Consider the following 129,038-nt stretch of genomic DNA (forward strand, 5'->3'; position numbering starts at 1 on the left):
GGTGGGGAGTGGAGCCGCCTTCTCTGGAGCTGATTAAAGGATGGGAGACTGCACAGCCCAGGACCACATTGCTGGATTGCTGTCGTATCACATCAATGTGCTGAATAAGAGATACAGAGAGGAAGAGATGGAAATCCAGGAAGAACCAGGAAAAGAGAGATGGAAAGGTTATTACACAGACACACATTTCTGCATACATGTGCAATTGTGACAGGAACTGCGTGACTAATGGCAGCCTTCCCCCACGCCCAATCTCCCATCCCACCGCCTAAGGAGAAGGGATGTTTGTTGAAGGTAATGGTTAGAGCTGTCGAAGGAGGAGGTATTAGACAGCTGAACAAGACGAGCCCAGGGTGGATGGGAAGGGAAGTGAACCAAAAGATGGGGGCAGGGACCAGAGGCCCAGCAGGGGCAAAGTCTTGTTTTGTTTCAAGACAGGGGAGAGAGATTTGGGAGCAGCTGTCATACTGAATGAGACTTTGGGGACAGAGGAGGAACAGTCAAGTTTTTAGGACTTTTGCTGTGTGTTATGTGGTCTAATCTCCCCCATTCACCACCAGCCCTTCAAGAAAACCTCCAGTAAAGACCTTGGGACTTCCTGGCGGTCCAGTTGTTGAGTCCGCGCTTCCAATGCTGGGGGCGTGGTTTTGATCCCTGGTCAGGGAACTAAGATCCCGCATGCTGGGCAGTGCAGCCAAAATAAAGAAGTCCTAACTGACTGTTCATAGCCTTCAAGGTCACACTTCATTTTTGTTGGGTGATACTGAGGAGACCCTAAAGGTGAGTGTATGAAGGCTCAGTGGTATTCAGGTTATACATACGGATGCGCAGACACACATCCCAACACCACAGGAGCCTTGCTTGTAAATGTCTTGGTTTGTCATCTAGAGATCTGCCATGTGTGTCAAGTCCCCTTTAAAATTCCTTCCAGGCAGGGATTTAAGATAAGAGCAAGACCTTGGTAGGGAGGGATAAATTAGGAGTTTGGGATTAGCAGATACAAACTACTATATATAAAATAGATAAACAACAAGGTCTTACTGTATAGCACGGGGAACTATAGTCAATATCCTGTAATAAACCATCATGGAAACGAATATGAAAAAGAATATGTACATATATGTATAACTGAATCACTTTGCTGTACACCTGAAACCAACACAACATTGTATTGGGTTGGCCAAAAAGATCATTTGGTTTTTTCTGTAAGATGGCTCTAGTAGTGCTTAGTTGTCTTTAACTTCATTCAAAACAACTTTGTTAGATTGTATTGTGACAGCTGTCACATCAGCGTGCATTTAAAAAAAAATCAAAATTGGTGAATTTTTAGAATTATTTATTTATGGCTGCGTTGGGTCTTCATTGTTGCGCGCGGGCTTTCTCTAGTCGTGGCGAGTGGGGGCTTCTCTTGTTGTGGAGCACGGGCTCTAGGCACCCGGGCTTCAGTAGTTGTGGCACTTGGGCTCAGTAGTTGTGGCTTGCAGGCTCTACAGCGCAGGTTCAGTAGTTGTGGCTCACGGGCTTAGTTGCTCCGCGGCATGTGGGATCTTCCTAGATCAGGGCTCGAACCTGTGTCCCCTACACTGGCAGGCGGATTCTTAATCACTGCGCCATCAGGGAAGTCCAAAATTGGTGAATTTTTGTGTAGCCATTTTAATATTGAAGATGGAAGAAAAACAGCAACATTTTCTGAATATTATGCTTTATTATTTCAAGAAAGGTAAAAACGCAACTGAAATGCAAAAAAAGATTTGTGCAGTGTATGGAGAAGGTGCTGTGACTGATCGAACGTGTCAAAAGTGGTTTGCGGGGGCTTCCCCGGTGGCGCAGTGGTTGAGAGTCCGCCTGCCGATGCAGGGGACACGGGTTCGTGCCCCGGTCCGGGAAGATCCCACATGCCGCGGAGCGGCTGGGCCCGTGAGCCATGGCCGCTGAGCCTGCGCGTCCGGAGCCTGTGCTCCGCAATGGGAGAGGCCACAACAGTGAGAGGCCCGCGTACAGCCAAAAAAAAAAAAAAAAACGAGAGAGACCCTGGAAGTGGAGAAGCTGAGCCCAGAAGGGAAGAGCTCCCTGCTCAGCTCCCTCAGCAAACTCTTAGGGAAGAAAAAGGAGCTAGAAGACCTGGAGCTCACGGTGAGGACCCCAGGGAAGGGTAGGAGATGCAGAAGAAGGAAGGCTTTTGGTGGAGCTGTGTGTGGCTATCTGACGGATCTGGCAGAAGGTGGGCAGTAGCTAGAGGAATCGGCAGTGGATGCCTTCCCCAAGGCTGGTCAAGTGTTCCCCAGGCTGCCAGGGTCGCCACTGCTCCCCGTGTCCCTCTGGAGAAGGGCAAACAGTGCAGATTCCCCCGAAGCACATGCTCCCTCCTCATGGACAGAGGGTAGGCTCCCCCTCCGTTGGAAGGGGGCTGGACCTTTCCTTTCCAGAGTCCAGGGCTCAGACACCAAGGAACCCAGGAGTCCAACACTTTTCAGGGCTTGATACCTTGAAAAAGAAACAAGGAAATGGAGATAGTTAGCACATCTCAAGGGAATGCTATGTGCCAGGCACTATGCCCTTTAACTGTGTTATCTTGAATAGTAACCCAACTTTCCCCACAGCTTGAAGGAGCTCTAGACAAGGGACATGAAGTAACCCTGCAGGCACTCCCAAAAGATGTCCTACTCTCAAAGGAGGCTATGGGTGCTCTCCTCTATTTCCTTGGACCTCTAACAGGTAAGTGGGGAGTGAGGTCTTCATTTATATACCTATTCAGTGGTAGGAATGAGTCACTAAATGAATTTCCAGATGAATAAATTAATGAATGAATGAGTAAAGAAGTAAATGTCAGGCAAATTATACTACAGTTAAGTAGTTTATATCTACATTTTAAAAAGTTGGTTTCATTCCTAAGGATTCACTTGGTCATCATAGCCTAGTCTTGCTAACAGAGGTTGGGAAATAACCCTAGTTTTATCAGCCATATATTTAAAACTTCTACATATATCTAAGCTCATCACGTTTATATCGATATCTGTTAGTTTTAATTCAAGGATAACATCTTCTGATCTTGCCCCTGAATTCTCTTCTTCCCTCTGCAAGAAACATTCCCCCAACTTGAAAAACTCTCTGGACCTTCACGTGTAAGCTGAGGTGTTTGTTCCTTCACCAAGCCTGCCCTCAAACACCAAGACCAAAGTAGACCCTCAGCTATGGCTCCTGTAACAGCCTGATTATAATTGCATGTTACTTTGTCTTCTCCACTAGACTGCAAGTTCCTTGAGTGAAGAGAGGATGATTTTTACCTAACACATCCAGCAAAGGTGCCTGGCCTAGAGCAGGCATTCAACCATGGATGAATGTATGAATCAACGGATGCCAACATTCTGGAAATACACCCACTGGGAGCCTGTAGTCCCCTTTGCACCCACACATCTCTTTCTCTGCTTTTCTTCTCCAGAGCTAAGTGAAGCCCAACAGAAGCTGCTGGTACAATCCATGGAGAAAAAGATCTTACCTTTGCAGCTAAAGCTGGTGAGAAAAAATGGCAGATGTCGGGAGAGTTTGCGAGGGAGTCAGCTAGAACCAGTGGAAAGATACAATTTCGCCTAATGACAGAACCATCCTCCAGGGCCTCTGTCTTATCCCAGGAGCTCACGCCCACTTCTCATTTCTCTCCATGTTTCTTCCTGTTTGCTATTTCACAACTAGAGGGAAAAGAGTGCCCTTCTGGGCAACTATCTGGGTTTTTCAACCTGATCCTAGTAGAAGAGACAGAAAACTCTGACTTGGTTTATTCCTAACCAAGGGATGTGAGAAAATCTTAATGTCTCTGAGTCTGCCTCAATTCACTCCTCTGTCAAATGGGGCTAAAAACAAATTGCTGCTCATCATTCAGGGTTATTAAAAGGCCCAGACAGAGTTGTCATGTAATGTAACAAAAGGGGTTATAGTAAAAGAACGGTAGCCCTCTTCATGGTTTTTTTGAGTTAGGAAAAAGGAAGAGAGGTTTCTAGTTCTTCCTTTTCATACTACTTTGGTTCCTTCCGGGTGGAGAGCACAATGGAACTGAATTTCCTCCAGGATAAAGAGGGTGTTTTCCCCCTGCAGCCTTAGCTGCTTTCCTCTCTTGGGGAAGAGGAACTGACCCTCACAGAGGCCCTAGTGGGGCTGAGTGGCCTGGAAGTGCAGAGATCGGGCCCCCAGTACACATGGGACGCAGACACCCTTCCCCGCCTCTGTGCCCGTTACGCTGGCCTCTCCCTCCTGCAGCTACTGACCAAGGCGTCCTAAGTTGCCTTTTCCATTGGCTTCCTGCTCTCCTAAGGCCTTCCCTACTTTATTGTGCCCTGTCCTGACATGCAAGGGCGTTTGGGAGCCAGCAGGCTGAGGATGATGGAAACCTTAGCTGATTACCCAAGATAATCAATTTCCACTTGTCCAACTCTGTATGTCCCCCTGCCCCATGGCTCCACAACCCATCTGCTGATGCTTAAGTCCTCTAAAAGTGGAAACACTCAAACTTTTAAAACTATGACCCATTTCAGCAAAACCAAAATTAAACAGTTTCCTAGCCCAACCCCTACCCCTTTAGAACCCCCTATCTAATCAAATATCTGAAGTCCTCTTTTTCTTTATACATTTTAGGTGTTCGTCCATTTGTTTCACTGTTCCACTGTGCTAAATATTTAGCAATGATTATAATCTATGGAGTGTGGCTATGGACGTTTTTCCCCCATATGATCCAAATCATAAGACTGAAAATGTTCTCTCACCTCAGGAAATGGTTTATCCAGTTGTAGATCTTCCAGTGCATCATCTGGGTAAAACCCCTACCGCTTATGATTCCAAAAATCAAGCTTTACTGGAATTGATGAAAAAAATATTATTTCACCTTGGGTGAAATGTCTTTTGGTGTTTTTCTTTGAAGAACCTATCCTAAGGAAATTCTTAATTTGTGCCAGGAAAAAATAAATAAACATTATCATACTACATAGAGATTACATGTACATGAATACTATCATGTGGTCCTCAAACCACCTGGAAAATGCTTAGAGAAGAACTGTGAGGGTGTGGAATATGGAGTCTAGATTCTAAAGGCAAAAGATGGGACTTCCCTGGTGGTCCAGTGGGTAAGACTCCACGCTCCCAATGCTGGGGGCCCGGGTTCGATCTAAGATCCCGCAGGCTGTGCGGCGCGGCCAAAAAAAAAATAATAAAATTTCTTTTAAAATGCAGATAATAAAAAAAAATGCAGATAAGTAAAACTAAATAAATAAACAGTACCCAAGAATTAGACTGATGCCAAACTTTAAAAAGAAAGTGTGATATTATCTTCTCATTTCACCTTTCCTTCTTCTGCCCCCAATTAGCGTGGTTGTCATGTGGGTAGGTTGGCATGTGGAAGGGCTAATACAGACATTCAGTGTCATAAAACTGCTGGGTTCATACCAGCCTCCTCTGCCTAAAGCTGGGTTTTAACATCTTCCACCATTCTCTCTTAAAATAGTTTTATGGGTGGAATAACTTCTGCAAGGTTTTTGGCCCCAGGAGTCAGACTCTCCCCACTCTTAGCCACCCCCTACCCAGGCTGCTTCCCTCACTCACCAAGAATTCATGACCCACTGACAAAAGTTTTGCGTTAAGCCATCCTCCCCCATTCTGGGGCATCTTCCAAGGCCTCGCTATATTGCTCAAGGACATACTGGGTAGTTATCTGCTGACTTGATTATTTTTCCCTTGTGATGTAAACTTAACAATGAAGTGAGCTAACACCTTAACTATCCAGAAGGGTAACCTCATGAAGATGAACAACAAAACCTGTCGGTTTTCTTCCTTTACCATTCTCACGCCCACCTTCAGTTACAGATATGGTGTTACAAAGAAGAGATTTTCATGAGTTTATTCCAGTGATGATTCAAAAGTCCTGTTATCCTTCTCCCAGTCCTAGGGGGCAGGGGGACAGTTAGGGAGGAACTGGCCAAGGCATTTTTCCCCTAAAACTGGAGCACACACTTTTCCATTGAGTAAGTGGCTGTTTAGTGCAAGGAGCTATTCGCTGCAATAGTGCAAAAGGAGGAATACAGAGAATACCCTCTCTCTGTATAAATATAAAGGAGAATATAGTCGAAACATATTCTCTGCCCTCTAGGACCTTACAACAGGGCTAGGTTGTCTTGCAGGGTCTGACCTGGTCTAAAACTTAAAACTTCCATTTATGGAAGAGATAAAAGTTCCAAGATAGGAAGGGAGTTTTTGTTTTGTGTCTTAAGAAATTGGAAACTGTATCCTCCTCCTGTAGAATCGCTGGAGGATTCCTTTGAAAGATAAGTGGCCAGGGTTTCAGGTCCAATTTCTTTCCCTTGGAGGATTCTTAGGTGCTCCTTAGGTGTACTATTATTCTGTTCCCCCATTTCACTACAGTGTCTGGATGCATAAAGGCGCCCCAACGTACCCCCTGAAGCCTCTCTCTTTCCTCTGGCCTCACAATACACAGCAGCCCAGAGCAAGGCTTCCAGGAGGCTACATTCTGGCGCTGTTTTTTACCACCCCTCCCCCTGAATGTGCTAGCCCTGGGCCTCACAGAGTGGACCCCTAAATTTTATTAAACTTAAGTAATCACACACAAATGCACTCTGCCCCCATCCGCATTCCCAGGCTGCAGAGATTTTATGCCTTATTTTCAGCACGGGCTAAACTCGGACAAAGAAGTCTGAATCCCATAAGGTTCTTCCTTGTCTCCAGTTTGGTTTTATTTTAAGTCCAACAACCTAGCTCCACATCCCTTCGGGCGGCGGTTGAAGACCAGCCTCCTGGATATCAAAACGGACCTCTTGCCAGGCGCAAATTGAGCGAGTTTAGGCATGAAACCCGCCCAGCAACTCGTGGCGTCATCACGCCCTACGTTCCGATAGGCCCTACCCACTCCACGCGGGTTGGGTTACTCGCGGTGGAGTCCGCGGTAACCCAGTTGGAGCCTGAGGTGACCTCTTGTGGACATATACGGAAATGCACTCGAGAGGCGCAAGAAAAAAAATCAACACACTGGAGCACTCCAAAGCAAGCCCCGCAAATTCATAAAGGCTCCTCCCCGCTCTTTCTGCGAAGATCCGCCTCCATCCTGCATCTCGGCGGTTGACTTTTTTCCCCTTTGATGACTCGGCCATCGGCCAGCCCGGCCTGGCGTTTCCCAGAAGGCCCAGCGCCGGGAAGGGGTTTGCAGGTGCTCCGTCATCGTGCGGCCCGACGCGAGTCCGCGCTCGTGTGCAGGCCCGGCTCTGTTCCTGGTCTCCGGTGCGAGGGTTCACGCGAGGCCCCGGCCTCGGTCCCCGGACTAGGCCGCGACCCCGGGCGCCATGAAGCAGGAGGGCTCGGCGCGGCGCCGCGGCGCGGATAAGGCGAAGCCGCCGCCCGGCGGAGGGGAACAAGAACCACCGCCGCCCCCGGCGCCCCAGGATGTGGAGATGAAAGAGGAGGCGGCGGCGGGTGGCGGATCAACTGGCGAGACCGATGGCAAGGCGGCGGCTGCGGCGGCTGAGCACTCCCAGCGAGAGCTGGACACCGTCACCTTGGAGGGTAAGAGAGCCCGGGCCGGGGACGTGCCATTATCACGGGTGACAGCGCAGCGGTGATCCACCCTCTCCTTGGGATGCCAGCGCAGCCTCTACCACCTTGACTTGAGGGTTCCTTGCGATCACCCAAAATGCCTGCCCCCACTACCCTGACACTCCCGACCCCAGCCCGGATAACTGAACGTTTTCTCTAGGCTCAGGACTCGTCCCTTCGCACACACCACCCCCCACTGGGGATTGCATCTAGAAGTAGGTCTCACTGGGCCCATAGACTCTTCTGAGTTTTCTCCTCTGACCTTATTACTCCATTTACATCCCACCGGACTGATTCTAGCGACCCCAGTGCACGATTGATCTCTCTAAAAACCAGTGTCTGTATTTATGTTTGAAGGGGGTCAGAATGACGCCAAATACTGGCCCCTGCATTTTAAGAATGGTTTCTGTTGTCTTAACTACCTTTAGCAAACTCCCCTAACTCCCCCTTTCTACCTAGTATCTTGCTTCCTTGTTGCTGTAATTGAGGTGCCCAAACGATCCCATTGCTCTTTTTCTTTTCCTGCAAGCACTTACTCCTACTCTGTTTCTAAAGAGTTTAAACACATTACACACTCCAACTTTTTAGGTGTCGGATGTGTGAGTTCCTAATGTTCACCTTCCACGTAAACTATATACCAATCCCATTTCTTTTCTCCTAGGTGCCTGTTCCCTGTTTCCTATCATCCTCTTGTTCCTCCAAGTTCATATTTCACTTTTCCTACTTAGAGCATCCTGTCCGCACTTGGAGTGGGTAGAGTGAGAGCTTCCCACTGTGACCCTGGTGCTCTTTTCTGGTTCTGGATCAAGTAGGACCGGACTATTTATCGGGTTTTCTCTCTACTTAACTGCACGAGAAACTAGCTCGAAAACATTGAAATAAGCAAAGTTAGGCTCCTGGGTGGTGCTTTGAGGATGTGGTAGCGCTGACTGCATCAGCTTCTACTCTGAAGTTGGATAGCAGGCTCAGTGTCTAATAAAGATCATTTTACATGAAATAACGATAGTCAACCAGTGGCAAAGGTGCCATTCAGCATTACCTACTGGGTATATACATATGTTTCTTATAAACATTTTAATATAAGAGGTCTAAAGTAGGGGGGGAAAAAAACCCAACCGTGGTTGACGTTATTTCCTATGAATTTTTGAGCTGCTCTCCCATAATTGAGATCAAGTTTATATATACAGTTTGGAACAAGGCATAACTAAATACAGATGATTTTGTGTGCCTTCATGCAACATATCCATAAACAAAGCATTCAATGTATTCCAGAAACATTGAATAACTGATATAATGGCTAAGAATATACGCTCTGGGATTAGTTTCCTCATCTCTATAAGTGCAAGTAATAGTACCTACTTAATTGGATTGTTGTGAAGATTAAAATGTTTACAACTGTGCCTAATACGTGATGAAAACATAGTAAAATCCTCCATAAATATTAGCTGTTATTATTATTATATCGTTAATGTGACCCCGGCACCCTATGCTAAAAATACAAAGGTAACTGAGAAACGACCAATTGATTGCATTCCCTTATTTCTGGATATTTAAGTTGTGTCTATTTTTCTCTGTTACAAATAGCTTTGCAGCCGTCATCTCTGTGCCCAAGTGTCTGATCTACCTCTATAATTATTTCTTCATTAGAGATCCCTGAATTGAACGGGTATTTACGTTTGTTTTTAAGGTTTTTGGTAGTTACTGTCCAGAAAAACTGTACTGATATACATTATACGAGCAGAAATGTCTTGCTCACCCTTGTACTCTATATGTTATCATTTTTTAAACACAACTAGAATGGTAATTGAAAAATGTTTTCCCTTGTGATTATTTGAATACTAGTGAAATATAGTTTTCACGTCTGTTATTTGTCATTCCTCTTTTTGTATTGTCCATTCATGTTCATTTTTATTTATTGTAATCCTTTATACGAGCTCCTTGTTGAAAAACAATATGAATCTCTGGTCACATGTGTTGCAGATATTTTTCTTTTGCTTACAGTTCTCAGAAGAATTTTAGAAGTCTTTTCCTATTTGACGATACGCTAAATCTCCACGTGTTTTTGTTTTTCATTGTTTTTTTCTTTTTTCTGTCACCCTCTACTCCTTCCCCCACCCCAGCTTTATTTTTCTTTGTCTCTTGATTATGTCTTAAAATCAATGTATGGCATCCGTAACTATTGCTCTTAGGGCAAAAGCGGTGATTGGCCACATCCTGCCATTTGTAAGAGGCTCCCTAGGACTGCTTGGCTGGAGTGGCGGGGGGTGGGGGGAGTACGAGTTGGAATTAACATTTTTCTCCCCTTGTCCTCCACAGACATCAAGGAGCACGTGAAACAGCTGGAGAAGGCAGTCTCAGGCAAGGAGCCCCGGTTCGTGCTGCGGGCCCTGCGGATGCTACCTTCCACATCACGCCGCCTCAACCACTACGTTCTGTACAAGGCTGTGCATGGCTTTTTCACCTCCAACAGTGCCACTCGAGACTTCTTGCTACCCTTCCTGGAAGAGGTAAGTGAGTCAGGCCAGGGTGAAGGGTGCAGGCTTGGCTTGACACACACATTCCACCCTGTGTAACTGTTTCCTATCCTGGAGACCTGTCTTGTTACCTGCCATAGCAGAGTCATGAAGCAAGACAGCCCCTCTTAATACTCATTTGCCCTCTAACAAGGCGACCATCCTTCTGCCCTGTAGAGTCATTCTTCTGAGTCAGGAAGAAGAGCCAGGAATCAGGACCCTTCCAGCCACACTCATTTCCCACCACCCCCAACAGGGGGCCTATTCCACTGCCTTTTTGCCTCCGAAGCTTCACCATGAAGGATGTGTAGAACAGTGGTTAAGGGACTTCCCTGGCGGTCCAGTGGTTAAGATTCCTTGCTTCCACCCCTGATTGGGGAACTAAGATCCCACAGATCCCACATGCCACATGGTGCGGCCAAAAAAAAAAAAAAAGCAACAAAAAAAGGAACAAAAGAACAGTGGTTAAGAGCACAGGTTTTGGAGGGGGTGCTGAATTTGAATCCAAACTCTACCATTTGGTATCTGTGGGACTTGGGCAAATGACCTAACCTCCTTGTGCCTCATTTTCTTCATTTGGTAAATGTGATGAACAGATTTGGGGGGGGGGGCGAGGAGGAGGGGGAAAGCTCTTAGAACAGAGTGTGGCACAGAGTGCATGTTGATGAAGTTAGTTTGCTGGTGGTAGTGGTCTCCATGCCAGGAGAAACCTCTCCTTTTCCTTTCTGGCTGTAAAACTCCCCTTATCATCCATGATACAGTTCGGGTCCTGCCCCTTCTCAAACCTCACTGGCCCTTCAGCCACCTTCATCTCCCTAAAATCCTGTATGCTTACAGTCTGTTTCATAGATGTAAAAACTCAGAAAATCCTTGAGGTGGACAGTGAAGACTTTACTGTCTGGGAAAAAGGAAAAGCGCCCCCTCTCCCAGCCCCACCTGGAATGTTTTTAACCTTTACATCTCTAAAGTAACCCACCATGATCGTCTTTTGATCTATTACACATTATTCCAGTTTTGGTGACTAGATCTGAAGGTAAGTACTATGTATATGTCAATTTCTCCCCAAATTCCTTTGTTCCCACCAAAAAAAAATTTTTTTTTGTTTCATTCTTCTTTTTTTTTTAGTTTTGGCCACACCGCACGATTTGCAGGACTCAGTTCCCCAACCAGGGACTGAACCCAGGCCACGGCAGTGAAAGCCCAGAATCCCAACCACTAGACCACCAGGGAACTCCCTGACTCATTATTCTTGATCTCATCTCTAGAATTATATCCCTTTATTAACCCTGCCTGATAGAATTCGCAGTGGTTCCAAGTATGGTGGTTTAATCTCTACTTAGATTGTAGGCTCTCCGAGGGGTCCTTACATCATCCTTTCTGTCCACATTATATTCTGTAAGGATGTTATACTCCTGTAACCCTTTTCTGTATTTATTGTATTGCCAGCCTCCTTGACTCCCTTCAGAAAGAGACTGTGTCATCTTTATTTCTGAACCCCCAGCACCTAGAAAAATCTTGGCGTGTAGTAGACACTTATTAAATATTTGTTGAAATACATAGTGAGTGCTTAATAAATTCTTGGTTGATTGATCTGACTGAGCTCTTCCACGGTAACTCATGTCCTCTCTAGCCCATGGACACAGAAGCCGATTTGCAGTTCCGTCCCCGAACAGGAAAAGCTGCGTCTGCTCCCCTCCTGCCTGAAGTGGAAGCCTACCTCCAGCTCCTCGTGGTCATCTTCCTGATGAACAGCAAGAGCTACAAAGAGGTAGCCGGGGCCCGTGCAAGTGACGGACGCGCCCCAGGCGGGGTGCGGGCTTAGTGGGGGAGGGTGCCTCTAGTGAAGAAATAGACAATCGCTGGGTTATTAACTGTCCCCCAGGCTCTTCCCCCGTGTGGGAATGCACCCAGCCCCACATCCGGGGAAGACCCCTCAACTCCTGCTCAGACTCTGGGAAAGGGCTGGCAGTGGCCACTCTGTACCCGTCTGTGGTGCGATCCCAGTATAGTGGATGCTTTCGAGAAGAGTAGGTCTGGAGACAGAAATACCTGGGTTCAAATCCCGTTTGTACCTTAGGCACATTAATTTCTCCCAGCTGTGTGTAAAATGAGACAAACTGCCCACCTTACAAGATTATTGTTAGTATTAAATAAAATAATATATTTTAAAAATACTTAGCACAATGATCTGCACGTAGTAAGCTTTCACAACATTTTAATAAATGGTAGCTATTATTATGAAACTGAAAGACTCCATTTTGGATAGCACTCTTCTACCACGCCTTCCAGCCGGGGCCAGCTCCTTTGTCAGGCTTAGCTGCTGTCCCAAGAGCATGCCCCAAAAATGACAGGTCTCCTCAGTCCTCTGTTTTGTGTTTTCCTTGCTCTGCCACTGGTTGGCTTTCGTTTGGTTGGTTTTTAGGAATAATTCACTCCGTTGAAAGTGTACAACTCAGTAGTCTTTGGTATATTCACAAGGTTGTGCAACCGCCCTCACTATCTAATTCCACACCAGTTTAATCACTGCCCCCACCGAAAAACGCCATACCTATCTGTAGTCACTCCTTGTTCTGCCCTCACCCCAGCCCAGTAATCTATTAATATTTTGTGTCCCATGGATTTTCCTATTCTGGGCGTTTTATCTAAATGGAATTATATAATATGTGCCTTTTGTGTCTGGCTTTTTTTTGTAGCATGATGTTTTCTAAGTTCATCCATGTTGTGGCATATATCTGTACTCTGTTCATTTTTATGGCTGAGTAAAATTCCATCCTATACATATACCACATTTTGTTTATCCATTCATTGGGTGATAGGCACTTGAGTTGTTTCCACGTTTTGGTTATTGTGAATGATGCTGATATGAATGTTCGTGTGCAAGTTTTTATGTGAACGTGTGTTTCCAGTTCTCTTGGACGTATGCCTAGGAGGGGAATTGCTGGCTCCGTGTTTAACGTTTTGAAACACTGACGCTTGATTCTCTTTTGGCTGCCTCCCCAGGCACAGAAGATCTCTGATGACCTGATGCAGAAGATCAGCACTCAGAACCGCCGGGCCCTGGACCTTGTGGCTGCAAAGTGTTACTATTACCATGCTCGGGTCTATGAGTTCCTGGACAAGCTGGATGTGGTGCGCAGGTACTGTGGCCAGCGGTCTGGCTCGCGGCCCGTGGGGTCAGAGACACGGTCAGGCACTACCACAGAGCTGTGGACTTGCAGGGGGCTGTGGGCTGGTAGATGTAACGTGCCCAGTAGGAAGTGGGGGTAATGGGTGTGCGAGGGTTTGAGGGCGAGGGTTTGAGGGCGAGGCTGAGACTAGATGAGGAAATGGAGACGACCACTGGCCTGTTAAGTCCTGTCTCCCAGGCTCTTCCCTTCACCACACGTCAGGGGAGGACTCATTAGTGGGTCAGAGGTGCAAGCAGGTTCAGGCCGGAAAGCCTTTCGCTCCTCTACTTGAAACCTGCAGCGGCTCCCCGTTTCCCTCAGGGAAAAACCAAAGCCCTCGTGATGTCAGCTTATAAGGCCCCACGGGGTCTGGCCCCCGTTACTGCCTCCTTGACTTTATTTCCACTGCTCCCCCGACGCTGGCCGCCTCGCTCTATCGCGGGCACGCCAGCGCACTGTTCCCTCGGCCGAGAACGCTCTCCTCCCTGCCTCTTTCAAGCCTCTGCTTAACTGTTACCTTCTCAGCGAGTCCTACGCTGACTGGGCTGTTTAAAGTTGCAACCCCATCCTCCTCTCCTTCTGCGGTTCCCGTCGTACTTACCCTGCTTTCGACGTCACCCCACCACCTTTTGTTGAGCTGCATGGTACGCTTATTCATCGTGATGGCTGTCTGTCTCCCCCCACTAGAATGCAGGTTCCCTGAGCAGAGTTCTGTCCTTCTGTGCACCTGGACTAGTGCTTCATTTGTTGAGTATTCAGTGAATAACCAGAAAAGCAGTTTGAGTCACTTTTTTAGGAATTGAGAGAGAATGGAGAGGTCAGAGGCAGCTTGAAGAGTTGTTACGTGAAGGCTTTGACCTCCCGGTTCTTTCCTTCTTGAAGCTTCTTGCACGCTCGGCTCCGGACCGCCACCCTGCGGCATGACGCGGACGGGCAGGCCACACTGCTGAACCTCCTGCTGCGGAACTACCTACACTACAGCTTGTACGACCAGGCCGAGAAGCTGGTGTCCAAGTCTGTGTTCCCCGAGCAGGCCAACAACAATGAGTGGGCAAGGTACCTCTACTATACAGGTGAGCAGGGCCCGGCCCCCAGCCGGAAGGTGTCTCGGGCTCACTCGGTGCAAATTTGCTAAGAAAGTGGTGCCCTTGGTGCATAAGAGCGCCCATTTGGCACTCTGGTTTGCGGGGGGCCAGAGTTTGGATCACACCATCCTCTTGATCAGTTCTCTTCTTCACACCCAGGGCGCATCAAAGCCATCCAGCTGGAGTACTCAGAGGCCCGGAGGACGATGACCAATGCCCTTCGCAAGGCCCCTCAGCACACAGCTGTCGGCTTCAAACAGACGGTGAGCGGCAGTTCTCACCCCTTTGACCCCCTTACTTGTCTCATACCATGTTAGTGCCGCTTCCCTATCTGAGGAGCCCAGGAGGTCCTTAATCTTCTTACCCTGAAGGTGGCATCGCATGTCTGTTTGCACGTGACGCTGTTCAGGGCGCGTTAGGCAGACGCTACCTGTACCTCGGGCAGTTTCTGTTTCCAGTATTCTCCCCGGTACGTAGGTTTAGAATATTCCTCATTCCCCAGAACCCCCTGTAGTCATTGCGGGTGAGGGCCTGGATTGTGTTGATAAACCCCAGGCTCTTACCTGGTCCCTCACATGCCCCTTCGGGAGCAGTGTTGTCTGTGACCAGGGAACCCAGAGCTCTCCCTAAGGCTGTCTGACTCAGGTGGAGGTAAACCTTGGCCGTGGCAAAGCTGTCAGTCACCAGGTAGTTTTTTGAGTACTGACCTTCACGTTGGGCACTATGAGGGATAGAAAAGAAGAATAAGAAATGGTACTTGCCCTCGAAGAGATAGATAAAGAACATTGACTCAGAAAGGCTTGACGGCCTGTGTAAAGGCACAGAGACTGGTAGCCAGAATTAGGACCAGCTTTCCCAGCTACAAACCTCTGCTCTCACATTAACACATCCACCTCCTAGTGCCCTTGAAAGAGAGCAGGGTGAGCACGTGCAGTGATTAGCTCAGTGTGGTGGGAGGTTTGTTTTGTTTCAGTTCAGAAGTTCAGAGAACGGCAGATTCAGTTGTGGTCAAAGTAATCTTAAATAGTTAAATTTGATCTGGGTTTTGAAAGATGGGTAGAATTTTCATAGAAAGGAATGGCTTTCCAGACACATGGGGTACATTGCACAGTGAGAGATTGCTTTTACAACGTAGGACACACACTAAGGCTTCTTCAAAAATTCACTAAAAATACAGGTAATTAACATATAGGCTGTGTTGTGCACCAGGGAGAGGTCTCGTGGGGTAAAGCAGTGTTTTCAGACCAGGTTTTACTGTGGATGGGTAAGGTTTCACAGTTTTCTGTGGTGGAGCCAGGTCGCCAGAAGAAGGAGCAGAGGGCGCTGGAGTACGGTCTTTGATCTGTAGACTGTTGGCCAGGGAGCCAGGAAGGAGGTGGGAGGGTTGCCTGAGAGGGGAAGGGGCAGAGTTGGGGAACTTGCCACCCAGAGAGACTTAAGCAAATAGGCGATGGGCCAAGGCCTTGAACAAGGTAGGAGGAGTGGGATAGAGAGCCCACATGGAGAAGCCAGCTTTAAGTAAAAACAGGGAGAGTGAGAATGGGTAAAGAGAGACATCGAATTTAACTTGGAGTCCACAACAGAGCATGTTGAAAGTATCCATCTGTAGAAAATCCACATTCTCGCCTTGGGTGATCTCATTTGCCTTCATGGCTCAGCTGTGACCTCCATGACGCTTCACCAAAGTCCGTTATGAACTGTCTTAATCTGCTCGGGTTGCTATTACAAGACTGGGTGGCTTAAACAATAGAAATTTATTTCATCACAGTTTTGGAGGCAAGAAGTCCAAGGTCCGGGTGTCAGCATGGCTGGTTCTTTCGAGGGCTTCTCTTTTGCTTGTAGTTGGCCATCTTCTGACGTCTTCAAATGGTCTCTCCTCTGTGCACGTCTGTATCCTAATCCTTCTTATAAGAACCCCAGTCGTATTGAATTAGGGCCCACTCATATGACCTCATTTTACCTTAATTACTTCTTTAACGGCTCTATCTCCAAATCCAGTCACATTCTGAGGTACTAGGGGGTTAGGGCTTCAGCATATGAATTTGGGGGTTCACAGTTCAGCCCATAATACAAATTCTAACCCCTTTCATGAAGCCAGACCTGCAAATCCGACTTCCCACCACGCATCTCTGTGTAGAGACTGCCTGATTCCTCACCCTCAGTTTGTCCAGACAGGCCCTTCTGGGCACCCCTCACCAGTCCTTCCTCCTGCCCTCCTGATCCAGATAGGAGCCGCCGGGCCATCTTGGACTCCTCCCCACACCCCCTTCACCATCGCTGAGTCATCTGTTGATTTGTCTCCATGGCTTTTGTATTCATCTCCTCTCTGATGTTACCAGTGCCCTTGTTCAAGCCGCTGACCCTGCTGGTCGCCATCCTCCCCTCCACCAGCCCAGCTTCCGCACAGCTGCCTGACTCAGCGGAGCTCCAGGCCCGTCTGCATGGCCCGGGAAGCTTGCATTTCTCCCCATTGCCTGCCCAGTAGAGTATTGTAAGTCTTGTGAAGTAGGCAAGCCAGGTATTATTGTTGTTGTTAGGCGCATTTTAGGGAGGTAGAAATCAAAGACTCAGTTGCTCAGCGTTTCCTAGTTAGCAAGTACAGCCTAGCTAGTTCTGTCTCCAAACTCAGAACTCAGCCTGGCATTCAAAACCGCACGTCCCCGGACGGGCCCCCGCTCATCTCTCCAGGTGGCCCCACACACACCCCCTCCAGTATGCCGGCCTCTTCACCAGCCTGTTCCCTTGTCTGAAACGTCCTCCCTCCTTTTCTGCTTCATCAGAATCCTTAAGGCATGTGTTAGCTTCTGCCGTCGGCATGGCTTTCCCCTCACTCGTGGGGTACGCCAAGGGCCAAGGGACAGGGCAGCCTCGTGGGTGTGGGTGGAGGAGCGAAGGAAGGGTCCTTGCCCAGGGGTGGACACCATCAGCCACCACCCATTTTAACCCCTTACCTCCCTCGTGACACTTGCTGTCACGTGGTTTAGCTGTCTGTGCTCCTGTCCCTCCTGCTTGGTGGGAGGCTCCGTAACTGCTGGGCATCGTCCCCTCCACCGTAGTCGTCCTTGCACGGTGCTGAATCCACGGGAGGCGCCCTTGAGAAATACCCACAGTGGTATTTGGAGGAGGAGGGGCCCGATTTTCCAGCCAGCCGGCTCACTCACTGAGGTGCTGCAGGCCCTTCCCTGAGCTGCTGCCTCTACCCAGATAACTAACTTTACACATAGTTCACCTCCCTAGCAGCATCTTTGGCTGACTCACATTCCATTGCCTAGGCCTCTCGGCCCTGCTTCCTCACCATTTCTGAGCCATAGAACCTACCCATCTGCCTGTACTTTAGAACTTTGCCATTTCAGGGCGCTGTGCACCGATTGGCCAGATGAAATGCAGCTGAGGACCTGGTGTGGCCAAAGGGTCAGAAGCTCACAAGGCCTGTCTCCCAAGGCAGAGCTTCAATTCCACGCCCAGCACAGCTTGAGGATTTTTTTCCTCTCTCTGTGGGCCTGGTCCCAGTGCCACATTCCCTCTTTCCCTGTGTGTCTGACTGAATTGAAGCCCCATTTCATTCTCTTCTACCACCCGGTGGGGCTCCCTGCCCACTGTGTTCCTCTGTCGCACTCTGCCAGGTGCACAAGCTTCTGATTGTGGTGGAGCTGTTGCTGGGGGAGATCCCGGACCGGCTGCAGTTCCGTCAACCGTCCCTCAAGCGCTCGCTCATGCCTTACTTCCTTCTGACCCAGGGTAAGGGCTGGTCCCCTCCCAGAGCTTGCCGGACCCCTGGCACCGTGGCCCCTTTTTTGTGTGCACCCTGTGCAGCATCTGACCCACTCCTCTCCCCACTGCAGCTGTCAGGACGGGAAACCTGGCCAAGTTCAACCAGGTCCTGGATCAGTTTGGGGAGAAGTTTCAAGCAGATGGGACCTACACCCTCATCATCCGACTGCGACACAACGTCATCAAGACAGGTGTGGAGCAGCGTCTGAGGGGCCCCTGGCAGAGCAGGACCCGGACTAGGCTTCTCCAGGGGCAGGGACAACCCTGTGGGCGCCTGGGCGGGTGACGGGTCTGTGCCCGCACCATCTTCCCCACCGCTCCTTCCTCTCCCAGGTGTGCGCATGATCAGCCTCTCCTATTCCCGAATCTCCCTGGCGGACATCGCCCAGAAGCTGCAGCTCGATAGCCCAGAGGATGCAGAGTTCATTGTTGCCAAGGTGGGCCTGGCTTGGGGACCGCGGTTGTCACCTTCCTGCCTTATTTCAGAGATGGGGGTGGGAGGAGGTTGACCAAGGAGGGAAATGGGTAAAGCAGTGGCATAGTCTTTTCAGGGAGTGCCCGTCTTGCAGTGAAGCCAGGAAGTTGCCACAGAAAGAGAGAGGGTGTGTGTATGCAAGTGAGTGTGTGAGAGATCAAGGAGGACAAAGAGATGGGACAAGATGTTCTAGGACTTAGAAGATGGACTTTCTGGTGACTCTTCCTACCTTTGGGGCCTGCAGGCCATCCGGGATGGCGTCATTGAGGCCAGCATCAACCACGAGAAGGGCTACGTCCAGTCCAAGGAGATGATTGACATCTATTCCACCCGTGAGCCCCAGCTAGCCTTCCACCAGCGCATCTCCTTCTGCCTGGATATTCACAACATGTCTGTCAAGGTGCGGAGCCCTGGGCTGCAGAGGCGATGCTTGGCAGCAACGTGCCCCCCTCCACACCCACGGGTTCCTCAGGGAAGACTGGCTTGGTTTGGGGCACAGTTCCCAGACGATCTCTGTAAAACCACTGGGTGTCCGGAAGGGGCAGAGGACTGCTTGTGGGACCACAGCACCTTCCCTTTGCTCTTCAGGGGTCTGGTTGCCAGGGAGGGTCAGACAGGGATTCAGAGCGCAGTGTTCTGGATTTGGTTCCAAGTTTGAGTCATTTACCTTCTCTGAGCCTGTTTCTCCTTCTGTGAAGCTGGTAATGAGGTGTTACCTGCCCTGCCTGCTTCGCAGGGTTGACAGGATTACATGAAATCACTGTCTTGGGGCACTTAGCGAAGTCTGAATTGTGTAAAAGGTAGGGCTGCCATCTCATTCCACAAAAGGCTCTTAAGCTCTTACCCTGTGTCAGGCGCTGGGTTAGGTGCTGGTACTGTTGGGCTGCCGATTTTTTTCCTGCTCTCTTCCCCCAGGAAACCAGGGATATAGCTTCACTTATAACCAGGCAAACGCTGTGCTCTGCTAGACAGGAAAGGCCCTTCGTGATCTGGTCCCCGGCATCCCTGGCCTCCCCCCCACCCAGGACCTCTCCGCCGACCCCCCTCCTCCGCCCCAGTTGGCCCCAATGAACTCAGGCCGGGCCAGCTCACACCCTGAGTCCTCTGCCTGCAACGCCTTTCCTCCACTCCCACAGCCCGTCCATTCTTCGTCTTCCTTCTCACTGCCAGTCCCTCTCCCGGCCCGATCAGGAGGGTTAATCATTTATACCTCTGGCTTCTTCTAATTCTCCATCTTCAGCACTTATCCTGTGGTGTTGTAGTAATGAATTAGTCTCCATGCCTGGCTCCGCCACTGGACTGAACTAGGGAGTGGTCACCTATCCCGCGCATACCCTGGCGCCTGGCACGCAGGAGCACGACGAGTGGGTGTTACATTGATGCCTCCTCTTCACCTTGTTCCTCTCTCTGTTGTGCTTCAGGCCATGAGGTTTCCTCCCAAATCGTACAACAAGGACTTGGAGTCTGCGGAGGTAAGCTGCCTTCTGCTTCGGGTAAGACTGAAAGATCAAACTTCCCTCTAGAAAGGGGAGAGGGGAGCTTTCTGCAAGGGCTGGGGCAACTCCGAAGCTTGGGCGGTCTCTGGCCCTGGGTGGAGACGGAGTGAGAGAGCCCGACCTGTCCTCAGCAGCCCGGCCCTCACCCCCTCTGTCCCCAGGAGCGGCGGGAGCGGGAGCAGCAGGACTTGGAGTTTGCCAAGGAGATGGCGGAAGATGACGATGACAGCTTTCCTTGAGCTGGGGGGCTGGGGAGGGGTGGGTGAGTGGGGACTGGCTCTTTATCCTTCCCCATTGGGGGTCCCTGCCCAGGGAACCGGCCCCTTTTCCCACACGCTGCACACAGACTGCATATGTGCAGGGGCTGAGGGGTGCAGGGAGCCAGTCACCCCCACCTCATCCCAGGGCCCCTCCCCAGCCGGTGACGTAGCACACGTGGGCAGGAGGGCGAGCAGGCAGCCTCCCCAGGGCAGGGTCCTGGCTAGCAGTGTGGGCAGCAGGATGGGAGGGACTAGCCCTGTGCTCTCCTCCAGGGAGGAGGGCACTGGAACTGGGACATGTGTTAGGTTGTATGTTTTTTGAAGCTTCAGTTGTGATTTTTAAACAATAAAAAGTTCTCCAGGACCCTTTGTGCATCAGTTAATTACTCTTATTTCACTCTCACATGTGCAACGTTAACAGGCCCAGAGTTTTTTCTGGCCTGGGAGGGAACGCAGCTAGGAGAGGCAGAAACCCACGAGGCATCGTTCTGATAGCAGAGCTCGCTCAGCAGGAACGAAGGGTACGTGTACGGCAACGCCCCAGGTGCCAACCAGAGAACATCAATGATGCAGAGGACCCAGTGTGGGGAGCATGACCCGAGGACCCGAAGCAGCTGTAGATGAAGAGGAGGCCGAGGGCTGGGTGGAGAGACTCTGATCTGGGATCAGAGGGCCTGGGTTTACTCTTTCATATCTAACTGGCTCTCAGATAACTGGCACCTCCAAACTTCTCAGGCTCCTTTCCCATATCTGCCAGATAGATGATTAGACTCAGTGACCTCCTGGCTCTAAAACTGGGAATCTGGGCTTCCAGTGGATCAAACACAAGGTGCGAGTCTGACCCTCAGGTGAGGTTCACAGAGGAGAGAAGGGTCTCCTGCAAGGCTCCAGCGGGTTGAGAGCAGGGTTCTGCCCAGTGGTCCTTATGGAGTGGGGGATAGGCTCCTCCCTGAGAGCAGAGCGGGGGTCAGGCGAGAGGGGGCTCCCTGTGGATGCCCAGCCCACCTTCAGCTGCATGTGGTGGGAAAATGCACCTGCCAGGGTCTCTGTAAGTCTCCCAGTCGCTGTCAGCAGTGCTCCCCACATTGGGTCCTTCGCATCATTGATGTTCTCTGGTTGGCACCTGGGGCGTTGCCGTACACGTACCCTTCGTTCCTGCTGCGCGAGCTCTGCTATCAGAACGATGCCTCGTGGGTTTCTGCCTCTCCTAGCTGCGTTCCCTCTCCTGTCGAGCTCTCGCTCTGCACCTTGCTGATTGCTACACATCTTCCAGGCATCCTGCCTCACAGTGATTCAACTCCCTGGCGTCTGAACCACTCACTGGATAATCAGATTCTCTTAGGAGGTTGTCGCTGTGAAAGCCTTATCCTCCCAACTAGATTGTAACTTCTTAAAGAGCATGAGGCACTTCTGTCCCCCCGGGGCCTTGCCCAGTACCTGGCACACGAGCTGGTTAACGTCTTGTTTGTTAGGAAAGGTACGCCATGTGTTCATCACCAACTGCTGATTTTCATACCCCGATAGCCCTAACTTCCATCAAAGGCATGTTTTAGACTGGCCTTGCTTTGGTTTCTGATCCCACCCCAGCCTCGGTGTGATTTGGTATTGCCCACTTCCTTTAAGCTTTTGTGAAACCCAGGTAGTGAAACTTTTTTTTTTTGGGGGGCTGCATTGGGTCTTCATTGCGGCACGAGCTTTCTCTAGTTGTGGCGAGCAGGGGCTACTTTTCGTTGTGGTGCGCGGGCTTCTCGTTGCAGAGCACGGGTTCTAGGTGCGCGGGCTTCAGTAGCTGTGGCACACGGGCTCAATAGTTGTGGCTCGCGGGCTCTAGAGCGCAGGCTCAGTAGTTGCGGCGCACGGGCTTAGTTGCTCTGCGGCATGTGGGACCTTCCTGGACCAGGGCTCGAACCCGTGTCCTCTGCATTGGCAGGCGGATTCTAAACCACTGCACCACCAGGGAAGTACCTAGTGAAACTTTTTAAAGTTTGCTTTGTGAAACAGCACTTTTTTTTCCCAAGCTCCCCCCTTGATCTTTGTGGAAGATGTTATTATTCCAGCATCCAAACTTTCCATTATTTTTTTTTAAAGGATTCAATCTTTTCCCCATTTTACAGGCCAATTCGAAAATCTGATAGGAGATCTTTTTTTTAATTAATTAATTTATTTTTGACTGTGTTGGGTCTTCGTTTCTGTGCGAGGGCTTTCTCTAGTTGTGGCAAGCGGGGGCCACTCTTCATCGCGGTGCGCGGGCCTCTCACTATCGCGGCCTCTCTTGTTGCGGAGCACAGGCTCCAGACGCGCAGGCTCAGTAGTTGTGGCTCACGGGCCTAGTTGCTCCGCGGCATGTGGGATCTTCCCAGACCAGGACTCGAACCCGTGTCCCCTCCGTTGGCAGGCAGATTCTCAACCAGTGCACCACCAGGGAAGCCCCTAAAAGGAGATCTTTAATTCCCTTCCAGGAAGGATGGGGACTAACAGTGAGCACCCCTCTGTGCCCCTTCCAGGCTCGTGAGGACAGGCTTAGGTGGGACTTGAACACTGGCCTACGTGATACCAAGTTCAGGTCACGTTCTGTAGGCTGTGCAGCCTTCTCCCAGCCTCAGTCTGTGGCTATGTTATCTGGTTGGTTGGTTGGTTTTTGTCCCCACATGGCTGTCCTTCTGGCCCATGACCACTTTACCTGACCTCTAAAATGACTTTCTTTTTGAGTGTGTGATAATTAGTTGTAATTACTGTTATTCCCAATGACAAATCTTAAAGTCAGCACCCAGCCCAAAGTGCCCCATACCCTTTCCTGGTTGGTAATGGATTAGAGAGTCTATCATCCTGTTACACAGAGTTGGGGTCATTTGTCATGATTTCCTGGTTCTCAACCACCTTGAGTCTATAGACCATTCTTCTGTCTGCTCACAGTCTGGAAGTTTCTTATAATTCATCGCCACTGGCTTAGCTTTCTTTTCCTGGAGAAGTTCAGTGTTATTTTTATGCTTGGAGAGTTCACTGTGTTCTCTACCTTCCAGTTTTGTTTTTTAATTAGAAAACTACAGAGAAGTACAAAGAATAACATAAGAAATACCCATGTACTTTCCACCCAATTTTAATAAATGTCAACCTTTTGTTATCATGTCAAGTTTTTTCATGCAAGATAAAACATGACAGATAAGTTAAAAGCCCATCTTCCTTCCCCAGGCCTCCTCCCTCCTTCCCTAAATTAGGCAGCCACTCTGATGAATTCAGTGGGTATCCTTCCAGTTTATGTTTTTATAGTTTTACTACAAAATATAGTATTGTCTTGAGTTTTTAAATCTTTGTTAATGATGTATCACATGAAAGTAAGTTCCTTTTACTCAGTATGGGTTTTGAGATCTAATCATGTTTAAACCCGTGCCCAGCACTGTTCTAGGGACTAAGAAAAGAACTGAATGAAACAAACTGCTTTCGTCGTGGGTTTTCTATTGTGGAAGGATGGAGAGGCACATGTGGTATGAATGTGCCACAATTTATTTGTTCATTAATTTATTGGTGGCCACTGGTTTACTGTTACAAACAACACTGCAGAGGACATTTCTGTATGTCCCCTTGTACATATGTCCTGTGTACTAGTTTGCGAACTTTTCTTAAAGGGCCAGATGGTACGTTTTTTAGGCTTGTGAGCCATGTTCTCTTTCACAACTACTCACTTCTGCCCTTCTTGAAAGGGGCCTTACATAAACAATATGTAAACAAATTATTTATGAACACTGGCTTTTCATGATTTTTACCTGTGCTAAAATATTCTTTTGGGACTTCCCTGGCAATCTAGTGGTTAAGACTGTGCTTCCACTGCAGGGGGCGAGGTCCCTGGTCAGGGAACTAAGATCTTGCATGCTGCGCAATGCAGCCAAAGAAAAAAAATCTTTTGATTTTTTTCCAACCACTTAAAACATGTAAAACCGATTCTTAACTCAGGGTGTACGTATCTTGGCCCACAGGCCAAGTCTGCAACAAAGGCATTACGCCGGAGCCTTCATAAGGACACTCCAAGCCCAGTTCCAGATGAAAACAGGAAGTGTGAGTGGAAGCCACTCACCCACTCTGGCCATTGAGAAATAACTGGGAAAGCCTTTAGGAAGCTGGAAGGATGAATAACAGCTAGTGGGGGGTCTCTGGAGCCAGGACCTTTGCCAGATCATTTCAGTCTGGCTCAGCCCGCATGTGTCAGGACTGGTAACCGGGCTTTCTCTCTGCCTGGTCTTTATTCTCTCATGGGTGGGGCTGAGATCTGGATTGAGCCATCATCCAAGAAGTACATACAGCTCTCTGAACAGGAAGATAGTGTAATAGGAATGACGGGGGCTTGGGAAGGCTGATCACAGATCCTGCCTTGCTCTGCCCCCGACTTGTTCTGTGATCTTGGGCCTTTCGGTTCTCTGAGGCTGTCCCTTGTCTCTAATGGGAATAGTCCACACTTGGTTGATAGGATGAAAGACAAAAGTGTAATGGAAGGTGCCTGGCATATAAGAGGTGTCCGGTAACTGCCAGCCAACATTCAGATTTTCCCTCTATGGAATGGAGGCCAGAACACCTCCCTAGTCAGGCAGTTCACTTCCTCTGGAAGTAGCCCACTCCATCCTCCAGCACCTCTGGCAGTTAGAAAGCTCTTTCCTTGAGCTGAAAGCTGGCTAGCTGGGCTTCCACTCCCTGCCCACTTCTAGCCCTTGAGACTACACAACAACCTCTCCTCTTGACCAGACAAAATGGTGTGTTTTCTTCAAATCATCATCGCAAGTCCTTTCACCATTCTGGCCACCCTTGTTAGAAGTAGCATTTTCTGAGCCAAACCTCTGACACACTTGGACTGTAAGTGAAAATTAAAGTTTGGGTCTAGAGCTGGCCTGGTTATGGTTGAGGAAGGCCAAACATTGGTCAAGAGATTCAATGGTGGGCACTTCCCTGGTGGTCCAGTGGTTAAGAATCCGCCTTCCAATGCAGGGGACGGGGGTTTGATGCCTGGTCAGGGAACTAAGATCCTACATGCTGTGGGGCAACTCAGCCCTGTCCCTCTAGAGCCTGCACACCGCACCGAAATACCCTGCATGCCACAAGGAAGATCTCGCGTGCCACAACTAAGACCCGACGCAGCCAAATAAATAAATTTTATATAATTAATGAATGAATGAAAGAGATTCAATGGTTAAGAGTTTAAGACTGGCACAGTGCAGACCTTGGCTCTGCTAGTTTGGGGCAAGTCAACCTCTCCAAGGTCAGATTCATCTTCTGTAAAAGGGGAAATGGTTCTGATACATTCCTCATAGGCTTATTGAAAGCAATGCATTTGCCAATGTACAGGGCATGCTCTGCACAACATCTGGGGCGGGCTGGGTCCTCCGGAGGTTCTTAGTGGGAAGGAGAGGAGGCATGTTTGTGAGAACCTCTGCCATCCCGCCACAGTTCTGTTAAACCCACCCCTCTCCTCCCATGGAGGTGGGCGCAGAACTGGGCTTAATAGGGGCATGGTGGCCAGTTGCCTGGCCTAAGGTGGAGCTGGGGGCCAGGGCTGCCCGGCAGGACCAGGGACCAGAGGCAGGACGTGAATTGATTAGCAGGTGAAGGCCCTGCCAGCTGTGGCCACCAGGGGGCACCCCCGCCCCAGAGATGGCCTGGCCCAGTCAGACACACCCACTCCTCATCCGAAGAGACTCTGTTCTGGCCCGTCCTGGGGTAAGAACAACGTTCTGTTGGGACAGAACATGACAGTCTTGCGTGCAGTTGGTCAGACTTCCCCAGGCAGGCCCCATGGCCTGTGGAAAACTCTCAGGCCCAAGGCAGAGGTCTGGATTATAACTCTGACTCTGCTACCCATGACCTTGGGCAAGCCTCTTCCCTCACTGGCCCAGTTCACAGGGTTGGAACAGACTCCAAATTCCCTTCCAGCGCTAAGAGTACGTGGTTCTCGGGTTTGAAGCCGGGTGGTTTCTTTTTGCTCACCCTAGCGCTTCTCCACTCAGGGCAGCACACACATGCCCGCTGGCAGTGAACCTGGCCAGGGAAGCCACCTGTCCCAGACCCTCAACTCCAAAGCACTGCGACACTAGGGGGGAGGGGTAGTGCGGGCGGGTTGGGGGGGGTGCGGGGAGGAGGAAGGGCAAGGTCAGGTGAACCTGAACCGAGAGCCTCAATGGGTCTTGCTTCATTCGGGACAGACATCCGGTTTCCTCTGGTCTCTGCCAGGATTCCGGGGGCTTAAAGGAATGAGTCATGGGGGGGATTGGGGAGTTCCCAGCTAATCAGTTTGGGACAGGAACCAGGGTGATGCCTCTCAACATGTGCGGTGGGGACAGGAGGCAAGACCCCAGTGTTCCTATCTCAGGCCCCTGGCCCCTCAAGAGGGCACTCAGAGAGGCAGCCTCTGGGAATTGGGGGGGATAGAAATAGGGCAACTGGTTTCTTCCTTCTCAGAATTGGGGGCCTAGGGAGCAGGTGGCTTGAGAATCCCAAGGGAGAGTGGCAAATGGGGCTGACCCAGGAGATGTGCCGGGGAGGGTGGGAGGGAGGGCCCCAAGGCCTAGGCCTGCCTCTTCCCGGGGTCGACCTGACTCCAGCCTCCCCGGCTTTTATCATTGGCTCAGCTTTGGTTCAGCGGTTCAGTTCAAACACTCTGGGGCAATTCAGACCTGGGTGGGGCTGAGGGGAGGAAGGGAGTTTGAGGGGGGCAAGACGTCAAAGAAGAATCAGAGATTCCACAATTTCACAAAACTTTCGCAAACACTTTTTTTTGTCCCAACCCCCCTGCATTGTCCTGGACACCAAATTTGCATAAATCTTGGGAAGTTATTACTAAGCCTTAGTCGCAGCACCAGGTAATTTCCTCCCAGGCCTCCATGGGCTTGTGTATAAAGGCCCCTGGACCTGGTCCCTGACAGAACCCAGAACCTACAGACCCATCCAGACCCCCGGCTGAACCTGCTGCCCAGAGCCCCATGAAGCTGATGGGTGAGTGTCCGGGCCCCAGGAGGGGAGAGCTGCGGGGCCCGGAGTGGCAGAGGGCAGGGTCCCTGGGCTCCCAGAGAGGCATGCACGTCTCCTGAGCCCCCGTCTGCTCCCAGCCCTGCAGCTGCTGCTCTGGCACGGCGCACTCTTGACGGTGCAAGAAGCCACACCCCTCGGCCCTGCCAGCTCCCTGCCCCAGAGCTTCCTGCTTAAGTGCTTAGAGCAAGTGAGGAAAATCCAGGCTGATGGCGCTGAGCTGCAGGAGAGGCTGGTGAGTGAGGGCAGCCTGCGGAGGGACAGGGAGGGGACAGAGATACTGCAGCAGCGGGCAGGGAGGAAAGAAGGTGTGCAAGGCAGAGCTGAGGGGAGACAGAGAAGCGGAGGGAAGCAAAGGGAACCATGGGGAAGGGACATGGGATGGGAGAGGAGAGACTCAGGGGAAATGGGAGGAAATTAGGAGAGGCAGAGCCCCAGCGGCTGGTGGGGAACTGGGGGAAGAACCTCTTGGGGACAGTGCTGGGAGGGGCTGGCTGGGGGCTTGGACAGAGGAACAGGGCTGAGAAGCCTGGCGGGACGTGGAGGGAGGGAAGATGTGGATGTGGAGAGATGGGGGCACTCGGGAAGGAGGAGCCGCCCGGCTCTGCCAGTCCCCCTCACTCAGCATCCTTCCCATCCCCAGTGCACCACCCACAAGCTGTGCCACCCTGAGGAGCTGGTGCTGCTTGGGCACTCTCTGGGCATCCCCCAGGCTTCCCTGAGTAGCTGCTCCAGCCAGACCCTGCAGCTGGTGAGTGTCCGGAGGGGAGAAGGGAGATGAGGGGACAGGCAGGAAAGGATGACCTGGAAGGCTCCCCAGTCCTCCAGGCTCCATGCTGGGCCCCTGAGGGGAGCAGCCCAGGCAGCGTCCCCTGACTTTCCTATCCCATCTCCCAGACAGCCTGCCTGAGCCAACTGCACGGCGGCCTCTTCCTCTACCAGGGCCTCCTGCAGGCCCTGGCGGGGATCTCCCCAGAGTTGGCCCCCACCTTGGACATACTGCAGCTGGACGTCACCGACTTTGCCACCAACATCTGGCTGCAGGTGAGTCTCTTCCGGAGCAGCAAGCGTTAGGGCCCCGGACCGAGCTGGTCCTCAAAGGTGGTGCTGCCAGCCTGGGGACCCCGGAGTTCTCTAGGGCTGGGGCAGAAACATTCTCGGTGGGCTGGATGTAGGGAGCTACCACCTCATCCCAGGACCCTACCCCATCCCCCCTAGTTGAGGGCATGAGGCGGGGCCACTGGACCTTAAAGAGACCTGGGTTCGGTCCTGGCTCCACCATGAACCCTGGATCGTCTACAGCCCATCAGCCCTTCGCCTTTCCTCCCCGTGCTAACTACCCACTCAGCACGGCCTGATTGCTGACCTCACCTTCCCCCACAGATGGAAGACCTGGGGGTGGCCCCTGCCGTGCAGCCCACCCAGGGCCCCATGCCGACCTTCATCTCGGCTTTCCAGCGCCGGGCAGGAGGGGTCCTGGTTGCTTCCAAGCTGCAGAGCTTCCTGGAGCTCGCGTACCGTGTCCTGCGCTACCTGGCCGAGCCCTGAGCAAAGCCCTCCCCATCCAGTGTATTTATCTCTATTTAATATTTATGCTTATTTAAACCTAATATTTAAAGACGGGGAAGACAGAAAGGAGCCCCGGACTCCTGGATCCTTCCCTCCACCTCCAAGTTTCATTCTCCCCGCCTGTAGCAGGGAGAAAAACTCCCGTCTTCCCGTCCCCTGGACTGGGAGGGAGTTGGTAAATACCAAGTATTACTTCCCGTGACTCCTCCCTGCCTGGCTCCGTGGTGGGCTCTGGGGAGAGCCACAGCGAACCCCTACCCTGAGGGTGCCTACCTCGGGGCCCTTGGAATCATCGGGAAGTCTCCCACGTGGGAGATGAGACAGCCCTGTTTAATATTTAAACAGCAGTGTTCCCCAACTGGGTCCTTGCACCCCTGGCTCTGCCTGACTTGGCTGCTTCCCTCCAGTCCCCTTTGCCTTGGGCACGGAGCCCATCAGAGGCAGCCGAAGCCGGGACGCTTGACCCTGGGGTCCCGCGAATTTGCTGGGGAATCGTTTTAAGATTTTTTTCGGGCACGTTTTGACTCCTTGTGTGGGGAGCCCAGGCAACCATCAGCGACGCCTCGTTTTTCTGGATGCGCTATAGACACCATCAGTCTAGTGGCGCCTGCCCCACCCCGCCGGGGTCAGGGTCGGGATTCTGACTCCTTTTCAGGCTGGGCAGTCGTGTCTCTGCCTTGCTGGGTGGGGCTGAGAATGTGGGAGGGAAAAGATGAGGGGGCTCGTGTGACGGGGTGTGAGAGGGACGCTCGACTGTTCACCTTCCCCCTCGGCGCCCACTTTCTCATTGTAGCCAAACTTCACGATAATAAAGTGTTTGTCTCCAGTAAATGTCCTTCCTCCTTCTTGAGTCCAGCTGGTGCCTGGCCAGGGGTCGCGGGCAGGGAGTTGAATGGAGGGCGAGGCCCAAAGGAGGGGAAGAGGAGGTGCACCCACTGGGTGCAGACACTGGGCCGGGTGCTAGGACACGGCAGTGAATGAGGCAGGCGTGGTCCCTGGCCCCGTGGAGCCACCGCCTAGCAGGGAGGACAGAAGGTAGATGGGTCACCCGTACCGGGGGAGGAGAGAGTAGGGTTGGGAGAGGGGGACTGGGGGGCTCAACAGTCCAGACACAGATGGACACGGGCCCGAAGCGAGGGAGGATTTAACATGTGCACAGGGCTTCAGTTTACCACCTTCCATAAACCTTCACCCATCCATGCTCACAGCCACCCACAAACACAGAATTATGAAGGGCCTTTTACAGATTAGGAAGCTGAGGTCAAGGTGACAGCTTGGGTTGGACCCCACATTCCAGGCTCTGCACCTCTGTCCCTCGTCAAGCACTGCCTCTGATCTGGCGGGGAGCCCGCAGCCTTCCTACCTGTCTCGGGGCTAATGGGCTGAAGAGGCCTGAGCTCACACCTGGGGAGACCGGAGGCGCCGCTTCACAGCTCAGATTCAAGACAAAGCTCTCTGTGCTCTCAGCTGAAGACGCACGTATGCTTCCAGGCTGCCACCACCAGACCAAGGACGTCCAGACGGCCAACCAGTCCCCAGGTCCCCTCCCAAGACTTCCCCATCCTCAGCTCCTGAGTCACTTCCCACTTCCCTTCCCCATCTGGTTCCTTAGAAGCAGGGTCGGGCTGAGTGGGGCTAGAACCCCCAGCTGCACGGCTCAGGGTCCCCCCTCTCTAGTTGGTCCTGAAGAACCGGGGCTTGGAGACGACCAGGCAAAGAAGGGTTAAACAGAGTTCCTGCCTCCATCCCCCCTCATGCCTCAGCCCCTCACCCCTCATACCCCCAAGTCCTTACTGGAGAGGAAAGATCCAACTCCGGGCCAGTCAGACTCTGGGTGGGGCTTGGCCGGGCTGGGGAACATCAGAACAGGACACTCTACCCCAGCACCAGCGGGGCCTTTAGCCAAAACCTCTCCCTTTTCGGAGTAAGTCTGACTTTGCGAGGTGGGGGGAAGTGGCAGGCGGGAATGAGGAAGGCAAGCTGCTCCCGCTGCCCTGCCCCACCCCTACTGAGCACACAAACAGGGACCCTGTGCCCAGCCCTCCTCTGCGCCCTCCTGCTTCCTCCAGCTGGGCCTGCACGGGTCCAAGGCGGAGCCAGCCGTTCCCCACCCCCATCGGACACAGGCACCAACAGTACCAACAGGCACAGAGGGATCCACGAGGTCTTTACTTACAAGCCAGCCGAGGTGAACACACCCATGTAAAAAGAGATAATATATATATATATATATATATATATATATATACACACACACACACATATATACACACATACCCTGCACCTGTAAAGTTCCCCGGAGCTAAATCCACTCTTGGAAGCGGGAGGCACGCACAGGGGTCGGGCGGGAGGGCTGCAGTGAGACCGCCCGGAGTCAAGGAACCAGGCTGCTCACACGCATCAGGTGCTGGCAGTGGGAAAGGAAATTATGAAAGAAACTGGGAGCCGTCTTAGAGGTCAGAAGTCAGGAGCAGGGGAAAGATCTGGAGACCGACGGAGGGCAGTTACATCATGTGGATATGAGCAATGATGTCTCATCTTTCCACACGTCCTTTTCTGAGGCGCCCGGGGCTGGGACCCTGCCTGCCAGCCCCTGTGGTCACTCCAAGCCCCTCAGAGGGCGGCAATGGCTTTGGCGGCCACCTGGCGGCCCAGGGGCAGGCTGAGGTCCGTGATGGCCAGAACCACCTTGGGGCTGGACATGGCTGACACCTTCACCAGTTCCGATACCTGTCAGACAGACAGACAGCTGCTCAGCAAGGTGATGGTGGGTGTGACGTCCAGGAGGAAGAAGCCCTCCCTCCTGGCCGCTGGACCCCAAGCTCTCCTGCGACGTGCTGACCCGCTCTGAGCTGGAGGGTGGGCCAGTGGCCCGGGGGCGCGGCACTCACGGTGGTAAAGGGCATGAACTGCAGGATGCTGCCTCGGCCGCCCTGTTCCAGGCAGTCCACGCAGCCCTCCATGAACCACTGCGCAAACTGCGTGTGGGGGCCGGCGGTCCGAGAGCCCAGGATGGAGGAGATGAGCAGGAACAGGTTGGCTGTGAGGAAAGGGTGGCGGGGGGAAGGAGAACTCCATGAGAAGGGTTTGGGAAGAGGTCAGATTCTGGGAGAAGAAAGAAGTGCTAAGGGTGTCCCCCCAAATGGGGACGTCAAAAAGAGAAAGTACAAAGGAAAGCTGGGGGCGAGCCAGAGAGGGACGCGACGGGGGCCTGGGGGAGACAGGAGAGCTGGCAATCAGGGGGGCGGAGGGCAAAGGGGAGGAGGGTGGGGAGCGGGGCTGGGAGGCCTCACCCAGGACTCGGTTCAGCGGGTCTCTCATGTTAACCGTGTGAAGCTGGGAGGCTGACAGGTTGCTGCTCATGGACCGGTCCGCTGTGGGGCAAGCGAGGGGCACTGAGCCAATGGCCTCCTGAGTTCCGAACCGCCGCCCACGGGAGCCCTCGCCTGTCGGGGGTGGAGGGCCCGGCCGGAGAAGATGATTGGGTCCAGTCACACGGGCCCCAAATACAGGCTTCCCCACAAGCAGGTGAGAGAGAACTACCATCTGGTCACCGCCAGGTGCCAATCTGCGGGCTGCGTACGGCTGAAACCGCTAATCCTCACGTCTCCGTTTTACAGACGAGGAAGCTGAGGCTGAGATTTGCTAAGTAACTAGCCAAAGGCCATGGCAGCTTTCCTCTGTTCAAGTGCACAATTGGTCCCCTAGTCCCTAAAAGACCTCAGAGAAACTTCTAGGCTCAGGAGAAATCTCTGGAAACAGGAAAAATTAAACGCCACGGAAGAGCCCTTAGCAAGGAGAGGCGATGACATCTAGGGAAGCAGGTGGAGTTGGGGTGCTCTCCAGGCAGGAAGAGTGGGGAGCAGTCCCAAGTACCAGCCCAGGCCTGCTCCAGGTCTCAGGGCCTGCTTCAGGGGAAGGAAGGTCAGAGCTGTGAGTCAGTGGCACAGACTGTGCCCAAGGCAGTGAACTCACTGCCGTGAGGAGTGGGGAAGGGTCAACTATGCACCCCGGGCTGGGATGGGATCTGGGCAGAAGAGCTTCAGCCCTTAGGGAGTGATCCACAGCAAGCTTTGGTGGCTCGAGGAGAGGAAGCAGAGCATCCGTAGGGGACAGAACGGGGCAGACTCCTACCACAGCCTCTCCGACCAGCCAGCGAGCTGCAGAGCAGCTCTCAGGAGGAGTGAGTTCCTGGGAAAGGAAACAGCCCGCCCGGCCCGTCCACACACTCACTGGGACTCGAAAGGATATTTGCATCTTCCTCATTGGAGCTCAGCAGTCGCATCAGCTTCGAGGGCTGCATGTCATCCAAGGGGAAGAGGCTGATGTAATCCTGGGGAGCAGGAGAGCCACTGTTACCCACAGCTGCATCCCCAGATCTTCCAGGACTGGAGCTCAGTTTGGAGTCAAGCCCCCATAGGCCGCAGGCAGCATCTCCAGGGGGTCAGCTTCCCTCTCCTCGCCTCTCCCACTACCCTAGGGAGAGACCCTCCCACACAGTCACCCCTGACACAATGGCCCAGAGGCAGGGACCATGCCTGGCTGCCTGTGCCCGGGAAGGCGCCTCTTACCAGAAGAGGCTCAGTGAGCATCTGCTGAACAAGCACAAGGGCAATGAACGGGGGAAGGGGCCCCTACCCTACCTCGATGTCTTCGCGCTGTCTCTTCTTTTGGCGGGAGGACGCCTGCCCCTTGTGGGAAGAGTAGGAACTCAGGGCACACCAGACGGCCAGCCTGGCAAAGGGGTCCAGGAAAAGGGGGTAAAATCAAAGAGGCCCCGACGCGGTTTCTGTGCCCATGCTGATCAGGCCCCACCCGACAGGGCTTCCCCACAGCCCAGCTTCCTGGGTGGCCCAGGCAGGGTGCCCCACTCCAGGATGGGGGGACTTAAGGCTCTCCACAAAATCCTACTTGGCGAGAGCGGTGCCAGGGGGGTCCATGAGGCTGTGCCACTTGGAGGAGTCGGTGAGCAGACCAGGCAGGATGTGGCCCAGCAGGACCAGGGTCACTTGCTGCATGTCCAGACAGAAGATGGAGTAGAGCAGCTCCACCGCCCGCAGCGTGTGCTCCTTCCGCGTCTCCTTCAACAGCTCCTGTAAGGACGGGGCAGAGGAGGACCGAGGAGCTGAGGGCCCTCAACGTGGGCAGTGACGTCCTGCAACTCCCTTCAGACCCCAGGAGCTCCCGAGGCGAGGACCGGCCTCTGGAGTCCAAGGAATCTTCTCTGCATTCAGTGGGCCTCGCAGAGAAGCCCGGCCGACTGGGCTGGGGGTTGAGAAGCCAGAGGACCAGACCACGCTTGGTCCCGTCAGGCGTTTTCCCAGCTGTCTCCGGCGGTCTGAGGACGCCTGTTCCCCCCAGCCCACCCCCACCCCCGACCCCAGTACCTTAATCAGGTTGTTGCAGAACCAGTAGACGCCTCCCATGTGCAGCAGGGTGTCAAAGATGTGGATGGAGCGACTGTCCACCCATCCCTTCTCCAGCACCTTAGCAAATATGTCCGTCAGCACCTCCTTGATGGGTCGCTTGGGGGGCAGCAGGTTCCAGTAGGGCATGGTGTCCATGCCCGTGGATGGGAACTTGATCTGTGTGGCCGTCTGCTGCAGCACGTCCGCACACATATGCTCCAGGATGGAGCTCATGATCACCACCCTGATGGGGGGAGGTAGGCAGGAGGGCCTATGGTTCAGGCAGCAGCAGGTTCAATAGCTGGGGTGGGGGCAGGAACAGGCAGGCCCGACCCTTCCCAGGACTCGGGTTACGGAATTAACCCCATTCTATGCTGAGGGAGGAGACAAGGGGAAGTTGCAAACCCCTAGGAGACCTGACCCCACGAGTCCTGCTCCGGCACCAGCCTATGGGGGGCCGGGGCACTTGCCTCCCCCAGGTCATTCTAGCAATATATTCATTCATACTTTCTCTCACTCTCTCTCTCCAACTTCCTCCATCCCCCAGGCCTGGGCCCTGACAATCCTCTGGCATAAATAAATACAATCACTTCCCTCTAGGCTGAGTGCTTGCGGGGGTTCCCCACCCAGCCTTGGCCTCCTCCCAAAGTAGCTGTTACTTCCAGGACAGGGGCCCAAGGACTGCCCCACAAGACTTTTCCCGGCCGTTGGTAGCTGGGCAAATATAAATGTATATCCAGGAATTTTCTCATGAAGAGTCTTCGACAAGGAATGCAGGCCTGGACCTGAGCGCTAACCGTTCGGGGAACACTGGGTGGCTCTGGGAAAGTCACCATGACTTTCACGGCCACTATTTCCACCTGCATGATCGAGCCACAGATTTCCCAGACAGGAGTCAGGGTGCTTAGAATGGATTACGTCACAGAAAACAGTCCATGACTTTTGCGGGGAGGACGCTGAGGGAGGGGAGGAATAAAGAGGAGACGGGATTTTACAGATCCTCCCAACCTCATTTCAGCTCAGTGTTTCCACTTCTCTTAAAAGACATCCTGATGGCTACCTTGTGGGTCATCGCTCATAACTCATTGCTTGGCGCATGCCCACGTTCACAGCAGCACTATTCACAAAAGCCGAGAAGTGAAAGAAACCCACGTGTCCATCAACCAAGGGATGGATAAGCAAAATGTGGTATATACGTACGATCCAGCCTTAAAAAGGAAGGAAATTCTGACACATGCAATGACATGGTTGAACCTTGGGGACATTACACAAAATGAGATATGCCCGCCACAAAAAGACAAACACTACATGACTCCACTTACATGGGGTACCTAAAGAAATCAAATTCAGAGAAACAGAAAGTAGGACGGTGGTTGCCAGGGGCTGGGGGAAGGGGTGTTGTTTAACGGGTCCAGGTTCAGATTTACAAGATGAAAAAGTTCTGGATATCTGTTTCACAACAGTGTGAATATACTTAACACACTACTGAACTGTGCCCTTAAAAATGGTTAAGGTGGTAAACTTTATGTTAGGTATTTTTTACCGTATTTTTTTTAAAAAGCTTATTGGATGGGCAAATGAACAAACACCACTGAACTCAACACAGCTGAAATCGCTAGGGAGGTCCTCCAAGTCCCTGAAAAGCCCAGGCAGGAAAATGGTACAGAAGATAGCTGGGCCTGGAGGGGCAGGGTAGGGAGTGGGTGGACAGGCCCAAGGCCTATAAGATCTACAGATGGGCTCACAGTTCCTTAAGAGTGACAGAGCTAAGATAACCATTCCGTTCTGGCAAGCCAGCTCCCCAGGACTCGAGCCCTTCAAGGGCAGGAATCATAGCCACGTGGGGTCTGTAGTTCCGGCGCACACACAGCGGGTGCTGGGTAATAACACTCCCGGCACAGAGACACACACTAAGTGTTGCTGAGTCAGTGAGTGAAGACGTGATTGAGAACGTGAGTGAGTGAGGAAGAGACTGAGCAGGTGAGCTGCATGTTTGGGAAGGTAAGAGAAGAGGAAGAGAGTGGTTTCCAGAGGCGCTGGCTTCTCAGGACAGACCTGCAGAGTTCCAGAAGGGAGGGGATGGGCCGCTGACCTCTCGTTGTAGAACTGCAGGGTGTTCTCGCTGTACAGCGGCCCTGCCAGCTGGCGGATCATCTGCAGCGACTTCTCACGCTCGTCCAGCCCCAGCATCCGCACGTGGGCCACAAGCCAGGCCACAGCACACACTGCCAGGCTGCACACCTTCCCCTTGATGTTATCGGTGATTTTCTGGGGGGGGAGGGGGGAAGGGTGATGGGGCCACCCTCTCCCCTTCCCTGGCCACCACCTGCCCCGGCCTCCGTGGGCAGCTCAGCGCGTCAGTGGGATCCAGGGCCGTGTTCCATGCCTCTTTTCACCACAGGCCTGATTTTCCCCAAGTTCCCTGCGGGGGACGGAGCAGCTAACACTATGACCACAAGAAAGATCAAGAGCCACACACAGGCTCCTGGATTAAGGGCCTTTTCGTTCTTACGAAATCTAACAAGCTATCGAAGACTGCCTCTGTGTCTCAGGGAAGAGAGAAGGCCGCTGGAAAGGTGGGGCTACCTGGATGGACTCAAAGGCCAGCACCCCATTCTCCCAGGCATTGAGGATTTCCAAGATGGCCGCCGAAATGTTGAGACAGGCTTCATGCCACTTCATCTGCCTACAAGAGGGTGGGAATGGGAGAAAAATCACCACTGGGGGGCGTGGGATGGGCTGAGGGAGAGGGTCTGGGCCCTACCCGCACTACCACCCTTGGAGTGGGTGCCCAGGCCACTGACACCAGCTTTATCTCCGAGGAATTGTTGAGCAGAGCCACCAGGGACTCCACTTTGGTGGAGTCGGGCCGGAAGCAGGGGTGGTCAGGGTTCAGGATTTTTCCCTCCTCGGGCATGCAGGTCTGCATCCAGGTCTCAAAGAAGAACACCTCTCCTCCCGTGTTTGACTCGGACAGGATCACCTGAGAAAGGAGGGGGTGGGGAGGTGCAGCACCCCGCACCTCTCTTCCTGCCCAGTGGCTTCCCCGCTCCCAGCCTGAAGAACTGGGGACAAATTGGTCTGAGGGGGAAAGACAGGGGCTATGCTGCCACCTAGTGGTGGGTGTGGAACTGAAGGATTCAGGACATGACAAGGGGGCATCTATTGACTTGGGGCGGGGGCATCTGATTTCTGCAGCCAGGAGAACTAACTGGCTTGGGACATTGACGGGGGTGGGGTAGGGGTGTGAGGTGGGGAGACTTATTGGTTGTTACCTTCCCCTTTGTCCCAAGTGCCCCAAGCCTGACTGCTCCCCGTCACTCACCTCTGAGCCATAGGTCTGGGCCACGTGGCACAGCATGAGAAAGGAGATGTCAAAGAGCAAGGCTCGAACTGAGGCCGCCTTGGCTGTGGAGGATGAAAAGGCTGACCCCCAGCCTAGGGCAGGGGCCCAAAGGCCTTGTCTGGGTCGGGAGGGGCTCAAGATCTGCCTCAAGGAAGGTCAGGGACCGAGTGGCTCCTTCAAAGCTCTGAGGCTCAGAATCCTTTTCTTGAGTCTCAGTTGGAACATCATCCCTTCCTTGGAACCAAAGACTCCTGAACCCTCCTTTCCCCCAACACCTGACCAAATCGCAAGGGGGGATGGAGAGAGGCAAAGGGTGGTTTGGGAAGAATGCTTTTCCCAGCATGACCCTCTTTCACGGCTCCCCAAAAGCTTCAGTCAGTCATTCCTAGGGGAGAACACAGCCTCCCCAGGATGAGCAAAAGTGTCCTCTTCCCTCCCCTGTTCTCTCCCTCCACACCCCTCCTTCAGCACCACTGGGCCTGGGGGTGTGTGGAGCTGACTTACTGCTTTCTTCGCTGCGGTGTGTCGTGAATTCATTCAAACTGCAGAAGGAATGGAGACAGGTTGCATCAACCAGGGCAAGGGCTGGGCAGCGGCTGGGGTCAGGGGCTCTGCCCACTCAGAGAGGCGGTCACTAGAGTCTGAATTATGGGTTCAACTTAAAAGGAACACCATTGCTACAGAAACAAGAACTCTTTCTATTTTTAAAAGATTTCCAAGGCCTAGAGAATGGCTCGCTGAATGGAACAACATTCTACACATCAAATTCCAGGTCAATCCAAAAAGTCAGCAGAATTTGAGAGTCCCTTATTAATAAGTGGGTATGAACACCATCCCTCCACACCTGCTATCCAACACCTCGTCACCTTGCCAAACACCTGCACTCCATCCTCAGCTGAAGAGAAAACAGCACTTCATGTCCAGAGAACGGGCCCTTCCCCCAGGTCTCCAGCTGGGATGCTCTGCCTTGGCATCTCTGGGGAGACTCAGACCCCAGTGCCTTGCCCTTATTCTGCCACCTCCTCCTTTGTTTTTTGCTTTCTTTCTTTTTAATATTTATTTATTTATATTTGGCTGTGCCGGGTCTTAGTCGCGGCACACGGGATCTTCACTGCAGCACGTGGGATCTTTCAGTTGCGGCATGTGAACTCTTAGTTGCGGCATGTGGGATCTAGTTCCCTGACAAGGGATCGAACCCGGGCCGCCTGCATTGGGAGCACAGAGTCTTAGCCACTGGGCCACCAGGGAAGTTCCCACCTCCTCCTTCACACGTGCCTCCCAGACCCTGGTCAGGGGCTCAGGCTTCCTTACTTGATGAATTTCCGGGCAAAGGACTTAAGCTTCCCAGTGGCCGCAGCAGCAGCCAGCAGCAAGTCCAGGCTCTTCCCAGACAGCATGTGGCCCAGGACCCCCAGCAGCCCCTCCGGGGACTTGGAGTGGTCTGCATCCATCGTCTGGGGACAAGACAGGAAACCAAGTCCTGAAGAACACTGAAGACCCCCCCAGGTACAGCCTAGCCACAGTTTCTCTCTCTGCATGTCTCCATTAAACGGGATACCAGGACCTGCCATTTAATCGACATCTGACTCCAATCTGGAAAGCCGTTCCTTAAGTTCTTTGCTCTCCGATCCATTCCTCTCGACTAAACTGGGATGGACGATGGCGCTGGAGTCAGGATGGGTGAGGTCTCTGCTGTGCGATTCAGCGCTGTTTCCACACCCACCACAGCGCCTGGCTGACCAGTGAAGCTCAACAAACACTTGTTTCCAGGGGCGCTTCCCTCACCTTCCCCCTTTCTCTACTTCCAAAGTAACCAGAAGAGAGAGAGGTCCGTGGCCTATTTACTTATCTGGAAGAAGAGGGAAACTGGAAAGAGGGAAGGTATGCCCCTGGTGGCAAGGGAACAGCGCACTCACTTTGAGGATGTTGGTGACGGTGGGCTCCGCGCGGAGAATCAGCCCGGGGTTGGGCTGGATGTTGGCATTTTCATCTGATTTCAGCTGGGGTGCGTGCTCCCGGTCTGCTTTGCTGTGGCCACAAGAGAAGGTAAGGGAACAGAGATGAATTCCTGACACGCTCCTTAGTCCAGGCCCAGGAGCAGAGGCACAGAGAAGGCGCGAAGCACATAAGCACCACGGGCTCGGGTGATGCCTATGAAAGTGCGTCCAGTATCGCAACTGCTTCAAATCGTCTCTAGTCATCACATCTGTTTTGAAAGTTCATTTAAGACTGAAGGAAGTCTTACAATTTCTACTTCGATCACAAAGGAGGGCGAGAGTTAAAGCCCTAACAGTGCAAAACCCTGGTCTGCAGAAATCAGTGTCTCCTGTCCCTGGTAACCCTAGGTGTGGTTCCCATCACCCACACTCAAACCCTCGACAGGAGGGAAAAGGCACCCAGCAGCCCAGTCTGGACATGAGGCGGGTGGTCGAGGGGCCCATGGGCCAGCCCAGGAGTTCATACTTACCGCTTGGCCATGAGGTTGTTCGTACTGGCTTCAGACAGAAGCCCCTGCTTGCTACATTCTTGGAGTAGGAAATTTGTACAGTCACAGCTGTGAGGGAAAAAGATGATGGGGGGCCTAGGCATACTGCAGGGATTATGGAGGGCGAGCCGTGAGGCCCTGCCCAACATCCTCCCTCCTTTAGGGTGAGGAACATTTTGAGCGCCTGAGGGGAGGCAGAGGGGCTTGGGCACTCGGCAGCCACGGGGCTGCTGCCTCCTGCCCCTGCCGAGAGGGGGAACGAGGAGCCGGTCCCCGGTGCTGAGCTGGCACAAAGAGCCGGGGAAGGGCCAGGACTCCTCCAGTACAGTGAGGTGAGCGGGGGACCTCATACTTGCAGCGCTGGTCGGCTTTGTCCAGCAAGGGCGTGAGCTTCAGCAGGAACTCAAAAGCAGAATTGACATCCTCGGTGAAGTCCTGCAAAGAGACAGAAACTGCCTTCTGGCTTCCAGGTCCTCCGCCCACCCACGGCCCGTGAGGCAGGCTCACAATGACACCCCGCTGGGCACAGCCGCCTACAGGTCGGCCGTGCCCACTGCTGGCTTCCAGCGACTGGACGGGGACAGGATGGGGCATCACTGCTCCCTGCCATCTCGGCCCTGGTCATCCCGGGCACCCTCGCCTCTGGAGCAGCCTGGCTGCCTTCTGTGCGTGGATGCCCGCGAGTGCTCGGGGGATACCCCCGCTTTCAGCCCTCCCCAGCACAAGAACGCACTACCGCCCAGGTAGGGCCAAGTGACCCTTCCCTTGCCCTTGTTTCTCCAGAGCTGTAACAAGGATTCACCTGTTCCCATGCCAACTCCCCATCTCATTTCTTTAACTTACCTTGTCCCCATGGGAGTATTTCTTCAACTTCACCAAAACCTGTGGAATCTACAGGGTGAGGCAGGGGGAAAAACAGGCAGCTCAATTTCTTCTCTCTTTCACCCAGAACGAAAGGCATCCCTTCCGTCCCCCTGCTCTGGGTTGAGACAGGAACATTCCCGCCCTGGAAGTGAAGGTGCTCAAAGAGCCAAATGCGAAAGCTGACGTCTAGCCACGCGCCCGCTGCCCTCAGCCCGCAGGGCCCAGGAACCCCGCACTTCCGTGGCTCAACAAGGAAACGCTCTAAGTGAAAGTGGGCTCCCGGAGCTGCCCCGTGCCAACATGGCTGATGACCAAGCTCCCAGCACCTGTGGGCCAAGACATGGCAGAGCCTGCCAAGCAGGCTGAACAGCCCTGGGACCTTCAGGGAAAATCAGGGCAACTTGTGCTGGGGGACCTGGCAAGCTGGGCATGAAGTCAGCGGGGAGAAATGTGGGGCAAAGGCCCAGGGTGTCTCCGCTCTTCCTGGGAACCATCCTGAGACTGGCCCTCTGTGGCTCCCACGTCCCAGGTACCTTGAGGAAGGTGAAAGCTGTCCACTTGAGCTCCCCCGTGCCCTCAGGAGACTCGATGAGGCCCACAAAGCAGGCTTTCCAGATCTCCAGGACAAAGAGCGGGGTGGGGATATGCTGTGGGAAGACCCAAGGGAGAGCATAAGAGGGCGCCCACCCCCGTCCCGTCTCCTGACCCCGGGGGGTCAGTGGGTCACAGGAGGGCAGCACAGGCACCTCCCCGACTCTTGTGCAAGAACCAGGGAGAGCAGGTGACATGGCAGAACCATTCCACCTGACAGAACCATGCATGTTCCACCACGAATTAGGAGAAACCCTATTTCTCCCCTGAAAGACCAGAAGAATCCTCCCTCCCGCCCCCACACAGCCGGCCCGCCCCGGGGACAGAGAAGCAGCGCTGGCCTCCCACCTGCATGCGTTTCACCATCATCAGCTGCTCCACCAGGGGCTGTGTCTCGCCGGTCAGGTTCATGGTGCCCTCAAGCAGGACCACCGCGTGGACCGTGGGGAAGCCAGTCTTGTGCAGCTGCTCAGAGTGCACGGACAGCATGGTGGGGATGCTGAGGGGACACAGAGGGGACAGTGTGCGGGCGGTAAGGGAGAGTCAGAGAGGAGGGGAGAGCAGAGGGGTCAGGGCCAGAGGCCACATCTTCCCCCCCATACCCGGGCCTTTCCTCTCTCCCTTCACCAGATCACCCTGGGAGCAGGTACCTCCTAATGAGCGTGCCACACTGCTCAGCCTGGCTCCGGAGCTGGGGGCTGCTGAGATTGGCCAGGATCTCCCCAAGCTTCAAGAGACAATGCTCGATGGCAGTCCAGGAGGCTGGCAGAGAACACAAAATGCAGAGAATCATGGGGAGCAGAGGAGAGAGAGAGACTGGCCCCAAACTCCTTGACTTGGCACCCCCTGGGCCCACAAAAACCACGCAGGGAGGCTTCCCCCGAGGATGGCATGGAAGCTAGGGGCCTGAGGGCAGCATGCACTGTTTCCAGAAGCGGGGTGAGCACCAATGATGAAGCCACTAGAAACGATCCCCAGAAGCCCGATTCCTTAGGGGTCGCCCACAGCTGACTTCAGAAACTAGGTACGGCAGAAGACAGGCAGTGACAGAGAGAGGCCCAGGGGGCTTGCAGTCCAGTGGCCAGAACAGGGAGGTGACCACAAATCATTCCGAGAGTGGGCCAGCTTTGCAAGTGGCCACCGCTCTCCACCGCAGTCAAGCTGGATTCCTAAACAGCCTTCTGTGTTCACCTGCTCCCTGTCTGGGCCTTTGCTCTTGCTGTTCTCCCCTCTGAAAAGCCCCTCCTACTCACCTTCTCCCCTCACACTCTCACTACCCTGCGAGTCTATGTTCAAGCCCCAGCTCCTTTAACAACTTACCCAACTGGTCCAACCCACTGACCTCTTACTCCTAAATGCCTGAACTCATGGTCTATACCACACAGTTTGGCACTTATAAGTCACTTATCCTAGTTACACTTCCAGAGGGTCAAATGATGAATAATGGCGCCAACTAGCCCATTAACCTCCATGTAGCATAGGGGAAAAAAACAAAAAGGTAAGACCTGAGATCCAATAAAATTAAGTTAAAAGTTCATTCATTTTTCAGCCAATAAACATTTGTCAAGCGCTCAAAATAGACAAACTGTCAACATAGCCCACTTTTACGTAGTGATCATCTTTCTGGACTTTTCATAGCCAATAGCCATATTTTGAGAAGTAATAAATATACTAATCCTGTAACAAGTTCTTCAACCAGGTCCTAGAGACCTGGGTGTAACCCACCCCAGCATTCTCGTTACTGGAGAACAAGCGATCCTTAGGTGGCCCCGAGCCTCAGCAGCAAGACCGTGGCCTTCAGGCCCCATGTCCAGAAATACCCGTCTTCCCTCCCACCAGGTGATCTGTCTGATCCCGGGCTCTGGAGGGTTCCAACGTTTAACATCTGCACTTGAGTAGAGAGGTGTATGGCTCAACAGGCCTGGCAGCAGGCAGGCACTGCATTTAAAGGGATGTTTTAGGCAGCACTCAAACACAAAAGTTATCTGCTTTCAGATGAGTAACATGGAGACAAACACAGCGATGGATGGCGTGCTTGTCTTGACCTCTCGTTTTTTCCATGTATATTATGTACTAGCCTTGCTCCCCACTAGCACGTACACTTGTTGAGGGCAGGGACCCTGCCACATGCCCCTTCGGTAGCCCCCCGCCCCCACCCCCAGCACCTGGCACAGTGCTGGGCGTACAATAATGCTCAGTAAATACCTGTTGGTTGATTGGCTCGGGTGCCACCCTGCCCAAGTCCCTGGGATGTATGCAATGCTTATGGGGAGAAAAAAAAGGAAGTGGGATGATTTCAGATCCTCCTGGAAAAAAGTGGGATGGCATCCTGCCTCTCCCCTCTCAATTAAAGAACCAGCTATGGGAGCAGTGACGGGTGGGGCTCAGGGAACCAGGGGACATACAGGCCTCCTCTAGTTTGGCGATGTGGAGCAGGGCCCGGTTCTTGGTGCTGCTGAGGGTCTTCTCCAGGCGCTGCAGGCACATGGCAAGCTGCTTCTCACCAGCCGCTGGGGTGCCGGCCTCCAGCCCCTCCCGGAGCCGCTCTGCAGAGGCTGCGGTGCAGCGCAGCAGCCAGTGGAGGGCGCTGAGAAGGGCCCGGCACAGCCCGATGCACTCCTCTGCTTTGCCGTGACAGCTACCGGGAAAGGATGCAAAATCTGTCTTTGATCCAAAGGCTGAAATCCGACCCACACCCATGTTCCCCAGAGTGCCTGGCACTCCCTTACTAGGGAAGAAAGTTGGGAAGCTTGCAAAGTCCTGGGGAAGACTGCCCTGTTGGCTTTCACTGGATAAGATTTCAAATGAGTTACTCCAAATAGAGAAGAGGCACTTTAGTCCTAAGGGAGTAAGTAGAAAAAGACGTGGATGGGTGGGTGCAGACGAGCAGGTGGGAAGAAGTGTGGGAACCCACAGAGGTGGTCTGAGCCTATATGCCGGGAGCTTCTCCTTTACACTAAGGTAATGCTGGAAGGTGGTGAGCTCCTCATCCCTGCCATTACCTCAGTCGGTCACAAAACATGTCCATGATATCCAGCAAAGCCTGGACACACAGGTCCCGGGAAAAGTCATCAAACTGTGGAGAGAACAGTGGCGATGCGACGGGGTGTCCCAGTCACCCCCCAGTCTCAAACATGAGGCAGTTGGCGCATTCAGGAGTCCTGCTCATCTTTCCTCCAACCCCAGGTTTCAGACTCGGCAGCCTTTCAACATTGGAAATTGGCTCCTAATTGCCAGTGCCCACTTCCTAGGATCCCCCTCCCTCTAATGGGAGGCAGCCATGCCAGCCAGAGGCATGCTGTGCTGCCTGCCCAGCCACAGAGGTCACTCTATCAGAGCAGTCAAGGAGGTGGGGCCCCATCTGTCACTACCATATCTCTGTCCCCCCATCCCCCATCTAGCTTGTAAGTATCTATGGTCATACCTTACTGATAGCTGTGAGGACGGAGGAGTAGGACACCATCTGGAGGGAAAGAAGAAAGATAAAGTTCAGAAAACTGGTGTCTGAGAGGAACAACACAGTTGAGAGGAACAAAACACAGACACTTAAAGTTGCTCCTAAAATCTCAACCCCTTCAAGAGGCCTTCCACAAGCCCAGAGGCAGTAACACCAGGCACTGTGCCCATCCCTGCTTCCATCAAACTCACTATGATTGACAGCACCAGCATAAACCCACTAAGAAGATGATTTGGGAGTATTCAAAGGGGCCATGTTTCATGTTCACCTGCCACACACTGTCCACCGTATAGTACAAGGTTTGACTGCTGGTGGGCAGAAGAATGGACACGAGTGAGGTCAGTTACTCTACTCCTGCAACTCCTACCAAGGGTGATTTTATCTGGACAAGAACTGGAGACATACGAACTGCTCTTGCAATGAACAGGTAGTAACTCCACTTTGAAATAGGAAGTGAATTTCAATACACATACTCATGCTCTAGGATACCTCCAGGACACCACCCAAAGCTGAAATCCTTTCTCGGTGCTCCAAGTAATCCCCTTAGACCCATCATTACACAGTGGGTACCTGCTGCTCCCACCAAACTAGGAGCTCCTTGAAGACAAGGTGCTTAGGGAGGGTGGGAGGGAGACGCAAGAGGGAGGAGATACGGGGATATATGTGTACGTATAGCTGATTCACTTTGTCACTTTGTCATACAGCAGAAACTAACACAACGTTGCAAAGCAATTATACTCCAATAAAGATGTTAAAAAAAAAAAAGACAAGGGTGATTTTACTCAGTGACCACATTCAACTTGTTAATGTTTGTAGAATGAATAAGTAAAACACAACTTTAGATCAATATTCCTCAAAGTAGCTTCCAAAGCTGCACTGTCCAATAGGGAAGCCACTAGCCACATATGGCTGTTTAAGTTTAAATTAAAGTTAAATAACATTAAAAATTCAGTTCCTTGGTCATAGTAACCACATTTCAGGTGCTCAACAGGCTCATGGGGCTAGTGGCTGCTGTACTGGACAGCGCAGATACAGAACATTTTTATCACTGTAGAAAGTTCTATTGGGTGATGCTGTTCCAAAGGGTCCTCAAGATGTTAAAAACTTTTACACATGCACACACGTACACAGAGCTTCTGTGTGATATGAATTTGAGAAACCCTGAAATAAACATGCACAGAGAGCTTTTTTTTAAGGGTTCTTTTAGTAAAGAGCTTTCTTTACTGTAGGACTACTCTTACCCATAATAATATACTTGTATACAATGAGACTCTCTAAGATCACTGGAGATGAAGCAAGCAATATTTTTCCAATTTACTTGACCAAGGAATCTCATTTAACTAGTATCTGCAAAACACATTTCGCAAAATGCCATCTGAACAGCAAGATCCCTGAGAACAGAAATAGTGTTAAATTTATATGTTTCCCTAGAACCTAGTCTGGGGCCTACCACATAGTAGGACTGCTTTGGTTTGATGAATTCTAGTAACTAGCATTCTGAAAAAATTTTTACCGTAACACAAATTTCTATTAGCAAAACCTATTATCACCATTATAAGATTGGAGATGTAGTTCAAAAGAAATAATCTGTCCTGAATGAAATCAAACCTAACAGAGAGCTTTTAAGTTGTCATATTTTTAAAAAATAATTATAGCGGGCTTCCCTGGTGGCGCAGTGGTTGAGAGTCCGCCTGCCGATGCAGGGGACACGGGTTCGTGCCCCGGTCCGGGAAGATCCCACATGCCGCAGAGCGGCTGGGCCCGTGAGCCATGGCCGCTGAGCCTGCGCGTTCGGAGCCTGTGCTCCGCAATGGAAGAGGCCACAACAGTGAGAGGCCCGCGTACCGCAAAAAAAAAAAAATTATAGCATGCTGATCAAATATGAATAATACTATAGAAAATAGTTACAACTCTATACTCAAAATCAGTGGCAAAATATACCAAAATAAAAAGCAGAATACAATGCCAGAAACTGTCAGGATAATCACCTGCCTCATAGGTTGTCTTCACTAGAGGAAAAGAAATTTCCAAAGATTTAAGAAGAAAGCTAGGGCTTCCCTGGTGGCGCAGTGGTTAAGAATCCGCCTGTCAATGCAGGGGACACGGGTTCGAGCCCTGGTCCAGGAAGATCTCACATGCCACGAAGCAACTAAGCCCGTGCGCCACAACAACTGAGCCTACGCTCTAAAGCCCGCGAGCCACAACTACTGAAGCCCGCGAGCCGCAACTACTGAAGCCTGTGCACCTAGAGCCCGTGCTCCGCGGCAAGAGAAGCCACTGCAATGAGAAGCCCGTGCATCGCAAGGAAGAGTAGCCCCCACTCGCCGCAACTAGAGAAAGCCTGTGCGCAGCAACGAAGACCGGACGCAGCCAAAAATAATAAATAAATTTTTTTAAAAAAAGAAGAAAGCTAAGTCACCCTCAATGACTCAGTATGGCAAATTTTACATGCTTGGCAATGCCTTCCATGTATAATTTCTCCCTCACATGAACAGGCTGCTCTCTGTTCAGACATTTTTTAACCAGTATTCTTGGATAAAGAGGAGCAAAACACACAGAGGACTTAAATACACAATTAGTGTTTAGTGCCACTCTCAGCGGGTCACGCTGTGAAGCACTAGCTGGTGTCTGACAGGGACCAGAAAGTTGGGAGCCTGCCTGGTAGGATGACCATAGCATTCCAGGCGAGTGTTTGTTTATTAATAACTGATGTCCCCATAGCAAGAGCTTGGAAGTGAACTGAACCTTGCTGGATACCAACCTGAAGGGGGAGCTGGATGTTTCCACTAGAAACTGACCCCAAACTACCACAAGAGAAAGCCCCAATTCTGTATGTTCTAAGGGATGTTGTTAGTTACCATGAATTTATTGTCTCCAAATTCAGAATTGTGTTCAGTGAATTTCTGCTAACAGTATCGATAAAGCCCTCTACTCTAAAGACCTAAAAATACTTTCCACATGGTGAACTGTTTTTCACAGCAGGACTTATAACTTATCTCAGTCCTACTATATCTATCAACGTAGAAGCTCTGAACTACCACCAGCCCCCAAGGCTGGAGCCCATTGACGCAGCCCAGTGCACACCTGGCCAGCCCAGAGAGACCCTGCAGCTGCTCTCTAATCCCCCTTCTCTTCTTCATATTCGACGCCTTCAACTACTCCTAAGGGCTCTCTACACGCACAGCACTGGACCAAAGAGCCTCTTGACTCCGAAGGAAGAATAAATTACTAATTTTGCACAGCACTTTGCAAGTCATGGAGGTCTCGCATATATATTTATTTCTCACTCACCAGAGGCTGGTACTTCAGCCTCTTCCTCTCTCTTGCCTTTGCCACCAGTTTACACATCTCAAGATTCTTCTCTTTTTAAAAGAAACTCCCGCAGACCCTATACTTCCAATTAACCACCACGCTCTCTTCACAGTCATAGGAGTTCTCTACACTCTACCTCCCCACCTTCCATTCACAATGCAACCCACTCCAATCACTTCTGTCCTTCCCACCACATGAAATCTCTCATTAAGCTCATCAACAAACTTGTTAAACCCCATGGATACTTCTCAGTTCTGATCTCGCTGACCTCTCAGCAGCATCTCACACCAGGAAACACCTCCTCATCCTTTGGTCCTCTCCTCCCTGGGCTTTTCTTTTTTTTGGCCACGCCTTGAGGCATGCTGAATCTTAGTTCCCCAACCAGGGATCGAACCCCCGGCCCCTGCATTGGAAGCACGGCGTCTTAACCACTGGACCGCCAGGGAAGTCCCCCCTGGGTTTTTCTTGATACCACACTCCCTTGTTTTCCTTCTCTCCTCACTGGCCCCTTCTTTTCAGACTCCTATGAGGAATTCTCTTCCTACGTGTGTTCCTTAAATGTGACTGGTTCCTTAGAAACATGGTTTGGGTCACTTCTTTGCTCCCTCTGCACGCTCTCTCTGGGTAAATCTCACCCATGCCCATACCTTCAATTACCACCTGCGGCTGACAACTACTAAACCGTAGCTCCAGCCCTGACCTCTCCTCCTGAGTCCCAGACATCCATGTTCTACTGCCTACTGAGTGTCTTCTCTTTGACAGCCCACACAGGCGCTTTCCACGAAACAAGGCCAGAATCAAACAAGCCATCTCCACCCCTCATCTGCAATGCTAACAACAGTCCTGCTCTTCTCCCACCGTCTCCTTCCGATCCCATCAGCCATCCGGATGTCCAAACCAGACACCTAGACGCTGGCCTTGACTTCTTCCTCTCCCTCACACCTTTCATCCAGCTAATCACCAAGTCCTCGCAATGCCACTTCCTAATTTGTTCTTGAATTCACCTTTTTTTTTTCTGCTGCCACTTCTCAAGTTTATGCTGGTATCGTCTCTTACCTGAATCCCTGCAACAGCCAAAATCAGGGGCTGGAAAACAACAGCTCGCAAGCCAAATCCGGCTCATCACCTTTTTTGTAAATAAAGCTGCATCAGGACACAGCCATGTCCACTTACTTCTATATCGCCTACACGCTATAGGCCTGCTAACAGAGACCATACAGTCTGCTAAGCTGAAAGCATTTATGATCTGGTCCTTTACAGAAAAATTGTCTCCCTGCTTTCTGTCTTACCTCCCTCCAACTCATTCTTCAAACTGCAATCAGAGTGATCTTTCTAAAATTGATCCACAAATCCCCCAAATCCACAAAGTCAAGGAAACCCCAATCAAAATGCAAAAGGCCTTTTAAAGGAACTTAAGTCTAAAGTCTGTCTGGAAAAGAAAATGCCTGAAAATAGCCAAGAAATTTTTGAAAAATAAAACAACTAAGGGAACACTTCCCTAACAAGATATCAAACATACTATAAAGGTATAGTAATTAAAACAGTAAAGTACTGGTACAAGAAAAGACAAATATGTCAATGATATATACTAGAATGTCAAGAAATAGACCCTAGTCTATAAGAGAATTTAAGATATGACAAAGAATGGCCTATTCAATAAAGGCAGTTGAGCCAATTGTCCATCTATTTGGAAAAATAAATAAATTTGGATCTCTTCCTCACACCAGAATAAGTTTTAAATGGATTAAACAAAGTGAAGTGTTGGCAGAAATTAAAGACTATATTCTGATCCTTGGAGCAGGGAAGGCCTTATGCAAGACAAAAGCCATATAGAGGAAAAAATGGTTAAACCTGACAACAAATACATATTTAAAATTCTGGGGAGGGACCTCCCTGGTGGTCCAATGGTCAAGAATCCGCCTTCCGATGCAGGGGATGCAGGTTCAATCCCTGGTTGGGGAACTAAGATCCCAAATACTGCGGGGCAACTAAGGCCGTGCGCTCTAGAGCCCGTAAGCCTGAACTAGAGAGAAGTCCATGCCCACAACGAAGATCCTGTGTGCCGCAACTAAGACCCGATGCAGCCAAATAAATAAATATTTTAAAAATTAATAATAAAATAAAATTCTGGGGAATTCCCTGGTAGTCCAGTGGTTAGGACTCCATGCTTTCACTGCCGAGGGCCTGGGTTCAATGCCTGGTTGGGTAACTAAGATCCTGCAAGGCACACTGTGCAGCCAAAATAAATAAATAGAATTCTGCATGCTAAAAAAATAAAATGATAAAGTAAAAAAGTGATAGAAAATTTAAAACATAAAAATCAGACAATGATTACAAGACAGAATATACTAAAAGACTGAAAAATCAGTAAGAATTCTTGGAGTGATGAAAATGTTCTAAATGACTGTGGTGATAGTTGCACAATTCTAAATATACTAAAAACCAGTGAACTGTACACCTTAAATGGGTAAACTGTATGGTATGTGATTTATATCTCAAATAAAGCTGTTACTAAAAAATTTAAGAAAACAAACTAATGACAGAAAAATGGGCAAATGATATTCATAAGTAATTCACACAATGTACACAGAGAGCCAATAAACATGAAAAAATATGCTCAATATCACAATCGTGGAAATACATCTTATAACATGTTGTAATTTTTGTCTCTCTAGAAAATACTCTTAAAAGATTCAACCTTGGCAAAGGTGTGGGGAAACACTATCAAGCACTATGGGGCAGGTGTAAACTGATACAATCCTTTTTTGGAGGGCAATCTGCAGGATCTACTATAATTTAGTATGTGTGCACTCTTCAAATCAGCAATTCCATTTCTAGGTATCTATCCTAGGGAAATAGTCCCAGATATGCAGAGGCAAGTACAAGAATGTTCAGTAAAACATTGACTATAACAGTAAAAAATTTAAAACAACTTAAATTACACTACATATGGAACACTAGGCAGCAGTGAAAAAGAAAAAGGTAGGGACTTCCCTGGTGGCACAGGAGTTAAGAATCTGCCTGCCAATGCAGGGGACATGGGTTTGATCCCTGGCCCAGGAAGATTCCACATGCCACAGAGCAACTAAGCCCATGTGCCACAACTACTGAGCCTGTGCTCTAGAGCCCACGCACCACAACTACTGAAGCCTGTGCACCTAGAGCCCGTGCTCCACGACGAGAAGCCACCACAGTTGAGAAGCCCATGCACTGCAACAAAGAGTAGCCCCCACTCGCCACAACTAGAGAAAGCCCGCACACAGCAATGAAGACCCAACGCAGCCAAAAATAAATAAATAAAAAATAAATAAATTTATTTAAAAAAAAAGAACAAGGTAGATGAATATGTGCCAACACAGAAAGCAGACTTGATGCCAAGAGGAAAAAGGAAGCATAAGAACCATGAGCCAGCTGAGGAATACTACTCAGCAATTTTTTTTTTAAGATTTATTATTTATTTATTTATATTTATTTTTGGCTGCGTCGGGTCTTAGTTGCGGCACACGGGATCCTTGTTGAGGCATGCAAGATCTTTTGTTGCAGGTGTGCGTGCTTCTCTCTACTTGAGGCATGCAGGTTTTCTCTTTAGTTGTGGCGCACAGGCTCCAGGGCGCGTGGGCTCTGTAGTAGTTGTGGCATGCAGGTTCCAGAGAGTGTGGACTCTGTAGTTTGCGGCACGCAGGCTCTCTAGTTGAGGCATGCGAGCTCAGTAGTTGTGGCATGCGGGCTTAGTTGCCCCGCAGCTTGTGGGATCTTAGTTCCCTGACCAGGGATCAAACCCGTGTCCCCTGCATTGTAAGGTGGATTCTTTACTGCTGGACCACCAAGGAAGTCCCTACTCAGCAATTTAAAAAAAGAATGAAGGGCTTCCCTGGTGGCACAGTGGTTAAGAATCCGCCTGCCAATGCAGGGGACACGGGTTTGAGCCCTGGTCTGGGAAGATCCCACATGCCACGGAGCAACTAAGCCTGTGCACCACAACTACTGAGCCTGTGCTCTAGAGCCCGCGAGCCACAACTACTGAGCCCATGTGCCACAATTACTGAAGCCCGTGCACCCAGGGCCCATGCTCTGCAACAAGAGAAGCCACCACACCACAACCAAGAGTAGTTCCCACTCGCCCCAACTAAAGAAAGCCCACGTGCAGCAACGAAGACCCAACGCAGTCAAAAATAAATTAATTAATTAATTAAAAAAAAAAGAATGAACTACTGACATACACAACATAAAGCTCAGCAACATTTATGTTAAATAAAAAAAGACAGCATTAAGAGTTTATACTATATGAGTCCATTTCTATGAAATCCAAATATAGGCAATAGTTATCTATGGTGATAGAAAACATTTAGTGGACTAGAAAAGGAAAGATGGACTAGAAAAGGGTACAAGGAAACTTTCTGGGAGAATGGAAACATTCTGTATCTTATTTTGGAAGTTAGTGACATGGGTATACACAATTACTAAAACTCAATGAATTAATCTTAAAAGCTGTACGTTTTATTGCACGTTAAATAGTATATATATATATATATATATATATACATACATATATATATAAATCCTATCACACTATTCCTCCACTTAAAACCCTTTAAATGATTATTCATCACCCTAAGGTAAAGTCCAAACTCCTTAGCATCACCCACAGGTCACTTATGACCTAACCTCTGTCTTTCTCTCTAAACCATTCTCCTCCTTGAAGTGCTAACCCAGCAGTTATCAAAATATGGTCCAGGAGCCCCTGGGGATCTGTGAGGTCAAAACTGTTTTTAAAATACTAAGATGTCATTTGCCTTTTTTACTCTTTTTTTTTTTAAAGCAATGGGATGCTTTGTGTGAGTGTGTTTATAAAAATTTATTTATTTATTTATTTATTTTTGGCTGTGTTGGGTCTTTGTAGCTGTGTTCAGGCTTTCTCTAGTTGCAGCGAGTGGGGGTTACTCTTCATTGCGGTGCGCGGGCTTCTCATTGCAGTGGCTTCTCTTGTTGCGGAGCACGGGCTCTAGGCGCGCGAGCTTCAGTAGTTGTGGCACACGGGCTCAGCAGTTGTGGCTCGCAGGCTCTAGGGCGCAGGCTCAGTAGTTGTGGCTCACGGGCTTGGCTGCTCCACGGCATGTGGGATCTTCCTGGACCAGGGCTTGAAGCCGTGTCCTCTGCACTGGCAGGTGGATTCTTAACCACTGTACCACCAGGGAAGCCCCCCTTTTTTACTCTTATTCTCTCACAATTGTACAGTGGAATGTCCCAGAGGCTCCTTGACATGTGATTACACTATGTAATTAAATGTGTCAACAATTAGAATATCTATATAACTTAGTAATGGATATTTACCAAATGACCAATTCACAATTTATAAAATCAGGCATGGGTAAAAGATCTATTCAAAGCACAAGAGAGAGACCAATGGATTTTAATGTAACAGAGTATTAAAAGTTCATTGATGTGATTTCACATCACCTATTGAACTTTAGTGGAATGTCAAAGAATATCTACATTTATCTGAAAGGCTTATTAAAATGTTCTTCCCTTTTCAAACTAAATACCTTCTGTGTGAGGCCAGATTTCCTTCATATACTTCAGCTGAAACAGCCTACTGCAACAACTGAAGGCAGAAGCAGCTATGAGAATTCAGCTGTATTCTATTAAGTCAAAGTTAAAGAGATTTGCAAAAATGTAAAACAATGCCAGCTTCCTCACTAATTTTTTTTGTTTGTTTTGTAAAATATGGTTATTTTTCATTAAAATTTTACTTATATTAATATATAATGGGTTTACTTTTTATTATTTTTAAATACATAGTTTTTACATTTCTCAGCTTTCATTTCTAAAGTGGTAAATATGAATAGATATAATCTAAACAAAAGCTCTGTAGGAGACTCAATTTTTAAGAATACAAAATGTCCTGAGACCAAAACTGCTACTCTAGCCATACCACATTATTTTCAGTTCCTAAACATCATGTGATGTTTGTCTCCCAGCTGTTGCATATGCTTTTCTCTCTGCTTTGTACACACTCATCAATCTGCCTGGCTAACTCCCACTCAACACTTACGTCTTGGTTTAAACATCACTTCCTACCTGGTTGCTCAAACTGGATTAGGTATCCCTCCTATGTACTCCCATAGTGCTCTGTCCGAGCCTATATCATAGTCCCATCCTGTGACTGACTGCTTATTTACATGACTGTATTACCCACTATATTCCTTGAGTGCTTGGATTAGACCTTGTTCACAGCTAAATCCCCAGAGCCTATGGCACCGTCTGGCACATACAAGCATCTGTGAATATTTACTGATAGAATAAGTTAATGTAATATTCATCATAACCAATGAAGTACTATTATTTTCATAAGAAAACTGAGGCTCAGAGAAATGATGTGTTCAAACAAATTCACCTAGAAAGTGTGAGCTGACAACTGTATTCCAAGTCTTTTACCTTCAAACCCTCATTCTCTGGCATAGGTGGAAGAGTTTACCTGGGAACTAATGGCATACTTCAGGTAGGACAGGATGAGAGGATTGGGGGAAGGTCCAATCATGGCCTGCTCCAGTAGTGCTTCTGCAAGGGGAATAACAAAGGAAGACTGAGTGGTTACAACAATTCTGGGTTTAGCCCTCCCATCCTTCCTTCCTACTTCACTTGAGACCTGCTAGGTTGAGAATGTCCCAGGTGGCTCCTTTGGGAAAGAATTTCTTCATGTTGATTGCCCACTGGTAGTCACTCCATCGCTCCTTCCAAGCTTGCAGAATGGCTTGCTTCAGGTTCACCACCTTCATGATTTTACTCTGAGGAGGCGGGGCCAGTGGCGGTCAGCCTTGAGGTGGGAGAAGTCGAGCTAGAGAAGGGGCTAGGGGATTCTGAGGAAAAGAACGGGGGACGGGGGCGAGGGTGCAGCACAGAGTTGAATGGAGAAGATACAGGAAGATTAAAGGGAGGCAGAACAAAAATGCGGAAAAGGAGAAAGGGGAAAAGTAGGGATCCTGTCAGGTTTTTCCCTCCTGAATCAACTTTCTCTAAACTGAAGCACTAAGAAGAGGGTGTCAAATGGGCTTAATACGAAGAATAAATGGGTACCAAGGGGTTAAGCCAGTTCCGGTTGCCTAAATACGCCCTTAGCTCTGGCTGCGTCCCTCAGCCACTACCACCCCAAATCCAGATTCCCCCCCCCCCCGCATTCCCGCCACCTTCCCCAACCCTAAAACTATAATTCCCTCTTTCCTTTTCATCCACCACCTCCCCAAATTTAAGCCTACCGGATAATCCAGTCCTAGATCCTAGGTACCGCCATTTTGGCACTTATCAAAGAGCTAATTTTCTATTGGCTAGGAGTAACAAACATGAACCAGTAGGAATGCAGCAAGAGACCGCTCATGCCACTATGTCTTCTGGGAGTTGTAGTTCCTTGGACTCCGCTAGCGAGGACGCTAAGCGAGGAACCCAAGAGACGAAGCTGGTCAGCTCGCATTGTTTCTCTCCTTTAGGAAAAGACTACTAGGAGCTGAGGCATCCCAAAGACTCGGGGGGCTTAGGGAGAAAGGCTCTCGAAAGGTCTCCCTTTTATCAGGCATCGTCCAGTGACGTCACTATCGACCGAGCATTTAAATCGCTTTCCGACACCCTTCCATTACCCGTAGTTAGTAGGCACACCAAAGGTGTGGCATACGTTCAGCAATAGGTTTTCTCTTTCCTGGCCTCCTTTTGTTCTCCTAAACCCCTGGATCTTCCTGAGTTCTTCTCATTTCCACACCTGTATTCCAGAAGTGACACTGAGTCTCTGTCAGTTGTACACACCTCACCCACTACTTCACCCCCAAATCTGGAAGTCCTCTCAGAATCTCTTGGCCCAGAATACTGCTTGACTACAGGGAGACATAAGGAGGAAACTGAGGTTTAGGATATAGAAAATAAGGAAAGTTTGAGAAACTGTTACAGTCAAGAGGACCTAAGGAGACACGATGACTAAATGTAACTTGGTATCTTGAATGTGATCCTGAAACAGAAGAACATTAGGTGAAAACTAAGCAATCTGAATAAAGCATGGACTTTCGTTAATAAAAATGTATCAGTATTGGTTCATTAATTGTAACATGAACCATACTAATGTAAGAGGTTAAAGGCGGGGGGTTGGGTGTGGGGTACATAAGGACCCTCTACTATCTTCAAATTTTTTCCTATAAATCTAAAACTATTCTTTAAAGAAATGTTTATTAAAACCAATATAATGTCTCGCTTTATTCTATGGAACCATATCGTAGATAATTATGTCCAGTGTTTGGGCTATTAGCCCTTCTTCCTCCCTTCCCTGCAGTGAGAAGCCAAAAGCAAATGCTACCCACCTCTAACCCAACATCTGGGCCTCATCTGAGCTTCCCTATACACAGGCCTCATCCCTGTCCTGTCCCGTGGACAGGTCATCGCTAACATTTACAACCAGAACAACATGGAAGCCTCCAGCCAGTGTCCTGCTACCCCTATTCTCAGCCCCCCATCCCATACTGTGAGGAGCCTCATATCCCCATCCATGAGTCCAAGCTCCATCCATATTTCCCAATAACCATTCTTTGGTCATACTTTCAGTGGCAAAATCAGTTCTCAGAGGGATGACTCTGGAAGAGCAGTCCACTAAGGCCCTGGAAGCAAACATGAGGCCCTCAGGGCAGAGAATCACAGGATCCTGGGTATCTGGAGCATAGTCTAAACAGGGAGACAAGAACTCCTGTTCTGAAGAGGAGAGTGCACCTGGAGGAGAGCCAGATCACATCCCTCTAAGGTCATGACTGCCTATGGCCTTCCTCCATCCCCATAACCCACCCACAACCCCTTCCATTCTGCTCCCTTTAGTGCCTGCCCAAGCGACACCACGGGGAAATTATGTTTATACAAAACAGCTGCTAAATATGTGTAGCCAAAGCTTCCAAAGCAGGAAGGAGGGAGAACCCAGACTCCTCACACTTAACCTCCAAACTCGCCCCCCCCCACACACACACATATACTGGAGACAGCCACAGACCCTTTTTCTCAGCAGTCCCTCACATATCTGGCTCCCCTTCTTCTCCCAGGCCCCTCACTCTACCTTTGCCTCTTCCCTCCTCTCACCTCTTTGCTGTTACTGCAGCTTAGGGCTCCCCGCCTTGACCCATCCCTGGATCCTGCAGCTCCTTTCCCATCCATCAGAGCCCAAACTGCCCTCTTGGAGAAAAACTGTCAACTTTGTTACTGCTCCTGACTTAGTAGGTATTTGGTCCAGTCCACATGGGAGTGGAGAACGTTTGGGCCCTGAGGATAGTGATAGTCTGAACTCAAATCATCCCCTTCTGGGCTTCCCTGGTGGCGCAGTGGTTGAGAGTCCGCCTGCCGATGCAGGGGACGCGGGTTCGTGCCCCGGTCCGGGAGGATCCCACATGCCGCGAAGCGGCTGGGCCTGTGAGCTATGGCCGCTGAGCCTGTGTGTCTGGAGCCTGTGCTCTGCAACGGGAGAGGCCCGGGTACCACAAAAAAAAAAAAAAAAATCATCCCCTTCTTTCAGGAAGCTGGCAGATCTCCGGGGGGCGCCTCCTCCCCACTTTACAGTGGCAGGGAGGTGGCTTCTGTGGTGAGACAGTCTGCCTTCCCTATCCCCCACCTGTCACCAGCAGCCCTTTCTCTTGGTTTGGCAGGGTTTCCCCAAGGACTGGACTCCTAAGGGTGTAAAAGAACTCCCTTATTATTATTTTTATTATTATTATTTTTTTGGCCATGCCGCATGGCTTGTGGGATCTTAGTTCCCCAACTAGGGATTGAACCTGGGCCCTTGACAGTGAAAGTGTGGAGTCCTAACCACTGGACCACCAGGGAATTCCCTAAAAGGGCTTCCTTAGTTCTGGGCAAGGGCTATTTCCAATTTCTCTACTTTGGCCTGACGCTCTAGTCTGTCAATTTCAGAGACAGCCTTTCTGTACACCACTGCTCCCCTTCAGCCCAGAATAGCTTCCTAGGACTCACAAGCTCTTGGCTTGCCCTCCACAAGGACAGGACTCCATGATAATACTCCTGTGGATGAAAGAAGAGATGCCAACATCCCCTTTGTGTGTAGAAGGAAACCCGCCCCACACACAGCCCCTCTTACATATTCCACTTTCCTTGGCTATCCTTTCCTTCTCCCTCAGCACTGATCCAGACTGGGCTCCCACTTCTGCTCTCTTAGCCCTGAGCCCCAAGCTCTTTATCTTGTTGCCTGGTCTGCCTGGGGAAGGGGTCTGGCTGGAGAAGAGGGGCAGATAGAAGCCAGCCAGGCAGAGTGACATGGCGACACTGGAGCAGTAGCAGAAAAGGAACTAGGTCAGAGTGAGGACTTGGGGTGGAGTAAGAGGCTGTGAGGAATTGGGGTTTTGGTAACCAAGGACATGGAAACATTCCTCACCTAGGCTGTAAAGAAGTATAAGGAAAAGTGGCAAGTCTAGACCCAGAAACACTGAAATACTTGGTAAGCGTACAACGCACAAAGGGTTTCATCTTCCCTTCTCTCTATAGGGTAACTGACTCGTTTCCCCTCCTCTAACTGGAACATTTTCCTTTGGATGCTTGCCTGGGTCCCCCCACTAAGGGGAGTTAATTGGCAGCAGGTGGGTGGGAAAGAAAGAGAGTTGTTCCCACACACTCATACACAGCTGGCTCCAAACCAGTTCCCTCCCCCCACCAGTCCCCACCTCAGAATCCCTGCTCTCTGTCTATCTGGGGAAGAGGAAGATGGGGGAGAAGGCTACGAGGTAGTTCCAGGGACAGCTCCTGGATGCCCACAGTTCCATCTCTGTCTTCCCACTGCCCCCAGGAAAGGTCCAGAAAGAGACAAGCCAGGACAGTGAAAGGCAGAATTTGAACCAATCCTTGGAGTTGTTTCCTCCCTAACACCCTGAAGGATGCCTTCCCTCTCCACACCCTCCAGCGCGGAGAAAAGAGTGCTGTGATCCTGAATCCTGGACAGGCCAGCTGCTCCTTCCTCCGGGCCCTGAGAGCCACTCTGTACTCTTGGCCTCCACATCAACCTGTCCCATCTCTCCTTTAACTGAAGGGGGAGGGCTGCAGTGTGGTAGGTAAAGGAGACTGCCCCATACCCCTCCCCTCCTCTCTCCTCCTGGCAAAGCAGGACGAAGGGGATCCACACGGCAGAGAGACCAGAAGCTGGGCACATTTAGGGGATCCAATACCTGGCATGTATTAAATGTTCAAAAAGAAGTGTCAAATGAATGAATAAAAGTAGGAGAAACTCTGAAAGACAACCTGGAGAAGGTGTCAGCTTGGTTTTCCATTTCTATCCTCAGATACCAAACGCAAGGCTCAGCCAGGCCCGAGTCCCTTCGCTGATTCTTTTTTGTGACCCATAACCAGGGCACGTGATGGGACAAATGTGGTCGATAGGGGGGCATTAAGTGGCCACTTTACTCTTAGCAGGACAATTGTTTGCTAATTTCCCAGTCTCTCATCTCTGCCAGCCACTTAATCCCCAATTCCCATAAACTGACCCCCCTTTCTTTCCTCCATTTCCACCATCTTTTCTTGATTAAAAAATTGGTAAGAGGGAGAAATACCTGGGTTTTAAGTTCTCTTAGTTGGTGATACCTCAGTTTCCTCTGCTTTCCAGAGTCTTTCCAGAACTCCCCAATAAGTGGGGCTGTGTCTGCAGAGTCAAGGGGTGTCTGCTGGACACCTCATCACTTGCTGACATCACTCAGAGCCCAGGAGGTCAAGATGAGATGGGGAGAGGAATTACTGAGGCTCAGGCCACTGAGCTAGTTCCAGGACAGGCTGGCAGAGGGCTTGTCCCCTGTTCCCCCAAACTGTTTGGGGCTTCTTGGCAGGGGTGGAGAATGCTGTGTGGGGTCTTGGCTTCCAGGCTTTTGGGGAAGCTATTCAGAAAGCAATCTGGATCCCCTGGCTTCTAGGGGTGGGACCCTTGAGAAATCTTGGGGTGCTTCCTAGCAACAGTCTGGGAGGGAGAGAAGGAAAGAGAAGGAAGAGAGGGAGGGGCCTGGGCATAGCTGTTCCAATGGGAGCCCAGAGAACAGGCTGTTCTTGCTGCCTCCTTGGCAACCAAAGTCTAAGAGGGAGGGGGCCGTCAGATGTATCCCCTTGCGGGGTCTCTATCCATCCTCACTCATGCCCCACCATTCTGTTCTCCCCTTGGACTCAGCGCTGAAGCAGGGGTGGCGGGGATGGTCGGAGCATCCCGGTAGAGGTTTCATGGCAAGGAGGGAACATGAGTTGGGGATGAAATGACCATGAGGCAAGCTATAAGCTTCAAGAAATGGGGGTAGGCAGGGTGAGTGCGGTGGGAACGGGAGTGATGCAACACAGGGCCAGGGGCTATAAGCACAGACTTGGGCTGGATCCTGGCATCTGGCAAGATGCCTGCTTTGGAGGCAGTATGCCCTTCACTTTGTCCTTGCCCAGGTCTGTTACCAGCCCACATCTGGAGCCAAGGAAAGGGAGAGAGGTAAGGAGAAGATAAGAATGGTGAACTTTCATCTTTGAGTTCAAGGTGCTCACTCTGGCCCTGGGGAAAAAAGATGGATCAGGAGACACTTCATTTTCTATGGCTCTGGGTCTAGGATTTCAAAAAGTCTCCCTCATCCAATAACTTTAGGGCCTTTCATCAAAAAGATGTGGTGGGGGGCTTCCCTGATGGCGCAGTGTTGAGAGTCTGCCTGCCGATGCAGGGGACACGGGTACGTGCCCCGGTCCGGGAAGATCCCACATGCCGCGGAGCGGCTAGGCCCGTGAGCCATGGCCACTGAGCCTGCGCGTCCGGAGCCTGTGCTCCACAATGGGAGAGGCCATAACAGTGGGAGGCCCGCGTACCACCAAAAAAAAAAAAAAAAAAGATGTGGTGGGGAAGCCAGAATGGAGGGGAGACAAAAACCATAGCACTTTCACCTTCTTGCTCTGGACTCCATCACCCTGCGCTACCTAATCCAGATTGCTGCTAGACCTCTCCACTGCCTCCTGCTTCTGGCTGATGGATGCAGAGGACACATGCACCTCATCTCATAAATGTATCTTATGTACTGAGATTATGTACTGCCTAACTCCTTGGGCAGCCCAATCCCAAGGGACTATCTCCATACATGGTACAGCCTGCACCCTAAGCACTGCACACCGCGGCCCTGCCCTGCGCCACCACCCCCCACCCCCACCCCCACCCCCCCCACCCCCCACCCCCGCCAATCAGCCAAACCCGATCACTGAGGAGGTGGCATTGATTGGCAGACAGCCACCATCACTGCACCTCCCCCTGCACGCTGCCCTGACCCTGCGTGATCAGCTTCCTGCCCCATATTGCAGCTGTTGCATGTCCACCGTGAGCCCAGGCTGAACCCACAGGTTCATTTACTGCATGCTGACACTGCACACTGCAGCCCCAATTCCCCACTGTAGGCTCCCTTCCCCCACTGCAAACCCCTAATCACCACCACTCCACTCTGCATCCCATGCATTTCTCATCCCCTTGATTCCAGGGGGTCCCAAGAGAGTCACTCTCGCCTCTCCCATGCATTGCAAACCCCAATACCCCCTAAAAGAAGTGGTTCCAACAGAGCTGAGGATGCAGGTGGCTGAGACTAAGAAGACCAAGGGCAGGGCTCCCCTGGTGGCGCAGTGGTTGAGAGTCCGCCTGCCGATGCAGGGGACACGGGTTCGTGCCCCAGTCCCGGAAGATCCCACATGCCCTGGAGCGGCTGGGCCCGTGAGCCATGGCCGCTGAGCCTGCACGTCCGGAGCCTGTGCTCTGCAACGGGAGAGGCCACAACAGGGAGAGGCCCGCATACCGCAAAAAAAAAAAAAAAAAAAAAAGAAGACCAAGGGCAGCCCAATTCACATAGGCTGTTGGTCAGAACCCCACATTTGACAAGTGATTCAGTACAAACTGGGCAACTGGTAGAACAGCTCCCCTTAACACACACACACACACACACACACACACACACACACACACACACCTCTCCAAGAGCAGAGAGTGGAGACAGGGCCCCGCCCTGGGAGCCGTGGGAAGGCTATGGCCCCCACTGGTAAAAACTGAGCTAATGACAGCAGGTGAACCGGAGGGGTAGGGGAGGGTGCTGGGGTAATTAGGGCTCTGCCTGGTGCTGGGAGATCCTGAGATGAAAGGATCTGGCGTCACTGGGTTGGTTTTATGTCCATGAATGCAGGGGTGTGTGTGTGTGTGTGTGTGTGTGTGTGTGTGTGTGTGCGTGTGCGTGTGCGTGTGCGTGTGCGTGTGTGTGTGTGTGTGCGCGTGAGGGGTGGGGCTGGCATGATGGAGACCTCTCCTTTGGGGAAGGGGATCCATTTTTACACAGCCCACCCTCCTCCTTAGACTGGCCCTGTACATTTGGATTGGGGGGGGCAAACATGGGAGGAAAAACCACCTCTGTGAAGCTGAGAGTTGATGGGGTAGGGCAAGCCTTACCCCCTCCCCAGCTCAGCAAGAGGACCAGATTGTTGAGGAAATGACTGGTGACAGTGAATAGAAAAAGCCTATACTGGAGGAGGGTGACATTTGAAAGAGGAGGCAGTGGATCAGGTAATGATGTTAGAAATGAGCCTGCAAGGGAGGTAATGGGGAAGCATACCTCCAAAAGGATTAAAAACACAGGACGATTGAAGTTAAAAGGACCTCAGGGGTAACCGTGCACAATCCTCAAATTTTAAGGTTGAGGCAGCTCTGCCACCTAGAGCGGTGGCGATTTGTTCAAGGTCACACAGTGAGTTACTGGCAGAGAAGGGACCCGAACTCAAAACAAACTCTAAACCTCCTGGGGTTTGGTATTTAGACTTTCCCCCCGACTTCTAAGGTGCAGGCGGCTCGCCGATAAGCCCTTCTCCATCCCCGTGGTGCATCTCCCCCAACCCTGCAATTCTTCCAGCAAGGGAAGGCTATTTTCTAAATGACATCTCTTCCAAAATATGTCACCAAGTACCACTCCCGCCGGAGACGCCTGGAGTGGGGCGGGCAAGTGCGGGCGGGGCGGGGGCAGAGGCGGCCGAGGGGCGGCTGGCCGGGGTCCCGGGGCGCGGCGGGGGGCGGGGGGCGGGAGGCGGGGGCCGGCGGCGGCGGCGGCGTCTAGGCGGCCTGCAGGGAGCAGCCGAGAGCCGGGCGGGCGCGCAGAGCCCGAGCCCCAGCCAGAGTGGGGCGGGGGAGGGAGGAGCTAAGAGCGGCCGCCGCCTCTGCCGGAGGAGCCGCGGGGCCGCCACACTCGCCCCCCGCCCCCCCTCGCTCACTCGCACTCACACCCGGGCGCAGGAGGCGGGCGGCCCGGGCCCCACCGGCCCCCCATGGACGCCCCCGGCACGGGGCGCTGAGACCCCCGCGTCGCTGCCCAGCCCGGTCCAGCGCGCCACGCCGAGGTAAGGGGGAGGGAGCGAGGGGGCATTAATATGCAAATGCATCGCGATTGATTATGCAAAGCCGCGGGGCTCTCTGGCCAGCTCCCAGGTGGGCTGGGGGCGCCCGAGGGGTACCCGCTGCCAGCCTCAGCTTTCCTGGACGCCCCGGTGACCCTGTCACTGGCCGGGAGCTTGCAACTTACGCCCTGGGGAAGAGAGGCGTTGCTGGGAGGTCGGTGGGCCCCGGGGTTCGCCGGCGGAGATGGCGTCCGGGCCTCCCCCTCGAGGGCCCGCCCGGCCTCTGTCCGGCCCGTCCGCTGCGCATTCCCGGGCCCGGCCCCGCTGCCGGCCGCCGGAGCTCCCCCGCCCGCCGCGCCGCGGTTTGTTTACGGTGCGCCGGAGGCCTGCCCCCCCAGCTCCCACCCCTAGCCTCCCAGGCCGAGGCCGAGTGGCCTTTGCAAAGCTGCCTCCAGCTGCTGAGGGCGGTAGGAGTGGGGTGGGGGGTGGGCTTGCACTGGCCCCGGGAGGAGGAAGTCCCCCCCCCTTCACCCGCCTCCCCAATTGAACATGGCTCTCTGGTTGCAACACTCCTAATTGCAAAAACGCGACTGGTTGGGGGGGGGTGTGTGCGGGGCGGGGGGGGGGGTGTATCTGAGGGTTCCTAGATGATTAAGGGAGTTGCAAGCTAGGGCGGTTAGGGAAGAGAGGGAGGAATGGACCCGTGTTGTGTGTGCCACCCGTTTCCCTCCCCTTGCAACGTGTCTCTGGTGCCCCTTCTCTGCCTGGGGCCTTCCCTAGTCCAGTGTGAAGGAAAAGCCTGCGAGGTGGGGGATGATAGGGGCAATGGAGAGAGCCACGCGTTTCCAGGGGTGGAGGTTGCAGAAGGAAAGTCAGTGAGATGGGAGCCCACCTCTCAGTGCTGGCTCTGGCCCCAGGAGGGGGAAGGGATGAAGGGGGCTGTTGTCCAAGATGAGGGGGGAAGCAAACGTGACATGCAGACACACAGATGTGCCCACATAGACAGCCACATGCACACCCGGGGACACCCAGGCAGATTCAAGGACAGGAGCTGCTGGACACACCCACATGGGGACAAGGGAAGAGGCTGGCTGCCACTGCACAGGGGAGCTCAGAGGGGTGAGACACACCCACAGGAGACCAAGAGCAGGGAGACCAACCCATGCACATACCCATGCACAGGGTCACATGGAGATGCTGTCACACACAACAAGGAGGAGTCGCTGTCACCCACACAGAAAAAGTCACTATCGCACGCTTGCATGAACACAGAGCAATTGCACACAGCCGTACATTACAAAAGACCCTGTCACTCACAGGCACACACGTGCTCGCATGAGCCCAGTCACACAGGCATCATCTCCTTGCCGTATCAGTCGCTGTCACTCAGTCAAACGCAAATGCAGTTACACATCAACACACGGATACACAACTTAGCAACAAGTATTTTCCTGGACTCTTACTGTGGCTCTCTGAGGTTCTGTATACCACAGAACCCCTGCTCCCATAATGGTGTAAGGCATGCATTCACGATAACATTTTCCACCTCTTTCGCTTGTCATCCCCCCCCTCCCCCAGATGGTGAGCTCCTTGAGACCTGGGAGAATCTCTGGAATTGCTCTGGATCCCACCCAGAGCCTAGCATAGGAAGTGCTCTGTAAATACTTGTTAATTGATTGACTGTGGGAACTCTGGACACAGGTACACTCATTTGCACACAGTCCCAGGGCCTCAGGTGCAGAAGGCACTTACAAGGCTCCGGCCCACACAGTCACAGGTCTACAACTCTGGATGCGCATGGTGTAGCTGTGCAGTCAGGCACACCCCTAGATGGACATACAGTCATAGACTTTTCTCCTCAAGCTTCCTCCTGTCTTCTTTTTTGACGTTCTTTTTTTTGAGGGACAGAGAAATTAGAGCAAAGAGAGTAGGGGGTAGGGGAGTTCTAGAGGGCCGAGTCATGGACCTGAAGCAGTGCTCAGTGACTTCAGGAGCTGAGGTGATCCTGGTTGCTGGGGGGAGGGGGGTCTTGGGGAAACCTGGCTCCTAGGAAGCAGCCTCTATCCCCACCCCAAAAGCAAATAAGGAACCTAGCCGCCCCTGCTGGGGTTGTTTGAGCCATTCCTGGGGATGCTCACGGGCCCCCAGCTGAGTTCCTGCCTCCCACCGTGAGTCTGGCCCCTTTACCCACCTCTGCCCTCCTGTCTAAACTTGGAAGCCTGCCGTAGGAGGCAGTATGTTGGTGAGTGTCTGGGTGAGTGATGTGTATTTTTGACTTGGAATTTCGCTCCAACGCTGTCTCCGCTGTGTCTCCTCCCTCCTCGCTTCTCTGCTAGTCTGTAACTCTCACCTGTCCCTGACCCCGTCGACCCCTGTTCTGGTCTCCGTTTCTGCCGCAGCCTCCTTGCTCAGAGCTGGGAACTGGTGGTGAGGTTCTTCATTCTTCTCCAGTTGTTCATACTCAAACCCCGCCCCTCGGCCCGCCTGCCCTGCCTCTGGGGTCAGCGGGAGGTTGGGGTGGGGGGCAGGGGGCTCAGCTGGCTGCTCAGGACATCCTGCGCTTCCTCAGTACTGCAGCTGCGGCCAGCGAGTTTGGGGGGCTGGGAGTGGGGGGGATAAGGAAAGGGGGTCGGCCACTGCCCATGCTGATCTCTCAGGCTGGCAGGCTCAGCCAGGGGACACCAGCTGGGTGGAAGGCCTGGGTGTGCAGGCCATGGCTAGCCAGCTCCCAAACAGGCCGGAGAGGGGGCTCCCTCCACACTGACCCGCTGGAAGATAATTGCCCCCGGGGGCGGTGGCAGGAGTTGGCAGGACCCGGCTGAGCTGGGTCTTTGGCAGGACTCACAGTGGCCTTTCTCCACACCCCTGGCAGCTGAGACCCACCTCCGAGATGCCCAACAGCTGTGTCTGCTTTGCCCAGCCTCAGAGCCTGGTTCTGAGGGTACGGCTGCCCAGACTTCGTGAGGCCCTCTCCCATGCGCTGGCCCTCCAGCCCAGAGTGGCAAGTCTTCCGGAGAGGGAGTTTGAGCAGGGGACATCTACCATTTCTGGCCATGCTCCCCTCTAGCTGTGGCCCAGACCATGGATGAGGAGACACTGGTAGGGATTCTACCATAGAGAATCCATGGCTGCTACTGAAAGGGAAACTGAGGCTGGGTCACAGGGAACACATAGCTGGATGAAAGAACAAGATATTGTTCCTCTAGCAGGTGATATGCTGTAATGGTTAAAAACAGGGATATATATATATATATATATATATATATATATATATATATAGGAACTAGATCGCCTGGGTTTGAATCCCAGCCCTGCCACTTGTGGGCTGTATACTCCTGGGCAAGCGATTTAACCTCTCACTTGCCTTGTCTGTGAATTGAGGAGGATAATACCTACCTCATTCAGCTTTTTGAGGATTAGAGGAGTCAGAATACATAAAATGCTTTAACAAGTGCCTGGTGCCTAACAAGCACTGTATGTGTTAGCTGTTACAACGAGGAAGTCTGTAGGTCACTTCTTGGAGAAGCTCGGTGGAGAATTGGATCTCCTAGACATCACAGGAATGGGATGGGGATGGGGGTGGTAGGGATAGTGGGTCGCTAATCTCCAGCCTCCTCAGCCTCCACGTCCCCTCTCTCTCCCGCATGAGTTTGTGCAGGCTGGAGCCCGTCTGCCTTGCCCTCCTCTGATCACCTTTTAGCTGCTTCTTAAAAGGAGCTCTTGACATCTCAGCCTGGACACACCTCCCCAGTTAGGGGCAAATGCATGAATGTTTGGGCATCACTGCATCTCTGGTTAGGACAAGTCTGAGCACTGGGAATGGGGGAGAGAAAAAACAAGGAAAGCAGGCTCTCTCCATACCCCCGCTCCTTTCTTATGAGTAGAGTACGGCACCCTTCCTCTCTCCTGGGGACCCAGCATCTCAGCTACCTGCCATTGATCAATCAACCAGGACCCAGCCCGGGCTGACAGATTCCCCACCCCTGCATGGAGGGGGCATTAGTGTGGAGAACGGCGGCAGTGAATAAGGAGGGTGTTAGGCGTGGCACCTCGAGACCCAGGGTCTGTCCTGGGTTGCCACCTTTCCTCTGCATCTGGTGATAAGACTCCTCTCTCCCCCCAAATCCCTTTTATGCAGCTCCCCCAGGACAGTGGTGGGGATATGCCTCGTGGTGGGCCACTGGGGAGCCTCTGGAGTAGGGAGCTCATCTCAATCCTGGTTCTCATGGCTCTAAAGGTGCTTGGGGGACTTTTGTGCCTCTTGGGGAGGGAGGCGAGCGTGACCATGGCGGGAAGAGCGCGGGCTGGGAGTTGGAGGCTGGGTTTTCACCGTTTGCCAGTTTCTGACTCTGGGCCTAGGTTTTCATAATCTGGAGACAATGATGCCCACCTCACGCAGAGTGAGGGTAAATAACATAACGTGGGGTGACACCTGTGGTCAGTCGGTATTGCATCCTGGCACTGGCATGGCAAACAACGCCTGTGGATTCTCCTCTCTTCCCAAGGCCTGGAACGCTCCAGGGTGCGGATACACACGCTGCTTGGAACCAGAGACAGTTCTCCGTCTCTCACAGAGGCATCTGGGGCTGCTGGAGGGAGGGGAGCATGTGGTTTTCAGGCATATGGTGTCGCCTGCCTTCCTGGCAGGCCAGGGCTGGGGCACCAAAGGGGACCTCCCGCTTGCATGCCATTGTGTGAGGTGGTCCAGAGGGAGGGGTCAGAAGTTCTCTGGGTAGACAAGGGGAGCAAGATGGAACTTATTGGTGCCCAGAAAATGCTATCCTTGGTCCCCTGCTTTGGAGGTGGGCACCCAGCACTGGGGACTGGGGTTAAAGGTTAGGGCCAAAGGCACAGCCACACCTCCAGCAGTGGCAGAGCAGCGTGATTGGCCCCAGCCCCCAGCCCTCTTCCTCCTCTCTTACTCTTGTAAGGAAGAGATGAGCTCTTGGCTCCTAGAGCCTTAGCTGCCTGTTTCATTTTCTCTTTTACCCAGGCGCGTGGGGCGTGGGCGAGGGAAGGGGAATGGGACCTGAGGCTTTGGTGGCTATCAGCGTCTTTGTACACATCAGTGAGTGGGTGTGTTGTGCGTGCAATCCATGTATGCGTGTTTTGGGCATGTGTGGGCTGGGGAGGGCTCTGAATATCTGCTGGAATGGGGTACCCAGAGCCCGAGGCTCTGCGCATGCGGGGTGAGTGTGTGTGTCTGCACGTGTCCGTGTGTGTGCGGGAGACTCAGCTGCATTTACTTGCTCGCTCTCGCCTGCTCTCTCTCCCTCGTATGCGCTCCCCTCCCTCCCTTCTCCCTCTCTCCCTCTCTCCCTCCCTCCCTCCCTTCCTCCCTCCCTCTCTCCCTCTCTCTCTCTCTCTCTCTCCCCCCCTCCCCCCTCTCCCTCTCTCCCTCTCCCCCCTCTCCCTCTCTCCCTCTCTCCCTCTCTCCCTCTCTCTCTCTCCCTCTCTCTCTCTCTCTCTCCCTCTCTCTCTCTGTCTCTCTCTCACTCACACACACACACACACACACACACACACACACACAATTTTCAATCTCTCTCTCTCTCTCCCCATTCCCTCCCTCCCTCTCCTGGCTTCTCTCTCCCCGCTTCTCTCTTCGTCCCTCTCCCCCACCTCCCCTCCTCGGCGAGTTCTGCTTGGGTGGGGGCTATCTCCCGCCTCTCTGGGGTGCCTGGGAGAACATCCCTGCTTTTCTTTTCCCGTCCACCATTCCCTTCCCTCCTGGGCGTGCTCCCCAGGGCTTGCAGACTCCTCTCTGCAGCCTCCTCCTTGGAAGAGGGGAGTGGGGAAGGGAGGACCCCAAGCCCTGTGCCCCTGATGCCATCTGCACTGAGCGCCTTGGCCCTGTGACATTCATGCCTCCAGCCTTCAGCTGCCCCACCTCCCAGCTCCGATTACCTGCTGGCTGCTGGGGGGAGGGCAGGGAGAGTATGCCCAGCTTGTGGGTGCTCCTAACTCTGCCTTCTGGGCTATTTGGATCTCCCCCTCCATTTCTGGGGGGAACTGGGGCAGGGGGCACGAAGTTCTGTGGGTTGACAGGGAAGGGGCTGAGCTCTTGAGCATGGATGTGGGCACAACCATCGTCAGTATGCGTGGGGGGGATGGAGGTGAGCCCTAGACTTGGGCGCCCACCTTAATGCCTGACTGGAGCTGGCCTGGGGTGGGAGGAGGGACAGGAGAGCAGCAGGTGGGTGAGGTTATGGTGGGGTTGGGCGGGAAGCACAGTCTTTGATGTTAATACTGGGCATCTGGCCCAAGTCAAGGCTACTGTTTATGTCTTTCTGTCTGTGACCTGCAGGGGGGAATTTCCTGTTATATTCTTTTGGAGGAGAGGATCCTTTTGTTTAAGTAACCTATCTCCCCCTTATATTATATCCCCCAACCCCATCTCCCATTCTCTAGCCTCCAAGGCCCCACAGTGGCTAGGAGATCAGACTTAAGGGTCACTGCCCTTACGCTCCAGAATCCATCTCATGGGGGCCCAGCCAGAGCCCACCAAAGAGGCTGCCTCAGCCCCTGCCCACCCACGCCCCCCCGCCGCGCTTGCCAAGCTGGTGCCTCTGTCTGTGTACTCCTCTGCCATGTCACACCTGCCAAATAGTACCTCCCTTCCCGCCTTCACTCCTCCTCTCTCTGCTGGCACTAGGATAACAGCAGGTTGGGTGGGGCAGTCCCCTTCAGTCCATACCTGAGAATAGAACGGGGGGATCTGGGAGAGGAGGAAGAGGTCCCAGCCCTGAGAGGCATCTACTCCTCAACCTGCGTGCCTGTGTTGCTGCCGCAGCCTCCACCATCTGCAGACTCCCGGGGCTGTTGGTGTTTGTGGCTGTCCCTGGGAGCCCACGCTGGTACAGGCGGCAGTGTCCGCACACAGATGCCTGTGTTTGCCTGTGCATGCCCGTGTGTGTGTGTGTGTGTGTGTGTGTGTGTGTTTGGGCTACAGTGGCCACCTGGCCACCCTTCTTGGCCCCCATGGTGTGGAGTCAGGGCGTCAGTGCCAGATAATTGGGAGTGGGGGAGAAGTACCTCCCCCCACCCTAGCAGCAGGCAAAGGGGAAGGGGAGAGGGAGGTGTGAATCTCCCCACAGCACTATTAATAGCCCACATGCCAGGCCACCAAGAACCAGCTGTCACCGTGGAAACCATTTCTCTTCTCCCCTCCCCCCAGCCTCCATGAAGCACCCCCCACCCATCTTTCTTTGTTACCTTTCTGCCTTTGTCTCCCCTTCCCTTCTCTGTCCTCTTTTCTCCCTCACCCTTCTCTCTCCACTCCCATCTCCTTGCTGCCTTTCTTCCTCTCCCTTGGCTTCATTGTCATCCCTGCCTCTGCCCCCACCCCTGCCCATCTCTTTGTTCTTGCCTCTCCTCATCCTTCTCCCCCTCTTCCCCCATCGTCCCTTTCACCTCTCTGCTTCTTCTCTTTCTCCCATTTTCTCAGCCCCCCTCTCTCTATGTGAGTCTTTCCCTCTGTGGTTGGCAAGGAGGAGGGCTGGGCTTTCCGTAGAGCATTAAGGACAAAGTTCACGGGCCCTGACAGGTGGGGCCAAAGCCAAGAGCAGACACTCAGGAGAGTGGTGGGTACAGAATTGGGGGCTGGATTCTGGGGCAGAGAGTCCCCTCTGGCAGCCCTAGGAGTCCTTCCGGGGAGTCCCTTGGGTCCACAGGACTGCGGAGTGGGACAGTCCAGCAGCAGGAACATGGCATGGTGCCCATGGATGCCGCATTGGCCTCTTGTCTCAGTCCCCCCATTGCAGAAGCACTTAAGCTTAATGAAATGCTTCCCCCTCCGCGGGCACCTTGCCCACACTGCCACCAGGCATCTCTTATCTGACAAAGAGGGAGTGGGTGGCCAGGCCAGCCAACAGGTGGGCCTTGCCTGCCGGCTGTCCGGCCTAGTCTCAGAGCCCCATAGCTCCAGCCCTCTGCCTCTTGGGGGGATGCTGCTCCTCTTCCTCTGCAGGGGATGTGCCAGGCTGGCACTGGGGGAATTGAGGAGGACTCCAGGAGGAGGGGAGAGAGGCTGCCCTTCAGCATGGGTGTCTCTGCCCCGCCCCCCTGCCCCACTGCCCACAGCTAACACAGGCTCATGTGCTATGTGCCTTCCCGCATGCTGGGCCCTCTGCCTGCCCTGTCGCCTCAGAGGCCCAGGTATGTCCCCAGAGAGATGACAAGGACTCCCCAGGGGTTCCAGCCTCCTGCTAGGTGCCAGGCAAGGGTGCCCTAAGCAGTGAGGGCAGGACCTTGCTTCCCTGCCCACTACCAGGGGCTCAGTGGAGCCTGGGTGGCATCAGGCACCGTTCGGCTCAGCATAGAGGTGAGGCAGAGTGGGGGCCTCCTCCCTCCACCCCCTGCAGCAGGCCCGTGCAAGCCCTTGGCAGTGCCCAGCCACATTTGGAGTTAAGGCCAGGCTGGGTCGGGGGAAGGGAAAATAAACATGGTGGCTTAGGTTGGCACTGCCCCAGGTGTGCCCTGTAGCAACTGGCGGTAGCAGAAGTCAGGGGGAGGGGTCTTCCAGAGCTGTGGCCTGGGGCAGGAGCTGCCCATGCCATGTGCTGCCACCGGTGCTCCCTGCCTGGTCTGGCCCGTAGCCGCTGATACCCATTCCCACACACCCCGGTTCCCTTCACCTGCCTCCAGGGCCTGCTCGCGCGGCTGCCCCTCTCTCAGCATGCCCACTCCTGTGCCTGCCTCCTCCCCTCCCCGGGGGCACTCGGGCCTCAGGCTGGCGAGTGGATTTTTCCAGCTTCTGTAAACAAGTGGTGGCAGTATGCCAGGTGGGCAGGAGACGGGCGGGGGCAGCACCGCAGCCAGGGTGTGCCAAGCACCGAGGCACAGTCTTGGGGGGTGGGGGAGACAGGGAGACACCCAGACCCAGAGAGAGAGAGAGAGAGAGACATTCAGATGCAGACAGACAGACCAAAGGAAGCTTCACTGGGCACAGATAGAAGTGGAAACAGAGGCGACAGAAAATAGCCCTCTATTGTCCAGCCCAAGGCCCACGCCTGCCTCGGCCCCCAGCCCCTCACTGCTCTGGCTGAGAGCAGCAGGCCCCTATGCCCAGGCTCTGGGCATCCCCACCCACTCCTTCTCCCCCCATCTCCACCCCTTAGGGCTGGCTACGCCATTATAAATTTATAACAGGAATTTCTCCGCAAGCCAAGAAAAACTTGACCTACTTTCTTGACGGCTCCCTGGGCTAAGGCTCCCTGCTCGCACCCCTCCACCCCATGTCTCCTGTCCAGCCCCCAGTGCCCAGTTCTGGTCTGCGGGGGCATCGAAAGCAGAGTAGGCCACCCTTCTGTACTACTGCCCTGCTCCCCAGGATGGGGACTTGTCTGAGTGCAGAGGCCCTGTCCCATGCTCCAGCCCGGTCCTACCCTGCCCAATGGCCTGACTTATCTCTCCTTTCCCCTCCCACCCTGGCTCCTTATCAGTTCCTAGGGGTGGGGCCGGGGGGGCCCAGGGGCAACGCCTCTGGTGCATCAGCCACTCAATGGAGGCTGTGTGCGGAGAGCTGCACCTTTTGTCCCCTCTCACGTGCCCACACCTGCCTTGTGTGTGCAGACACGGAGCCTCGGGTCTGCAGACTGGGGTCAGCGGAGCAGCATGGGGGGAATGGTTGGCCCAGGTTGGCACTGCCCTGGACCCCAGATAGCAGGACAAGGCAAGCATCGGAGGCAGGCTGCTCACTAGCTGTGCCAACTCGAGTGAATGGTCGGGCTTTCTGAGGCTTTATTTCCTCACCTGTGCAGCTCTGATACCAGAGGGCCTATATTCTCTATTCCATTAACGCGGGTTAGTTTCCTTTCCCCTCCTCTTGCCATCCTGGTGGCTGGCAGCTCAGCTAAACCGACTGGGAAGTCTGGTCCTCAGACTGGGAAGTGTGATTCGGGACCTTGTATGGGAAGCTCCTTGGGGGGCCGGGACTGGGGAGTTGTAACTGAGCCAGCAGCCGGGGAGGTCGTCTCCCTACCATTTGCAATGCCCCTCTCCGTGAAGGCACCCACGTGGGCATTCAGGATCCCTGCATGCTGCCCCCACAAACCACACTTCCTTCTCCAGTACCCCCCATGCCTGGGCTGAAGCTGCCCATCTCTGGTGGCCTCTTGCCCTGTAATACTGATGAGTTTTAGGGAAACTGGGGGGTGGTAACAATAGCTGATGTTTAATAGACGCCTATTAAGGGCCAGGCACTTGGAATGTGAGGACTGAGACGAGGTACATGGGTGACCTCATTCTTTCCCTCCATCCCTTTCCATGTCTGGGGAGCAGGATGTGGCTCTCCAGTCTTGCCTGCTGTCTGTTAATCTGAAGGGTTGTCCTGGTGCCTGCCCTCCATGACTACCACCATCTCGTTACGAGCCCCCAAATGTTGGCACCAAAGGAATCCTATTCACCCAGCCCCACCATGGCGCCGCCTTATCCCTGCCTCTTTCCTCTCTCTGCAGGGACCTCCGGACAGGACAAGATTCCGAAGCTACTCCCCCAGCCCAGGACCCCCCCACAGACCCGGCTTCCCCCACAACCCCACTATCTGCCACTCCCTGGCCCCTCTCACCGCCCGCCCCCCGTGGGGCGCAGGGCATGGTGTGAAAGGCCAAGTGCTGAGGCGGGCACCATGGGTGCTGGGCCCTAGGGCCTGGGTGGCGGGGGGTGGGCGGCCTGTGGGCGTGCCGGGGGGGCCAGTGTGCCCACCCCAGTCTCTTGGCGTGCTGGAGGGCATCCTGGATGGAATTAAAGTGAATGGAACAGAAGCCAAGCAAGGTGGAGTGTGGGTCAGACCCAGAGGAGAACAGGTAATGGGTCTGGCAACTAGGTCGTGCCAACTCCTAGGCAACAGGAAGGGTCACCTGGCTGGGCCCGAGAGAGTGGAGCTTGGGCCTTTTAAGCACCTCTGGGGGGATGGGCATGAGGCCAACAAGCCTGCTGCCTACCTTTGCCCAGGAGATGAGGTCATGTTCCCATGCGGCAGGGAATTAGGCACCTCAATGGAAAGATGCCCACTTTGAAAGGGGGAGGTGATTCAGAGCAGAGTAATTACAGGCAGCAGGCACGTGGCCCCTCCCTTGACAGTGCTGGGAGTCTCAAGTGCCCCCCAGTGTCCCCTCAGCCACCCTCACCGGAGCATGTGGAATCCAAGCCTTGCCATTTCCCTCCTCTCCCTACCAGGTTGTTCACTTCTGACCACCAGCGTGTTGTCCAGAAGCCATGGTGCATGTGACATGACATTTCAGGGCACATGCACCAGTAGCTGTTGGTCACAGCTCACGCTTATATTTGGAACCTATTGGGAGCCTCACAAGCTCTTCCTTGTTCATGGGCAAGGGCGGGCATTGCCATGGGGCTCCTCCCAGGAAGTGAAAGTGAATGCCAGCTATGAAGGTTTTGCTCCCACGTGGAGGAGGCATCAGCCCTGCACACGCAACTAGGGATGGGTTACCTACTATCTGCATTGTGCTTCAGGAGCCCAGAGGGTCTCTGCCTCTCCCATCAGCTCCAAGTGGCACAGAGCTCAGTCTCAGTTGGCGTGGTGCCCTGGGAGCTGGGTACAGCCTGTGCCTATGGCCAGGGAGAGGGTGGGGGAGGGGGTGCTCTGGGGAGTAGTGTGGCCGTTGCCTAGGAGACCAGATCCTGAGCCAGGAGGCCGGAGGCCTGGCCCAGCAAAGCCCTGGGGCCCAAGACTGGGTCCCTGGAGGGGTAGAGGAAGTGGATGGGGCTGGCAGCTGGGTAGGGCAATGGGGGTATCCCCCCAACCCAATCCCCACCCCTGGGGGCTCTGAAAAAGATTTAGCCTGTCATTGCGTAGCTCTCACTTACAGCCTCTGTACCTCCCTGCCCAGACTTCTGTGGATCTGGGAAAGTCTGCTGCTAACTCTGAGAAAGGCGGGAATGCCAGTTCCTGGTCCCCCAGGACTGCAGCCCCTCCCCTGTCTGCCTCCCCTCCCCCATGTTCCTGCGCCACCTTGTGGCTGTCCCTGGGACTGCACCCAGAGGCTGTGAGTCTAGTTAATTGCTGAAGACTGCCAGCTCGACTGGGGCCTAGGTGGCCGGGGAGTTCCCCCCACACCCACCCCTCCAGAGGCAGGAGGGAGATCCGACCCTCGAACTGTTGTAGACATCAGACAGGGGTAATCCCCAGGGTGTGTGGAACACAGAGTTGTCTGTGGCTGTGACCCTGGCCAAGGTCACTGTGTCAGTGTGTTGGGAGCCGCATCAGGCCCCAGGCGGGTGGAGAGAGGGCGGAGGACCCTGCAACATGCCACACACAGGGTGGGTGTGGGAGGTTATACAATCCGTGCATGCATGTAGAAAGCTTATGTAACCTGTGTGTGCCGAGGTTATGTAACATGTATGTGGAGAGGCTGGCAACATATGTGTGCAGTGGCTGAGGGTTGCTAATACCTTACTTGGAGGGGCCCAGCGTCCTTGTCCTGGCTCTGACTCCAGCCACAGTGTCACCAGCACAAGTGGGGCCTAGGTTTGCTGCTCTGTTAAAGGGAGGCCATGGACTGGGCAGCTCTGGGAGTCCCATCCTTTTCTCATATTCTTGGGTCTAGGTTCTAGTGGGCCACTGTGGTTATTTAATTTACTTTTATTTTAATTTTTGGCTGGTGTTGGGTCTTCGTTGCTGCACGTGGGCTTTCTCTAGTGGTGGCGAGCGGGGGCTACCGTTCGTCACGGTGCGTGGACTTTTCATTGCGGTGGCTTCTCTTGTTGCAGAGCACGGGTTCTAGGCGCGCGGGCTTCAGTAGTTGTAGCACGCGGGCTCAGTAGTTGCGGCATGTGGGCTCAGTAGCTGTGGCAGACACGCGGGCTTCCGTAGTTGTGGCTCGCGGGCTCTAGAGCGCAGGCTCAGTAGTTGTGGTGCACGGGCTTAGTTGCTTCACGGCGTATGGGATCTTCCCGGACCAGGGCTCGAATCCGTGTCCCCTGCGTTGGCAGGCAGACTCCTAACCACTGCGCCACCAGGGAAGTCCCACTGTGGTTATTTAGCGTGTGTGCATGACCTGGAAATCAAGTCACATGTTCACTGGGGGGAGGGGCATGGTATTATTAGGTGCCTGTCTAGAGGGTTGTGTAACATGTGGGCATATCCTAGAGGTCATATAACACATTTGAGAAAGCCTTGAAAGTTGCATAGATATAGATGGTAGAACCTGCTGCTTGTTTACCGTGCCTGGGTTTGTACTGAAGGCAGCATAGTTGTTCGTGTGTGCTGGTCTTACGTTGCACACATTTGTGTGTATTCTAAAGGTTATATAGCTTTAAGCATGTCCTGAAGATTCTTTCTGCATATGTGTCATGTACTGAAGGCTTAAATATGTGGCTATCTTATAGATTATGGGCGTGCTCGTGTGTGTGTGTGTGTGTGTGTGTGTGTGTGTGTGTGTATGTTGGGGCCCTAGAACATGCTTGTGCCCCAGCCAAGCCCTTTATCTCTCTCCCCAAAGCTTCCAGATAGCTGGACCCTTCTCAGTTTTGTCAGTTGACCTGGGGGTGGGAGGTAGGATGAGGACACAAGAAGGAGGGAGTCAGGCGTGGGGGATGACTTCAGCCTATGGAATGAGAAGGGGGGCTGCCCAAGGACTGCTCTCTGATTCGGCCCACTTTGCCCTCATCCAGTGCCAGGTCACCAGATGGAAAGCGAAAAAGAAAGAACGGCCAATGTTCCCTGAAAACCAGCATGTCAGGTGAGCCTGGCTGCGTGTAGCCTTCCTTCCCACCCTCAACCCGACAGAACCAGGCCGGGACAATTCCAGGGCCTGGGCCTATACCAGCAGTTCCTGTGTCCCACGGGGAGAGCCTCCTGGAGAGCGTGGGATGGACTTGTCTGGGGTGAGAGGGTTGATGTGGGGCACGCTCCAGCCTTTGAGGATGGATTAGGTCAGGAAGGGCCTCTTCCCTTCCCCCATAACTCCCTTGCCCGAGGTCCCCAAGATGAGCTGCTCTGACATTTGCTTCTCCTTCTCCCATATCCCCTGCCCCTGGCATGCAGCAAGAGAAAAGCCCTGAATGGGGCAGTCAGAAGAACTGGATTCTCCATATTCTTAGGGAAGGGGATGGACAAGGTGACCTCTGATGTGTCTCCAGGATTATACCTGGAGACAGAGAACCCTTCAGGGAGGTTGGGCTAGGGGATGGGCCAGGAAGGAAAAGCTGGGGGATGGAGAAAGTATAGGAGCCTCTCTGCTGGGGACCCAAGCCATGCCTGCCTGCCTGCCTCCCTTCCTCCCTCCCAGGGTATATCCCTAGTTACCTGGACAAAGACGAGCAGTGTGTCGTGTGTGGGGACAAGGCAACCGGTTATCACTACCGCTGCATCACTTGTGAGGGCTGCAAGGTATGGACCAGCCAGCTCCTGCCCCTCCCCCACCACCTGAGCGCCACCCTCCCCCCCGCCATCACATTCCCTTTAAGTCCCTCAGCACCCGGCACAACAGACAGCTCTATAAACATGTAAGCTAAAGCGCACCTGTTATATCCTCATTTCTCTTCTCTTATTCATTCATTCATTCATTTGTTCATTCATAATCCCTGCTCTGCCACTCATAGGTAAGATGCCTAATCTCTCTGAGCCTCAGTTTCTTCATCTATAAAATGGGGATAAACATACTACCTACTTCATAGAGTTGCTAGAAGAATAAAATGAGATAATGCACATAGAGTACTTAAAACAGTGCCAAGTACAAAAGAAGCACTCAATACACGTCTGCTTTCATCCATCCATTCAGTGTATTAAGCGTGAGATGTGCAGTATATGTGCCTCCCTCACGTTGCTCACAGCCTACCAGAGAAAGACTGACATCAGTTAAACAGCATCAGTGTTTCTCAAAACGTAGTTCCTGGACCACCTGCAGTACTTGTTAAGTGCAGATCCCAAGGCCTCATCCCAACCCTACTCAAGCAGAATGTTTTGTGGTGGAATCTGCCTTGGATTGCTTCCACTGCACCTGAAAGGGTGAGAACCAGTGCTGGGGGGCATGGCGGAGGCCAGAGAAGAGGATGGCAGAGTCTCCCTGGGCAGAGCGGGTCTCTGGCTTGAAGAGGCTTCATTAGATCTCACTTTGGACATTTCAGCCTACATGGTTTTCCCAGGATCATCACTTCCTGACAATGTAAGACCTTTCAAGAAACAGAAAGCTTTAAGAATGTGTCAAGGCTTCAAGTTCCTCTCTTTCCTGGTGTTTGTCAATCAGACCAAGACCACCAGGGATATGGAGTCCCCTAGCTGCGTTCCTGCAAGCAATGCCAGCAGTGCAATATAGAGCCAGGAACCTCACCCTCAAGGACATCTGAGTCCCAGCGGGGCATCCGGAAAGGACAGAGATGCCTTCCCACTCCTAGAGAGCCTGATGTTGTAGGTCTAGCGTGAGGCCCAAGAGTCTGTATTTTTGATGGCTACCCAAGGTGATTTTAGTTGCACCCCAAAATCTGAGAGCTCAGACCTTGTGTCTTATACCTCAGGTCCAGTTCTGAGTGTCTGCTGCCCATTTAGCCATATGACTTTGAGCAAAGTGCTTAATCTCTCCAAGCTGCAGTTTCTTAGTCGGCAAAATGGAGATAATAACAGTTCCTACCTCACGGGGTTGACGTGAGCGTTAAATGTGATGATACAGGAAAGAAAAGGCTTATAAGTGCCCGACACATAGTAAGTATGCAGCAGACGTTAGCTCTTCATATTATCACTGCCATCTTGAGTCTTGAGGTTTTTCCTTTAAAGCAAAGACTAAACTCTGTATATAAAATTGAAAATATTCTCTTCCTGCTAGTAGAGTTCATACCCAATGCCTTTTCTTAACTTTTTGACCCCCCGCCCCCCATTTCATGAATTCCACCTGCATGGGCAACAGGCAGCATGTATGAGAATGGTTTTGGGGCCAGTGTTGTTTTTAGAGTCGTTTAACAAGATGGAAAATCAGGTATTAATTGGTGTCCAAAGCGGCTATTCCTTCAGGCCTCTGAGCACCTCACACCATCCCAGGCTCAAATCTCCTAACTGCGGTCACCATCCTTAACTCTGCCACCACCACTACCCGTGTACCCCGGCCCCTAGGCAGCTGGGGGGCTGAGGATGTGTATTTCTAAGTCCTGGCAGAGCCCAGTGATGCTGGGCTTGCTGTGTCGAGAGGATGCCAGGTTCCCTCACTAGTTCCCCAGCCCGCCGCCCCCCCCCCCACCGCCAACCCCAGAGAACTGCATGGTTGATTCAGGAAGGGAGGGTTGTGATCACAACATGCTCCGTCTCCCTGCCCTCCCCCAACTCCAGGGCTTCTTTCGCCGCACAATCCAGAAGAACCTCCACCCCACCTACTCGTGCAAATATGACAGCTGTTGTGTCATTGACAAGATCACCCGCAATCAGTGCCAGCTGTGCCGCTTCAAGAAGTGCATCGCTGTGGGCATGGCCATGGACTGTAAGGGGATGGGTGGGGGAAGCGGGCCAGGCAGCTGTGGGGGGGTGCGTTCAGACACGGCAGCTCCCTTCCAGGTACCCACAGAGCAGAGGGACAGTCTGGGTCAGGCTGGTGGCAGAATGAATGTTCAGAATCTTGGTCCCTGCTGCCCTCGTCCCTGAAGAAAAGGAAACAGGATCCCTCTCTGGGCTCTGGGCATGGGCCCCAGTGCCTGCCTGCCTTTCACCACTCCAGGGCCTTAGAGTTGTTGGGTAGAAATAAGTCCTGAGTACCCCCCCCAAGAGCACAGTGTCTCTGACTACTAGAGAAGGCACCCCACTTCTGGGTGAGAGAGGGCATTTTTCATTAGCTAGGGATTGGATGGTACAGTCTTCTAGTAACTACTGTCACTATAACCCTTTAGATCAGAACATGGTCTTCCTCTGGGTCAGCCCCAATTGGAGTTGATGTGGTCTCAGTGATCATTCAGGATCCAGGTTGTGCCACCCGACTGCTAGGTGATTTGGGAAGTCACTTAGCCTCTCTTGGCCTACTGGGAAGCATAGTTTCTGAGTGGGTTACGGAGTGTGCCATGCAAAGGGCATCGTATCTGTCTGTTGTTGACAGTGGTTCTAGATGATTCGAAGCGGGTGGCCAAACGCAAGCTGATTGAGCAGAACCGGGAGCGGCGGCGGAAGGAGGAGATGATCCGATCACTGCAGCAGCGACCAGAGCCCACTCCCGAAGAGTGGGACCTGATCCACGTTGCCACGGAGGCCCATCGCAGCACAAATGCCCAGGGCAGCCATTGGAAACAGAGGCGGAAATTCCTGGTAAGGAGAGAGGGAGCACGGGGGAGCGGCAGCCAGGTAGCCAGGAGAGGAGAGTGAACTCAGAGTCTTGCCTCCTCTGGAAAGCCTTCTTAGTTTAGTCTGACCCAAGGCTGATAGTCTCCACGACTTGACAGTGCTGATTCGTACACCTGTGTAAGGCTGATAGTCTCCACGACTTGACAGTGCTGATTCGTACACCTGTGTGTGTGTCGCTGCTATCAGGGTCCTGCCTTTTCCATCTGACTGGGAGCTCCATGAGGGCAGGGCCTTGCCCTCCTCATCGAATTTCCAGTGAACGGAGGTGAGCTCTCCTCTTTTTCCCGCCCACAGTGACTGGGAGGAAGGGTGAGGACACAGTCATGTAACAGCATTTTGGGGGACCTCTTGGTTGCTGGGCATTGTTTTAGGCCCCGGCAAAACTGAGTGCCAAGAAAATGGCCAGCTTGGGAGGAGACGGATAGTTGGTTGTGTATGGTGGGGAAGGCAGAAAACTCCTGGCGGAGTGTGTCCGCGTGCGGAACAGTACGCTGTTAGGAGCACTGACTCTGATCCCAAGCGCGTGTGTGCGTAACTTGTCGGGGATCAGACTGCCCGGGTTCAAATCCTGGTTCTACCACTTACTAGCCACATGACCTTGGGCTTATTACTTAGCTGCAGTCTGTCTCAGTTTCCTCATCTGTGAAATGATGGTAAGTATAACATCAACTAATGGTGATAAGTCGTGGTGAGGATTAAATGAGATAGTATGTGTAAAACACATGGCTTCATGCCTAGTTACATGTTAAATATTCAGTAAATCTAGCTTCTATTGTTATGACATTACCTCTACTGCTATTATGATCCTTGTGATTATTAGCCAACTTGGAGCTCTGATGCTGGTGTATTCTCTGCCCCAAGATGGGAGAAGCCTTAGACCTGGGTTGGGACACAGCTGTCCCCAGGTGCTGGTGGCCCCGCCTCCCCAAGCTGCCTTGGAGCTCCCCCTGGTGGGCAGGGAGCCTCTGTGAGAGGTTGAAAGGGGTCTGCAGCCCCAGCTGACCCCCATCTCTCCCTCTAGCCGGATGACATTGGCCAGTCACCCATCGTCTCCATGCCGGACGGAGACAAGGTGGACCTTGAGGCCTTCAGCGAGTTTACCAAGATCATCACCCCGGCCATCACCCGCGTGGTGGACTTTGCCAAAAAACTGCCCATGTTCTCTGAGGTGAGTGGCAGATGGGAGGAGAGACACGGTGCCACGCTGGAGGGAGACCTCGGGTTGCTCCCCAGATCACCCAGTCCCAGCTCGTGCTCATCTGAAGCTCTCTGGATGGGGAGCAATTCCTGTAGGTCAACACAGCCAACACACACGCACGCACACATGCACACACATACACGCACAGGGTGAGCTGATCCCTAAAGAACCAGCAGGCTCCACGGGCCCAGCCTCCCCAGCCCGTCCCTTCCTGTCTCCCCTGAAGTCTACGCAGCCATCCTGACTCTGGAAGTTCTCCTTACTTTAAAGAGCACTGACTCTGGGAACAGGCTGCCCTACTGGCTTGTGACCTTGGCCACGTGGCCTAACTCCCTATACCTCCCTTTGCTCATCTGCGGTGGGCATGGAGGTACTGACGGGACCTAACTCAGAGGCACGGTTGGGAGAGTTAATGAAACAGGGCAGATCCATCGCTCATTGCAAGGGAGCTGTTCAGAGCACACGTTCCTGGCCCGTGGTGGCCTTGCGGCTCCCAGGGGGCCCCCGCGGGCGATGCTTACGGGGAGGGGCCTGCTGAGTGTCCCTGTGGTTCTGCAGCTGCCTTGCGAAGACCAGATCATCCTCCTGAAGGGGTGCTGCATGGAGATTATGTCCCTGCGGGCGGCTGTCCGCTATGACCCCGAGAGCGACACCCTGACACTGAGCGGGGAGATGGCTGTCAAGCGGGAGCAGCTCAAGAATGGCGGCCTGGGTGTCGTCTCCGATGCCATCTTTGAACTGGGCAAGTCACTCTCTGCCTTTAACTTGGATGACACGGAAGTGGCTCTGCTGCAGGCTGTGCTGCTAATGTCAACAGGTACCGAGGCCTGGCTGGGAGGGCTCAGGAGCGTCCAGGGGCCCAGAGTTTGGCTGGGCCCTGGGCCTGTCACGCTCCTTCTTTAACCCCGTGGTCTCTCTGCTCCACAAAGCTACCTCTCTGTCCCCTGCTCTTTCACCCACCCCCACTCTGTTCTGATATCCAGGCCCATCTCTTACCTCCCAGTCCCTCCTCTCCTCCTATCCTGGCTTCATTTGTTCTCTCTGCCCCCACCTGCTCTCTGTCTCTCCCAGACCCCTTTGTTCCCCATCCCCTACTCTGTTCCCATTCACCTTCTCTCCCCCACCCCTCCTCTGTCCTCAGTCCCCCTTTCTTGCCCCTAACTCCCTCTGTATTGCTCTCCCCACCCCATCTCTCTGTCCGCTAGTCCTGCCCTGTCTCCAGGTCTCCTCTCTTTCCAGGCCTACCTCTTGCCCTCTGTCCTCTTTACCTGCCCCTCCACCCCCCGGTCCCCTCCCTCTGCCCTGCGGTTGCCCCTACACTTGCCCAGAACGTGTTTTTCTTCCCTCTCCCCCAGCCTCTCCGCCTCTGCCCCCCTCCGCCCACTCACCCGCCTGCCCCTCCTTCCCCGCAGACCGCTCGGGCCTGCTGTGTGTGGACAAGATCGAGAAGAGTCAGGAGGCGTACCTGCTGGCGTTCGAGCACTACGTCAACCACCGCAAACACAACATTCCGCACTTCTGGCCCAAGCTGCTGATGAAGGTGACTGACCTCCGCATGATCGGGGCCTGCCACGCCAGCCGCTTCCTCCACATGAAAGTCGAGTGCCCCACCGAACTCTTCCCCCCACTCTTCCTCGAGGTCTTTGAGGATCAGGAAGTCTAAAGCCTCAGGCGGCCAGAGGGTGTGCGGAGCTGGTGGGGAGGAGCCTGGAGAGAAGGGGCAGAGCTGGGGGCTGAGGGAGACCCCCACACCTCTTCTCTCCTCCCTCTCGTCCTCGGATAGATTCAGCTCCCCACACACACACACACACACCCCGCATTGCCCCGTCCCTCCTCAGAACCTCCAGCCCTGGGGCAGGGCAAACAAATGAACTTGCTATGAAAAGGACAGTGTGGGAGGTGGGGGGGGGGGTCGGGGGCGGGGGGGACCGTGTCCTGCAGTTCCCAGGACCCCGTCCTCCGAGAAGGTAGGAGAAGGGAGGGAGAGCTAAGAGGGGACAAGCCATCTTGACCGTAGGGGATGGAGGGATGGGGGAAGATGCCCTCAACTCACCCCCTGCACACATGCAAGAGAGAGCCCCCCGCCCAGTCTCTTGGCCTAGGTTCCCCCTCCAGGCTAAGGGCCTCTCTGCTTCCCCAGATGCCTGGGTGCAAAGAAAGGCTTGGCTTGGCCCCTCCCCTGGAGGTTAAAAATTACAGTCATTCTAACTGCACTTTGGAAACCAGGCACGGAGACAAGATAAATGAAGAAGTACTAGACAGAAGAAAAAAAGAGAAAAAAGAGAGAGCGAGCGATTGATAGAGAGATGATATTAAGTTATTAACTGAGGCTGGCCAGAGGGGAGGACCCCCCCACCCCCAAGCACTTTGAGAGCTGCCCCTCCTCCCCCCACATCAGAGAGAACTGCCCCCCGCACCAGGTCCCCAGGGGTAGGGCTGCCGATCAGAGCTGTGAGTTAATACAACAGGGTCCTGGCCACCCCCCCTTGCCTTGCCCCTCCCTCTGTGCCCCTTTGGCACCCCCGCGCCAGTACTCCCTCTGCTCTCTGCCACTCGTGCCCGCTGAGTTCCATCTACCTCTCACGCTGGATGCCAACTGGCCCCTCACCAGCCTGCCCTGCTGCCCGCACAGCTCCCCTTTCAAGTGCCCAGCCCCAGGGGCCTCTCCCTGTGTCCCCCACCAGCTCCTTCCGCATCGTGGCACCCACACAGGAAAAACTGTGGCTCAAGGTCCCGCCCTCCTCACATCCTGCAGTATTAGCTACGATCCAGATGCTGCTGCCCTGGGGGGGGGGTGTGCGTGAGCTTCTCCGAGAGCCTCCACCCCCCTCGGCCCCTGTTTCCATCTGTCTGCTGGGCTCTCTCTAACCCCTGCCCTCCTCCTTTCCACTCCCACTCGATGCACTATCCCAGACTCCGGGCAGGCAGGCACCGGAATGGGGGTGCTTAGATAAGTGGCACTTAGTCGAAGCCCCGGGGGAGGGGGTGGTTGGTGCTCCTCCTCTTTTCTTTGAAGCTCTTTAGGCCAGCCGCCCCTGTGCCCCCGGAACCCCTTTCCCCTCTTCTTTTCTCTAATTCAGGGACTTTGGCTTGAGCCACCTCCCACCCTCCTGGTGAGGAGTGCTCTGTTGGTCTGCACTTGGGTGAGCTGCCCTCCTCCTCCCTTTGGCTATCGCCCACTCCGCAGGCGAGAGAGGGAGGGAGGAGGTAGCCCTCTGAGGGTGGGGGGAGGGGAGGGTGGGGGAGGGACGGAGCAGACCAGAGGGCCCTGGGCTCAGGGCTGCATGTCGGCAGGGATGGATGGGTGGACACAGATGCCCCCGGAAGCCATGGGGAATGGGGCAGGGGGCGGGGGGAGGGGTGCCAGGGCTTCCTGCGCTTTGCACTATTGGGGCAAAAATGTCTTAAGCAGTGGGGAACCTGCCACCCCACCCTGACCCTCAGCCTGCCACAGCCCCCTTCACACACACACACACACACACACACACACACACACACACACACGGGAAGGCAATGCTATGCTGCCCATCAGGGCATGTCCTTCCCCCACTGTTCAGGTGTTCCGACAGGGCTGGAGGGCCTAGAAGAGCATCTGCTATCACCTGTGCATGTGCCTGCCCAGCCCCCCTTGGGTTCGTGGGCTGCCCGTGCTGTCCTTGTCCGTCTCTACCCTCTCGCTCTCCTGGGGTACTGATTCCTGTATTACTCCAGTCCCATGGATAAGCCCTCTTGTACCCTCCTCCCACCCCCTGGGGGCCCAGTGGAATTCCTGACCTGTCTGCAGTCTCTCTATCCCTCCATCCCCACGTCCACCCCTCCGTTCCTATTCTCAGCCATGCCCATGGTGGAGAAAAGGCCTTCAAGAGGCCTGGCCTCTTACAGGCACTTGGGAATCCCCCCTCCCCCTCCCCCTCCCCAATCATATGAGCTGTGATCCCCCACTCCTCCCCGTAACCCCCGACCCCTCCCCCCACTCTCAGTGACGTGGGGTGTATGTGTGCGTTTCTCTGTGTGAATGTGTGAGCAAGTACACGTGGTGGGGGAGGAGCCGGGGGGACTCAGGAGCGCCACGCACCTGCTCTAGAGAGGCAGCTGTCCCAGTCCCTGCTTTGGAAGTGAGGGACAGGGCCCTCTCCTGGGGGCCATTGGTGCTAATGAGGGGGATGGCCTTGATGTGGGTGCTTAGCATGCCTCCCCCAGTATTGGCCCGGGGCACTAGGGCAGGCAGAGTGGGGCAGCAGGTGCAGTGTTGGTGGGAGGAGGGTGCCAGGCCAGGACAAGGGGGTGCCAGAGCCATGACCACTACCCCACCCCCACCACCCGCCTCTCCATCTCAGTATTCCCCCTCCCATCACTCATAACACACATACCTCATCCAGCCTCCTCCCTGCTCAGACTTGGGGAGGGTGGGGGTGGAGGAGCCCCTACCCCTTCCCCTGGTGGCGGGTCTACAGGGCTGGGAGAGGGCAGGGCGTGTGACACAGACACCGTCCATAAGGGGGACAGTAATTCCTGCCCTGGGAACTCCTGGGTGGGAGGAGGGGGACACTTCCTTGCAGGCGCTACTGAATGTATGAGAAGCTGGTGCTGGGGTGGGGGGAGGGGGGCTGTGGCCAGAAACAGGGAAGGAGGTAGGTCCCTTCCCCAGGGAGGGGTGGGGCCAGTAGGGGTGACTTGGGGGCTCCTACTCCTGCCCCACGTTGACAATCAGTATGTCTGTTTTGTGCGATTTTTCACCCCGTTGTGTTCTGGGTCAGGATTTTAAAGAAAGATATTTTTATGGTAATTGTTGCTCGTCTATTTTACTATATATTTATGTAATAAATATATGATGAAAATAATCCCCTTGGGCACCCCCCCCCTTAGACTTGTGTGCTGTTTCCCTGTATCCTCCCATCTGCTGGCCAGAGGACCCACCCCACAAACTGACCAGGTGGAGAGGTGTGCCCCCAGCCTTGGCCACGTTTCCGCCCCGCCCCCCAGAACGAGCACACACCACAGAAGCCAGCTCAGCTGTGAACTACTGGATTTGAGACAGGAATAGAACAAATCGGGGGGCTAGAGAGTAAGAGGGGGGAGAGAGTGGTTTAAATAGGGGAGGCAGGGGAGGTTCAGTGATGGGGGAGGGAGGCAGGTATTACAAGAAGGCTCGGGGGGCCAGAGGCTCATCTTGGAATATTTTATAACAATATAAATAAGATTCTGGTTTGCTTTTCCTTTTCGTCTCGTAAAGGAGAGAGAAGTGCAGAGTTCGATTCTGTACAAGGGGGCAGCGGCAGAAGGCCGGCCGGGCGGGTCACTGGGCGTCCACCCGGAAGGACAGCAGCTTCTCGGAATGCATGTTGTTCAGGGTCCGCAGGTCCGGCAGCTTGAGCAGCAGCTTGGTGAAGCGGGAAGTCTCCGAGGGCCGGTTCTTCAGCACCAGAGCCCGAAGAGCCCGCAGCAGCGTCTCCTGGAGCTGCTCCACCGAAGCGGAATTCTCCATGCCCGAGCGGTCTGTGGGGAAGACGACGGCAGTGAGGCAGGCTCCCTGAGCTCCTCTGACGAGGAGGACCCGGAGGCCTGCGAGGACGCGGCGGCGGCCATGCAGCCTCTCCCCGAAGCCCCTCAGAGGGCCGATGGGGAAGGAGGAGGAGGGGGAACATGACTCCCTCTCCTAGGCCTCTGACCCAAGAGCAGGAGGTGCCTGCGACCTGGGAGCCCAGGCTCAGCAGGGCTGGCCCCCTCCCACCCCACCAGGCCGCTCTCCTTCCCTGAACAGGCCAAACACGCCCAGGCTCCCTTGCTTTTTGTTCTGTAGTTCCCTCTGCCTGGGATGCCCTTCCCCCTCTCTCTGCCTGGCAGTATCTTTACTTGTCCTTTGAGGCCCCACTCAAGTGTCACCTCCTTCCCCAGCTCCCCAGGCAGAAATAGTTGTGTGTGCTTCCAAAGCCCTTGGTTCATGCTTCTACTGTGACACTTATCTCACTGTTTTATAATTAGTCGGGCATGAGTCTGTCTCCTGAGCTAGACTGTGTCTGAATCATGTCTGTATCCCCAGTGCCCGGGTGCAGGGCCTGGCCTAGAGTAGGTACTCCATAAAAGGTGTGTTGAATCGAACTGCGTCCGCCTCCTCCCGGGGTCAGGCTCAGGCGGGAGCCTGACCTACCTGCAGAGACGAGCACCACCGCGGTGAAGAGGCCCAGCTCCTCCTCGGTAAGCGCCAGGGAGTTGAGCTTCTCGCTGAAATCGAACATGGCGTTGAGCAGGTCTCCCATGCCCATAGCGCCAAGCTCCTGCAGGCTGTAGGTGGTGCGGCTCAGAAACATCACTGTCTGGTCCTTCACGTTGAACAGCGACGCAAAGCGTACCATCAGCACCTAAAGCGGGGACAGTCATCCTGGGTGGAGTGGGAGGAGCAATCGCCAAGTTGCCCCTAAAGTTTTTTTTTGTTTTTTCTTTTTTGTTTTTTGCGGTACGCGGGTCTCTCCGGACGCGCAGGCTCAGCGGCCGTGGCTCACGGGCCCAGCTGCTCCGCAGCATGTGGGATCTTCCCGGACCGGGGCACGAACCCGTGTCCCCTGCATCGGCAGGCGGACTCTCAACCACTGCGCCACCAGGGAAGCCCTCCCCTAAAGTTTTGTGAAAGGGTTACTGGTGCTGCCTTAGATTTCTCAGTCAAGACTGGGGCTAGTTTCTGAGTAAGCAATGAGAGGGGTGCGGTGCCAGGTGGATGGGGAACATCCCACTGGCTTTGGAATCCAGCCTGAATCTGGGTCTCAACCTTGTCGCTCCCTGTGACCTTGGGCAAGGCACTTCACCAAAGTGAATGTGCTCATGCCTAGAACGGGAATAGCGCTGTACCCTAAAGTGTTATTTTAGGGTAATAGGATGTAATTAGACCCCAGCTGAGATGACAGAAGTCCCAGCCATCCACAGGCAGGACTGGGAGGGATTCTGCCCCTTCCTTCATCCGTCAAGAGTAAGGTTTCAGAGCCCCTGCCCACCCCAGACACCCTTTCTGCTGGATCCTTCCCAAGGTCAAGAGCAGGGAGCACAAAGGGTCACTCACCTCAAAGGTGCCAGCCTTAAGCAGGGTGACCTGGTCGTGCTGAGAAAGGTCACGGAAGCCAGGGATGTGCTTGGCAAACTCTACCACCTCCCTCACAGCGGGCGTGAAGCTCATGGAGAAATCCTCCCAGATCTCCTGCACAGTTCGCCCACTGCGTCCGTGCGGGTACATGTTCATGGGACATGCCTGGAAGAGGAGAGAATTTGGGGAGGGGAGTATCAGTCAGGCTGCCTCAGATAGGCTTCCCCAGCAGTGCTGGGCCCCCGACTCTGCTTGGGTTAGAGTTGTGGCGTTGGAGGATGGGTCTTTCAGGTAAAGTAGCAATCGGGTGCCAGGTGGAGATCAGGGATTCCCAGGCAGAGCCCTTCCTGCAGGGCTGAGCATCCTCCCTGCACCTAGCCTTCAGGCACACCCAGCGGCCCTGTGCTAAATCCAGTCTCCCCAGTCCCCTGCCCACTTCACCCCCAGTGCCCTCACCAGCAGAACGTTCTTGGAGTTGCCCTGCCGCAGACTGTCGGCAGGTGCTTCGCCTTCTGGGGCTGGGTACACGTGGGTGGGGCACAGATGGTGCCCATGGCTGTTTGGCTGGTGGCAGCTGTGATGGGCAGGGCCAGGGGGCCAGGTGGGAGGGTAAGAGGAGGGAGCCTGGCGTAAACTGTTCAGGGCCTCATTATGACGCTGGGCGGCCACGATGTTGTTGTCATTGGGGGCAGGCGGGCAGCCCTGACTTTCCCAGTGATGTGGGGTGGTGGCTGGAGGGTTGCCCGAGGCATGGTTGGCATTTAAGTTGCCAGGTGAGGTGCCCAGCTTGTCATGGGCGTAGGTGAAGATCTCTCGGTGGGCCCGGGCTACCTGGGATATTACATCCTCCACTGTGGGCTCAGGACTTGGGGATCGGGGAGGCGTCAGCTGCTGTGGGAACTGGGAGAAGCCCACCAAGGGTGAGGGGGCAGGGGCTGGGGGTGGGGAGGGGCCCATGGGGCTTGGGGTGGGGTGCTGGGTGGGCGGGGTCTCCAGCGGGCACTGGCTGCTTAGCTGGTTGTTGGCCAGGTTCATGGCACTCTGCATCTCAGCCAGCATCCGCTGCTTCTCTCGTTTGGGGATGCGCCCAAAACGCACAGCTGTGACAGGATGAGAGCAGTGTCAGGAAGTTCTAATACACACTCACACGCTTCTCTTCCTTCCTCCTGAAAGGGCAAGCCCCTTAGAGCTTGGGGTTCCACATAAAACCCACAAGGCCACACCCATTGAGGGGGTTTTCCAAGTAGGCATTACGGTAAGAGGTGACAAGAGAGACTAATGGGAAAGATGTGTGTGTTTACCTGAGACCCGATGAAATGTGGGCATCCCCTATGCAAAGGAGATGCCTAGTATTGGGCCTTTGTAAGGCAGGGATTAATTCAGAAACTTCCGAGTGGAAGAACGGAGGAGGGGGAGGGGAGGCTCGTGGGCACGGTGCTGCCTCACCATCTCGAGACATGCCCACGGAGAGACACTTCTTGAAGCGACACTGCTGGCAGCGGTTACGATTGATGCGGACGATGGAGCAGTTCTCGTTTTTCAGACACCTTTTGTACTGGATGTTCTGTTGGATGCTCCGACGGAAAAAGCCCTGTGGAGCCGGGGCAGCTAGTGAGCATCTCCGTCTAGGCCGGGCCTATGTGTCCTGTGGGAGAGGGTCACCTGCCCTTACCCCCACCCTGCCTCACCTTGCAGCCCTCACAGGCATGCACGCCATAGTGGAAGCCCGAGGCCACGTCCCCACACACCTTACACAGTAGCACCATGCCATTCAGCTCTGCGGGAAGAGAGGGGCAGTGGGTGAACAGGGCAGGTTTCTGAGTGGTCAGAGAGCTGGAGGTTTTCTGAGCTGGAGATTGGGCGGGGGGGTGGGGTGGGAAACTGAGGAGGAGCTTCAGTATCTAGGGGGCACCCGAATGAGCAGACAGGGCTGACAGCAGTTGGTGCAACTCTAGGAGAAATCCCTGAGGCCAGCGTAGGTCCTGGGAATAACTGTGTCACATGAATGTCAACTCCCCACCTCAGCCTGGACACCTTCCCTTCCCCCCAGATCGGCTGGAAATTTACTCACTGGTGATGTTGCTGGTGCTCTTGCTGGGGGACACTCGGTTGCTGTCTTCCAGGGCCACTTGTAGACCCCTGGGGGGGCTCCCGTTATAGAAGGAGGAAGATGACGACAACGAGGAAGATGAAGAAGGGGAACCATCGTCACCCAAGCTGGGTGGAGTGCTCCCAAAGGAGCGAGCTGGGTCCTGGGTGAGGGAGCCAGTGGGTGATGGTGGGAAGTAGGTGGGACAGCCTTGGGTCAGGGACTGGAAGCTGCCATTCGAGCTGTCACTGTAGAGGGACTCGGGGCTGGTGCGGTTTGGGGAGGAGCCGCTGGAGCCGATATAGGTGATGACGCCACCTGGCAGGAGAACCCAAGGGAAAGGCGTGTCAACCGCCATATATCTTTGGTCCTAGGTCACCACTCTGCCCATCTCTCACCTGCCTCCCAAAACACTGTTGGATACTCAGAAGTTAACCATGTGAAACACCTAATCCTGGAGTCCCCAGAAGAGCCACAATAAGCAACTCCCCAACACATACCAGACACGGCCAACCAACCACCGCAACTCTTGGCAGGTACACTCAGCTTCTGCCTGGCGTGCGAGGTACCTCTCTAGAGGCATGACCTCTGTGATGCTCTGCGAGTATCTCACATATGTACCAACCCCCCCACCCCCGCCCTGGATGCCTTCCTTTAGAATATCAACTGCAGCTAATGACTTAATTGTCAGCAGCTGACCTCGGGATAGGATGAGCAGCTGAAAACCATTCATAATGCCCAGGCTTCAAAAAAAAAGAACAAAACCCAGCTGCTGATTTTAATGCCAAGACCATTCCAGTGATGAGACCATGGAGGGGCAGCTAGCCAACAGTGAGGAGAGTGGGGGTCTTACAAGAGCAAAACAATCACATTCCCTCAAAACTGGAAGACGTATTCTCCAAAGGTACTGTTCCCCTGGCCTCCAAGATCAAGAGTCAGAGTGGACTCTATCCCTGAACCCAGGGAAGGGCTTAACAGTATGAGTTGCAGGAGTTGGAAGTGAAGGACAAACTGTCCAGCCTCAGGCTTTGGAATTCCCCCTTCTAGATCTCTCTGCCTGGTGACAATGACCTTGGCTCTCTGGCCATTCAGGGACTTTGGCCCTCTAGTTATATTGCCAACCAGGTGGCTGTGTTCCCATTGCATTAGCAGGAGAAGAAGGTGACCTGCCTGCCACACCTTTGCCAAGTACCTCGCATGGCCTGCCATGGATGGGGTGGGAGGAGGGAGGATCCCAGGACACGTGTGAGCTGACACAGGGCATGCCACCGTGTCTACAGAGGCACATGTCTTGCTCACCCACTGACACACACTAAGCTGGGCAGAGCAACCCTAAAATAGCTCAAGGTTGGTCAGGGTGAACCGAGTTCCCTGTAAAATAATTGCACAATAGATCGGCTCCTACAGTTTCAGGGCTGAGGTGGGGGAATGGGATATTTATTTGGTGGTAAATGAACCTGACCCAGTTCAGCCATCCCCCAAAGAGAAGTAAGACTCATCCGAAGAGACTTCCACCTGGAAGTGTGGGGCACACTCAAAAGAGTCTAGTTTTAGATCTGGATCTATCACCACCAACTTGATTTGTGACCCAGAGGAAATCAACTCCCCTCTCTGGGTCCCAGTTTTCCTTTCTGTGGGGAAAAAAAAAAAAAAGATGAAAGAGACTTAATATCCTTTCAGCTATGTTTCTGGGATGTAGTTGTTCTGCGGGAAGCCCTTAGGAGACAAACTGCTTCTTGTTTGCTGGGAGTAGGCGTAAGACAGTGTTTGCAGGACTAAGAAACGAGATGCTTGGGGAACAGAAAGAATTTGTAATGTGGAGAAGCTGAGTCTAAAGGCAGTACGGTGAGGTAGATGCAAAGAGAATGAAGAGGAAAAGAGTGAGGAGAAGGGTGGCTAGATGTGAGGTCCCCTTGAGGAATGTAAACATGAGGCCACGAGAGGTCAGGGATGGCTCTGTCTTACTCTGCATCGGTTATGGGGAAGGAGGAGAGGGCCGGGCAGGCGGACAGGAAAAGGAGGCAGGCGGGGGCGGTGAGTCAGCCCAGCTTCACCCAGATCTCGGCGGGGCGGGGCGGGAGCCGGGCCCTCAGCCGGCCTCACGTCCCGGCTCCACGTGTGCCTCTTGCACGTGGCTCCCCAACGAGGAACCCCAGAACCCGAGGTTCCGCCCTCTCCGCTTCCCGTCAATCGGGAGCAGCAGCCCCGCCCCCCGCCCCGCCCCTCCTCGGCGTCCGGGGTCCCAGTCTAGGGCTGGGTCCCTCACGCCAGCTGGGTCAGGACTACTAAGGGGAGGAGAGAAGGGTACACGCGTTGCCGGGGCAACGGGGGGCGGAGCTCATTATGTAATGGGGCCGGGAGGCAACCACCAATGGGGTGGCGGCGACGGCTTCTGCAGAATGAAAACAAACGCAGCACGTGGGCCCGGCTCCGCAGCCATGTGAGCGCTCCGGGCTGCCGGGGCGCTCTGGGTGTCCTTCCTGGGGCAGAGCACCACTCGTGGGGCTCCTCAAGTGCCGCTCCCTACTGAGGATTCACCAGTGAGATCCGACCCATCCCCCCAGCCCCTCCTGCCTGGAACCCAGGTCGCCCCACTGCTTCTCGAGTTCCCTCGAGCCTGCAGGAACTAAGGGAAGAGGAAGATTGGAAGGAGGGGGTCCTCCTTCCGAGAAGTCCAGGCATGCCACAGCTGCAGGGGGTGGACAGATGGGGGCGTTTCGGGGCACTGCTCCAAAACTCCCAGTTCTTGTAAACTGTTCATCTCACCACACGTACCCGCTCTCCATTTCCTCCTTCCCCGCGATCCGAGTCCTTCAGGCTAAAGAGAGGGGCTCTGAGGGGTGATGGTGGGGCGCCTCCGGGCGCATTCCCAGGCCGAACAACCCACTCTGGAAATCCCAGCCTACGGCCCCCATCACGCTAGCAAATCCCCAGGCCGAGGGAGTCTCCAGTCCCTTACAAAGTTCCTTACAAAGGCGTAGATGGAGGAGAGGAGACAGTGACAGAGAAAGAATGATGGTAGCAAAGGAATCTTAGTACCTGTGTTGTTGTTGGAGTCCAGGGTCGTCATGTCTTCACCAGCTGACAGCGGTCATTCAAACTGGACCTTGACACAAACTGGAGATTACAATTGCCGCTGTCGCCCCCTGGGAACTGACCGAGGACGGGGAGTGGACCGCGGCTCACGATAAGGATCCTAGGCACCCTGCAGCAAGGTCTTGGGGTGGCCGACTGCAGCCCTGCAGAAGGGTAGGACGCTGAGGCAACGGAGGTCGGCTTTGCATGGGAAAAGCAAGAGAGTGTGGGGGAAGGGGGCGGAGGGAATCAGCCTGCAGTAGTTCTGGCTAGAAGGTAGCAAGGAGGGTCGGGTCTCTGCAGTGCCCGGGGTGCCACTGCCTGAAGGCTCCGCAGCGCTGCAGGGTAGGGAATCTGGAGCTCCCGGTGCAAAAGTCCCAGAGGGAGAGAGGTTGCAGTCAGGAAGTAAGTACGTGATGGGAGAAACGGGGCACCCAGGCGCAAAGAAGCGAGACGTGTGCCCTGCTACGTTCCCTCGGCAGCAGTATTTCACTCTGCCAATCTCAACGGCCTTTTGCCCCAGCCTTTTTCTCTGGGACAGAGGGCTCTGCGCAGGCGCCAGCAACCCAGGGTTCCCGGGCCGCACGCGGCACTGGAGCAGGTACCATGTGATCCCAGGGAGCGCCTCGTGCCCCAGTGACACACTTTTCCAGCAGCAGGCACGTTGAGTTCCGTGCGCCTGCGTAAAGCCAAGGCTGTCGGGATATGTAGTCCATTGGCAAAGTGGGCGGACTGCGTATATTTCCCCGTTTCTGCCTCGCAAAAGCTCCTGCTGGAACCGGGGAGGAGCTGAGAGCCTTGTGGGGTGGAGTGCGCTGAGAGTCAGGGTGGCGTGTTTGGAAAGCCTGTATGGCAGAGGCATGTGAATTCCTGGGGAGCGGCTGGCAAGCTTGGCCGCTCTCTGGGAGATCAAAGCTAACAACCCCTTTCTGCAAACCTTGCAAACGTGAGGGCTTCACGTGATTGCAGGACTGACTTCGCCTTGAGGTTACTGGTGACACGAGAGAGATGACAAGTAGGAATATCCCCTCGGTCAGGAGCTTAAGCTGAACTTCTGCTGCAGAGCCAAGTCCTGAGATGGAAAGGAAATGTGGCCCCTGTTCCATTCTACTCCCCTAGGGAAACGAGTTGCCATGGCGGTGGGGGGGGGCGTGGTGAGGATGTCCCTGGGGACTCCCTGTTTTCGTGTATGACACCACCCCACCCACTGAAGGTGACTTCGGGGTGAGTCATTTCCCTTTGTCTAGGAAATAAAAAGGACAAGGGAGGAGAGCTTTGTGGTGAAAGTGCTTTGAAGTTCTAAAGGGGCCAGAGGTGAGGCAGGGCTTGGGGGCAGAGTGACACCCCCCTCCCCACCCTCAGTGCTTCAGGGTAGCGTGGATTCCACGGAAGGGAACACAAAGACCATCTTAACCCTCTCTCCCTTACTGACGAGGAAAATGAGTCTTAGAAGAAGTGATTGGCCCAAGGTCAGGCATCCATTGCTAGTTTCATTTGACCACCATCAAGGAGGTGGGCAGACATGGAAATGAAACGCTGAATAGGGGTTAGAAACAGCCCGCATCTCCCTTCAGAGGAGCAACTCTGCCCCATTGGCGAAAAAGGGTCTCCAGTCAAGGTCTATCCTGTTTTGGGGTTTTTTTTTTTTTGGCCTCGCTGTGTGGCTTGTGGGATTCCCCAACCAGGGATTGAACCCGGGCCTTCGGCAGTGAGAGCTGGGAGTCCTAACCACTGGGATGCCAGGTATTTCCCGAGGTCTATCCTGTTTGAGGACTTGGCTTGCGGGGAGAGCTGCAAGCCTCTTCTTGAAGCAGCCAAGTGAACCTGGGCCACCTGCTGCTTCCTGCTAGTCCCTCCTCAGTCCCACTGCTCCTAGGGAGGGTTTTTTTTTTTGTCTTTTTTTTTTTTCCCACACAGGAAGCCCTTCTCCACTTGTTCACAGATAGCTCCTGGGACAGCATTGATGGATGCCTGGAAACAGCTACCGAAAAAGTAAAGAAAAGGAGGCGTGTGGACACCAAGGAAGGAGTAAGCTGGGTGGTAAGGAAGTAAGCAGAGAGGACTGTGAAGATGACTGAAGGGGAGGCGGCTGGGCAGCTGGCCTGACCACTCGCTGGCCCTCTGACTCCCAGGGGAAGACAGATGGGCTCCCTAGAACGGCCTGGGCTTTAGCTTTGTTTCCTTGCCCCCAAGAACAGTGGGAGAGTGAGGGCAGTGGGCTCTTCCCTGGCCTGCCCTGGCCCCTTGGCCCAGAGCTGGGAAGCTGCAGCAGAGCGTGGGAGGAGCTGGGAGGGGCTAGGACAAACAAGGAAAGAGGCTTTTCAGGAAAACTTGGTTCTGAACTCAGCCTCCACCCCCTCTCCCTCCTCCTGCTGGGCTCTGGAGGGAAAACTGGGAGGTGAGCTGCCATGTCCGGCACTGCATGCTCTCTGCGCCCTTCCTGAGTCTCCATCAGAGCCAGGGCCAGGGCCAGAGCCCGAGCCCAGGGACCTGCCAGGGCTAGACTCAAAATCAGGGACCTTGGTATGACCTCTAGCTCCCCACCAGCCCAGCACCCCCGTTAGCACACTCCCTTTCATTGCCCTGTTGGGCAGCTACAGTTCTTCTTGCTGCTGTGGTCACCCTGCCCACCCCTTGTTCTACTTGCTGGTGTTTATCCCTACTCGGGGAGGGCAGGGGTCAAGACTCCCTCCCTGAGTTTACAGCCAGTGAGAGGGAGGAGGAAGCAGAGGCAGCCAGAGCTGAAATGCAGTCAGCCTGACTCTTGGCAAGAAGCTGGGTTGTTTTGCAGTCTGTGTGAGGTACGAAGGCGGAGGCTGGGAGGGAGGAGGCAAAGGAGGGGGGTTACTTCTGCGCCCTCCTTCCTCTGCACTTCTTATAGGGCCCCTCCTTTGCTCCCTGACAAAGAAGTAACTTTGGGATCTTCCTTCTACAACTGGAGAGAAGGATACAGAATAATGACGAGGCAGGACTCTCCCTTGGCTCTAGAAGCTTCTGTCTATCCATCCTGCTCCTCTCTCTGTCAACAGCTGCTGGGAGAAGGACAGAGACTATGGGACTAAGAGCCCCCAAATGGAGGGAGAAAAGGCTGGGTTGTCTGGCCTTTGGGGACCTGGAATAGAATCTAGCTTTGGCCTCTCTATGACCTCAACCTTGACCTAAGACAACAGGTGTATCTCAACACGGCCTCCCACCCCTCCTGCCAGCTGGACATTCCAGTTCACTTCTATACACACACACACACACACACACACACACACACACACACACACACACACCTGTGCATGCTCACGCACCATGTCTCCCATAGCGAAATTCAGCCCAAGAACAACTTGGACCCTTAATAAACAGTGCCCAGGTAGAACCATGGGGAATGGGTGCATATCCAAGACCCAGCACAGCAGAGCACACCTGGCTCCATGTTGCCCACACTTCTGCTCCGATTCCTCAGAGTCTGGGATCCGAGACTGACCTCACCATTTAGGGGCCGGGTGGAATCCTGTGTGTGTGTATATGTTTCCAACTATGTGTTAAATTCTCTTGAATTTCTTTGGTCTGGGGAGGACAGCAGAGATAGGGTAGAGGAAGAGAAGAGAGTGAGAGCTCCAAGCTCTGGCCAGAGTGTGATCATAGGATCATGAACGAGAGACTGCATGTGTGAGTGTGTAAGTGTGAATGGCAAGAATGTGTGTGGATGTGTGTGTTTGATCCAAGACCTATTTTCCTCATCGGTAGGGTGCTCTGGGTAACAAGGCAACACCCTGTGCAAATCCTGGGTGGCCTAAATCTTGGGCTGACTGCTTGACTGACTGACTGGGGTGGGTCCTTGCTGGAAACCAGGTCAGCCTTCAGTAGGAAGGAAGTGCCTTCCTTCCCCGCTCCTTTCTCACAGAACGAACCACTGCCCCAGGAAAACAACCTGCCTGCCCAGGTGATGCAGACCCAGGACAGAAACGCTGGGAATGCCCCAGCCCCAGGCAGCAAGCCCTGTGCCTGGGAGAGACTCATTCCCAGCCCTCCTAGATCCTTTTTCTGTTCTCTGAAAGACCAGCCAGCTTTCCCTAACCCACCAAAAGCTTTGATGTCTTGGGGAGAATTTCAGGAGAATTAAGTAGGAGGGTTAAAGTCTGAATTAATTTTTTCTCTGGGGGTGATAGAAAAAGGGAGGGTGAGGTATGATCCAAGCCTGGGTTCCATGGATGTGTTTTGTCTCAGATTCTATCTTTACCTCACTACTCCTTTTTCCAAGGAAAGGAAGTAATAAATATGTATTAAGTACCAACTGTATGCCAGGTACTGGGCTAAGTGTGTTACACAGATCATTTCATTGAACGTCCATGACAGCCCTATGCTGTAGGTCTCATTCTTAGTTTATTTATTTTTAAAATTTATTTATTTATTTTTGGCTGCGTTGGGTCTTTGTTGCTGCACGCGGGTTTTCTCTAATTGTGGCAAGTGGGGGCTACTCTTCGTTGCGGTGCTTGGGCTTCTCATTGCAGTGGCTTCTCTTGTTGCGGAGCACGAGCTCTAGACGCGCGGGCTTCAGTAGTTGTGGCTCGCGGGCTCGGTAATTGTGGCTTGCGGGCTTTAGAGCGCAGGCTCAGTAGTTGTGGCGCACAGGCTTAGTTGCTCCGCGGGATGTGGGATCTTCCCGGGCCAGGGCTTGAACCCGTGTCCCCTGCATTGGCGGGCGGATTCTTAACCACTTGCGCCACCAGGAAAGTCCTCATTCTTAATTTAGAGATGGGGAATCTGAGACTTAGAAACATTTATTAACTTGCCCAGGACGCTCCAGAGACAAGGCAACTTGTCTTGAAGCTGTATTTGAAGTGAAGCGCTTAAGATTGAGAAGATGTCACATTAAAGAATGGTGGAGTTAATGGAGACTTATGGAGGAGCTAAAGCTCCCCCAGCTGTCTCTTGGAACTACTACTATCAATGGCACAATGAAAATGGCAATGTTGGGAATTCAACCCCAGGCCTGAGGATAAAACTCTTCCCACTAGCAAGACTGCCCTTCCTTGAGAGAATGATTACTCTGGGTGGAATGTCTGAGCTGCAAGCTCATCCTGGTGTTTCCTAAGCAACGGTGGTGCTGGAAATGAGGTGTGTCACCAAGAAGGGGAAGCCCGAAGTACCCCTTGCTCCTGTCTCCACAAGTACCTTAGTTTCCCAGAACCTCTAACTCCACCCTCATTTCTTCTTCCCTTAAACTCCTCCCTCTCTCACTCCTACATTCCCCTCCTCTGGTTAGGTAGAAGGGGGCCAGATTAGGGTGCAAACAAACACACAAAAAAACAAACTTCCACATACATTGCTACAGAAGTGAGTAACTTAAGCAGGCATCCTTCTCTCCTCTGACCCCGTGACTCTGGGATATGTAGCTGGTGATGAAGGGAGAAGGACACATAGGTCTGGGCCCCTTAAAGGGCCATGGTGCTTCCTTCCATAGGTCTGGGCCCCTTAAAGGGCCATGGTGCTTCCTTCCATAGGTCTGGGCCCCTTAAAGGGCCATGGTGTATCAGGAATGGATTGGTTGGGGAAAAAAATGGGAATTCCCTGGCGGTCCAGTGGTTAGGACTTGGCGCTTTCACTGCCAGGGCCCTGGTCGGGGAAGTAAGATCCCACAAGCTGCGCGGTGCAGCCACAAAAAAAAAAAAAAAGGATTGGTTGTGTGGTGTGGTCTCTATCTTGCTGGAAGTCACCCTCGGTGGGGCCACATGAATGGGGGCTGCATGGATGCCCCCCTCCTGTGGGAGCCTTGTGCACGCAGACCCTTTGGTGAGAACCATATCTACATGTACCCCTTGGTAGGAACCAATCAATATGGGCCCATTGCCAGTAATGACCTGTTACATACTTGCTTACCTTTATAATTCATTTAGTCGATTGACTTTTCCAGTGAACCAAAGTTCTCCTTCCTTGTTAACACTTCAAATGCAAGTTTCAATTAAAAAAATTAAAAATAAAAAAGAATGGATTGGTTAAATGAGAGTACGGAAGACCACCAAGGACAGACACAAGTTGTATAAAAAGCCATAAGGAGGGACTTCCCTGGTGGCGCAGTGGTTAAGAATCCGCCTGCCAATGCAGGGGACACGGGTTCGAGCCCTGGTCCAGGAAGATCCCACATGCCGCGGATCAACTAAACCCGTGTGCCACAACTACTGAGCCTGTGCTATAGAGCCCGTGCGCCTAGACCTCGTGCTCCGCAACAAAAGAAGCCACCGCAATGAGAAGCACGCACACCACAACGAAGTCTAGCCCCTGCTCTCTGCAACTAGAGAAAGCCAGCGTGCAGCAACGAAGACCCAATGCAGCCAAAAATAAATAATAAAGTAAATTTATAAAAAAAAAAAGCCATAAGGAAACAACATCCTTCTTCCCCATTTACCTGCTTGAGAGATGAGCATTTTTGAAAACAGCCCTCTGAAAGCCACCCACCATCCTGGGCCAGTGCTTCTTCAGCAGATGCTTTGGGGAATCCTCCTTTGGGTTCCCCTCTCTGAGCCCAGGATCCCAGCAAAATCACAGGATCAAGGAGGTGACATGGACTGCCCTTGGCAGGAGAAAACTAAGCCCCAGAGTGCCCACTTTCTGGCACGGGGTTCCTCCTCCCAGATCGGGGGGCAGTGACATCCAGCACATGCTATGTCAAGGCCATCCTGTCCAACCTTTGCTATGCTGCTGCTGGAGCCCACGGGTGGTGTCACCTTCCAGGTCCCTGCACCTGCCCCTTGGCTGTCCTTGAGCCTCTGTAGGACTAAGATGCAGGGGAATGTATGGGGAGCGGTGAGGCTGGGATACCTGTGTGCCTGCCCCCATCGCCATCCCTTACCCCAAGCTCCATCTCAAACCCCCTCCGTGTCCAACATCTCCTCATTCCTTGAGCCTCTGCAGATCTCCATGCAGCTGCCTGGGGAGGCCGGAGGCTCATGACAGTCCTCGTGAGCAGGACGGACCTTGGAGGAGCTGCGGCCTGGGCAGGCATTAGGGGCTGAGTGTAGCTTCTGGGAGGCTTACATAAACACTGGCTGGGATGGGGAGGGAAAGAGGGATGCAACGGGTTGCCCAGGAAAAAAGCAACCCCGCCCCCCGCCAGCTCAGTCTGAGTGCAAAGGAGGAACATGGCTGATTTTTCCCACCTCCCATCCCTCTCCCCTGGTCTGCAGCTGTTAGTTGGGCTGGAAAGACTGCAATATGTTGGGGGAGGGGAGCAGGGGAAGGAGAAAGGGAGGATGCGACTTCACAAATTTGGGATCCCTCCCCTTTTTCTAAATTGGGGGTGGGGGTGGGGAGAAGCAATTTGCCAGAGATTTTCAATGCCGCGGGAAGGAGCTTTGGCTCATTAGAATGCGCAGTTTGCACCCTGAAAAAAAAATCTGTACTGGTTGCAAAAATGCAGACGCGTGTAGGGGCCCAGTGAAGAATTAAAAAAAAAAAAAAAAGCGCTAGCTCTGCAATGCAGGATCTGCGAAGTTTTGGTGCGGTGAGGAAATGTGGGTCGTGCTCCTTTCATTTGCTTGTTCCTGCTAACCTACTGTCCGCCTGACTCCAGCACAGTCTCACATCCCAGCAAGAGGCACTGCTGCTCAGAAACAGGGTCACGGGTGGGGGGCCGGAGCAGAGGAGTGGAAGCGGGGGTCTGGGGTTAGAGTGCTGACAGAGGTCTCTAAGGGGCTGGGAGGGCCAGATGGATGAGAGGGGACACTTCCATGAGGGATGGAGGCTGAGCTTGTCTCTCGCGTCACAAGGAAGAGTTTGTTCTCCAGCTGGACAGAGTTTGTGTTCTTCCAGATCTCACCCCCCATCCCCAGCCCATCCCTCAGCTCTTCCCTATCCTCAGTTGGCAGAGGGATTTTGCCCTTCCTGTCCACTAACCCCACAGACCACTGCTGCAGAAAGAATCCTTGCTTCCAGTCCCTGACCCCACAAATCCCTGCACACTCCTGGTTCTAATTCTGGACCGGGCACTCACTGTATCTCTGTGCGGCATCCTCCTTCCTAGAAAGAGGGGACCAGGCGGCCTGATTTGGGGAGCCCAGGCTGCAGGGAAACCAAGTCTTGGCTCTGGGCTGCCATTAGCACATCAGCCGGAGGACTGGGGCTGGCATCCTGTGCTCTTGGCTTGGGGAGGCCCTTTGTTCATTTGGGGCTTAGGGCTCTGGGTTGTGTAAATGCCAAGGGGCTGCCCGGGAGGAGAATATGCCTGGGGAAACCATGTTCCTTTCCTGGGTGTTTCCTCTCCTGGTGGCTTGGGAGAGACAGAGGAGACAGAAGCAGAATAAAGAGCCAGGAGACAGGGGGAAGGGAGCCCAGTGCCCTTTCACTCCTTCCCCATCTTTCCTCCGGTTTCTCCAGCCGGTGGAGGACAGGGCCGAGTGTGTGTGTCTGTGCCGGCTCGAGGCTCACGCGGGCTGCTGGGGTCACATGGCCCGGGCATGTGCAGCCTGCTCCATTTCTACCACAACAACTCGCTCATAAACAGCCCGGCTGCTGCGGCGGTGGCGGTGCAGACATGTGCAAGCGAGGGGGTGGGGCACGTGGCCCTGCCCGAGCCAAGGGAAGGCGCTCGCTCAGCAAGGCCTCTCCCCTCCCCATGCTGGCGCTGCCTCGCCACAGGAAATTCCTAGTGCTCCGTTGCTGCTGCAAAACATGTTTTGGGAAGTGACTTTAAAAAAGGATGGAGTCGATGGACTATTTAAAAAGAGAAAGTCTAATCAATCGGAGACCGACTTCTGCTCACCCTTGCCCTATCTTTCTGGGATCCCTGTAGGTGTTCGGGTGGAGGACTGAGCAGGAGTCACGTGTTCCCAATTCTCACCTGTTCCTTCCTCCTAAACTATATGACATTGGGACGAACCAGGTCCCCATGGTGAGCACTGGGGTGAGGGGCTGTGGTTCCCTAAGACAGTGATTCTCAGGATTAGTGGAGGGGTCAGCATCACCCAGGCACCTGTTAGAAATGCAAATTTTCAGGCTCCATCCCAGGCCCATTGAATGAGAAACTCTGGCGGTAGAGCCCAGCAATCTGAGTTTCACCCAGCTCTGCAGGTGATTCTGATGCAGGAGAACCACTGCTCTGGGTCTCTGTTCCCTAGCAATCAGTCCTGTAGGAGAATCTAGCCCAGGATCTGGAGAGGGTCTACCTTCTCCTTTTGTGCTTTTTCATCTCAAAGTTTAGCCAGAGAGCATAACCGGATTCAGTTTGACTCAGTGTAAAAAGCATTTATTGAGTGCCTACTGTGTGCAGGGATTCTGGGAATGAGAGCAAATGAGTAGTGGGAGGATAAGTAGCTGAGACGCGAAAGGGGAGGGTAAGGGTTTGAGGGGAAGAATGAGGGGAGGAGAATGCTAAGACTGATTATTTATCCTTTCTCCATCTTCCCTACTTTTCTTCCTGTCCTGAGACTCCTACAGAACAATTGATTGTGGGTTAAATTGTTTTGAGTCTGGAGGTAGAAATTGGTCCCTTGTCTATTTTTCCTGGCCATGAGGACCCCAAGCTCATTACAGCCATAGGTCCTTGACACCCCATGCAAAACCAAGACAGTATGGGCACCATGCATGTACACAAAAACACACACTCCTTTGGATCTTGGCGGGTAGGGAGAGCCAAGAAAAGAAATGAGGCCCCAGAGGGTTGGAAGTACCCTGGGCAAAATGAGTTTAACAGATAACAAGCAGGAAGAGTCTTTCAATGGGGCGGGTGGGGACAACCCTGGCCTACTCTAGCTTCCTGAGACACAGAAACTGTAACCAGAGGAAGCAGAGGGTCTCTGAGGCAAGTCACAAAGGCTCCAGAGAATGAAATCTAAGCCTTGAAAGCAAGGCGACTGGAGAATGGGGGATGGACAGTAGATCAGAAGGGTTCCCTTACACAGGCAAAGAGAGCAAGGGTGGGGCAGGGGAGGGAAAGCCAGGGAGGGGGCCATGCTCAGCCCCTCTCCTCTCCCTTTCCCTCCTCCGTCACATGCAGCCTCTTAGGAGCAGAGCTCCCATCACTGTCTCAGGTGCGACCAGTTGACTCCTGGCCTCTCCATGCTTCATTTTTTGAGGAATGCTTTCCTCTGTTACTCACAGAGCCCTTTCTCTCACTTCTCTGCAAGGTTTCCTCTCTGTGCCTGAAAGGCTCTGCGCTCAAGGAGCAAACAGCCCCGCAGGCTCAGCTGCAGTGACCTACATTGGCTCTCCTCTAGGCCCTGGGTGTGGGGGGCTGAGATTTCAAGATAGGAACTTGGGAATCTGGCACAGGTCTACAGATGATTTCAGGTAGACAGTCTGCAAAATCTGCACCGAGGGACCGCGAGGCAGGGGATGCCACAGGACTGAGCTCTCACTTTGTCACTTGTGGACAATATCAGAAGATTCTCCAACCCCCTCAATGCAAAAACATTTCTGAGCAGTGACCCCTTGGAGAGGACGCAGAGGCCTCTGACAGGCCTGGTCTCTATTCATTAGATTTGGGAGTAATTTCTGCCTGTTCCCCATTCTCGCTGAACCCATCCCAGTCGGCTACAGCTGGGTGGAAAGATTTCCTTGGCCTTGATGTAGACCAACAAGTTCAGATTTCAGCTGATTTATTTCAGGAACATGGAGAGTGAGCAGAGGTAGTCAGATATGCAGAAATTCACTCCCAAGCTTTACTACAGAGAGACGTACTTCCTTAGACCCAATGGTCCTGAGAAGGATCCAGAAGGAGCCCCAGGGCCAAATGACCGTTTACAAAACCCTTACCTTCAGGACCTGGCAGCTGAACCTCTCCTTCCAGCTACGTGCCTTCTGCAACAGGGAAGGCAGGTTCTGTAATAGGTTTTTTCCGCCTCTCTCACTATAAACCAGTGTTTAGGATGCCCACCGTCTCCATATTGTGGATGTTTTGCCCTGGCAAGGAAATCTTATTGTGGGGGTAGGAAATTAGGTGATGGTGACAGAGAATGATAGATGAGCCTTTTGCTTGGGGCCGGGGTGGGGGCGGGGGGGCGGAGGGAGAGAGAGACACGGAGAGAGCGCGCGAAAGCAGGCTATGCAGGATTGGGTGGCTCTCCTGTCCAAAGGGCTTCCCCTTGGCCAAGCCCCACCCCAAAGCCCAGGAAGTCCAGAGCTTGGCACCCAGCCAGGGTGAGAGCATTCCTCAGGACTCTGACAGGCTGTGGGGGATGGTGGTGGTGTTCCTACCACAAGGATGGGGGAGGGGAAGGAAACGCGCAGGGGAGGAAATGACCTCGGAGGGTAAGAGGTGGGGAACTAGTCCCAGTCCCACGAGAGAAGGGCTGAGGCTGGATGTCTTCCCAACGGCCATGCGAAGGGTCTGCAGCTTCAGAGCAAATGTCCCCTAAGTCACCTCTCTGCTCAGGGTCACCACTGACGTCCCAAACTGTCCTCTGAAGGCTCTATCTCTCTCTCTCCCCGCCCCCTCCCCCTTCCCCGTCCCCATCCCCGTCCCCGTCCCTAACTCTGGGACTGTGGTTGAGCTCGGGAGCCCCCGAGTGGCGAGAATCTAGAACTGCAGCTGGGCTGGGGGAGGAGCCCATCGGGTCTCCCTCTGTCTCTCCACCAGGGCCCCTCCCTTTTCCTCCACTAGACCCAGGACTCTGGAAATAGCACCTGGTAATGAGAGCGCTGACAGATGCTGAGTTATAGGAGAGCAAGTGTCCCTAGTCCTTAACGTTCTAGCTTGATTGCTTTGGAGCTGTTTCCTTTGAAAATAGGTGCCTTAGGACTCCTCCCATTCCCTTTGACACATCTCTCTTTAACATGCCCCTGGGTGGTGTGCTTCTTGGCTACAATGGAAGTCCCCTTGTTTGTGCCCCAAGATTTGTAGTTCTTGGGCTATCTACTATTCATGACCTCTGCGACTTTGGAGGGACAAATGGCACCCAACTATTCTGATTTTAAATTTACCCTTCCCTACCCTTCCTTCTCTGATCACTACCTGATGTACAACCCTTTCTCCTAGTCAGCCTCCGACCACATAACTTCCGTCACCCCAATTTCCTACCCCATCTCTCAACACCACATCTCATGTGGGGAAAAGGAGTGGGGCGGAAAATGGACAAAGCCCCGGTCAGAATTTTTCCCAAGGAAAACAGTTCCTCTGTTTAGCTTCACTTAACCTATTTTCTAGCTTTTCCTCTTTAGTCCCCTTGCTCTGCATCAAGCCTTCCCACTGGACTAATTTTTGCTGTCCTGCCCTCTCCCCCTTCCTTCACCATGATCTCCCAGGGCTCTTCCCATCCAGGACAAATGTTCCCAACGTTGAGAGAGGAGTATTCTCCATTCTGGAAGTAATTTGCAGCTTGAGGAAACTGAGCCCAGAGAGGAAGAACTGTTTCCAGTGTCGTTGGGGAAGAGGAGGTGACGGAGGAGGCAAGAAGCAGAACGCTCACCCTAGGAGAGGCCACGTTCCCATCATCCCGCCTGTAACTGAAGAACTCGGGTGGTATTCGGGGATCTCAGAGAGCTCTGCCAGCATCATGAAGAAGTCTAGGGGAAATGGAGTAGAGGTAACCAACTTTGCAGCTAGGGATTAAAACTCTACCCAACTCCACCTCCAAAGCAGTTTTCTTTTTTTTTCTAATTAATTAATTTATTTATTTTTGGGTGTGTTGGGTCTTCGTTGCTGCGCGGGGGCTTTCTCTAGTTGGGGTGAGCGGGGGCTACTCTTTGTTGCAGTGCGCGGGCTTCTCACCGCGGTGGCTTCTCTTTTTGCAGAGCACGGGCTCTAGGCACACAGGCTTCAGTAGTTGTGGCACGCAGGCTCACGCAGGCTCACGCAGGCTCAGTGGTTGTGGCGCATGGGCTTAGTTGCTCTGCGGCATGTGGGATCTTCCTGGACCAGGGCTCGAACCTGTGTCCCCTGCATTGGCAAGCGGATTCTTAACCACTGAACCACCAGGGAAGCCCCCAAAGCAGTTTTTTTAAATGATATCCTTCCTCTTGAATTTGCCTCATCTTTTTTTTTTTCTGCAAAACAGCATGTTTATGAAAACTCATTCGATCCATTTTGTGATGACACTTGAAATAGATTTACTAATTAAGACAACCAACACTCTGCTTTTAATTTTATTTGCATTTAATTTTTGCAGCATTTATTCCCGGGCCATAAGTTTTTGTTCTTCACTTTCTTCTGGGATATCTTTTACTTCTGGGCAACCTCCTCTTCCGGTTTAGGAGCAATCTGTTCTTTTTCAGTAAGGATCATCTCAATGTGGCAGGGAGAGCTCATGTATGGGTTGATCCGACCATGAGCTCTGTAAGTCCTGCGCCGCGTCTTGGGGGCTTTGTTCGCCTGGATATGCTCAATGACCAGGGAATCTACATCTAAGCCCTTATGTTCAGCATTACTCTCTGCATTTTTGAGTATGTGCAGTAAAAATTCAGCACTCTTTTTGGGCTACCGACCTTGCGTCCAGCCCCACTGTCTGGCCTGGGCACACCTACCAACTCCACCATTGTAACGACGGAATGGCACACATTGCTTCTTTAAAGTGACATCCTTCAGATACTTGGTGGCTTTTCGGATATGCATACCCTTAATGGCCTGGGCAGTTTCACGAGTGTTCTTAAAATGAACACGAAGATTTGAACCTCTTGACTTGCATGATTTTGTGGAGTTTTCTGGGTCAAGTGAATAGCAAACCATTTTTAGAGGTCACCTCAGACCGCTTACCGGAAAAGCTGCCTCATCTTTTAATTGTATGATCCTTAAAGTTATTAACCAGGGAGTTATGGTTTTGAAATCATTTTAAGCAGAGGCAGTCACGTTCCCCTATTGTACTCCAGTCCTCAGTCAACTTTCCTCTGCTCCCCAGGCTGCTGCTCCACATTCACCCTGAAGGGGGCACTTTTGTTCAGTCGTTAGTTGGTGCCAGCGTAAAAGGACCCCAAGAAGGAAATATAACAATTGGTCACGTGTTGGGGGTGGGGTCCTCGCAGAGGTTGCTGGGCCAGGGAAGGGAGGTCCACGTGGAGTGGGCGGAACTCGCTGAAAGTTTTGGCGGGGCTGGCAAAACGAGAGAAATAGCCGAATTTGAGTTGTAATTTTATTAAAAAAAAAAAAAAAAAAGAAAGGCAGCAGGGAGGGTGTGTCCTGTGGAGAGGCCCCCGCGGAGGGGAGAAGGGGAGCGGCAAACGAGCATCCTGCTCGCGGAGGCCTGGAACGCAGGGCAGGGTTTTTGCCAAAAAGCTCTGAGCCGGGGCAGGGCTTCAGAGCCGGAAACCTTTGTGGCTCCATGCTGGTTCCCCATCCCCCATCCTCCCCAAAAAGGGAAAGGTGGCCTCTCCACCCGTGGTCTCATTTCAGTGCCATGTGGAGCTGGGTTAATGCCAACCACGCAACCCGTCTTCATTTACCTTTCCAAGAGGCTCAGGAAGTCGCCAAGATGAGTACTCTGTCTCCGGGAAGAAGCCAAAACAAGTCTCTTTTTACTATACCTAGTTCGGCCCCACTCTTAGTAGGAAAACACAGCTTCATACGGTCTTAAAGATGATCTATTTCAATTTTCTTTTTAGTCTGGGGAAACCAAGACCCAGACTGTTAAAAGGGCTTGCTACATGCTCTTTCCACACTATAGGCATTCCCTTCAAAGAATGTAGGTCATAGAAACGGAATTCTGTCATTCCAAAAAGTCTTAGAGGATTGGTGAAAGTGTTGCTGCATCCATACACTTAGCCAGAGGGCAAATGGGAATGGTCATTATCCCATTAGGGATGAAACAGATTTGTTTAGGGACTTGATTTATGGGTCCTATGGTTTTCCTAAGGCTCCTCAGCCAGTAGGTCCACTTTCTCCCTCTTGTCCTTTACTCTTTGATATCTCACGTCCTTATATACGGCCTAGTTCAGGGATTATCACAGTTTAGAACCTAATGGTTTGGCAGCAAGAATTCTCTTCCCAGATTTCAGTTTTCTGGTGGTCTATCCACCTCATCCTGTGAATTGAGATCAAGAAGATCAGACCTCAAATCCAAAATTCCAGCCTTTTCGCTTTGGGGGAGAAAAGCATGTTTACTTAGTCTGGAGCAGTGAAATCCTAGACTTTGGATTTCAAAGCTGTAAAGTTTTCAGGAAAAAAAATTGTGGGGGACTGATGTAAGCTTTTTATTTTGCCAAGTAAGGACATTAAAAAACTACCCACCACCGATTGCTGGGTACTATCACTATCATTTCACGAAAGTACATTTTAACATACACAAAATAGGAAGTATGTGATCTCTGAGTAAATGACAGTATTAAGCCACCCTGCATTAATTTACATGGGTGCATTTATTTGTAGACTTTTAAATGATGGCCATTCTGACTGGTGTGAGGTGGTACCTCATTGTAGTTTGCTTTGCATTTCTCTAATAATTAAGCTAAGTGTGTGTGTGTGTGTGTGTGTGTGTGTGTGTGTGTGTGTGTGTTGTTATTTATTTATTTTTGGCCACACCCAGAGGCATGAGGGATCTTAGTTGCCTGACCAGGGATTGAATCCTTCTCCCTCTGCATTGGAAGCATGGAGTCTTAACCATTGGACCGCCAGGGAAGTGCCACTAAGTATTTTTAAATAGTTGAAAATCTAAAATAATATTTCATGAAACATGAAAACATATGAAATTTAAACTTCAGTGTTCCTAAATAAAATTTTATAAAATGGTGGGAATGTACTCGCTGGTTGCAGCCTCACCCCAGAGCCTTTGCTTTCAAACAATGAGTCTGCCACCTGTCATTCCCTCTAAATCCCCGTACCACTGGTACCTTAGATTAACCACTCATCATCAGCCACCACTCATTCATTTACACATTGTCTTTTGTGCTACGGTGGCAGAGTTGAATAGTGCAAGAGACTCCACAGCTGTCAAAGCCTGAAATACTTACCATGTGGCTCTTGAAGAATAGGTCCTGGTATGGACTCCAAAGCAGTGTTTTTCAAATTTGAGGGGCATCAGAATCACCTGGAGGGCTTGTTAAAACACAAGACTGCTTGAGTCCCACTGCAGAGTTTCTGATTCATTAGGTCTAGAGTGGGGCCTGAGAATTTGCATTTCTAACAAGTTCCCAGCTGATGCTGATGATGCCAGTCCAGGACCACACTTTGTCTAGTGAGGAAGAAAACATATGCAATTTGTTCATGGAATTGCCATCTGCCTGACCTTAGAAATCTTGACCACAAAGTCCTCCTTCTCCCTCACCCCCTCCTCACACTTTCTATCGATCAAGAAATTCTGCAAATTACTAATAATGTGATAACTATACTCTCAAGCCTTAGATTAACGATTCATCATCTCTCATCTGGACTAACAGCCTGCAAGCTGGCCTCCTGCCTTCCGTGCAAAGGTATATTGAAGTTAGCTTTCAAACACAAATCTGATCATTCCACACTTTGGTGGAAATCCTTCGATGTTTCACCTTGGCTGATAAATTAGTTGTCCCTCAGTATCCGAGGGAGATTAGTTCCAAGACCCTGCTCAGGATACCAAAATCCTCGAATGCTCAAGTCCCTTATATAAAATGACGTATATTTGCATATAGCTGACGCACATCCTCTAAATCATCTCTAGGTTACTTACAGTAACTAACACAATGTAAATGCTATGTAAATCGTTGTCGGGCTTGCGGCAAATTCAAGTTTTCCTCTTGGAACTTTCTGGAATTTTTTTTCCTGAATATTTTCTTTTTTTTTAATGGTCAGCTTTTTAAATTAAATTTATTTACTTATTTATTTTTGGCTGCGTTGGGTTTTCGTTGCTGCGTGCAGGCTTTCTCTAGTTGCGGCAAGCAGGGGCTACTCTTTGTTGCAATGTGCAGTCTTCTCATGGCGGTGGCTTCTCTCGTGGCAGAGCATGGGCTCTAGGCGCACGGGCTTCAGTAGTTGTGGCACACGGGCTCAGAAGTTGTGGCTCGTGGGCTTAGTTGCTCCCCAGCGTGTGGGATCTTCCCGGACCAGGGCTCGAACCTGTGTCCCCTGCATTGGAGGGCGGATACTTAACCACCGCACCACCAGGGACGTCCCTTCCTGAATATTTCAATTTGCAGGTGTTTGCATCTGCAGATGTGGAACCTGCGCATATGGAGGGTTGGCTGTATCCATTTCTTAACTGGGCCTTCAGACCTTAACAATCTGGTCTCAACACACCTTGCTTGCTTTACCCCCTGTACTCCCCAGTATCCAAGCTAAAGTCCAGCCAACTTCTCCTATTTACTCCAACACATCCTTTTATCCCATGCCTAGGCAATGTTCTCACCTCTGTCTGAAATGTCCTCCTATGGCCTCAAGCTTTAAGACCCACTTCAGTTGTCACTTCCTCAATTCCCTCCAGATAATATGTTCTATCTTCTCTGTGCTTCTAGACAACTTTATTCTTCCCTAGGTTTCACTAATTTTTACACTCTATTAATGTTACAAGACTGTCACTCTCAACCAAGCTAAAGGTCAAGGGTACATGCTTTCTCTTAATATAAACAGCTCATTTACTCATTCAATGAATATTTATTAACTGCCTACTTTGTGCCAGGTATGGTTCTAGGGGCTAAGGATACAGCAGTGAACAAAACACAAAGCTCACATTCTAGTGTGAGAGGACAATAAACAAGGTCAATTACATCTTAGATGGTAATAAGTATATGAAAAATATAAAGCAGAAAAGGCAAGGGAGGGTATTTGGAAGAGGTTGTGCGTTTACACAGGGTAGCCAGAGAGGAAGGCATGATGAAAAGATGATATTTAGCAAAGAGCTGAAGGAGATGAGAGAGGAAGGTATGTGACTATCTGAAGAAAGAGTGACCCAGGTGGAGGGAACAGCAAGTGAAAGGACCTGAGCAGACACATGTTGGGTGTGTTTGAAGGACAGCAAAGAGGCAAGTGTGGCAGGAGGGGGGTGAGTAAGGGGGAGAGTAGTAGGAGCCAAAGTCAGAGAGCAGTCCCGGGGACCAGATCCTGCAAGCCACAATGATGATTTTGTTTTTACTTCAAGTAAGATGGTAAGTCATGAGAGGGTTCTGAGCAGAGAAAGAACATGCTCTGCCTCATATCTTATCAGAATCACGATGGCTGCTGTGTTGAGAACAGACTTAAGTGGGGGAAGGCAAAGCTTGAAACTGAGGGACTAATTACAAGGTTACTGCAATAAAAAAGTGAGATACGATTATGGCACAGATTATGACTCAAGGTGCAAGTTGTGGAGATGCTGCAAAGGTGTGTGATTCTGGATATATATATATTGAAGGGCAATGGGATTGAAGACTAATTGGATGTGGAGTGAGAGAGAAAGAGAGGAAGGCTGTAGAAGCAGCAGGATTTGGGTGAGGGAAATTCAGGAGTGTGATTTTAGACGTACATTTGAAATGCCTGTTACACATCCAAGTGGATATGTCTCCTAGGCAGCTGAATATATGATTTTGGAGTGAGAGGATGATCCCAGAAGAAGATATAAATTTAGGAGTTGCCAGTGTAGAGATGGTATTGAAAGTCTCGACACTGGAAAAGATCACCACTATTCTATATGCCTCCTGCCACACACCTCCTTCACTGGTATCCCTAACTCCAGGACTCCCCTTGCAGATCTGGTAGAAGAGGGCTGGGGCTCCCTTGGCTTAGCATATTCGCACCCATTTATTTAAAATTTCCAGTGCTCTGTGTTTTGGGGAGGTTTTCACATTAGACCAAAGAATGTTAAGTCATCTCCATCTCCATATAGACTGGAAAAAAAAAATCCCACCTCAACACAAAAGAAAAACAATCAATTAAAACTATTTAAAAGTTTTTCCAGGAGAAATTCTGTGAGGACTTGTTGGCTAAAGTTGCCTGTAAGTTAAGGCAGACAGACAGACACACAAAATGAACACTGAAGAGAGAGGACAAAGTGCTCAGCATAGGAGAATACCCTAAAGTATTCCTATTCCCGGTAAAGGTAAGGGTCCCTTCCGAGACTTCCTTTGCCTCAATCCTTCATGAATCCCCAGAAGATGCTAGAAGTGACTTAAGAAGGCTGGGGAGATGACCGTTGGGAAAGAACTGTCGGTAGTTGGCAATACTTCATTCCAGGGAGGTGGTGGCAACAACTCCCTAGGCAGCAGACATCATGGATTTTCCTCCCTCGGGGAACCAGAGGTCCCCTCCGTTTCTGGCCTGGATCCCTTAGAGACAAAGAACTTCATTCTCTCCCATACCAGTGTGGGGCTGCTGGGGAGTGCTGGGGGTGGAGGGTTAGAATTCTATGCCCAGGAAACACCCATAGGCTCAAACAGGAGCCTGCATCCTGACTGGTCCAGGAGGCGTGCGGGGCCGCTGGGCCCCTCCAGCGAGGGCCAGGCCGGTTGCCAAGGTGCCCGGGGAAGGGGTAATCCAGCGCAGGCCGGGTACGTGGACCGCTCGGTACACTTCCACGGAGGGCGCATCTGCCTCCCGAAGACCCCTTCCTTCCTCTCAACTCCATTCTCTCACGCTCCTCTCTTCCGAGGAGCCTCCGCATTCGCCTTCTACCCGTCCTGGCCCCAGCCCTTTCTTCACTCCTCCTGACCCTCCCCCGGCTTGCCCCTCCCCCGGCAGCCCACCTTCACCCCGCCGCTCCGCGGGCTCCTCGGTCCTCGCCCCTCATCCCCAGCCTCCCCTCGCCGGCCCCCCGCGCCCGGGGCCCCCGTGGCCCCTTGCCCGCCTTCCTCGAGGCGGCTGCGGCCCCTTTCACAATAGCGCTGCCCGCCTCCCTCCTCTCCGCTCCCGGTTCGCTCCCGCCCGCTTCCCTCCCGGCGCATGCGCCCTCCGGTCGGCGGCGGCTGCGGTTGTGGCGGCTCCGAGCGGCTCCGTTTTTTTTAAAGGGAAACGCTGAGGCGCCGGGGGTGACTGTGGGGGAGGGGGACCCCGAGCCCGGAGACCCGCGGGGGAGGCGACAGACCCCCTCCCGAAGTAGGAGGGCTTTGGGCGGACCCATCCCTCCCACCCCCTCCTGAGGAGGAGGGGGGGGAAAATGGAGGCTCGGGGCGGCTGAGGCGAGCTCCGGGGCGGGGGGCCGGGGCGGGGAAGGGGGTGTGTGGGGTGGGGAGACGAGGCGGGCCCGGCCGGGCCAGGGGGGGCCGAAGCGAGCTCCGGGGATGAGCTCGGGGGCGGCTGGGTGCGAGCTCCTGCCTCTGAGGCGAAGGCGGCGGCGGCGGCAGCAGAGGCGGCGGCGAGGCCCCCATGGGCCGGCGGCGGGCCTCAGCCGCGGCCTCCACTTCTCCGCACGCCGGCGGGATGGCGCCCGGGCCCCGGAGGAGCCGCGCTAGCCAAGGCCTGCTGCCGCGCTGCTGAGGCGAGCCCGCCAAACTCCCCTCCCCCTCCTCCGTCCTCGACCCCCCGCACCTCACCCCTTCCCCACCCCCTCCTCCGTTTCGGTCCCCGGCGCTGCTCCGGACCACTATGACCATGAGATCCGCAGTGTTCAAGGCGGCCGCGGCCCCTGCCGGCGGCAACCCTGAGCAGCGACTGGACTACGAGCGAGCTGCGGCGCTGGGCGGGCCCGAGGACGAGCCCGGGGCGGCCGAAGCCCACTTCCTCCCCCGGCACCGTAAGCTCAAGGAGCCGGGGCCTCCGCTGGCCTCCTCCCAGGGCGGGAGCCCTGCGCCCTCCCCGGCCGGCTGCGGCGGCAAGGGCCGGGGCTTGTTACTCCCGGCCGGGGCGGCCCCCGGGCAGCAGGAAGAGAGCTGGGGCGGCTCGGTGCCCTTGCCCTGTCCGCCCCCGGCCACCAAACAAGCTGGCATTGGGGGGGAGCCAGCGGCAGCCGGAGCCGGCTGCAGTCCCCGACCCAAGTATCAGGCGGTGCTGCCCATTCAGACGGGCTCTCTCGTGGCGGCGGCCAAAGAGCCTACGCCCTGGGCTGGGGACAAGGGTGGGGCGGCTCCCCCAGGTGCCACCGCCTCGGACCCGGCGGGACCCCCACCACTACCTCTGCCCGGGCCGCCACCCCTCGCGCCCACCGCCGCCGCCGGAACCCTGGCGGCCAGCGAGGGCCGATGGAAGAGTACGAGGAAGAGCCCTCTCGGGGGTGGCGGCGGCTCGGGAGCCTCCAGTCAGGCCGCCTGCCTCAAACAGATCCTTCTGCTGCAATTGGACCTCATCGAACAGCAGCAGCAGCAGCTGCAGGCCAAGGAGAAGGAGATCGAGGAGCTGAAGTCAGAGAGAGACACGGTACGGGAGGGGTTAATCTGCGTTCGGGACGAGGAGCGAGTTGTGCGCATGCTCGGGGGAAGGGGGCTGTAGGAGGTTAAGGTATCCCTAGTTTAGGGGTAAGGAGGTTGGCCACCAACGTAGGAGTATTCTTAGTTAACGGGTCCTTGGGAGCCAGGCCCACAGACACACGTTGGGTTGGAGGGAGGGGTTAAAGGGCAACCTCCCAGGGGGAGGGGGAGGGGAAGTTTCAGGTGCCAAAGGGTTAATTTAAAATGACAGCCCCAGACGTGTGGGAAAAACGTTTAGAGTGGGAAAAGACCTGATTTGTGAGGGGTTGAAAAATGAAAAGGTGGGATACATATGTGGTGGCTTTATGGAAGGGGTTAACTTAAAGAGCTTTGCGTTATAAATGTATTCTGGAGGAGAGGGCCATAGCAGCTGTTGCTCTAAGCACTGCTGTAGCATCTTTAGACAGAGTAGTAGGCCTTTTAATTGGCAGAGGGGTCGAGGTGATTCACAGTGGAACCCTATTACAGCTTTTTAAAATGATATTAAGAGAATCATCACCTTTGATTTCAGACAGTTTTTCATAGGAATCTGAGTTATAAAACATGACCTGCTAACCAGCTCCCTTGTATGAGCATGGTGTTTAGAGGCTAGAAGGTTTTTAAGGCATCAGGGGAAATTAAGCTTATTAAATGTATTAAGTAGACCAAAATTTTTTCCCCTATATTAGAATCTTAGGGTAGTAGGGAAGTCATTTATTATTTCTTTGTACTTCTGAGGAGCACGACTATATAGGGTTATTTTTACTGCAGCAGTAGTTAAGGGCACCTTATGTGTTAAAACATATTCCTCCAGATATCAGGAAAGCTGTGGTGGTGGGATATTACCGTGCTAGCATACCTTACAGCTGCCTAAAAATAAACATGGTTTCTACAATTGTTGTGTTCAGGCTGCAGCAGTCTCTCTCTCTCTCTCTCTCTCTCTCTCTCTCTCTCTCTCTCTCTCTCTCTCTCTCTCTCTCTCTCTCTCTCCCCCCCCCCTCCCTCTCTCCCTCTCTCCCTCTCTCCCTCTCTCCCTCTTTCCCTCCCTCCCTCTCTCCCTCTCTCCCTCCCTCCCTCCCTCCCTCTCCCTCTCTGGCGTTGTGTGCGCCAAGGGCTGAGCAGGAGAGCAGAGGGCTGTTCATTTTGTTTGCTTTCCAAATGAATCTCTCCAGGCAGCGACTGTTTTATTGGAGAATGCATTCTGCAAGGTGGAATGGGAGCTGGGGCCGGTCTCATTAAAATATCTCATGGTGTTGATTTGTGGAAGTTACTCAACATGGAGGTGGCACTGCTCAGCTACTGTACTGCAGTCTAGGGGTGTGATGGTACTGTAATTACAACACATCGTGTCCTTATTTGGGGGGGGGAGGTGGGAAGAGAACGACCAGTGAAGAAGAAATCAAGGAAATGTCACCCATAAACCGTGTTTAAGTAATGTTAAGGCTGTGAATCAAAACAGAAGATGAAATGAGAATGTGGCTGACAGGGGGGCTCTCTGCTGATTGTGGAGGTTTCTGTTCAGTACCTGAGGTAATGGCCCCTTTGCAGACTTTCCTAGGCAGGAAAAGCGGGGTGAGTTAAGGATAGAGTGTCAGTCTGAACTTGGCATTCATTGCCTCTGTTGTGTATTGCAGTCTTAGCGATGCTTAAGCTTGTTTCTCTTATTCCAGTTGTTGTTTGGCCTCTCATGAAATCTGTGCAGCTAAGTGGATGTAATGAAGTCAACATTAATATCACAGTCTAACCCAAATAAAATTCTTATTATAGGGTGTAAGTAGCACATTTGGCATCTTTTCTCAGAACATTTTAATGTGAACTTTTCAATGATAATAGACTTCCATTTTCTGTTTGATTATGTGGTCCTCCCTTTAACTAGAATTAAAAGACTTTGTTTTCAATATTCAGACAAATAGGTATAATTTTTTTGTTATCCCAGATGCAAAGCAATATGTATATTTGATGATTGATGGGATTTATGGGTACTGGTTCTTTTATAATTCTTCCAAATTGAGTGTTCATTATTTAGGTGGCACCTCCCCACCCCCACCCCACCCGCCTTCAAATAACACTGCAATCCCTAGTGGCACTGTGATTGTGTGAGCTTTTAATTCCTTCTCAATGTACTGTCTGGACTTTGTCCTTGTGTATGGTGTTTTGGAGTGGAAGTAGAGAGGATAGGGTTTGGAGAACCTTAGGGCCTCCTAAAAGAACATTAAGGTTAATTCTGGAAACTCCCAAACTGACTTGGAGCCACATGGTTAGCAGTAGCAGAGACCATGCCATTTAAAAGGCATGTTGTGGCCCCTCCCAGTGAAGAGGATTTTCTTTCAGAAGAATGAAGTACAAATTCCCCCATGCCCCTCCCCAACTAGTTTAGCCCCTAAAATCAAGCAGTGTACCTTGTCTTCTCTATTGTGTTTAAGAAAATCTATTCAGATTAATGTCTGCCTGTTAAAAATAAGTTGAATTGCTATGGTTCATGGAAAGAGGCAGAAGACCATACTGATTCGCAAATAGGGCTAAGCACCTGTGTTTAATTTTTTTGTTTTTTAAGTCTGCATTTTGCCATTCTCTCTTTTAGCTCCTTGCTCGGATTGAACGTATGGAAAGGCGGATGCAGCTGGTAAAGAAGGATAACGAGAAGGAAAGGCACAAGCTGTTTCAGGGCTATGAAACTGAAGAGAGAGAGGAAACGGAGATATCCGAGAAAATTAAACTGGAGTGCCAGCCGGAGCTTTCCGAGACATCCCAGACTCTGCCTCCCAAGCCTTTCTCCTGTGGGCGGAGTGGAAAGGGACACAAAAGGTGTGCTGATAACTTTGTTACACTGTCTGGACATGAGGTCACCTGTTTCCAGTGACTGAGAGTAAGGGATTAGGACTTATGAATTTGTTTTAATAGAACTATATCTTGAATCATGAGGTCTTCTGTGCTGAGAAACTGTCTTGAAACATTCTTGCGCAGACTATGTACGTCTGTTAGGAACATTTTGGTCACCGTAGTAACTACAGAATGCAGAGTACATCATAAAGAGAATGGGCAACAAATGTGACAGCTGAGTTTCTTAAAGAAAACTATAGCCCTTCACTTCAAGTTAGGAAGTGTTAAATTCCTTCATTGCATCAGGCACTGGTAGACATTAAAATGTAAGCTCTAAGTGTCCTTGGACTCAAAGAGATTAGTCTAGCTATAAGGATGGCATAAGTTTTGAAAACTCAGAATTCAACTGCAATAAAATATGCAGATAGACAACAGTGATACAAACTATTCAGAGATTAAAGATTATTGTGCGTTAAAATAGTGAAACTTTAAGGAGGAGATGGATCTTGAAAAAAGTATAGAATTTAGATTGGTAAAAAGGAGAGGAGGTGGCATTCTAGAAGTGCGTGTGTGTGTGTGTGTGTGTGTGTGTGTGTGTGTGTGTGTGTGTGTGTGTGTAGACTGGTGGGAGAAAGAGAGCCAGAAGATAGCAAGAAAAAAGAAACAGAGATTGTAATTAACATGGTGTAGGTTTGGAGGGGTAGAATAAGAGACTGGTCTCTGGCTGACAGGAATGAAACAGGCCACAAAGTAGAGGCCTCTAATGTTAGCTAAAGGGTCTTTTTTTTTTTTTTTTTTTTTTTTTTTTGCGGTACGCGGGCCTCTCACTGTTATGGCCTCTCCCGTTGCGGAGCACAGGCTCCAGACGCGCAGGCTCAGCAGCCATGGCTCACGGGCCCAGCCGCTTTGCGGCATGTGGGATCTTCCTGGACCGGGGCACGAACCCGTGTCCCCTGCATCAGCAGGCAGACTCTCAACCACTGCGCCACCAGGGACGCCCCAGCTAAAGGATCTTGAATAAAATAGGGACCTTTTTAGATTTAGTAGGCAGTAGGATACTAGTAGAGGTTCTTAAGCATGGAAACTCACTTGTTCAACAAACATTTACTAAGGGCCTATTATATATACTGTTAAGCATGAAGCTGTTCCTGCTCATGACAGCCAAATGAACGCAGATATTTAGATACTTGAATACTGGTTATTTTGAAGCAAGCTAGTTCTCTTGCCCCAAAATGTAATCAAATTAGATTTTATTCAAGAGTCAATAAATTCTATAATGTTTTCTTCCCTATCTAATAGGAAATCCCCATTTGGAAGTACAGAAAGAAAGATTCCTGTTAAAAAGCTGGCTCCTGAATTTTCAAAAGTCAAAACAAAAACTCCTAAGCACTCTCCTGTTAAAGAGGAACCCTGTGGTTCCTTATCTGAAACTGTTTGTAAACGTGAATTGAGGAGCCAGGAAACTCCAGAAAAGCCCCGGTCTTCAGTGGACACCCCGCCAAGACTCTCGACTCCCCAGAAGGGACCCAGCACCCATCCCAAGGAGAAAGCCTTCTCAAGTGAGATAGAAGATTTGCCGTACCTTTCCACCACAGAAATGTATTTGTGTCGTTGGCACCAGCCTCCCCCATCACCGTTACCATTACGGGAATCCTCTCCAAAGAAGGAGGAGACTGTAGCAAGTAAGGCATAGAGAACACTTGCTCTTATACCCTAGTGGTGGCGGTCAAGCTAACAAGTGTGAAAATGCCTTTGGCATTTTTAAAAAAGTGCAATCAATAAAGCAGAGTTCTGTCAAGAATGAGTAAGTTAACAGCCAGAGACAGACACTGTGCAGGCATTGCAAATAGATGGAATTACAGCAAAATGTGCTCAATGTATTTGCCTGCTTACAACACTGGGAGATGTGTTTGCCAGTAAGTTGCTCATCACAAGAGCACCAGACTTGGGGGTGTAATCTCCGGCAACTTGCATGCCCTCTGAAAGAAGGGTTTTCTGTGCTGTGAAATGCATAGAACTTATACTTTGCCATGCACGACTGTTCCTGCAATTGATATTGTGTGAAACCTGGGAGGGTGGTCTTTGGGTGTTCTCAGGGGCCAATGGTAATTTTTGGGTTGGGGAGCCAGTTTGGGGTGGGGAATTTCACCTGGGCCTCCGCTCTTTAACTATATAAACATTTATCTGTATCTCTATGTCCCGGTCTGGGGGGCAGGAGGAATCTGCCAAAGACCAACAGTCTTACTTTATCTTACGATACTTCACAAAGGTTCTAAATGTGAAGAGTTTACTTGGATTGCAGTAGCCCATTGGTTGTTCATATATTTAAATAAAATGGTCTACAAACTATTTTTCAAACAATAAGGACTATCTTGGGATATCTGAGCTGCTTGGGATGGGTGTGGGGTATGGGACCTTGGTCTTCATTCCCTTTTTTTTCTTCATGGCTTCCACACAGAGATGCTCCCCCATCTCCTACATCAACCAGTAACTGGAATGTGCCTTCAATCGTGTAATGTTAGTCTGTGACAGTCACAGCGGGTGCTCCGGGGTGACGGTGGGGAAGCCTTGGATAGAGTCACAGCCCTGAGTTTCTGATGCTGTGTCTTGCCCTAGTAGGGATGGGGATGGGAATCCATTCCAGTAAGACAAGAGCATTCTCCAGGCTTTGTTTGGCTGTTCTGGTGACAAAATTAAGTGGGGAAGATAGATTACTCTTCTTAATTATCTAAAATTCATTAGGCCTTACACTTGAGTACATGCGATAGACCAGGACCCTGATCTAGGCTCAGGTTTTTTGTTGGTTCAGTTAGTTGAACAGGTTCATCCTTAATGGTTAACCTTCTTGCTGCCATGGCAATGCTGTGTAACAAGAGAAACCGTGAAGCAATTTCCCATCCGGGATTGGGAAATGGCTTAGTCCGGAGCTGTTCTGTGTGACTGGCTATTTTTGAAAACCCTTTCTGCCCTAGTACAGAAAATTCCAAACACGTCTAATATTGTGGGCCTAGCAGTACAGAAAGAGTCTGATTGGGGGGAATCCCAGTCCTTTGAGGACCCTGAGTTGTGAATAAACGTGTGAATCCTTATTCTTGACGCCCCTATCTCAAGAGGAAGTCTCAATGGCTTGTTCTAAGGAAGCCAAAGTCTTTGTGCATGTTGTTCAGGCTGGACCAGCAAGGTAGTTTGTTTGGAGGGAGGAGGGAGCTGTTTAAGAAGACTACATATGTAAGTTTTGAGAACACTGATCTTTTATTTGAAAAATAGGGTCAACTTTTACTCACCTGCCATGTTCTGAGTTTAAGGTTTGATATCCTTGGCCATCAACTGTTGCAGGGAAACCACCCTAAATAATGAAGAAAAGAAGTCGTCTCAGTGTAAAAAAAAAAGTGGTGGGCTTATTTTCTTTTCTTTTGTCTGTTGTTCCCTCTTCCCCTCCCCCAGAGAGAAATTCTCAAAAGAACAACTCAAAAAACCAAAATGGCTTCCTAGTGAGAACTTCAGTGATGATCCTTTCCTCCATTTTGGGTATGGGCTTTTTTTCTTTTTACACTGAGGTGATTCTTCTTTCCTGCATTATTTAGGGTGTCTGATGCCATCAAGTGTTGCAGGAGAAACTTCAGTCTTGGCTGGTGAGTAGAATAGGAACTGTGCTGGCTGGGCCTGGGGTGGGGGTGGTGGGATGGTGGATGGTTGGGAGCTGCATTCCCCATCAGTTGGATGGGGGAGAGTGAGATTCCTTGGTGTATGATTACACTATAGACTTCAAAATGACTACAAATTTCAGTTGTTTTTCAGGAACTGCAATAGCATCCATTATGTGAATTGTCAGGTATTGGTTTAGGGTTTTTTGTGATCCTGTGTTTGGCAGACTGCAATGGCATTTTAGGTTCTTTTAATACCGTAGCAAGGACACTGAATATGGCTTCAGGTGAGGCCATAGAATGGATTCCTATCACTTGGTAACTTTGTTATCTGGGAGAGATCTCTTGTCCTAGTGAATAGTAGGTTGTGTGACCTTGGATTTAAGGGTGGTTCCACCCCTCCTCCCTTTCTTTCTCTCTTTCTTTTTTCTTTCCAGTTCCTTCTTGGAGGGACCACTCAGTAGAGCCTCTAAGGGACCCAAATCCTTCAGACCTTTTGGAGGTAGGTACCTAAGACCTGTCAGTAGAAGGGAGTGAGAGACAGAAATGGGACTGTTACTTGAATATGTCATTGTAACTGTATGGATGGGTTAAATAGAACTTTGAAGCAAGAAGGTAACTTGAGAGATTATCTAGTCCAACTCCTTTGTTGTATAGATGAGAAAACTGAGGTCCAGAGTGGCTAAGTGATTTATTAAAAAATAAATAACTAGGGAATGTTCAAAACAAAGCTAGATTCCATGCTAAGTAGAAAAGTTAGCATGTACCACTCAGCAACAGAATTATATATTCCAACCTCATTTGACTCTTATAAGTTTGATACTTACTTTAAACGCAGACTCTTATAAAGTATAGAGGTAGGGAGGGTTTGTGGCAGTCTCAAGGGTTGTTTCAGTTTGATGTGACTTTCACCTTGGAAAATTATAGAAATGATTTTGGAATATGGAGATTCTACAGGGTAGGGGTGGGGAAAGGAGTATGTGTTTTGTTGATTTTGTTACCAGGAGGTTCCTATGATATCCATAGAACTCACAGACTCAGGTGGGACCTGAAGGTGAAAGATTTTACATTCCTGGAAGCTGGAAATGAGTATACGTGTGTCACATGGTGATAAGTAGCTTATCAGCTGCTATTCTTTACACAGAACCTGGATGACAGTGTGTTTTCGAAGCGGCATGCAAAACTGGAGCTGGATGAGAAGAGAAGGAAAAGGTGAGGCTGGAGATGTCCATTCTGGGGACAACTGAGCCCTATAGGACCCTAACCTCTCTTATCTATGCTGAGGGGAGCCCTGGAGCTCTTAATACTTTTCAATTACTCAATTGGTTGAGTATCAGAGTGTGAAGTGGTTGTTGTTATACACGTTTGGCCTCTTTTTCTTCTGGGGAACACCAACACATGATCTAGACTGCCAGACCTATACAGCTCTTCCCTAACCAAGCAGGCGGTTCTCTTTACCCCCCTACCCCTCCCCACCCCCCATCCCCCATCTAGAAGACTCAGCAGAGATCTCCCTAGCATCTGGATTGTGTGAGTTGCCTTTATAGAGCTGGTTTTCAGTAATGTTGGGTTTGTTTGTTTTGTTTGTCTGGTTTGTTTTTCCCAGATGGGATATTCAGAGGATCAGGGAACAAAGAATTTTACAGCGACTGCAGCTCAGAATGTATAAAAAGAAAGGAATTCAGGAATCTGAGCCCGAGGTTACCTCATTTTTCCCTGAGCCAGATGATGGTAAGTTTTGTTTATCTAAAAGAGTACAGGGCTCCAGGATACAACTTGCTCTGAATGAATGCAGTATTTTGGAACAGGTATAGTTGCTAGACATTTTCCATCTGTGTCACTAACAAGGTCCCGTTTGGCTTTCTTCCGTAGTTGAAAGTTTGATGATTACCCCCTTCTTGCCTGTTGTAGCATTTGGACGACCATTACCAAAACTAACTCCACAGTAAGTATAAAGTTTTTTTCCCCTCCTCTCTCAGGTAGTCTGTGCTTCACCTCCCTTCCAGACTTCATGAAAGCCTAGATATAAGGTGGAATAGCTGGCTTAGGGATAGCCATGGCTCTTTGACAGAAGTGAGGCTGCCTGGGCCACTAGTTTTTGTAGTGATAAGATTCCCAAGCCAGGAATTAGGAGGATTGCTTTTTGAATTAGAAATAGATTATTCAATCACTTTAATAGCACACCATTGCTCTGGCTTTGAGGCAGGAAAGACAATCTAAACCTGGGACTTGGGAGTCAGGGCTAGGAGTGGTAAAGGGCATAGTGTCTTTTTCTGAGTTAGTCTCACGTCCATACTGAGTTTCTTCTAGTCTTGCAGGTTGATTTCTGTATCCTTTTTTGCCAGGAATTTTGAGCTGCCCTGGTTGGATGAGCGTAGCCGATGCAGGTTGGAGATCCAGAAGAAGCAAACACCTCATCGGACATGTAGGAAATAGCTGTGCTGGCAAGAACCTTCTGTCTTCAGATAGTTGTAGCATGCCATTCCCAGAGAGTGGCAGAGACCTGTATATGTGACCGATGTCCTCATGTATGTTATCATTCGCTGGTAATGCCCTTCCATACTCCCCTGATCTTGGTTTTGTTTTCATCACTCTGATTTCACAAATACTCTTTCACTGGGCTAATTGTGAATTATGGAGGGTGATTGGGATTTCTTTTCCCCTTTTGGGGAAATGAACTCTCAAGCTAAATCTATAGGATGGCAGATTTGGAAGCTTCAGGGGTCTGCTTCTCTACATTTGCCTATGTTAAAAGGGTGAAAGGGCTCTCTTCATTAGACTTTTGGAAGATGAAGCAACCCCTGCCTTTAGAGCTGTGCCTGCATGGCACTCTTCTTGCCCTGGTATACCCTTCCTTATAGTGTGAGCATAGTGGTTTTTACCCTAAAACAAAACAAAACAAAAAACCTCACCATGAGCTTAAGGACCAGATGAGGAATAACAAGTGACGTGATAAAGCAAGTCATCTTCACAGGGTAGAAAAGAGGTTGGAGTTGGTAGATAAATATCTGAAAAGACAGTTCTCTTAAAACTATCCTGTGATATAGCCATGTGGGAAGGGATGTTTGGCTGTGATTATTTTCTTAGTTAATGGGTAACTGAATTTCTTCCCCCACCCCTCAAAGAATAAAATCTTTTGAAAAGAGAATGAGGATGGTAAGTTTGGGACCAGTCATGGCTCTAAACAAAAGCTGTTGGTGTTTGGGGATGGCATGCCAGATCCTGTATAGATGTCTTTGTGTCACATCACTTCTCCAGTATTCCTTAGTTGGGTTTTATCCTTTTAGCTGAGCTTTTGGTGGTGGGATAGAGATTTAGGGAGGGTGGGGGTGTGTGTGGAAATATGTGCTTCCTTTGGCTGGCAAATGTCTACATCTTGAAACAAACAGATGTACCTAATGAGCTTCTCCGTTCATTTTGTAAAAATAGATTTGTATGTGTACCATCTTAGTTCCCCGCTCCCACCCACCTCCCACCCCACCCCCATTTTGTTCAAAGAATTTCAGGACAGCACTCCAGGCCACTTTGGTCTCAGTGTAAGATCCCTGTAACTATCTGGAAGGAAAATAGAGCCAAGACCTCTGGTCTTAAATATATAGGAATTGCCTTTCTTTAGTCTTCAGGACTATTGTATGAAAACAAGTAGGGGTCTAATCTCCTAGAAGGTAGGGGCTTTTATCCTTGAAGAGAATATGTCCCCAGATTATTAGCACTTTTAGAGGAGAAGCCAAGGTATGTAGGATGTGTGGCTGGCCCATCAGTGGAGCATGAGAGAATGGGATACCATTGTGGGAAGGGAAGAAAAAAGTTCCTCAGGGGCCTCCCACTGCTAAAGCTTTTTGTGAGATGTTGATCTGTGCTCCCTGAGTTTGACTTTTAAAGGAATTACTCTGGCAGCACATGTAGTATTCTTGGATGATCTTGCTGCTCTTATTTCTCCTTTGTGTGTGTGTGTGTGTGTGGCTATGGGTTTTCATTTGTAACTCCATCTGCTTAGGAGAGTGGGCTCTCCACAAGGGAACCTGCTGTGAACTTCATTGCAGCAAGAATGTAGAGAGAAATAGGACTTATTCCACTAGGGGCTCTCATCTCACACCTTAAGGAGAGGAAGGAGATTTCTAGAAAAACTGGGCCAGATTTTCTTTGTTCTCCATCATTTTAATATGGCAAGCTGTTTGGCTTTCCTACTCTGACCTATGTTATGTTCCTTTATAATGTGCCCAAGAAGAAAAAGACCAGTCAGTGTCTCTTTTATTCCTTGATTCCTCTCAGTTTCTTCTTGATTTTCAGCATTTGTCAGACTCCTAATTTGGGTATGCATTAGCAAACTTAGCCTTTATGTTTGTGCCTATCCAGCAGACTCCCCAGATTTTGAACTTGAGTTAGACTAAGAGGAATCCATGGGTGCTATCTGGCCAGTCTTAAGTGGATTCTATTTCCTTGGTTCTCCCTCTACCTAGGACCTCTTATTTTATTGTCCCCTCTTCTAGATCAATTCTCCTTTGATTTGGATATGTTGAAGTTTTGTTGAGAAGGAGGTTGGAGAGTAGATTAGCAAAGTTCCAAGAGCAAAATTACAGTGTGTTGAAGTGTGGGGGGAAAATTAGTCTTATTTTTTCCCTACATGGGATACAACACTGAAATTCAATCTTCAACTGAAGGACCTGCAGTTCTCCTAAAACACAGTTCTTTGTTTCTTTCCTTAACAAAGTTTAAGCTAGTGTTAATAAATTAAAAAGAGAAATTGCTTGTCTGTCCACTTCAGCTTTGTTTTATGCCCGTTTCATATTGTTGTCTGTGTTGTAATTCATACTTTTGATACCATTTCTGATGTGTAAAATTGGTTGTCTTGTAAATATCTTATAAAGAGTTCAATTGTAAATAAACTATTGTGGCTGTTAATTTTGAACTTCTGCTTCAATTTATTAGATTTATTGGGAAGCATTAAACAATTCTGCTTGTATATTTTAAAAGACTAGAAAAAGAAATCCATTTTCACAAAATAGAAAAACACTATTTTCCCTTTTATATGAGATATTAACTTCCATTTGTGTATGAACACAATGTATGTTTCATCCCTCTTTGTCCTGTGTTCTTCCTTACACATAATTGGCAACTTTAAAAACAAGAGATGATAGGATACTTGGTGCCTGGTGTCTAAATTAGTAAAACCTCAGTTGGAAAGACCTTAGAGGTCATCTAGTCTGACTCCAATACATGATTTCCCTTTGACAACATTCCAGACAAATGAAGTCCAGCTTCTCCTTTAACACTTTGTTTTCTCTTATACGTTTTTTCCTAAATGTTAGAAAATTCTTCCTCGTTGACAAAATCTAACTTCTTGTAACTCGAGCCCACTGGTTCTTTCTTTGCCTTCTAGGGTGATGAAAAAATATCAATTCCTCCTTTCCTCATAGTCCCTCAAATAGTTAAAGTTTGCTGTGGCAATCCCAATCTTCATGGTTAACATTCAGAGATTTTACAATTGTTCCTCAAAAGAAAGGATCTTGAATGTTTCAGTTCTCTGGATGATTTGCTCATGTCCATTTAAAAATTGAATCCAGGGGCTTCCCTGGTGGTGCAGTGGTTAAGAATCCGCCTGCCAACGCAGGGGACTTGGGTTTGAGCCCTGGTCCGGGAAGATCCCACATGCTGCGGAGGAACTAAGCCCCGTGCACCACAACTACTGAGCCTGTGCCCTAGAGCTGGCGAGCCACAACTACTGAGCCCGTGCACCTAGAGCCCGTGCTCCACAACAAGAGAAGCCACCGCAATGAGAGGCCCGCAAACCACAGTGGAGAGTAGCCCCTGCTCGCCGCAACTAGAGAAAGCCCACGTGCAGCAACAAAGACCCAATGCAGCCAAAAATAAATAAATAAATTTATAAAAAAAAAAAATTGAATCCAGACCAAACAACTGAAAGGCAAAGTGGCAGACTATCACTTTCCTTATTTAGACACTAAACTTGGCAGCTTTACTATATCAATTTACTTTGAGATAGATAGGATCCTCTGGGTCTTTTTTTTTTTTTCTTTCTGTTAACACTTATTAGATCACACATCCTCCATTTTGAACTCAGGCAGTTGGTTTCTGGAGCTGTATTTACAAGTTGTCACATTTGACCACTTGTTTAACCAGCTGAGATCTGTTTGGATCCTGATTATATCTCTGAAGGCATTCAGAATACCTTCTGGTTTCATATTGTCTATAAATTTGATAAACATCAGTATCCTTAACCATAGCATTTGTAAAAGCATTACACAGGACAGAATCCTGTGCTATGATAGTGACCTTTCTCTGGTGTGTATTATTAAAATGTGTACTCCCGTAGGTGCACTAATAGCTTACGCTTCTTATATGTTTTTATTATGGTACAAAACAAATATACCGATTTTTTTCATTGCTGAAAAATGTGTTGCCAAAATCTCAGCATTCCCTCATCTACCCGTCTGGCATGCCCTTAACAAGTAGGAAATCATGTCAGGATATTGAACCAAATGCCCATTCCTATGATTCTCTTTTTTTAAATCGGTTCTAAAATCTTGGTAAGATTACCATCATACCAGCCTGCGCTTTGGGAGAGGTGATGGCTGGGGTGGGAAGACACTTGAAGAGGGAAGAGTAAATGAGAATACAAGGGAAAACACTGTAGTGCTGCAACACTAAATCCTCGGGCTTCACTACGGACAACTGGTTTCTCCTCCGCCCTTTAGCTTAAAATGGGCTGGTGTAACAAATCTGATGCAGCACAACGGCTTCAGAGGTTTCCCTTGATTCGTGATTTTACCAAGCAAACGAATTCAGTCAAACGATCTGCTTCAAACGTAGGTAGAAACGAAAAAGAAAATCATGAAACAACTCCAATGCCGCAGTGAAGCTGTGACAGGTCAACGATATCCACTCAGAAAGCCCAAGATGGCCGGGCGTGGAACCGAAG

General features: G+C 52.0%; 6 protein-coding genes, 1 long non-coding RNA gene, 1 other non-coding gene and 1 pseudogene across 21 annotated transcripts; 5 read left to right on the forward strand and 4 right to left on the reverse strand.

The window, feature by feature from the left end:
• Positions 1 to 7,165: 7,165 nt before the first annotated feature.
• On the forward strand, positions 7,166 to 20,715 carry PSMD3 (proteasome 26S subunit, non-ATPase 3). The gene is made up of 12 exons (XM_060133260.1): positions 7,166 to 7,554; positions 9,901 to 10,091; positions 11,728 to 11,865; positions 13,098 to 13,234; positions 14,147 to 14,337; positions 14,509 to 14,612; positions 17,973 to 18,087; positions 18,192 to 18,311; positions 18,454 to 18,557; positions 18,840 to 18,995; positions 20,017 to 20,067; positions 20,253 to 20,715. The coding sequence occupies exons 1-12, from the start codon at positions 7,335 to 7,337 to the stop codon at positions 20,328 to 20,330; spliced, it is 1,605 nt and encodes a 534-aa protein (XP_059989243.1). The 5' UTR covers positions 7,166 to 7,334; the 3' UTR covers positions 20,331 to 20,715.
• Positions 20,716 to 26,480: 5,765 nt separating this feature from the next.
• CSF3 (colony stimulating factor 3) lies at positions 26,481 to 29,756 on the forward strand. Its single transcript, XM_060133259.1, has 5 exons — positions 26,481 to 27,323; positions 27,437 to 27,591; positions 28,000 to 28,107; positions 28,254 to 28,400; positions 28,740 to 29,756. Exons 1-5 carry the CDS (start codon positions 27,311 to 27,313, stop codon positions 28,902 to 28,904), a joined length of 588 nt encoding a protein of 195 aa, XP_059989242.1. The 5' UTR covers positions 26,481 to 27,310; the 3' UTR covers positions 28,905 to 29,756.
• Positions 29,757 to 31,071: 1,315 nt separating this feature from the next.
• Positions 31,072 to 55,983, reverse strand: MED24 (mediator complex subunit 24). Of its 12 annotated transcripts, none has more exons than XM_060134286.1 (27): positions 55,642 to 55,962; positions 55,035 to 55,202; positions 54,864 to 54,946; positions 45,044 to 45,082; positions 44,622 to 44,695; positions 44,025 to 44,257; positions 43,825 to 43,881; positions 42,270 to 42,381; positions 41,968 to 42,118; positions 41,562 to 41,675; positions 41,008 to 41,055; positions 40,517 to 40,599; positions 40,147 to 40,233; positions 39,596 to 39,707; positions 38,991 to 39,133; positions 38,184 to 38,221; positions 37,659 to 37,771; positions 37,138 to 37,316; positions 36,920 to 37,019; positions 36,426 to 36,601; positions 34,313 to 34,577; positions 33,837 to 34,018; positions 33,569 to 33,659; positions 33,159 to 33,258; positions 32,219 to 32,371; positions 31,817 to 31,965; positions 31,072 to 31,655 (listed from the first exon to the last, which is right to left on the reverse strand). In XM_060134286.1, the coding sequence occupies exons 2-27, from the start codon at positions 55,162 to 55,164 to the stop codon at positions 31,539 to 31,541; spliced, it is 3,129 nt and encodes a 1,042-aa protein (XP_059990269.1). In that variant the 5' UTR covers positions 55,165 to 55,202; positions 55,642 to 55,962; the 3' UTR covers positions 31,072 to 31,538. The 12 variants fall into 12 exon arrangements, 10 of the variants coding, with proteins under 10 accessions (XP_059990269.1, XP_059990267.1, XP_059990270.1 ...); XM_060134284.1 differs by having other exon boundaries at positions 55,035 to 55,245; positions 55,642 to 55,961; XM_060134287.1 differs by having other exon boundaries at positions 37,659 to 37,741; positions 55,035 to 55,245; positions 55,642 to 55,960.
• LOC132512462 (small nucleolar RNA SNORD124) lies at positions 37,820 to 37,923 on the reverse strand. The gene has a single exon (XR_009538189.1). It is a non-coding gene; the product is annotated as a small nucleolar RNA SNORD124 (small nucleolar RNA).
• Positions 55,984 to 63,584: 7,601 nt separating the features above from the next.
• On the forward strand, positions 63,585 to 84,126 carry THRA (thyroid hormone receptor alpha). The gene is made up of 9 exons (XM_060134296.1): positions 63,585 to 63,766; positions 74,221 to 74,568; positions 77,396 to 77,463; positions 78,013 to 78,113; positions 80,040 to 80,187; positions 80,794 to 80,999; positions 82,057 to 82,203; positions 82,792 to 83,050; positions 83,646 to 84,126. Exons 2-9 carry the CDS (start codon positions 74,516 to 74,518, stop codon positions 83,894 to 83,896), a joined length of 1,233 nt encoding a protein of 410 aa, XP_059990279.1. The 5' UTR covers positions 63,585 to 63,766; positions 74,221 to 74,515; the 3' UTR covers positions 83,897 to 84,126.
• Positions 84,127 to 87,398: 3,272 nt separating this feature from the next.
• Positions 87,399 to 95,023, reverse strand: NR1D1 (nuclear receptor subfamily 1 group D member 1). Its single transcript, XM_060134295.1, has 8 exons — positions 94,434 to 95,023; positions 91,377 to 91,712; positions 90,994 to 91,082; positions 90,752 to 90,896; positions 89,762 to 90,405; positions 89,285 to 89,470; positions 88,382 to 88,592; positions 87,399 to 87,729 (listed from the first exon to the last, which is right to left on the reverse strand). The coding sequence occupies exons 1-8, from the start codon at positions 94,462 to 94,464 to the stop codon at positions 87,530 to 87,532; spliced, it is 1,842 nt and encodes a 613-aa protein (XP_059990278.1). The 5' UTR covers positions 94,465 to 95,023; the 3' UTR covers positions 87,399 to 87,529.
• LOC132511254 (uncharacterized) lies at positions 93,908 to 107,019 on the forward strand. Its single transcript, XR_009537568.1, has 3 exons — positions 93,908 to 94,643; positions 96,412 to 96,497; positions 106,695 to 107,019. It is a non-coding gene; the product is annotated as an uncharacterized LOC132511254 (long non-coding RNA).
• Positions 107,020 to 107,560: 541 nt separating this feature from the next.
• LOC132510955 (large ribosomal subunit protein uL22-like) lies at positions 107,561 to 111,271 on the reverse strand (annotated as a pseudogene).
• Positions 111,272 to 114,511: 3,240 nt separating this feature from the next.
• On the forward strand, positions 114,512 to 127,003 carry MSL1 (MSL complex subunit 1). Of its 3 annotated transcripts, none has more exons than XM_060133899.1 (9): positions 114,512 to 115,608; positions 118,219 to 118,442; positions 119,757 to 120,139; positions 122,042 to 122,089; positions 122,539 to 122,603; positions 123,246 to 123,313; positions 123,708 to 123,832; positions 123,974 to 124,046; positions 124,447 to 127,003. In XM_060133899.1, exons 1-9 carry the CDS (start codon positions 114,841 to 114,843, stop codon positions 124,535 to 124,537), a joined length of 1,845 nt encoding a protein of 614 aa, XP_059989882.1. In that variant the 5' UTR covers positions 114,512 to 114,840; the 3' UTR covers positions 124,538 to 127,003. The 3 variants fall into 3 exon arrangements, with proteins under 3 accessions (XP_059989882.1, XP_059989883.1, XP_059989884.1); XM_060133901.1 differs by lacking the exon at positions 114,512 to 115,608 and adding an exon at positions 117,168 to 117,407; XM_060133900.1 differs by lacking the exon at positions 122,042 to 122,089 and having other exon boundaries at positions 114,513 to 115,608.
• Positions 127,004 to 129,038: the final 2,035 nt, after the last annotated feature.

Source organism: Lagenorhynchus albirostris, chromosome 20, assembly GCF_949774975.1.
Source record: "Lagenorhynchus albirostris chromosome 20, mLagAlb1.1, whole genome shotgun sequence".
In the NCBI taxonomy this organism is placed as follows: Eukaryota; Metazoa; Chordata; class Mammalia; order Artiodactyla; family Delphinidae; genus Lagenorhynchus; species Lagenorhynchus albirostris.

Coding starts and splice junctions, on each gene's coding strand:
- PSMD3 (XM_060133260.1), top strand. CDS start 7,335: ATGAAGCAGGAGGGCTCGGCGCGGCGCCGCGGCGCGGATAAGGCGAAG. Junction 7,555..9,900: donor GGACACCGTCACCTTGGAGG/GTAAGAGAGCCC, acceptor TGTCCTCCACAG/ACATCAAGGAGCACGTGAAA. Junction 10,092..11,727: donor TGCTACCCTTCCTGGAAGAG/GTAAGTGAGTCA, acceptor TGTCCTCTCTAG/CCCATGGACACAGAAGCCGA.
- CSF3 (XM_060133259.1), top strand. Junction 27,592..27,999: donor CTGAGCTGCAGGAGAGGCTG/GTGAGTGAGGGC, acceptor TCCCATCCCCAG/TGCACCACCCACAAGCTGTG. Junction 28,401..28,739: donor CCACCAACATCTGGCTGCAG/GTGAGTCTCTTC, acceptor CTTCCCCCACAG/ATGGAAGACCTGGGGGTGGC.
- MED24 (XM_060134286.1), bottom strand. CDS start 55,164: ATGAAGGTGGTGAACCTGAAGCAAGCCATTCTGCAAGCTTGGAAGGAG. Junction 37,772..38,183: donor ACACCGCAGCGAAGAAAGCA/GTAAGTCAGCTC, acceptor CCCCTGCCCTAG/GCTGGGGGTCAGCCTTTTCA. Junction 32,372..33,158: donor AAATATCCTTTCGAGTCCCA/GTGAGTGTGTGG, acceptor CACCCCCGACAG/GCGAGGGCTCCCGTGGGCGG.
- THRA (XM_060134296.1), top strand. CDS start 74,516: ATGGAACAGAAGCCAAGCAAGGTGGAGTGTGGGTCAGACCCAGAGGAG. Junction 80,188..80,793: donor TGTGGGCATGGCCATGGACT/GTAAGGGGATGG, acceptor TGTTGTTGACAG/TGGTTCTAGATGATTCGAAG. Junction 82,204..82,791: donor AACTGCCCATGTTCTCTGAG/GTGAGTGGCAGA, acceptor GTGGTTCTGCAG/CTGCCTTGCGAAGACCAGAT.
- NR1D1 (XM_060134295.1), bottom strand. CDS start 94,464: ATGACGACCCTGGACTCCAACAACAACACAG. Junction 91,083..91,376: donor GAGCACCAGCAACATCACCA/GTGAGTAAATTT, acceptor CTCTTCCCGCAG/AGCTGAATGGCATGGTGCTA. Junction 90,897..90,993: donor ATGCCTGTGAGGGCTGCAAG/GTGAGGCAGGGT, acceptor CCGGCTCCACAG/GGCTTTTTCCGTCGGAGCAT.
- MSL1 (XM_060133899.1), top strand. CDS start 114,841: ATGACCATGAGATCCGCAGTGTTCAAGGCGGCCGCGGCCCCTGCCGGC. Junction 115,609..118,218: donor TGAAGTCAGAGAGAGACACG/GTACGGGAGGGG, acceptor TCTCTCTTTTAG/CTCCTTGCTCGGATTGAACG. Junction 123,833..123,973: donor TTTCCCTGAGCCAGATGATG/GTAAGTTTTGTT, acceptor TTTCTTCCGTAG/TTGAAAGTTTGATGATTACC.